We start from the raw sequence: 134,144 nt of genomic DNA on the forward strand, positions 1-134,144 counted from the left end.
CTCCAAAGGAGCGAGGCATAAGAACGCAAATACACTCAATTTTATGCATTAGACAAATATTGCACTTTTGTTGTTCAATATCAAATATATTTACTTCTAAATTCAGAATTTTCCTTGTGCCATTATATTTTAACCTCAGCCTGCAGCCTTGGGAATTTTTGGTTCATAAATTTTGTTGTATTAAATACGGGAGCATACAATATTTATATATAATATGTTTGTGAAAAGACATGTCAGTTTTACTTCCAATCAACTGAAAAGAAAAAAGTGTGTGTATCTTGAAGTATATATGTGTACAGTTTGATGATGCTCAGTTATTTTTTTTTTTTCCATATGTGGAGGAACAAGCAAATATATATGCAAATTTGATTATGCTAATTGATTGTACTGGCCATATCTAATCTTGTCATGGATGATATATTTTAGTTTCACTAACCACCTTTTAATAAGCTACAGTTCAAATATTAATTTCTTTTTTGGATGGGGAGATCCTTTTCTTTATATCTTACCAATATTTATATTTTTCTTTAATAGTTTTACAGTATGCTTTATTTGTAAGTTATACATTTATTTGAAATTGTTAGGTCTAAAATTTGCAAATACCGGTATGACAGTACAATGATTTTAATGATATATATCAATATTTTATTAATTTTTTCCTAGTTTTATTTCTTCAAATCGTGTTGTAATAAAGTCCATTGGCTGGTCCCATAGGCTTTATTATAATTATTTTTCGTCATTTTGCAGCAGCCAGTAATGTTATATAACTATGATATAACTATTGTATAGGAATAGTGACTGAATTTCAATTATTAGAACAAATTCTACCCAAAAAGTCTTTAATGAAATTGTGTTATTCAGATACTTGGATGCATGATTGAATGTCCTATTTGAGTTGTAGTAGCAGTTCGATCCTGCATTGTGAATAATATTAGACAATCTTATTTTTGTATAGAGTTACCATTAATGTGTACCATATAATATCAGTACTAACCATTTTAATATGTACAAAAATTATTGAACATGTATACTATTTTATCCTGCACATGCCTCCCTCTCTCGATAATGGCATAGCCTTATCCAATCTGAACTGAAATGAGATTTCAGCAATCAGCATTATATTATACACGTACTGCGTAAGATCACAATGACCACTTAATGTTAGTAGAAATGTAATAATTATGGACTTAGAAAGTGCTTAAGCTCCTTATAGATACTGTAATCTCCATGATCTGATTACAAACTGCACCATCATTCTATTATTGTATAATCCTATAGTGTTAAACCTTGGTCGCATCATGAGACTGAATATACTATAGACTGTTAATACACAGAACAAGAATAATTGTTGCAATGAATGGCCAAGAATCGGTAGGTTTGGTTGAGTGACAGAAGTGTAAGGTTATGTAAGTTTAATCATAGTGGCTTTCAGCACCACTGACCCCCCCCCCCCCCCCCCTTCCCTCAGAGAGTACCTAAGTACAGGATTAAAATGAAGATTAAAGGTACTATCTTATACATAGTCATGACTCATGAAAGGTCAATTTTTGTTAGAATTTAAAGAAAATTACCCCTAAAAGTGTAACGAAAAAAAGGGCAACTGATATACGTTTAGATGTTGATTTTCAAGAACAATTCTGTTTATACAACTTTACGTTTTACTCATAGCTATATCATAACTATGGAAGTCATTTCAGAAAATGTCCATACCAAAGTCATCACCCTTATAATCATGCTTCAAAAAAAATTTGGGGCTGATTTTTTTTCAAACATTTCTCATAAAAAGATGACAAGTATTGACTTGCCAAAGGAGATAAATTCCATGGGAAGATATGAGCTGGAACCTGTCATATCTAGTTCAAACTAAAAGTTGGATGACACATCCTAGAAACCCTTAAATCCCCTGATTTACTTTTTTATAAAGGTTCATGTGGTGGTATAGTCATCAGAGATTGACATTAATGTAAAGTTGCAAATGCTGCCATTGAATCAGTGCCAAAAGGGCATTATTTAATATCCTTTTGACTGACTTTTGTAGCCTTCAGTCATTATGATGTCAGCATTTGAAAGGAAAGTACTAGCTGTTCTTTGAGATACTTCTCTTTTGTCCAATAAATCGTCCCTGTTTTCACGAAGTGACAGTAGTGAGAAAAGTCGTCACGCAAAGTAAATGCAATTTTTTTTCACTACCGTCACTTCGTGAAAACAGCGACGAAATAGTCTCTTCCAATGCTCTGTTCAAACATGTCACAGTAAACTGTCTATTTAGAAACAAAACGCTGGTAAAATATAACCCATTTTGAGTGTAAATGAACGGCAAGACAGTGTGTTAAAAAATAAATATAGCTTCGTGCTTCAAAGACCCAGTATCATAATGTTCTGCCATGTCTGTGTGTTATATGCTACAGTAATATATCATTTTATCATGACATTTTTTTAATTATTATTATTTTTTTTTTTGGGGGGGGGGCGTTGTGTCTTGCATAAATTGAGCTTTAGTTGCATTTTGAAAAAAATCTTGCATGTGATATCCATTATTTGATATTTATTACGTTTTATTTAGCATGACTAGTTAAACAAGTATGATTTCTTATATATTTCATAGATTAGAAATGTAATACATGTAGTTCCATTTATTGTAAGTAAATGTGTATATACTGAGGATGTACAATTGTCATTTTACATAAACTAATTTGTATATGATTTGTAACCTTTTGTATAATTTGATTTCTCATGGCAAAGAAAGTATATGATGTTCAATAAAAGAATGGTGCAGGATTGCCGTTTTGTATGGAATGTATAATTTAATAAAAAGAGAAAAATATTAAATTGTCACTCCTCATTTCCAAGCCTTGATATATCCACTGGCTTATGGGGAGGGGCATTGGGTCTGTAGAAGCTCTGCCTCCCCCCCCCCCCCCCCCCCACACACACACACAAAGACCCATGCCAATAAAAAGAGAAAAACAGGAAATGGAAATAAGAAGACGAGAAGAAGAAAATAAGAAAGTGTATATAGGAGAGGTTGAAAAGGAAAGACTGAGAAGAAAGAAAGAAAGAAAGAAAGAAAGAAAGAAAGAAAGGATAAAAAGAAAGAAAGAAAGAAAGAAAGGATAAAAAGAAAGAAAGAAAGAAAGAAAGGAAAACGAGGAAATACTGACCGTTCAGGTAACCCATCCATATGTTTCTATTTTTAAATGCAACAGAACATTTTATTTACATAATCTTAAATATGGGGGATCTTTGCTTTCATGCATCATCATAATACTTCTTTAAAACTAAGGGAAGACAGGTCATGTAAAACATTTTACTGTGACTCGAAACATATTCTCCGGATTGGAATTACCATGCGAAATGGATATCATTATATTTCGATGTATATTAATATAGCGATTAAAACTCCACCATGTCCTGTTTCCACTAACCAGTAAATAGTGAATATAAAAGTAATAGAGCTTTTTCTGAATCAAGATCCCCCTTAAAGGTATTACAAAGTTTGGGTATGGGGTCATGAATTCGGTTCAAATGAACATATTGGAAGCATAATTATGCGATCCTACAATATTCAGTGATTGTAATTGTCGCGGTCGAAATCGAGTCTAAAGTGATGAAATTGTAAATTATAAACTCTTTTCGTTGTATAGCTCCCTCTCAAGGTCAAGATATTAATTTAGCTATAAAACAATGTTTCTTGACTCAAATCGACCGATTGGCTATTCCCATTTGGATATTATCACAACTACATATTCTGAGATTTTCACGGTCACAGCTACCATTGTATGGCCGTAGGCGCTATTTGAAAATTATCGAGATTTGCCGGGAGCACCGATAAATTTTGATATTCGATTTTTCTCGAAAGCAGAAGTGTTTTAGGAGCTAAATTTTCTAGTGCTTATAATACATCCACAGGGGCATCCAAATATTTCAAAATTGTAAAGAATCATTATCCAGTCAATTTTCAACTGATTTCCCAACACTTTGTAATACCTTTAATGAATAAAACTGCGCCATTATAACCAATCTGACCTCATGTGGATTGATGATTTTGTTGGCGAATCTCAAAAAGTAAAGTCAGATTTTAATAATAGAATGTCATCCGTTCTCAACTTACTCTTCAAGTCAATTTTATATAATGTTTACTGATTGGGTAGACGGAAGATGCCTTTTATCTATAGTTGGCAGGGGCACCTTTCCCCTTCCGATTAAAAAATATATATTTTGGGGCACATTTAGGATATGGTCGGATGTGCTGTACTGTTATGTGGCAAAACAACAGGAAATGAAAGTAACGGCATTGTTGTGATGCCTGTGCACAAGAGGCGTCAGCTTTGTTTTAAAAATACCCCCCCCCCTCCCTTCCCTCCTTTAGCAACATTTGGAAGATAGTATACTGCATGTATCTCCAGAACCTCTCGATGTGTTGTTTCCCAATTATTACGACTCCTTTGATGCCGCTTTGATGCACAAATTGAAAGAATGAAATGTCGCCATCTACCATCATATTGAAGTTAGGTCTAATCCGGCGAAGAAAACGAGAGGATCTCGCTCCAGCCACTGAGCGCCCCGAGCCGTTTCAGGAGTTTTGGTAGAAAGAAAAGTAACATAATAAATCCTCTTCGTATCAGGCGAATGCGTTTGATATACCGCCATCATTGGGTCAGTTATTTTTTTTGTAGGATCATAATCGTCGATATATGAGGATGAATTCATTTTTATACGAAACTCCACCCTTTCTCAGCAAATCACCGTCGACCTCTCTCTTGCAACCCTTCTGACCCACATACCAGATGCAAATTCCACGCTTGTCGTATTTCCACTATATAGATTAAAGTTATTTTCACTGCAATTCTTTGTAAGTACGCAGATGGCTCAGTGGTAGAGTAACGGGAGGTCCCGGGTTCGAAATCAGTCGATACGCTAGGTAGTGCCCCGTTAATTTATTCAATAGGCACTTCATCTCAAAGCCGACGTCCTCTGGTTGCTTATCTACAGGCATACAAACTCTTTCGGGTAAAACAGATCATCATCATAATCAAATTATACAAAGTCTTTGATTTCTATTCATCTAATGTCGAAAATGATCGATGAGTATGAAAATTGTAAGAAGCAATTAATGATTGTCAAGTATTAAACCCGAGTATGTCGATGGGGGATTGGGTGTCCAGACACAAACATAAAGCCTTCTCTTTTGCGCCCGTCCGGATTTAAAGAAATATATGCATCAAATAAACACTTACCATCATACGATAGCTTTATAACGTTGTCTAACATAAGTCTTAACAAATTTATGATATATTTCTTCTTCAAATTCTACTGCCCGGATAGACAACTTGGACACAATCTGTCCGGACAAACAACTTTTGGGTATATGATCGGAAATTGATACAAAATCTCTAGTTTGGATGACAGTGTAAATGCCCCTAAAACTATTAAAAAAAAAATCAAATGCGGGGAAACTTTGAAATCAGCGGGGGTCTGTCAGAGTTTGGAACAGCTGACGCGCGCATACGATCAATTTTATACGCAGAAAGTTGTCACTGATTTGGAGTCGATACCGGCGCTAACCCTCTAATATAGATCGAGTCTACACGCAGTTTGATGAGGAGAAAAGTCGGGTTGCTTCTATCGATAACCCTGCAACCGAGCTCGTAGTAAACTTTCTCTGTGAAAATCCATGTGGTTGGTTTCCCTATTTTGTGATGCACCCCGTTTACGTTTGGCAACAACATCAACATCACGGTTTCGTTCTTCCCGGGATTTTGCGAGGGATGAAATTTGATCATCATGCACTAGTTGCTGAATGTTGGATGTGTGCGGTAGTCGGTAGAAGTTGTATGTACTCGTTATTTTCCATTTTCCTGCAGCTTGAATTGGACCAATTTTGGGCATGTCTGACTTTTGAGGACTCTTTTGAGGACTGTCCATTGTCATATCAATAGACAAATAGTTTTGCTCTTGCCGAATTATCTCGAGCTGAAGAGTCAACGCATCATCAGTGGTTAGACACCGACAATTGAACTGTCATCATCGAGATTGTGATTATCATGTAGACCCTAGTCTAGTCTCAACTTTGTGATCTTTTGCAGGATATTCATGGAAATCGTATTAATCTAGAGACTAGAGTGAAAAATGTCGACTATTGTAGAGTCAAACTCGATTACTTCAAAGTATGAGGTGAACTCCAACATTAAGATTGATGGGGATGAGCTGGGAGACACGGCGGAGCCCGCTGGGAAAGTGGCGGATGGACTCAAATTTAATGCCGTCTTAGGAGAGGTTGATATGCAGTTGGAGCAAAAGAAGCAGCAAAACCACACATTTGGAGAGGGACAACATAATAACCTTAGCGGAGAAGAAAGTGTTAGTGGATCTCTTTATTTGAATGGAGAAACGGTAAACTCAATGGACCCGAAAATGGACCCGAAAATGAATGCAGAAGTCAGTGTTGTGAACGGGGAAGGAGCAGCCGATGAGTCGGGTGATATTTCCCGTTCATCAGCGGGTGGCAGTGATTCTCCTGCGGCCGCAGAATCGCCTCAGAATGACAACTCTAAGATCCCCACTGAATCGCCCACTTTGCAGGCACAAGTCGATGGTCATGATGGTGAAACAGATAGCATTGATTCAGGCAAATCAGCTAAGAAAAAGAAAGGATTTCTCTCAGGTGGATTGCACATTCACATGCCAAAGTTTAGCAGTCGTTTGTCATTTGGTAGTGATGTGAGTGCGACGAGTACGGGTAGCGAACTCGATGGATCACCCGAGAAAAAGAAAAAGAAGAAAGATAAGAAAAACAAGAAAAAACAAAATCTCACAACCAATGATGAAGGGGATCAAGATAATGCTACTCCCAGCGAATACACAGAAAGTAATGCAAGTGATAGAGCAGATCAACTCGATGGAGCTGTTTCTTTGAATGATACAGGACTGGACATTCAGTTTGAAGACCAAGAAGAGATGGCTTCCGGTGGTGATGGTCAAGTATCTTCAAATTCAAAGGAAGAAGGAGAAAATATTCAGGAAGGTAGTCCTTCAGATGCAGTGGAAACGTCCAGTCCAGAACCAGTCCTTGGCAACAAAGTGGAGCCAAAGGAGAATGAACAGATCAAGAAGATGGACGTGGATGAGACACCTGCTCAAGAGCAAGAGGCACCTGCCAAAGGTAATTAATGACTCAGGTCTAGAATTTAGATCTATTGATCTAGACTCTAGTTTTACCTTGTTTTCCCCTTTTGGGGGGGGGGGGGGGGGAGAAGGGGGAGCGCACTAATACAGAAGCTTGTCAAAACTCATAAGGCATGGAACGTAGACAAGAAAGGTCTTTTCTTGATCTACTCATCTAGACTACATTACAACATGTACACTTTTTACAGCCGACAGCTAGTAGTAGTAGTACAGGACTACAGGGTCAGGGTATCTAGTGTCCTGCCCCTGATATTTATATTATTGGGTGTGTGTCTAGGTGCTTGAAAAGGGGGGAAATATAACTCTCCAAAAGACCAAAGTAGGTTTCTCTTTATCAGAATCTTGCTTGTCTGAACATTCCTTGATAGCCATTCCAGATTCGCTGGTAGCACAATCTTTATCAAAAAGAGAGATGGATACTCCCCCCCCCCTTTTTTTTTGTTTGTTTATAAAAGCTCTGAATGATATAAGATAAGTTTTATATTTTACAGATCTGAGGCTTTCCAGATTTGTTTGTAGCTCAACTTGACCTTGCAGTAATATGCTATCACAACAAAATTCATGCATGCATTTAATACATATTTAAGTCTAAATTCAGACCTGTTTTGATAACTATTAACTTAAAGTTATCAGATTTCTCAAGTTTGCCAGTAATACAAAGAATTGAAAATCAAAATGGACTAAGAATGACTAGTTCAATTTTAGGGTCATATTCCAGTGAGGTAGCAAATTTTGTTGTACCTGTGACCTTGGCCCTGCACATTGCATTACATACAGTATATGAATTGACCTCTGGTCATATTAAGGTTAGGGGCAGGTTTGGTTTTTATTTGACCATCAGGCTTTCAAACACATAAATAACTAAACACCTCCAAATGCCTAGATGCAGCAGTCTCCCTTTTGTTATCTGTGAGTGGGTAAACAGGGAGTTTGCCAAAGATTGACTCAAATTTACACAATGTCATTGACCTCATAGAAGGTGCAGTTTACACAGTGTACACAGAGTAGTTGCCAGGAAGTGGTGATTGCAATGTAGGCAAGGTACAGTGAAGAAGCTCTCATAAAACTTGAGGCTCATCCAGAGGAGAAATGAATAACATTGGAGTTAAGATGTTTCAATTTCCTGGTTGAGGTTCATTTCATCACAGGGTGTTGTCGATAATTGAAGCTTCTAACACTTACATCGTGTTGGACTGTTGGTGTAGTATACAGGCTAGGCTTACTGTACAATGCATTATTATTCAATAGTCTTGACTGAGGGTTGAGAAAAGTTGGGAATAAATGGCAACTCTCTAAGATATTGCATAAGTTTAATAGAACGATTGGGTAAAAAGAAGTTATAAAGCAGAATGTAGATTTTGCAGGAACACTGGCCAGTCTTGACGGCAGATGTTAATATTCTTGTCATATTTTATTTTGAGATGTAGATCAGTATTTGCTTATAATTGTTCAGATGTCATGCTATTCAACATTCTTTTAATGATTTTCAGTCTGCAGTCATACATGAACATTGTATGTGAAGTCCTGCCTCTGTGTATACAGTAGGCTGCAGCATATACACCTGTACAGTATAGTAGGACCTGAATGGCTCAGCTAGGTTCCACTCCAGTGCACTCTTTTTGTTCTTTAGATCACTGAGGCCTTTGATTGGTGCAAAGTTTGTTGCCCACCCTTTAATGCCCAGTTACATGCAAGTGCCTGGGCGTCTTTGGTTTTTAAGGAGCCCTTTTTTCCCCAGAAATATATATTGCTGAATTCCAGTTAGTATGGAATATTGGTTCATTTTCCTGTATTTCTTTGAAGCATTCTGCCATGTGAAGGAAATAATATTTCTACATTTTTGGCACTTGCGATCAATCTTTCTCTAGGAATGGGAACTTATTTTTGAAGGAACTCATTTAATATGAAGATTTAAAAACAAAAAAGAAGAAAGAAACAGAAATCAAATTTATCCAAGTTAGCACTGCATATTCATATGTACTGTACATGTAGTAGACAATTTGAGACGGCATGATAATCAATGTAATCTGTTAAATCAATTTTAAAGTACAGTGTTCATTAACGGATCCATTAACTAGACCAGTCTGCTACATAAATTGATTTCACTATACTAAGTATACAGAGTAGGCATTACATTTCCCATAGCAGGCTTTCCATTGTTCATTTACATTTCATAGCTCTACTCAGTTGTGCTGAATTACATTTTTTTTTTCAAATCATGGGAGCCTTCATAATTTCATAATCAATTTTAATTTCAAAAGCATTAATTTATGATTTTATATTATACTTTCTTCCTTAGTTTTATTAAACTATTGGCTACATGTACACATGTAGGCATCCCTCTATTGATGTACATGTATGATGATCATGATTGATTCATTACAAAAAACAAACAAAAAATTGTATTTGTTTGTTTTTGTATATTTTTCAACTTTTCCAACTTGTACTGTACATTCTATGCACATTTGTCCTTGCCCAATTTGTTTAGCAATTGTCATGGATTCCAATATTTGGCATGATTTGAAATTTGGTTGTTAGCTCTTTCAAAGGTTCGTGATCGATGTCTCCGTGATAGTAAGAAATCCTAGCTAAAACAGGTCACAGTAAGGTATATATGAGAAAATATTCAGAATGCACTGCATCCCTCTTTGATGACATTTGGATCTATGGTGGGAGTCGCACATAACGATTCCTCCAGATTGTTTATCATTTTTACCAAACAATCTCATGCACTAGACAGTAACCCAAATAATATGCCAAGGGTGCAATAAATTCTACAAGTACTTTAAACTAACTGTGAATTGAGAACATCCATTCTGTCATAATTTAGTTGACTTCAAACATATGGGTATGTATGTTTTTTTTAATTGTTGGTGCTCAATTGTTGATTTTTACTTGTCGATAGTCTAATTTACATTGCAGAACATCCAAGTTGAAAAACCAGTGTTCAAACAAGTTAACAAAAAAACAAAAAACATTATATACCATTTACATGTACACTACTGGACAAACCCATACAAACATGAGTGTTTGCTAATTTTTTGTTTTGTTCTGCACATGTACGCTACGTTTTGCTGTTCTGCATGTGATAACACTTTCAACTTTTGAAAATACATGTATTGTAAAGATGTCCATCAGAATGGCATCATAATGAACAACACTTTGAGACCAAATCAATGGTTGCTGTCAGTGGTATGGGTCTCTGGGAAATGATATATTTGCTTTGATCTTGAATAGTATAAAATGTGCAATATTTCATTTCACTTTCCTTAGAAATACCATCATCCACATTCTTTCTGTTGGCACAAAACAGAACCATGGGACTAGCTGCGCCACGCCCATGTAATCTAGTTATGTTGATGTCCCTGAAAAATGACCACAAACTACGTAGTAGCCAGCTCTACTCCCTGCTATCTCCCGTATTTCCCTGTATCTTGGCCTCCCATAATCTGGGCCTAATGGATGCATTTCATACCTTTTTTGGGTGGTCGAAAGCACTCTAACCCCAGACCCACTACTACATGGACTGGTATTATTGTGTAGAGTTTCATCATGGTTTCATGCTCCTGTTTGGATATTCCTTGGAAAATATGTGAAGGATGCTTGTTTTACAGGGTTTCCTTAGCCCTTATGCTATTTTTTCGGTGGTAGCATAGCTTTTTATGAGGATTAGAATGTATTGATATGTTTACATGAATAAACCTTGTATTTCTATCGCTGAAAGGTACATTTTGAACAAGTATTTGTATTTAGGCAGGGATTATGGTACTGCTGATGATAGTGCGGATTACCTGTGGATTGGTGGAAAGGGGGTTGATTGATCCCTTGGGATTTAAATGTAATGATCATACACTGTAGATAGCAGACTTTGCAAGTTGTGTAAAACATAATTCTCTGCGCATCAAACTTTCAAAGCATAGGTGTGAACATACACATGTAGGTCGAACTTCCCAAACGTGTATTTAGTAATTAGTATCATTGGGTGGTGATTGATTGATCATTTAGATTCAGTACAGTACATGTAGGCCTGTATGTAACAGTTTTCTCAATGTTCAGGTATTTACCTGTATTTTATACTTGAAAACAAACATAACAAAATTATTCCATTAAATATTGTCTATGTAGTATTCATTTAAAACTTAAAAGAAGTCATAAATGGATCGGCCTACTGTCCAACTTCATGATCCAATTTCTAGTGAAAGTAACCTAAATTCTTTTTATTTAATTATTAAGAAAAACATCTTAAATTTCATCTGTTACGTAGCACTTCACTACTACTTTTTTCTGTGTCTTGGTGTGGATTGTAAATTTGTAACTTGTAAAGTCAGATGATGATGCTGAGCTGGGTTCCCAGTGACCAGTTGTTTTTAATCAAGTTCGGCATTTGCTTCCTTTGGGGTTTCGCTAAGCATAGTAATTCATGGGGGTTTATTCCTTTTTCTGTGCTCCATTCAGAACAAGAGGTCTTTTGATGTTTGCTTAGTGGTAGAAATCTGTAAAAAGGGTCACTCGAGGTCAACCAACACAAACCTATTACTAGCCCTCCAGGTTCGTTTTGTCAGAAAGCCCGAACAGGAGAAAAATGGCAAACAGGTTCTGACAACAACTTTGACAATCTTTGACACTGTGCATAGAAAGTGCCCCATTTTCTTCAATCTTTTCCTACATTTGGTACAAGCAAGGAACATTCCAGATGTATGGATTTCTCATACACAAAACTCAGGCACAATGCCAGTTACAAGGTTTTCTTTGCATTTCTCTGCCAGAACACTATAGTTAAAATGTAAACTGACCCTGTTTCATTATCCTTCTTGTTTCATGACCAGTGGACATCCTCATGTGTTGACCTTTCTTTCCTTTTCTTTCCTTCATTCCTTCTCTCTTTCTTTCTCTCTCTCTCTCTCTCTCTCTCTCTCTCTCTCTCTCTCTCTCTCTCTTTCACTTTCACTCTCTTTCACTCATTCCCACTCTCTCTCCCCATCCTTCTTTTCCAGCATCACTTATCTTGATTCCTTGCTTGTCACACCATAACCCTCAGTCAATTGCTCATCCCCTAATTGGTTCTTTTAGTTCACATTTCTTCCCAACTTTATCCCTTCCCTTTTTCTTTGTACCTCATCTAAAAATACCTCCATATTTCCCTTTCCAGCTTAAAAAAGTTTCACTTATGTAGCATGTGGTTGGGATTATATAAATCCACCCCTCTCCTAGCGTTCCCCTTTTCACCTCTACTTATCCCCATCGTTTCCCCTTCTTTGAGTGTGAAGGCAAACCCTAACAATGTCAAGTGCAGAAGGGTTCACTTATTGCCATATTCTATATGAACCTGAAACTCCTACAAACACGTGTATTTTAGCTTGTATTAAAGTTGGATCTATAGTGTTACAATGAAATTGAACAATTACATGTAGCTACATTTGTGCTCACAACAAACAAGTGCACTCCCAAGACTTAACATACACACATTTGAAATGATAGTGTGTATGATCATGAATAATTAGCCACAACTGAGCATGATTAGGCTTTTCACAAATTATACATTTCATATGGACCACAAACCCATGGTTATTGTACATGTAAATGCACTAAAATATTGCACATTATAAAGTTTAATTTACTTATTAAAACTCTTTTAATAGACCTTGCCTGTGCTCTTTTCTTGGTTATGAATAATAGCAAGGCAGCCAAAATTAACCATCTTCAACAAACTTGTTGAAGTTGAAACACTGCTCTGCTATTTAAAGCTCTTGCATATTAAAATTGTGATCTATGACAAGAAAATGTTGCGGCCAAATCATTCATTCGTATTATTTCTATTTGTTCTATTAAACTTGTAGAGCGTGCTGGCCTCGCAAGTGCAAATGAGCGTGTAGGCTCTGCCAACTATTGGCTTTGACTTTTGGGGGATTTGGGTTTTTACAAAGCGACCTCGGGTTTGACCTTCCCCATGTAAGATGAGGACTTGTAAGATTCTAGGTCATGGGAACCTACTCCATTCTTTGTGGTGCATATAAAAATTGCTTCGTTCGGTGCGGATAGTGCAGTTTCATGGCTACTCTGAGTGTGAAGTGCAACCTGTTGTCCCCTCTTTCAAAATATTTCCTTTATTGCGACTGAATATTTCAATTTTAGTGCGTTATTTTTTTTCATTAAATTTCATTTATTATGTTTTTTTTACTCTCAATAGTCAACACACTGTTTTACTACTGGTAAGCTAAAATAGATCTTATTTATGAGAATACAACATTTCTTTAAAGTTACTTTGGAATGGGGAAAAGCATTGCCTTTGTTCATCTATAATTTAAGTAATTGTGCCATACTAATTCTCCAAGTGAGATGAGGGGATGGAAAATATTTGATGGGTTTCATTCTAAAATTCAGGAGGTTTGCACACTCACAACTTTACAGTGTACATTTAAGTACTATATTTGTTGAAAGATTAGATTGTAGACTCTTGATTAAAGTTGATGAGTTCTAAATCACAATCATGAAATGAATGTCATTTTTTATCTAATATACTTTTTTAAATATTATTTATGAGCGTTAGTAAGGGATAATCTGAAATGAGGATCAAACATCCTTGATGTTGAGACCACTGGTGATCCATTGGATGAATTGTGAGCTGCCCTTCAAGGCTCGTTCCCAAATGACAAGCTTTGGCAATCATTGGCACAGTGGATATCCTCCACAAGTAAAGTGATAGTATGACGTTAGGATTATTCATGTATATCCTTCCCTAATCTGATGGCAGTCTACTCTATCCCTATCATCGAGGGAGGAAGTCTGCGTGTTGATAAAATAAAGCCACATGGAAATGACAACAAATGTCTCATTTAAATAGAAACAATCAACTCTCAAATCAGTTTGCTTTGGGGGAGGGGTATGCAGATCTACATTGCCAATGCTATGTGTTTGTCTCCAGTGCTTAACAACAGAGGGTCACTTTGGTTCATGGCATTTCCAATGCTTCCGTATGATACTATCAAGTTTTTATATAAAGCAAGGATAATGATGATCATGCAATACATTTGTAATATTCTTTTACATTAGAATGATTATGATAATTGACTATTTCAGACTTCACATTTTTTGATAATGACATATTGTGTACAAAAAATGTCCTTGGCTCAAGAGCAGTTTTGATTTAAAGTCATCCATCTATGATCTGTACTATTCACTCAAGTGATAGCCTAGCCTAGATGCTTCCATAACATTTATCAAAGGTACATGTATGCTCCTTTTAATACTTTATAGAGTAATCTCAGCAATTTGTATGCTCCATTTGCTGTGACTTTGAAAAGTTCTTTGTTTGTGTGCCAGAGTTATTAAGCAATTGACATTGGCCCTTGTAATCAGTTAGGTGACATACCATGCATATTTCAGGAACGAGGCCTTGAAATCACTCAACAGAGAACTTGATAATTCACTTTACTAACTTGTTGATTTCATTCCTGCTTCTAAACCAGGCCCATTGACTACTCACAAACATAACAAGTGTTGCACAAATTTGCTCCTTACCAAGACAAACATTGCCTGTAACTAAGTATTTAGGGGGTAACTAAAATGCATGAAGGTTTAAATTTCCTCAATGTCAGTTTGAGATTGTAGAAGAAGTACATGTAGCTGCATGACTCAAAAACTTTGAATGTTAAGATCAAATTGCGTATTGTTTTCAGTGCATTTACAAAGTCCATTGACACATAAAATTAGTATGCTAATAATGCTAATAACCTCGAACATCATATGAGATAAGATTTTCCTTTTTTTTCTTAAATTTTCTTTTTAATTTTCAGTATGGTCAGCATTAAGCTTTAAAAGTACCTTTAAAATGAGAAACAGAATTTAATATTGAGTGCCACTCAGACCTAGAATCTCTTGTCTGAAGTCTCAAATTCAATGTCTTGAAATGGAAGATACTTTCAGTTCTGATGTTTTAAATTTACTCTATAATGCACCATGTATGCGTGGGGGTATGGCAACTGAAATGATTTTGTTCTACAGACTCCTAATCCATTCAGACAATCAAAGTGTTGAGTTTCAAAACAAACTTCAACAAATCAGCAGGTCCACTATCACATCTAGACTTGCATTCTTTCTCTCTCACAGCTTGAATCCAACAATTGATGTTGGCACAGCAGCTTGGCTGTTTCCATGGTGATGATACTCATACCAATTAGCACCTAATCATAACAGGGCTAAACTCATTGATGTGCCAAACTGATTGGTTTACCATATTTTGGTTATTTACCAAATTGATCTTGGAAATCCGACCAGGGAAAAGGATCCAGTGGACAGGTGGAAATGGGAATAAGTTCAAAGAAGTCTTAGGATGGTAGAATTGAGCATTCCCCCCCCCCCCCCCCTTACAAAACTTAGTTAAGTTTCAAATAGGCAGACGATAATGTTTATTATATTTATGGGGGGGGGGGGGAGGGGTCAACAAGTCTGAAACAAGTTATTTGTCAGACTTTTTACTCCCTTCCATTATATTTGAAATTCATCGATGAAAGTAACTTCAACATTTAAAGAAAGATTTGCATAACTTTAGATTTGTTTTTTACACTTTGCCGTTGTTTTTTAGTTGTTGTTGACAATATAATGTTGACAAAGGCTGGCTAGCTTTCACTGAGTTTTTTTGCTATCATCCAATGTACAGGTATCTTGATCAAAAGTCTTTTTCCTTGTCTTGAACTAGAATAGAGAATATGATACAATCTAGATAATGTAAATAAAAGAAAAGGGACGTGAGCTTTAATGAAATAAAATTAATTGAAATTATAGTAATATGGCCAATTTTCTCAAGAAAGGTTGCCTTCATGAATATACATGTATCTAAATTTCTGACCCATTGCTTTATTGATGTACAGTAATAAAGCATTGGATTTCAAAACAAAAGTTTTTCTGCAGTTTTGATGCAGCATGACGATTGCAAATCTAAGTCAGAGCCAAGATTCCAGGATGGGAACATGAACTTCTTCACCATGGGAGCTAGGACCCACCCAATCTTCCAATTTGCTCCTCGCAAAGTCCATCTCCACCCATGTGATTCCATCCTCGCGCCTCTTTTGTCCCGTCAAATTACAAAACCCTGTAAGTGGCGGGCGACCCCGCTGACCTTACACAAAGTTGGAATTCCACTTGTTACAACAACTAACCCTGTCAAATTCAATCAGTGCTCCAGAGCGAAATGTAATTAAGTGTGTGTCTGTGAAGTGAGTCCGAGCTCGAAATCGTTCTATGACTCCTGGATCAGGAAAAGTTTCAGATACTTTCAGTCCTTTCTGTTCTGAAATGAAAAGAGCTGAATCACCTATGGTTTCGATGATTGAAATCAACGTAGAATTTCTGACAAGAGATTGCTTTCAACAGTGAGCCTTTTCAATGTCCAATATACTTGTAAAAAGAATTTATTTATGATATGTATTTGGAGAAGGGATTACTTTCTCCTAAAATTGAAATCCACTGTGAAGTGGTCAAATTCTATTTTACCATTTCTGAAACCATGTATTTGCCTGTGGGGAAAAAGTGTGCTGACCTTTAATTACTCTTTGTTTACAAAAATACAAAATGAATGCTTCCCTTTTCTGAAGGTTCGCAATTTTGTTTTACAGTTTCAATGATTGGCTGTTACATACACAATTGACACATAGAAAACTTGTAGAGAATTATTTTTGAATGATAGAATCTGGAAACGTTAGGGTATAATACAAAACACAATGTAAAGAATTAAATATATATTTCATAAGGATTTTATATTCGCTTTTGAATGTTTAGATTTGGGGCATCAAACTTTGACATCCAGATCTATAGACTCGAAAAGTTACATGTTTTATTGCTGAAGAATCTAGTCAGATGCTGATGCTCTTTGATTTCAACTAAAGTAGATTGTTTTGTTTGAAAATTAGTATCAAGAGTTCTACACATTTATAAAAGAGGCAATGATTATGCTTACTAGCTCAGTTTAGATTTTAAGCAAGCAAGTTGTCAATTATACTTGCCTGAGCCATCAAGCCTCCCTATTTAGCACCAGAAATACATGCATCTTTCGTCAATACTGATTTGTATATGAAATAAGAGAGGGAGGAAGTTCAGCTCAGATTACTTGTGTAGAGGGGAAGGAACAGTTTAATTACTAGTTCTAGAATTTAAGGGGGAGCCGTATTGCATGACAAAACAAAATTGCTAAATGAATGACCTTGATGATGAATTGATTATCTTAAAGCATGAAGTAGTGGATTTCCTTTGAGTGTCAGATGGCAGAACTGTCTAGGAGGAGAGTAGAGGATTAAACACACTATATGTTTGTTTACAAAGTTGTAGATATTTGATACGACTAGTAACATCATGACTGTGTATGACGTCACTCTACTTTAGAAAAAGTAAGGAAATGAAAAGTTTCTTAACTTTATTAAATACATATATTCCTCTATAATAATAATAATAATAATGTTACTTATAAAGCGCTTACCATCATTATTTGTTATGATTTTAAAGCCTATTTGTTTCCCTTTGCTTTTGTTATTTGATGTTTTGTATGTATTGTACAGATTGTGGATCTGAAGTGAAATCCTGCAAAATGTCATATTCATATTAATTGGGGCATCATGATAAAGGGAAATAAACAGACCTATCGGTCATAACGAATAGAAAGTTAATGATATAAAGAAATATAAAATGGGCCTTGTGACCTTTCTGGTGTTGCTGACATGTACTGTACATCATTCAAGTTTGAGGGTCTGAACTATTGTTGTAAAGAAGTTTCTTATTGGAATAAATTAAAAGTTTTTAAAAAAGTAAGATCAACATTGAACAATCTTTTGAATCTTGCATAGTTTCCTATCCATCTGACTCTGTTGTTTTATCTTAGGCTTATTTACAGCTTTCAAAGTAAAAATTTTCAAATTTGGATTTGATTTTTTTTTCTTTTCTTTTTTCTCAGTTATTTGGAAAGATTGCACCATGTTTAATCACACAACATAGCTCAAATCTACTTTGCAGCACATATATATATATATATAGAAAATGATAACTACATGTACATGTATATATGCAACAGCTGCTCTGACCATCTTCTTCTACATATTTCTATTAAACCCAAATACCATTGCTGTGAGCATCTCACTATCTCTGTATGATATTGTATATTTGACAGTTGGACATAAAGAAAAAAGTTTGTAAGATATCCCATAAATCATCTGGGACTTCTTAAATTCCATCCCTGCCCTTCCCTGCCCTGCCCAGATATATTGGGCCGCTGAGATGCCGCTCTGCCGAAGCAGCGAGATATAGGGTTGGGGGGTAGCTAACTGACCTACATCCAAGTTGCTATAGCCAATCGGAGATCCATGGAAGGCCAGTTTCCCACAGATTTGTTTATTGTTTTTAGATGCTCCCACCCAGACCAAGAGCCGTTCTAGACATCGTTTCGCACAAGTTTCCCAAATCAAATTTTAAATCCTGGCAAAAAATCGTTTCAGAAACTTTCTGATTATATGACATTCTCGCTTTAAGAAAATGTTATCATTCTTCATCATTGAAAGGAAACTACAAGTATATTTAAAGTATTTCTTAAAAGTAAAAACATCTTTTTCTTTTTACATTTTGTCAGCTTTCTCTATTTTTCCTCTTTTTTTTTTTTTTTTTTTTCTTTTTTTTCTTTGGGGGGGGGGGGGGGAGGTGGGTTGCTTTGCGTGTACAGATCAACAAGTGAAGCGTCATGTATATATTCATGTACAGTATGTGTAGGGATTTGAGACCACAGAAACCTCAGATGTTTCATGGAAATAGCAGCTTAGCACTGGTCGATGAACTCTAAACTTGACTTGAGTCATATCAGATGTGTTCTTTTGAAGATCACATACGTGTTCTTCATCATAACAGGGACATAATACATGTACATGTTATAGCAAGCACTTTTTTTTACTGGGAGATTTAAAAAGTTTATTTCTCTATAATGTAGACTGTGTCATCTGTTGATTTTGTGATGATAATGTACTGTTTGTTTGAAATATGTTCTTGTTTTTTTTCTCTTCTTTTTTCCTTATTTGTTGTTTATGATACACTCTCATGCTTATAAAATGCTGTTGAAATTGGTGTTGAAATCTGTATGTATGGTTCATGTCTTCTTTCAAGATAGGAAGAATCAGAGCTACTCTCTCAATTTAAAATAGCAAATAAAGTTACTAACAAATTATGTGCAATATGAATATGATGTAAAAGTCACATGTTCATATCAGTTTCCATTTTTCATCTTATCAGTGGTTTGACTTGCCTTTACCAAATTATTAACTCTCTACAGTGTCATTTTAATGATTTGACAAAAATGACCATGTAATTTAATTACTGTATATTTGATCATGGCCAACATGAAAAGGACTCTTTGATTTGGCCTTTGGTTGTTAATATTTTTGTCTAATTCTGATTATGAATGCAAGCTAGCAATATTGCTAGTCCTTCCCAGTTTTTAAAGAAAATCTATATCAGGAAGGACAGTTTTTCACTCTTTAGTGTTTCCAGGCTGCCAATAGGCCATGAAATTGCTCTTCTGTAGATGGAATTTCATATCTATCAAGATTTTGCCAAGGTCAGTTGATGATTAATGTAAGCAGAGCATCTTCGCTATCATCATCATCATTAAAAATCAATTCAATCTGCCCCTCTTTTCTTTCTCATTCATCTCCCCCCCCCCCCCACCTTTCTCTCTCTCTCTCTCTCTCTCTCTCTCTCTCTCTCTCTCTTTCTCTTTCTCTCTCCCTATCTCTCTCTTTTCTCTCTCTCTCTCTTTCTCTCTCTCTCCCTCTCTTTTACACTCTCTCAACATGCATAGGCCTACCCTTTGATACTTTGATATTCATGAACATTGCTTGCTTTTGTAACAACTATTAGATAAGAGTATGAATGTAATGACTATTTGGGGCGGGGTGAGAAGTTGCCATTTCTTACTTCAGGGCCCAGGTGCACAAAACTTACCATAGATGGTGACTTTGCCATCAATGGTAACTACCATGGAAACCCTGATTTTGATTGGCTGTTGAGCCCTGTTACCATGGTAGTTACCAGTGATGGCAAAGTTACCATTGATGGTAAGTTTTAAGCAACGGGGGCCCGCATGCAGTCAGGTATATAAGCTAACTGCCATACATGTACACAGTTTCTGAGTGAGTCATTGATCATAGCATCACATGGAGGGAGGCACCACCCATCATCAAAGACGGTGACGATTGGGTGCAAAGTTCACACCCCTTTCATATCCCTACTGCAAGACCCTCCTAAAAATAATATTTCTCCTGTTGGGCAAACAGGTGACAAGCCAGGTGTCCTCACATTCTTCTTCAAGGAACAAAATGACCCCAAGAGCAGTCAAGGTCAAGGCATCCATCTGAGAATCAATCGGACAAACTTGTGCTCTATCTTTCTCTTTCTCTTTCTCTTTTTAATTTCTCTGAACTCTATCTCTCTTCTCTACTGATTTGTTTTGAAACCTCCCAGTTTCTCTCATTTTGAGTTGCCAAGTACAGAAAGTTTTTCTTTTTTAGAACATTTTAGTGGAATAAGTTGCTAGGTAGATTGGAAATGCTTTGAAAGTTAATGCAACACTAGTACACTACAGTAACTGAACTCCTTTTAGCACTAGGACAAAGATAGGGATTCAGGGTTGTGCCAAAATATATGTTATAACTTTACCTCTGCCCATGAACCTGAACCTGATCTTGATGTTAACCATAACTATTGTAATAATACCCCACATTTTTGTTTTGTTTTGTTTTGAATACAGAACCTGAAAACCAACCTGAAATTTCATCGGACCAAAGCTCCTTGCCAACTCAACCAGAGGAAGCCTCCAGTGCACCCTCGAGTGCAGATGCTCAACCCACCTGCGAGCCAACAGATCAATTGGCAGCTGACCAAAATACCCCTCCACAGGCGGTAGAAGAGTCCAAACCAGAAGAGCCCATAGTAGATCAAGTAGAGCAGTCCATTTCTAGTCCGGGGGAGTCGACCCCTAAGGAGGGTGACGAGGAAATAGGAGAGGAGAAAAAGGGGTCAACCTCATCAGGGGAAGAAGGAGAGGAGGAGGATGAAGGGGAAGTAGAGGAGGGCAAGCAGAAGAAGAAAAAGAAGAGGAAAGGAATTCTCAATGTCCATTTTCCTCACTTTGGAGGAAAAAAGGGGAAGTCTGGAGAGAAATCCTCTGATCAATCTTCAGACTCCGACCGCGCCCTGTCACCAAAGAGGTTTGGCTGGAAGAAGAGGAAGGATGCAAGATCACCCGAGAGGAAAGGGGAGAAGGAGGAAGAAGTAAGAGTTTGAAGACACATTTTATTTATAATGACCAAGTAATAATTTGCAATATTTCAAAGCTTTTCAAGACAAATTAATTCCTTTAGTAGCATCTCAAGTATTTTTCATTTTGTGTTTCTCTTGGATGAGTATTATTTTTGTCTTAATGAATCCACTATAAGTTACAGTAAATACACTTACTCCAAAAATTTTAAGGCAGTGGAAAGTTCATTTTGGAAACAATTAGATGAAGTTTATACTACATGTACACTGTACATGTGACGTAGCAAAAACACATGAGTGGAAGAAAACAACTTTGAGATCTTAGAAGAAAAAAGTGATATATGTAATCCCAGTGGTATCATTTCAACTCCCCTCCTCCCATTCCTAAAAGAAAAACATGGGAAAGTTCAATTGGACAAATATCATCTTTCCCATAGGAACAATCAAACAAAGGTATGTCAGTTTTAATGTTAACTTGTAACTTCTTTCTTTTCTTTTTTTATTGTGGTCAAGCGACCACCAGAGTGGGGATGTAATTTATGTCTTAAAGTTTTATTCAGGGGTTCTGGGAGGAATTTGAACCATACCAAATTCATGAAGACAGGCATGTGTTTTTACCAAAAGAAGGGTGGAGCACAGTAAGAAAGTTTAATGATCCTGGAAAGATTTACTCCAAAAGATTCTGAAATCATATCTGGAAGAAATTAGAGCTAAATGTTGCACTATGATATGAATAACAACCACAAGTATAAATCTGTTTTGTTGTTGTCAAAATTAGCATCGGGATGAGAAGACTATTCCAAGTTCAATTACAACAAAGGAAATAGAACTGAAAGAACCAATTCCATGAAACCATAGTTGACTATTATTCATGTCACAGCATTCAACATTGTAAACATGGTTTCACATAATTTCCTGAAGATCATAATTATCAATGTCTTCTTCCTTTTTCAGACTCCGGTAGAAGAGAAAGAGAAGTCGGGAGAAGCGGAAGTGGAAGCAAAATCAACCAAAGAGGAACCAGACCAGCAGGAAGTAGAAACACAATCAGGTAACTTAAATGATTGGAAATAACGGAAGATAAACTGTTTGTGATTTATCAAAACAAATTGTTTCCTTTTTGGCAAAACCAAGAGTTATAATCCAATTGAAAGTGAACTTCTGCTGCTGTGGCATTTCTTACTACTTGAGAATTCCCCCCAAAATTATTCCTTTGAAGTTCCTGATGTCCATGCAGATATGGATGTTGGTTAGCTGGACTTTCATTCAGCACATCACCACAGGGCAGCTTTTTATCCCTGACCTTAACTCTAGTTTCCAGGGCAACCTGTAAGAATTGAGCCCTAAATCAAAATACTTTTCTTTCAAAGTGATACACATTCTCATCATGATCCAGATGGGTGGGAAAGTTTTTTTTTCCCTGTCATAGTTTAGAGGTATTATGATAAAGTTGTGATAAGTCAGTGACAGATGATACAACTTTCTTGAAACTTTTTTTTTCCTTCTCTCTCCACGAGCCCTCTACTATCCAAAACATACACTCTCAGTCTCACACTCCTTAAAAGTTTGTATGGACTTTGTTGAAACTTGCATCTTTAAATAGACATGGCAGAGTTAGTCATTTAAATGTTCATCCAGCAAGTAGATACACTTAAAAGCTATGTTTACATAGCACCGCCTTCGAACTTTTAAACTTTAAGTTTGCAAAACTTCAAATTTGTAAACAATGATCCACTAACATTGAGGGTTCATGAGGGACTGAAACAATGATTATTCAAAAAAATTAACTGCAAGCCAAAAAGCATTCATTTTAACTACCAGCTAGCTACCCTCTAAGTAAATCGCTTCTGCATGGCACAAAACCTAAAGATAGGAAGCCATCTCTCGCCATCCCCTGCTCATAGTTATTAAGCTAACCTTAAGATCAACCATGGTTTGTAACTTTAAGTAAACCTAAAGATTTGTTAGGATCCACAAGTGCGTTTACATTGTCCCTTACTATGAGATAACTTGGAAGTTTAAAACCACGACCTAAACTTAAAGTTGATGGACTGTCGTGTGAATCTAACCCATAGTCAAAGTCTGACATTTATTTTTTCATTTTTAAAATTTGTATGCCCCAGTGGTGTCATTGCTTCAACATTCGCACATTTTTCTCTTTGACGTCTATTGACGTGAATAGTCATAGGTTGTGATGAGGTTTGCCCTGGGGACAGGAAATGATTTTCTTATAACTTATGATAATGAATGCAGGTTTAGACAATGAAAATACTTCAGACAATGAAAATACTTCAAAGCTACAAAGGTCGAAAAGTACTAGGAGTACGATGTCTATACATTCGAAATCATGAAATACAACCACGGAAGATTTTATGGAAAGGGTGTCAAGATGCAAAGTGGTATGTGATGAAATGTTTCCAGATTCAGCCTTTTCACCTCCTCTTGCACTAACATGTGATAGGTTAAAATTTACCAAAATGTTATTCATCTAACGTGTTCTCAAACAGGTTACTACCCATAAATTGTATATGCTCCCATCTTGGTACCAGCATTTTAGGCCTGTCCTCATCAGCTCGAGATTGCCAAATATCCCGCTATTTGAACTATCCCGATCGCAAATTATCCAGTTAATTTGCATCCTCATTAGTCCGGAGTTGCAATTAGCGGGATATTTGGTCGAGATAATCATCCTAAGATATCTTGGGCTACAGGTTGTGTAGTTTGCAAAATATCCTGCTATTTGTCCTGTTTGTCTTCACCCGCCCGAAGACTCGCACTATGCGCGAACGCTGAGCCAAATATCTCCAGCTAATTTCTTTAGCTCTAGTTTAAGTTTCGAGGTCAAGTCTTGAGCTGATGAAGCCGCAATTTGTAACTTCAGGATTATTTCCCAAATCAGAAATAGCAGGCTATTTGGCAATCTCAAGCTGATGAAAACAGGCCTTTTATCTTTTTTTTCAGTTCAGGAGCTCCAAATACCCCTGGGAGGTAGGATAAACTCTGAAATTTATGGAGTGAAAGGTTCATCTCCATCAAAACTCCAAGGGCGATAGGAAAACAACATTTACCTTTGCTCCACCATAAATTCTCATTCATGAAAATAAGATGTCCTTGCCCGGGCAACGCATGGTCTATTAAAACTTTACAAACTTTCAGGCTTTGGTTGCATGATCATCTGAAATTTTGTCAAATATGTGCTTTGTATCACAAACAAAACAACAAGGAACTGCCCTTTTTCAAGTAAAGAATTGCACATTCACTGTACCTAGCCTTGAAGCTACAATGGTTGCCAATATTTTAGTATGTATACTTTTTAATCATATTACACTTTACAATCTTGTAGTCTATGATCAGCACGCCAATATCTGCTCATGATTCCCGGATCGAGAGCTGCCTGTGGCAAAGGGCTGCGGAAACCTATTTGTTTAACATATTGCAATTGGATTTGAGAACTTTAATATCCATGTAATGTTTCATCATCCATCATAGTTGAAGACATTTCTTTGTAGGAATGCTTGACATACATAAAACAGACTTCATGAGGACTCTTTGTTTTACCTCTATCATTGATTGTTCATCATGGATAGACATTCTTGATAGGTGAGGCCATTCAAAGTCGAGATAACTTTCCTCTTTTTCTCCTTATTTTCTTTGTTGGGAAGAGAAACTGTGTTAGGTTTTGTACTTAAGATTTGTTTTTTTCTGGATGGTATTGGCAGGCATTTTGGCACATTGTCATTGAAAGTGATGCCTGTGAATTCCCATTTCACAGATGAGTTCTCAACCATGACTCTGACAGGCAAATCACCAGAGGCATCTGTACTTTGAAAGGCTATGGACAATTATGGGTTGAACAGAAAATCAGTAATATGTAAGCTTGAGATACATTGAAATATTGAATGCAAACTGCAAAGCATTTTGAGGTGTACAATGCAAGAACTCAATAGGCCTTTAGTAGTCCCTAATGTGCACTGTACTTATTGGCTGTGTTTCAATATAGATTTTTGCAATCATACAAACCAAGAATTAGTCTTTCACTTTCACATTTGCACTATATTCAAATGACAAAACTTGAAAACAAAGCTAACACACTGAGATTTCACAGGACACCCAAAATAACCCTGATAGTGTTTGGATCAATATCCCTTCTGGCTCAGTGTACTCTAAACTCAAGTAATTGAAATCCACCCTCAATTAGTAGCTTTCTATCACCAGATAATACTAATGAAGAATACCATTGATTATTGTCCTACCCACATCAATACAATAGGATTGTACTTCCTGTACCTACATGTACATGGGGGGGGGGGGGGTTACATTAATCAGACATACATATAAATAACAATCTCTAATTAGATTGAGCAGAGAAAAATACATTTGAAGGAAACAAAATTCAATGTTCTCAGCAAAATAGTCAATGAATAGCCCAGGCATGACAGTCCAAGATCTCATCATTTTTGTTATTGTTCTTGTTTAATCCCACAATCCTATAATTGATCATTTGCCAGTGTATTTATTGAAGAAGAAATATCTTGCCCTAAAATGTTATGACAATTATACCAACCTGTATGCATATTTTTAAATCACTATGTGAAGATTTGAAGGAAGCTGCAAGAATACTACAGATATTTGCACAATTTAGTAGTTATTCCAGTGTTTTAATGAAAAAGGTTACCCATACAAAATATAACATATTCGGCAGTTTTTATGGGTGTGGTGTATAAGCATGCCTGACTTGATGGATAGCATAAATCTTAAATTTTATGAACATAGTTCTGTTTTTATGCCACTCCCATCATGCATTTTTGCAAATTTTACCTTTCCACAGCGATAAAATTGAAATTGCTACCTTGTTTAGTTTCTAATTTTGTCATAAATCAAATAATATTTTCTCACTCATTTTTAAATACCTGAAATGGTCTGGTTTTCATTGTGGTTTAATATTAGAGTTCATTGGCATACCTCTTTATCTTATCCAGGACCTTGTGTTTTATTTCCACAATTCATTAAAGTGGTGAGAGAATCAGTCACAACTAAACAGTTTTACAAGTGATATATGTAGACTAATTTAGTCTAGTGTTTTGGGGTGGGAAAGTACATGTACATGTATATGATACCTGCTTTTGCAACATTTTATAGAAATACATGTATGGCTTGTTTTTATATTTCCTTAAAATTTCAATTTTATTTCCCAATTGTGTAAGAAATTAGCATTATTCCATATTGGACAGTATGTTATGTTACACGTTTTGAATACTGATGAGATTTACACTGTTATCAAGTGAAGAAACATTTACATGGTTGAATGCAGTGCAGTCATCCTTTCAAAGTTCAATTTCACACTCTTGCTTTTTATACTCTGATGAACTTTAATGAAGAAAAAAAATATCCAGCCTCAGTACATCAGTATGTTGCACATGATAGCCTAATAGACAATTAGACATTAAAAAAAAAACTTGTATTTAAAGGGAAAGTCCACCCCCAAAATAAGTTTGTTTCGATAGAGGCAGAATAATAAGAAAATCAGGGGAGTGAAAGTTTGAGCAAATTCTGAATGAAAATAAGAAAGTTATGAATTATTGAAGTTGTGATCAATCAAATACAAATTGGCAACTCTGTGACTTATTATACGAGCTCTCCTTCATTTGCTTTGTGCATAATATTCCATAAAATCATGTTTTCTTCGTTATTGATGACGGAATATATATTTGTTCCTTGCAGGGGGAGTATAGAAACATATTTGCAATTATTATATTTAGGGTGCATGTATGGTTGAAATTTTTCTTGAGGGAAAATGAAAATTTTAGAATTTTTTAGTACTGAGCAAATGGAAGTTGAGCTCGCATGATACGTCATAGAGTTGCCAATTTGTGTTTGATTGATCACAACTTCAAAAATCCTAACTTCCTTATTTTTAATCGGAATTTACTCAAACTTTCACTGACTTGTTTCTCTCATTTTTCTACTCCTATTAAAACTAACTTAATTTCAGGGTGGACTTTCCCTTTAAACTCCTTTCATACAATACTAGCTAATAGGTGTGTGATCCCCCCCCCCCCCCCCCCCCCCCCCCCCGCGAAAAGCAAAATATAGTGTCTACAACATAGAGGATTTAAGAGAACAATTGTGCTTATTCATCATTTTCTTCTCGTAGTGTAGCTTTACAGAAACAAGCTGCATTTCCGGCAATAGGTATCATCATTTCTGCTCCCATCATGCTACATGTAAATAAAATTCCAAATTCCTCAAATAAGAGAAAGGGCCTGTCACTAAATATTGCCTTCAGTTATTTTTTCATCAAACATCTGTTCCCTTTGAACATTTGTTTTGTTCCCCAGAGTTCTGCCATGTTTTGAAAATCTGGTATATTGTTGTTATCCTTTTACCAGAATGTGGAATGTTTGATATATTACTGTCCTCAATATGCTCCATTCATAGGTACATATATTTCTCTCTGTTGGTTGAGATAAAGCATTACAAGATAATTCATAAGAAATATACATTTTAAACCTATATGAGTATAAGTTCTATGACTTGAAAGGAACAAGGAAAATACTATCTTCATTATTGGGTTCCTCTGACAGATTTGTGTTGTATAACTACATTTATTCCCTCTTCTTAATATTCCAATTTTTCTTTGGAGAAAGAGGCCAACTTATTATAGGGATGAAAGCACTTTTATCATGCCAGTATAAAAGAAATCACCAAGACACATATTTCAAAATTTAGAAATAAGCTCTCGGGCAAGATTGATTTCTCCCAATAGACTTCAAAGTAGGGTTGAACCTCAAATAGAATACCAGGTATGATTGCCTCAGAGAATGAAATGAAATCAGAAATATTTCCCACAGAAATGCTCTCTGTAACCCAAACAAGGATAGAATGGTGTTAGGATTACATTGTGTTGTCAGCAATAGTTTTGACTTTCCACATTTCAGCATTTCAGAAGGAATTCATAAATCTGATCTGGCTTGAAATCATTGGGGATTGTAAGAGTGAGCCAAAGAGAAACTTGTCCTTAAATAAAGAAGTTAGTTGTGGTTATCCTGATTCCTCTATGGTTTCAAATGAAATGGGGCGTTACATTCCCGCCCTAGAAATATTTAGAATGCACTTTTATTCCCTTTCCCTAAGAAGCTTACATGGATTCAGCTTCTCTGCATGCTGAAGAATTGGCATTAGTTCAAATTACTAGTGGAGTGAAATGTTTGACCGAACTGAGGGAAAAGATTATTTATGGAATGAATTTCAATCAATAATTTATTGTGTTTCTACATTTTGTAATCTGATCACATGCAGAGTGTGATTTGTGGCAAAAATTAGGATTGATACAACTTTTACATGGACTTGGTTCAAATTCCAGAGGATTTTTCCTCTTGTTGGCAAAGTGGAAATGTAATTCGAGAGGGTAAAACTTTCTTGTCATAGTGTGATTTGTTTCAGTCATTTGGATGACTGATAGCACACTGGGGGGAATTTAAATTACATTTTTAAGAAGAAAAATGATGCTGGAGAAGGTGAATAGTTTGGAACAGTTATTAATTTTATTGTTATATAGGAAGCCAAAAGGATATTCAGATGAGAGGGATTTTTTTGTATCAAATGATTGAGATTTCCAGTCTTTAGGGAATACTAGGAATGGATTTACATGAATGTTTTTTTCTCAATAAGAAAACAGAACGTTAATCCACTATCAGATGCCTGTGGAACCAGGAAGTTAACTAAAATAACTGCATTACCCCCATCATGAACAGCTCTAGTTTAATTCTCTGAAGTTTTTATGACAAGGTAGTCTCTGATCCATTTTGTATGGGGCACAAAAGAAATGTGGAAATGGATCCGCGGAATAGCAATCTCCAAACTTCATGTATGATTTTGATCATTTAATGTGTACAAATGAAAATGATCATCAACTCTTTACTGCACACAGTTACATAAGTTATAACAGTAATCGTAAACATTGTTTATTTCTATCAATATTTCTAGGGATTGCTACTTCACTAGATATAGCCGTCCAGGGACCAGATGTTGCCGTCGTATCACCACCTGAAGCCAATGCTACTATTCAAGGATCTGTTGAAGTAGACATCAGACCAGAAGAGAAGGTCCTAGCAGAATGTAAGGAGCTGGTGAAGGATGATGGAGAAGAAACCCCAGGGGAGGAGAACACCAAGGGGGATTTTTCTTCCACTGATGCACTCCTGGAGCAGATAGCTGAGACAATCACTTCAATTGAAAAAGCACAAAACCTTAGAGCTTCACAGGTATGAATGTCATATCAAGTTAAGTGTGATCAATTTTGTTTTGAGATGATTACATTTTATTGAGGTTTACATTGTATGTCTATTCAAATCATTTTAGATGTAAAGATGATGGGCTATGATGGTAATCTGTGTTTACCAATATCTGGTACTACTGGTATGAAATGTATTGTAGCATCCATTATTCCATATATTTACATTTCAGTACAAAAGAGTATATTTTATATATCAACCCTTCTTTTATTTCTCCCAAAAATGAATCTCAATTATCATGAATAGCCTGTTGTGTGCAGCCTTCTTATAGCAATTGTTTAAAACCTAGAGACACGCAAGTATGCCTATGTGTTATGCACTATACAAAAACATTTACCGTAATGATTATTATTATTATTAATAAGAATCTTTTAAAGTCACTTCAGCATATTGCATAACAAGCACCTTGTATGTTTTCAACTATCTGGTAATCATTACCACTTTATTCTTGAATGATAATTCTTCCTACCGAATAGGCAATGGATGTGAATGTCTTAGCCGACACTGCACCAGGAGACAAGGAAGAGCAAGATGAATCTGGTCTGGACCTCCGGGCTGACATCCCTAGTCATGTTGATGAGCAGGGCATCAACATACCCTCAGCTCAGATAACCCTAGCTGTCCCAACCGAGAGCACACTCCTTGAAGTGTCAGAAGAAGAAAAATCAGACAACCAACCTGTGGAGGAGGCTGGAGATGAGGCGAAGGAAGGCGCGACAGAAAACGATGATCAATCAGGTGGGGATTATTCAAAGTTTTAGATGAAAGTGTAAACTATTGAAATGATCCGAGTTTTATGATCTGTTTGTAATGATGTATTGAAAACATAAATTATACATTTTACAGATATTAGTTGCTGTTTAGTATTCCTACAGCATGCAGACTTTCGTTTTGTCCCATTGTTATTTTTTTGTTTGTTATGATACACAAAGGAGAGACAGAAAAACAAATCTCATTTTGTTGTACAAAATTTAGATTTTGGTATATTGTATATAGAAAGCTAACCAATGTCCTCATATTACAATGTTGAAATGTTAGTCATTATAGTTCCCTACATTTTTCATTTCAGGTGCAACTGATGTGAAAGAAACTCAGGAAGTTGAAGGCTCACCGTCACCAGGGAAGAGCCCAAGGTTCAAGCTTCATCTGCCTAAGTTTCATCTCCCCAAGATGCACCTCAGTGGCAAGAAAGACAAAAAGAAACAGGAGACTGCACCAGCAGTAGAGGAGGGGGGCAAGGAAGTCCCATCACAAGATGATGGACCCTTTGCAGAGCGACTTGATGGAGATGGAGCAGAGAAAGAGGATGGGCTGGATGTCGTCAGAGCTGATGTAGTTGTCACTGCTGATGTGGGCGTCACTGCCGACGAAAATGTCGCCGTCAGTGCTGATGTGGGCGTCACTGCCGATGAAAATGTCCCTGTCACTGCTGATGTGGGCGTCACTGCCGATGAGAATGTCCCTGTCGGTGCTGGTGGTCTTGATGTCCCAGATGGCATAGTTCCAGAGAACGAGCGTGCAGATGAAACAATCGCTGCCATATTAAGTAGTGCTTCTGCTGATGGAGGAGTCTCTGTTTCTCTTGAGGCCCCCAATGTTTCAACAGAAGTTGATGAAAATATTAAGCCTAAGTTGGACAGTATCGTAGAGGCGGAAGTTCCTTCTGCTCAAATTGAGGGAGGGTTGGGTGTGTCAGCTGCACTGCCATCTGTAGATGCTAATGTTGATGCCTCTGGTGTATCTGCCGCTCTTGATATGAACAGCCCTGCCCTTGACATAAATTGTGCTGTAAATGGGCCAGAGGTTCAGGAGGTGGTTGTGGTAATGAATGAGGGAACGTCTGAAGAAGACGATGTGGTGGGAGATAAGAAAGAAGATACCTCAGAGGAACTAGTGGACACTAAGATCAAGTCATCCAAGAAAGGGCGCTTTAAGATGCCCTCCATCAATTTCCACATGCCAAAGTTCGGAGGAAGCAAGAAATCATACAAGGTCGATACAGAGGTCAATGCAGGTTCAGAGAATTGCATTGTGGAAGGACAGGCCAATGGGATTGAACCAGATATTCAATTAGGAGAAAATGTGATCCCAGAGGTTGAAGGAAATGCATCCATTCAGGTTGAAGGTGAATTGCAGACAAAGGTGGATGCAGAGGTAAATGCAGGTGGTGGAGACATATCGATAGAGCCTGAGGTACCAGACATAGAAATCCCAGAATGCAGAATAGAGGCACCAGAATGTAGCAAGATGGAGTTAGATGGAGGCGATCTTAATGTTGAAGGAACAGCTTTAGCAGTTTCTGCAGATGTAGATTGTGCAAAACCATGCATCAGTATTGAGACTGATACTTGTAATACATGTGTTGAGCAGTCTGTTGATGCTAACAACGATGTGACGCTAGAAACAGAGACAACAGTCCCAGAGGTTGCAGCTAATGTTGAAATTCCTTGTGAAAGTGGGGAATTATCAGTGAAAGATCAAGGAATTTCTGCCAGTGTAGATGCTCCAGAGATTGAAGCCCATGTTGAAGTTCCTAGTGTATCTGTGACTGTTGAGGAACCACCTGCACCTGCTCTTGATCAGGATGCCAGCGTCAAAGCAAAGAAGAAAGGACTGTCCCTGCCTAAAATGCATTTCCGTCAAAAATTCACAGGAAAGAAGCACCCTCGCTTTAGATCAAAAACCAAGGAAAGTAAATCTTTGAGTGCTAGTGGCAAAGTTACGACAAGCCTGCCTAACGTTGCAACAGCTACATCCTTGGAAACTCCACTGTCAGGGGAGGAGATGAGGGCTAGAAGGGCGTCTGACGCCGCTGATATTGCAGCAGAGCATGAAATTGGTGCAGCTGGAGACCTTGATGAAACACCCGGGAAGTCCAAGAGAAGCAGATTCCACTTCCCAAATCTTCACTTCTCTCTGCCAAGATTCTCCTCACTCCTGTCACCACACAAACCTAAAAATACTGTGGAAGTTGAAGAGCCAGAGATGACTGAGCGCAAAGCAGAAGTGGAAATACTGGACGTCACAGCAGAAGCAGACATACCTAAGACAAATCTGGATGTTGTTATGCCAGAGGTCTCAGGGATGGCAGAGTCTGCACCCGAAGTGTCTGTTGAAGGAGCTGTTGGAGGAGTTGAAGGAGCTGTAGGAGGAGTTGACATTTCAGGATCCGAGAAGGTTGCAACAGATGTTGATCGAGCAACTAGCCCTCTTGCTCTGGCGATTGAAGATCCTTTCCCTGAAGTGAAACTTGATGTCGATCCAGTCAGTGTAGAAGTAGATCTGCCAGACATCAGTACCACAGATTCTACAGTTATTGAAGGAGAGAGTGCTGTAGAACAGCCAGATGTTGCTTTGAATATCCCTAAAGCAGATAGTCTTAATGTTGATGGTGCACTAAGTGCAGAAGCTGCTGTTGAGTCACCAGAGGTAAATGTCAGTGATGCAAACACCAGCAGTGGAGAAAAGAAGAACAAAAAGAAAAGCTTTTTGCCTAATATGCATCTTCCAAAATTTCACATGAAAGGAACACCGATCAAGTTTAGATCAAAGGGAAAGAAAGAAACTGTAGAAACCCCAGATTTTGAGGATGGAGTGAAAGTGGGAGGAGATGTCAATACTGATGTGAGCTTTGAGACTCCTCACTCTCCAGATTTGAGCATGGTTGTCAATACCTCTGGAGACCCCAATGTGACAGTAGAAGGAGACGGCAAAATTCAAAATTCAGATGTTGAAGCCAGAGACGTGCAGACGATTTCATGTGATAGTGAAATCCCTCGGATCAATGTTGCTGCTGATGCAGATATTGTGGTGAAGAAATCAGAGATTGATGTCAAATCACCACGCAATGAAGTTGGGGCATTAGTGGGTAATCTCTCGGATACAAATGTTGATCTTCCCAAAGTAGAGTCCAACCTTGATGTTGAGGGAAAACTAAGTGGAGAAGGCAAACCATCAGTACCTGATGTGGACGTATCAGCAGATTATCCTGACACTTTACCAGTAGCAGGAACTGTGGTAATCGCATATGACACAATTGTCGAGTCAGAAAATGGTGGAGTTGAGGCGTCCATAGAGAACATTGATGGACAAGGTAAATTGGACATTGAGACAGATATCAAGACACCAGATGTGGAAGTCCATTCTGGAGCTACAAATCATGTCCTTGATCTTGCATTAGGAGGTGCTGCAGATCAGGAGCTGAAAGTTGATGGAAACATCGCTAACCTCAACATCCCATCGTCAGACAATGAGGAGAGTGATACAAAGGAGAAGCAGAAAAAGAAGAAGAAGAGAAAGGGTCTCCACATGCCATCTATTAACTTGCCAAAGTTTCATCTCAGGCATGATAAGAAACAATCTGCAAGTGTTGGTGCCAATCTTCCTGATGTGGTTGTACCCAACGGACAAGTAGATGGAGCAGGCATCGACATGCAGGCAAGCACCCCTGAGGTTGTTGTGCCAGAGAATGAGCCTTCAGTCAAAGCAGAAGTGAATGTCCAATGCAAGACTGATGTAGGCAGTGAGGTAGAGAAGAAGCCTCTTTCTGCTTTAGGAGCTGCTGCAGTTGTAGCATGTGTAGCAATGGAAGTGGGCTATTCGGAAGTTGAAGTTGAAGAACCAAAGGCAAGTCTATCTGTTAATATGAAGGCAGATCTTCCTGAATCTGCAGAAGGAACTGTGAACACATCTGCTGTCATGGAGACACCCAGTGTGGAGCTAGACGTTGGTCCAAAGGTCGATCAAGTAGTAGAAGAAGTTGTTCCTTCAGTCAGCCAGGCAGTAGCAGAAACTTTGCCAGACATGGCAACATCTGAGGATGCTCCCAGCAAAGATGTCACAGTAGATACTTCAAATGAAACTTCAGGATTGGCATCACCAGAGGTTGAAGTTGATGATAGCTGTCTTGATGCCGAGGTTGCGCTTAACGACTCATCTACCTCAACACCATCCAAGTCGAAGAAGACCAGAATGCGGAAAATCAACTTCCCCAAAATGAACTTCAAATTGTCTCCTCACAAATCTGGAGTAGTGAGTCATAGTGCACCAGAAGATGTCGAGGAATCAACTGATAATTCATTGACTCCTGCAGAGATTGAAAAGATAGAGGAAGCCCTTCCATCAGGTCAGGCGCATGTACCCGTACCAACTGTAGAAATCAATGGTGTCGGTACAGAAGTTGCTGATGATGACGTGACCTCTTCCGCAAAGAAAGGAAAATACAGGAAGAGGATAGGAGGTAAACTCAAGAAAATCAGAGGGAAGAGCAAAGGGAAGGTTTCGGTTTCAGAGGACATCAAAGGAGAAGGATTAACAGCTGGAGTGTCATTAGAAGCCGCCGGAGAGCCAAATACAAATGGGAGCATAGATCTTGACGCTGGCAATGTGGATGGTCTGGAGAATGGCCTATGCAGCACACAGGAGGCAGATGTCGGTGCTGATATTACTTTTGATTCTGGTAAGCTCAAGATTTATATTTTGCTAGACCTTCGTTGACATTTTTGGAACATTCCAAGAATTACAATATCTAAACAAGAAATGTTTTCAGCAAATAATGTTAATATGGGCATGTGAACAGATCATCAAAGATTTTATCTGTCGAGGCTATATCAATCCTATCTTTTTCATAAGAAAAGTTGAACTTTTTAACATGTAAATGGTCATCTGTTCTTCTTATTCCATCAAAATAGCTACTAGAACATTGAATTCCTGAATGTTTTTTTTTCTTTTTTTCATGAGAATTTTTGCTTCACTGCCTTGTTCCATAGCTAAACTTATCCGCAGACATTCTATCCAGTCTATGTTTCTTGCACAGATACCTGTCATAGGCCAAGAGTGTCCATCATTCATTGGCAAGTGGGGGTCAGAGGTCATGTGTAGAGTTTACTTACTGACATGTGATTGGGGGTGATGAATGACTCGGTGAAACTTTCCTAACCGTTTCCAAAAGTGGAGATGATTTTTGGTGGCAATAACATCTTCTTTTTTCATTGCGTAAGTGGATTTGTTAGGCATTCTTGTTAAGCAGCCAAATTGATGTACAAATTTGATTGTGTATACCTAGGTTCTTTGCAGGCTTGTTTTTGTTTTGGTCATGTGAATGAATTATTTGTAATGCCAGTTTGTTGAAGCCGTTGTTTTAGAACTGAAGGCCTACATTTGATCTCTTTCTTGTCTTTGGTTTTTCTTCTACTGAATTGCTGGTTTATTTCTATTTTATTTTAAGTATTTGGCATATTCGTATACCGGTAATGATTTTCTGTTTATCTAGTTCTATATCTTCTGCTTTGTCTGAAGAATTTTCATAACTATCACCCAATGACAAAACCATCTCTATAAAAAGCAAGCTCAAGATAATTATTGGACTTCTATTTATTCAGTTATTACTTAATATAATACATGCACACTACAGATTCTGTTAATAATGTTGAGACATGTTTCAAGTTCCTGTGAATATTACACCTCCAGGGTTTTTTCCCTTTAAGGTAAACAAGTGTTATCAAATGCACAAGAAAAGAAAAAATGTTATGAGAAGCATTTGTCATGAGTATAACCACAACCCATTGAAGATAACTATTTAAAGTCAGTAGTGACAGATGATATTCCCTTCCTAACAGTAACAAATTGTATCAAGGAGAGTGTGAATATATGGAATGGTTTTGAGATATCTAAATAATCATATTTACTCTGGAATTTGCCTTGTATGTGTGGTGAAAATTCTTTCCTCAAATCCTTAACTGTAATGAGTAGGTGTAGAGTGCCACTCAGGTCCCTGTCATTAGGTACTTTCCAAAAGTACTTTTACCTCTATGTCATGTCATGTTGGTATGTGATGGACCTTCATGTAAACTCTAATATGGTATAGGGACAGAACTTTACTGAACATTGAGTCCTATCTTTTTTATTCCCGTATTTGAGTGGTCTACGTGCCAAAATGGACATTGCATTATCCCACTTTGCTCGAGGGGGTTACAACTCAAGAGGATAAGGAAATCATTGACAGTTTTACAAGCTCTTATTTTTGTACCATATTTCTCCACTTTTTTTTGTTGCTTTCTTTCTTCTGTCATTCTGAGGTTGTTTTCTCCCAAGACCTGGTCGGGGGCCCAGTGATGCGGGGAAGAGGTGAAACAAGTTATCGGTATTGGTATGCCAAAGATAGGCATTTATGGGTACTTGATGATTGTGGAGGGGGGGGGGGGGGAGTGTTGACTCTGTTGAGGCCCTATTCATCAGATAACTTCAAAATCAAATTCCTGCTCTTCAGTATTAGCCCATCATGGGTTTTTTTGTTTTTTTTTGGAGGGGGGTGAAAAAACCCAATACTAGTGTCTGGAAAAAAACATATAACTTGGGTTCAGTTGATTTTACATCCATCTTAATGATGAATTTGCAATGTCTGACATGGATGGCAATGCCAAAGTTTCACTTTATTATCATTTTCAGGCATGCTCTTTCCAATTTTTTCTTTCTAGTTTCAGCAAAAGCTTACTAAATTCATTTTACTTATGAATTTGTATCAAAAGACATACTCAAAGGAATTGTAATCACACCTTTTTCAGTCAGATATTTTTTTTCAAAGATTCATTGCAGCTGAGAGAATTGTTGGTCCTAAGCAATATAAAATATGTATTTTGAGTGAGGAAGGATAGAGGAAAAAGTTTAAAAAAAGAATTGCAAGTGAGTTTGCATGACCACTACTCCCACTAGGAATGTTATGTTGATTATAGCCAAAATTGCAGATTGAAAATGGAATGTACGGACAAATGTAAAGTACTTTGTATGAACTTGGCGGCAGTCTGGAAGGAACTAAGTTTACTGAAGCTTAGTCATTTTAAATTGATTCATATTTATATGATTACATATCCCAAACAGAACATGCTCTGTGGTTTTTGATCAAGTTAGCCACAGCACTGATCATAGGCCTTGTGCCTAGACAAAAAGAAAACAAAGATACTAGTATGATCCAATCGGAGACATTTTTATTTTTCATGCTTGCACATTGTTAGTGGGGGACCAAATGTAGGGCACAATTGTTTAAGCGGTATCCATTTTCATCCAGAGCTATCGCATATCACATTTCAAGCTACAAACTCATGTATCATGTATGTAAGGAGGATACCCAGAGGTGAGTGTACTGTAGGTGTCATCATGAGAAATATGAGAATGTTTAGTGAACATAGCAACCCTACGCTCCCATAGAGTTCCACGCTTGGCTTCTCTTCTCTTTTCTTTTCTTCTTTTCTTTTTTTTTTCAGTCGCTTCTTCATCCTTCAATACTTTATCTGATAGATGTATATACATCTGCATCATATGTTGAGATATTTTTTTGTAATTTCCTTTAGATTTCATTTTTTTATGTTTCTCATAACTCAAGCATGAAAGGTGGACTGGTTGAATTAGGGCCTTTGTTCAATACTTTTAGTTGTATGCTTTGATGTGTCACATTTTAAAGACAAACATCAGGACAAATCACTTTTGTCCAACTGTACATAATAATTTTTATTTTTGTTTTTAGCTACACCCCCAGACAGTTATCAATGGAAATTTTCAAAATATCAAACTGAAAAATACTGACAAAGCTTGTGTATTTATTGCACAGACTGCACATATTTCCCATTGAGCATGGCTAGATCTGTGGCAAAATAAAATCAGATAAAGAAATTGTGGTTTTAAATTATTGGGGCTTTCCTGGAATATATACAGAGTGATTGATAGATCTGTTTCATTGTATAGGCCTTTATAGAACTCTGGCACCATCTGTAGAGCTGTGCTTGATCTCACATGTATCTTTGCATCTAGGCCTATTAAGTTCAATGCCCCAAGTCCAGGCTAACTGTCATAAACTTCTTAGGAAGTAAAACCAATTTAATCTATATCTGTCCTCTCAGCTAAGTTGTTCTATGAATTACTTCACCAAATCATTACTAAAGTGATCTATCAAAACCTCATCAAAGTGGGGTATGGGTAGTTGAAGAGAAATAAAATTGTAACAAAGTTGAAAGTAATCCAAGAAGTCTTCCAGAAACCGATACTCCTATGATCTGAAATTCAGCCAACTTCAGAGGTTCCCTAAACTCCCATTGTCAAGTGCTTCAGGCTACTTGTTCCTTCCCATAACATCTTAATTGGTCACCAAATATTCAATGACCAACAACCCCAGCCTTGTCCTCAGGACCCTGGGGACTAACTACTCCTGATGACCCTAGATGACCTTTTGGTGACCCCAGGTGACCTCTGTATTTGCTTCAGACCCTAGATGCCCCAGGTTCTAGATGAAGAATGATAATTTAGCAGTGAATCTTTCATCTTGGTTATGCTCTGATTCTCGTTATTTTCCCATGAAATCTAGACTTTTCTTTCTCTTTCTTTGTTTTCCTTATCTGCCATCTTTATCTGCCATCTTTATCTGCCATCTTTATCTGTTGACTGCTTGCATTCTGTATGTTTGCAGTTTGGTCAAAACTTTGTCTTGTAATGGATTCCTTTTCTTCTCCTCCTCGTCATCCTCTTCTCATCTCTCCTATATTCTACTCATTTCACTCCCTCCACTTCTCTCCCTGTCTCTCTCCCTGTCTCTCCCTGTCTCTCCCTCTCTCTCCCTCTCTTACTTGTTCCATTTCTCTCTCTGTTTCTTTTTGTTTGTTATCTGTTTTCATCTCTGTCATCATCTCTGTCTTTTGTCTTCTCATGATAATATCAGCAATCAGCACCAGCATTATACTAAAGAGAAAGTAGTCCAATACTCTTGTCGCTAGCCTCTCTTCCTTTTCTTTTACTCATTTTTAAAAATCGCTGAATGAGCAAGAGATAGAGATGAAAGTAAGTTCCATCTTTTTTTTATTACCTTTTATAGGAATGAAATATAGTAACTCTCCCTCATGCTTTTGTAAACTCGTTTTAAATATAGCTTTCAATTCTATTGAAATGCACCTTCCCTGGAGAAAACTTGGCTTGAAGATGGGGGGGGGGGGGGAGGAGAAGAAAACCTTAATATTGAGAAGAATGTATACTAATCTTCATGACATTGGAGGGAATAAGCATACAAACTAAATGCCTATTTTTGGCATACCTGGCATTTTATAGGGCTATTTGGTGATGATGATAGCTTGTAATTTATGGTAAACGAACTCGACCTGGAATGTAGAAAGAAAATGAAAATAATATTACTAAAAATAACGGCCACAAGATATTTCTCTACATGTTCACTTCATAAATTTTGCACTTGTCATGTTTGCTAGAATATCATATGACCTACTTCTATTCTGATATGAAACCAGTTGGTGAGAGCAATTCCTCTTAGGCAATGTGCACGTGTGCCAACAATATGGTCCTGATTTCCCCATCAGTATCTTGAGATTATACCACACTCTCAGTTTGTCTATTGTTTATTGTCTGTCTATATTGTTTTCATCGCACACCTGTACCCAGGCAAATTTCCTTTTTATGTCTACATACAAAAACAGTATTCTACCAAAATTAAAACCCAATGCTGGGTTAAACTTTAATCCAAAATCGGGTTTAACAAAGGAAAATGGTCTGACGTCTAACTTTTTCTTTGAAATTGATCTTAGATCCAGCATTGGGTTCAATTAAATTAGTAGAAAACCATAGAAAGTAGTGCTTTGTTGAAGAGGAAACCTATATCTACCTCATACTGTAAACAGAATCATTTGTGATGGGTCTTTTGGCATGAAAATATCATTTTACCCTTCCCTCATCCATTAGTCAAAAGTTATCCCTAGTCAAAAATGGATTTATAATCCATTTGATATTTATGTCAGGACCCCACACAAGTGGGGGTCCAATAAACAGGTGCCCTCAAAATTTAAATCCAGGTCCTGAATATTGCTTTAACATGGGGCTCATGCTCACAGACTGTGAAATATAGTTAATGCAGTACCCTGCTACATGTTCTGTGAGGCTACATGAATCTGCATTGTAATCAAGACCCCAAACTCACTGGCAAGATGTTTAGCTGGTTCACCGATAATACAAGCAATCTTCCATGACGATAACCCCCCCCCCCCCCCAAAAAAAAAAAAAAAAAAAAAAAGTAAATAAATAAATAAAATAAACAAAATGGGTGTCTTCCAAGTTCCTTGGGCCAAGCTCGTAAACTCTTGTAAACCCGACCTAGTTTTTATTACCTTATCAATATGCCAAAGGAATTGCCAAATGTCCATATAGAAATTAATACAAAGTTATTTTGGGCACAGAGCGATATTGTTTTGTGTGTGTTCTCACTGTTGCTGTTTACTAGGAGAGAAAAAAGAAGTTACGAAAATATGCGATTTTATCGCATATTCATACCTTGTAAAAGGTAACATTATCAGGCATCAGAGGGGCATGAATCAACACATTACCGATCCCCCACAGCTTGACTATTCCCCTGGTGCTTCAATGTTTGCAGTATGGTACACATGAACCCAATTTACATTGTCAAAGTTAACATGATGTAGATCGTTCCTGATCTCACCAACCTGTATATTGTAAATTGTCAGGTGAGTCCTGGTAGCATATGCTGCTAGACAAAATCTGATGGATTTTCTACCTACAATTAGGAAGTGTAATTTAGAATATTGTGAATGAGGATGTAGTAAGCTGTACTGAATGGGATGGGGTAGATAAATTTTCCCCATAATATGGCAGCCACCATTTTCACAAAAAAACGGGTCCTGATATTGTAAGATTGCCTACAAGTATGAAAATAAGTTGCGTTTGAGTCCGACATTTACCAACCATTTTTAAAACACGTACCCCTAAAGGGTCCTTACAATTTCTTCTTTTACCAACATGGATAATTTTTTTAAAATCATCACATCGTTAAAAATCATCAAATTTGGCCCATTATGATTCTAGCTATGGTGGTTATGTGTGAGCATTTTGAACCGTAACACTTTGGGCATCTGAAGTGGATATGACCTTGCTGTCCTCTCACGTATTGAATCAATCATAGTCTTTGAGCAATGTGCAAAAGGTTATCATTATGATGTTACACATAACAGCAATAGAAGCACTCGCCAAGGAATGTGGAATAAAATCGCAAGCAATGGAAGAAATCTGGCTAAAAAATAATCGGCCTCCAACGATCTGCATCGCACACTGTGTCCTGAGAGGAGTTTGATGAAACCTGTGTGCAAAGACCCCTCGTTTTGAAGATGACAAACAGTTTGGAGGGGGAGGGGGTGGGGGGGGGGCAGGGGCGGGGGCAGGTGGTTATTTTTCAAAGGTTCTCCTTCATTAAAAAAAAGATATAAGTAACACTTTTCAAGAGAAACTTAACTCATAGTCAAAACAGAGGGTCTTTGTTGATAAAGTAGGTTTGACTAATAGATTAATACACTTATCTTGTAAAACATATCCATGTATCTACGAAAGTTTGGATGGGTCAATGTATTCACCATATTCTGCGTGTAATAACATTTTGCGTAGAGCTACATGCATGTGAACCAGTCACATGCTGTGCAGATTATCAACATACAGTATCCAGGGAGCGATTAGTCTCTGGTATGACCTATGAAACTTTTCACCTTTCTCCAAACAAATTTCAAAGTATAACCTTTTCCATGGTGATCCTATTTTGTAGAATTTAGTTTTAAAAAAGGAGCTCTTAACCAGCGCAGCTGAATATATTTTGTATAAAAACTGCGCTATATGAATTTATTATTATTATTATTATTATTAAATTCACTCATTTTCAGTAGTTCCTTGAAAGGGGCGTCTATTTTGTGTCAAGGTCCAAACTAAAGTTGGTGAAATTTTTCTCAGAAATAACTTTTCAGTCAGGTAGAGTGATCCAACATGTGCTCTGGCGACAATTGCTCTGAGCTTTATTTCGTCAAATGTAAAATGTTTGGGTTTGTGATACAATTGAGTTTTATGTTAGGAATAGAGTATAGTGAGATTAGATATAGTGTTGGGTCCAGGGTTGAAGTTAAGAATTTGGTTTGAGTAGGAAATTGTTGCAATAGCAAGTGTCGTTACCACTTCCGGTATGTCAGGAAAAAACACCCTCCATAATTGATAAACCTTTATTCTCCCTAGTGAGCGAAGCATGTGCAATATCATGTGCAGATTAATGTGCAATTGAATCCAATGACCAGGTAATAACAATTACAATTTAAAGCACTTAGATATTAAAGTAGTATTAGGTACTATACAAATGTGACTATTATTATTGTTGTTATTTTTATTGAATTGATTCATTTGTCTTACAACATAAATTCTTTTTCCATTGGCTGAACAATAAACAGCAGAATTATACATAACAAAAAAGTGTACAATCACAAATATACATTATGTGATTACAAAACAGAAGAAAATACAAAAGAGGTTTTAAGGTAGTAATTTAACTCAATAGGGTTCACATTTTTAGGGGGTAATCATTTTAATGTACAAGGAATAAATTACGATATAAAGTATTACCTCATGATGTCAGATGACCTTTAAAGATAAAGTATTAAATAGAAATAACTCTTTATTCTATTTTCAAACAAGTAAACGTTTCAAGACACGGTCCTTATAAAGAAGAAATCTAGGAAATAGCTAAGTGCAGCTTGCATATAGTGCCTCCATTAGAATAGATACCATATCATCTAGCATCTCGTACAATGAAACATGTGGATTGTTATTTCAGCTCTGATTGACGGGGAAACAATCTATTTTGAAAGTACTACAGGTAGTGATATTTGTTATGACTGTGATGTTATCATCTTCCATGTATACATATAGGTGTATTTGGTTCCTAACTGAACTTCTCTCTACTCAGACTTTCTATTCTCTAGATGCTTATCTTTCACACGCTCAACGGATGACCTCATCCAGGTGAAGTGTGTAAATGTGTACATTAGGGAAGACTCGCACTTCAATTTAATTTCTCTGATGATAGTGTCCACTTCCTGAAAGGTTCAAATAAGAAAAGATGCAAGTGTATGACATTCAGATGCAATTCAATTGTATTTCAGGATTTGTAAGATGTTCAATTATAAAATGACTGCAACAATGGGCGAGTACTGGTATGTGATATTGTAAGAACATTGGCCAAATTTGACAAATGGTTGAGAATATGTACCTCACCAATCTGCAATGGGGGATGTGGGGAGGGGGGGGGGGGGGGCTTGCCATCCAAAGCTCAACACATAGATGTAGTATACATGTAGTTCCCAATTTGTCTAAATATAAAATGACAAACTTGATGATGGTTGTGATGACAGAGGGAGAGATGTTGTGATGATAGATAAAGAAGGTGGCTTGAGAGAGTTGATATCCTGGAGGAAGCTTTGCTGAAACATGGGGGAAGTACGGCGCTTTACGCTTAACGGGAACAGGAGCAAAACCTGGCACAGCTAGGGCACTTTCAGCGGAGGGCTTTCTAGGCCTGTCCTCATCAGCTTGAGTTTGCCAAATAACCTGCTGTTTTAACTATCCCGATTGCTAATTAACCAGTTAATTTGCGTTTTCATCAGCCCGCAGTTGCATTTAGTGGGATATTTGGTCGAGAAAATATCCAGAAAAAAGCGGTCTAATTTTCGCCCGTCCGAGCTTGTTTGTTCTGGTGCAGACGCAATTTTGAGCTTCAGTATTATATCCAGAGTTTGAAAATAGCAGGTTATTTGGCAAACTCAAGCTGATGAGGGCAGGCCTTCTGGCCATCTGTGAAACTAAATGGTAGAGTGCGTGGAAGCAACACTTCTTATCTTACCAAACCAAATGTATATGATGTGTCTATTGGGTTTGGAGTAGAAGAAACAGGTTACTCCGGGTTCTACAACAATGTCCTATCAATATAGAAGATCTGTAAATTGCCATGGGATGTAACAACTAACAACACTGCATCCAAATAGGGCTTGGCTGAGAGCCTAAACTGCAAGAACTAACTATTTAAGTATATATGCCAGTCATGGAAAAGATGATTATTGAATAATCTTTAATTAAATCTTGGCATGACTGGTATCTTTCAAACTTAAAAGGCTAGTTGGTTAATCAAAAATATTGCAAACTTTTAATTACCAACTTGAAGTGTTGGAAAAATAACATGGATCCCCTCTGTCACCTATCATTCCCCAAATGTGGTGATGGAAACCCCTTTTCCAGGACGCAGTTGAAAATTGGAAAACATAATTGCCCTAAAGCCAGTGAACATAAACATGAAAACGAATGCTGGAGATTACGAAAATGTAACCATCATTCAATTTTACTAATACTGTATCAAGAATCCATGATCAAGGATCATATTTTGTCTTGTATTCATGATATTTTGAGAAGGAAGCCTGGAAGAGAATTTCGAATAAAGATGATATAGATATGGAGTAAAACTATTGCTGGTGTTGTAAATTAATTCTATCTTTGAAATAACCATAAGAACCATATGTACATCCAAATGATGATTCCTCTCAAACATGTTTGTATCAAGCCCTTTTGGTAAATACAGACAACTTTTCTAGAATTGTTTTAATTTTTTTTTATTTGTATGAACTTTTCTAGAATTTAATACCTTGATGTTTCTTTTTAGTTTTCCAGATTTTAAATATACATTCCTTTAATATATTCAAAAGTTTTCCTAGTCTTTATAGATCTGGGGAATAATTGTGTTTAAATCGATTGAAGTGCTTTCAGGATGTTCACAAAAATTTGCTCACTTCTGTCATGAGACACTGACTGTTAAAGGCAATGAATTAGCCAGAGACACCTTAGTGATATATCAGGTGTCAGAACTCAGAACAAAATAAATCAGAAAATCTTGATTCAGTTCATTTGATGGAATGATGTGTAGAACATTATTTAAGAGGAAGGAAATGACTTCTCTAATGTTCATGCCCAATTTCATGAGAACCCCTGGAGATTAATGTGAAATGGTGTCCTGTTAAATAAAGCCAGTAAATAATGCAATTTGAATATCAGGTTATCAGCGACCAGTAAATCACATTATTGGAAGAGGGCATAAGGTAAAATTACAAATTATACCCCATTTCTTGATTTTTGGACACCCCCATGAAAATAAACAATGAACAATATTCAATAAACAGTATTCAATAAACACAATATTAAAAAAAAAAATAATAATTCTTAAACAATATTCATAGCTTCATTATTTTTCATGAAATTTTGCTAAAACTTTCGCTGGTCTGTTTCTCTCTTCTTTTTCTGCTTGCATTCAACCAACTAAATATCACAACGGACTTCCCCTTTAGATACCAATAGAATTCTTATTTCTCTTACAGAATTATCAATATTCCCCCTTTCAAACATTATTGAATTTTCTCTGCAAAGATGCATTTTCTTTCTCATCATGACAAATAAAGTATGGGTCTTTCAACTAATTGTGTACCCTCCGATCTGTTTGGTAGTAACTTTAGTATCATTTGTTTACCATATATTTTAACTTTTTGAAATGTCCTTGAAAATGTATTTACTATTTCATCCATTCATGCGAATCCCTTCCCTCCTCATAGTTATACTAAGTTATACCCAACCAAATCCCGAAATCACAATAATCAATATCATATCTTGAAGCTGAAAGGAGAGATATGATTTGCAGGGTTACCGGATCATCACTGGTATGCCTTGGGTACAAGGGGTCAAATCATTGCAGATTTCCAGGGTCATTCCCTGACATCTGACATTCACAACCTCGTCTCATTTAAAATGGCTACAGTTGCCTTAAATCAGAATGTTCAGACTTCAATAATTCATTTTTCGATTTGAAGTAAAGAAAGTGCATTTGGAATTGGAAGACATCAATCATCTTTCTAGTCTGTTCAGTGATCCGACTTGCTGACTAGCAAACCAGGGGCAGGGGCCTAACTAATGTTTTACTTCATGCATGCAAACATGCAGGAAGTTCTAGGTACCTTACATAATTTGACACTGACCCTATCTTTTTATGGCTCACAGTTGATACTTTATGGCTTTATGTAAGCATATTTAAAGGTATTTAATACACTGTAAACAATAGCAACACATTTCTTTTAGCTCTTCCGAACATCCATTGACTTTTACTACTAACCATTTTACAAGCGTTAGTTTTTGCTTTTTTTACAAATCGTCCAAAAGCATTTGGGGGTCATAGACTGGCAAAGATAGTTAAAGTTAATGAAAATAAGGGTAATTTGAATAAAAATGCAAGTTCCCTCTTGGTATTGAAAATTAAGTTTAATTAAATGAAATCCTTGAATCAAGTATGTTATATGATTATTTCAATGTTAATATAGCGTAGCCCATGATATATGTATCAGCTGATGTAGGTCTATATAAGGCTTACATGTGCATTGTTAAATCTCTTTAGCATCAACCCCAGATATTGATTCATGGCTAATTCCCTGTCTACCCTGGCATACTCCACCCAACAGGGAATTCTAATACCCTGTACTGTAACATAAATATTGATGTTTGACCATCTGCCCAGGGGTTTCATAAATGACCAGCAGGAGATGAAAATAGTGATGACAGTGTAGTGTAGGGTTTGATTGGGAGCTGGTGGGGGGGGGGGGGGGGGGCTGAGGGGTAGATCGGTAGCCTCTTGTCTATTGGTAAAGTGATGACTGTAAGGAGGCTTGGGGTGGGGGAGGGGGGGGGGGGGTAAACCAGTAGCCTCCTAGCCTCCTGTCCATTTGTAAAGCGGCTGGATATATATAGATTATCAGAGGAGTAGGGGTAGCCCTGTTCCCTTCATTTGCAAGGTACTGTTGTCCATCTATCTATTTAACTTGTTTGTCAATAACGAATGGACATATTCACATGGTGTACCATAAGCCTTATCAATATACATGGAAAAACATTGTGCAGTATTGAATTGTGCACATACTCAACATTAATATTGATCTGGTAATTAGTGATAGAGGGAGAGAGGAAAAGAGGCCAATTATCCATTTGCTGGAGGTCCATAGGCCAAAAGTTCACCATTTATATTTTTTAAAAGCTTATATAAAGCTGTACCCAGGCACTCTGTCACTGTAATATACCCAATTTACAATACGAATGGCAAAATACTTTCATGTCAGTGTTCATTTTTTATTTGCTTGCTAGAAAATCTTCAACTTGTCTGTTTACAATGTTTGTTACACTGAACTTGAGATTTACTTTGTGTACCGGTACTAATAGAATTCAGCGTATGTAAGCTTCTTAGCTATCAATAGTACATCATTAACAATCCTTGTCATCTTACATATGTCCAGATTTGTTTGGAATTGTAAACAATTGGTGTATCTATAGCAGATAATTGATTTCAATCACTCTACATTGTAATCCAATTAGCTGTAATGAGTAGCTATTCTTGTCTCTGGGTTCCCCAAAGTCAATGTTAATCAGCTTGGGGCAGGTACGGTTCGGTACCATCGATACAGGATGCATACCAAGTGCATTGCTAATTACTGTCTGTGGTGATATTGAAACTAAAGTTGCAAGGCCCTTTCGGTCATGATGCAGTAACAAACCCACCTATGGAGTATATAATCCCTTTGATATTTGTAACCTTTTGAAAACTTTCACCCAAATAAAATATTCAAGAGAAGTTGAGGTACACTACAGAATTTGCTCATAACATTAATGAGGGTAACAAGAAAATTAAATGTGCCTCATGTTGTTATTATCATTTTAAACAAACAGACTCACTCATTTTGCAGATGAAAACCTACCAGATATTAAATAGAAAACTTGAAATTGTTTGTATATTTCTTGTACACTCCCAGTGCCTTGAGCATTTAGCAAAAGAGATATGGCACTTTACAAATAATCATTATTCTTATTTTTATTTATAGCCATGCCTCCTTGGCATAAAAGGGTATTGGCTGTTTAGAAAGTTAGAGCTACATGGGCGTTAACTCTGTGTCAAATGATATGAGTTAATGCCCTCCTCGATCCAAACAGATATATACTTCACAAATTATTGTCTTTTAAATCATTACACGGACAGATTTTGGTAACCCATAGGAACAAAGTTTCATATGTAAAGATTTTTATAAAATGTAAAAGCCTCGCCGAATCTTTAAAAGGGGGGGGGGAGAAGGATACAATGAATGTGTCTGTTCTCATCTGCTATTCCACAACCTATTTTCTTTATTGATGTATTAAATGGGTGTTCCTCTGGTGAAAGTTGAATTTGACACACCCATTACAAAGTCATGTGCAACCCCATAAATATATCTGATTCAATATCAAATATGTTATTATCATGACAATGACATGTCTTTCATGCTCCTGTATTTCAATCTTCTTTAAACTGGCAAGGCCAGTTCAGTGTCTTGACAAAACTTCAGCAATTTCACCCAATAGTTTCGAGGTTCTTCTGAAATTGTCTCCTTTGGAGTTTAAAATTGATCTAGATTGTAACATGAAAAAATGTAACACGCTGTGCATGGCAGTAGATTCTATATATTGTTATATGAAGTTTACATTCATACCTTGACTCTTAAACAAAGTGCCCTGTTGGAGTCTTGGTGCCCAACATTCCTCTGAGTGGGATGTACACAAAGAGTCTCTGTAATGTGCAGAATAACACATAACTCTTCAATTCTTTATGACATTTGGATACTGTGGAGAAACGGAAATTGACATAATTTGACAAAACTCAAACTTGCTATTTTTAACTTCTCGTATATACACCTATTTTCCTTGTGGAAATTTGGCAAATATAAGATACGAATGACCTTCAAGGTATCTGCATGAGTAGCACTTTCTTGCCGTATAATGTGTTTATTTCATGAATCATGAATTGATTTATTGGGTGAAGTGGTTATTTCTAACAAGGCATGTTCTGTTTGAAGCATTTGTCACGGTGCAAGAATGTCACGTTCTGATGTTTTTCGAATTAGGAACTTAGGGTTCAAATGTCAAGATAAGAACAAGAAAATCCAGGCCATGATCAATTTGACTACTGAGAGCCAGAAGGGTGTTAGCTCATTCGCGGATACAAGGAGTTAATCCTCTTTTAGCTCTCAGTAGACAATATTTCCCAATGTAACAGATGGTAGATGGCTGTAAACACACTCTGATACACCTGTCTGTCTGATAAGTTCATGTTAAAATCATGTTAACATAGTGATGGAATCTGATGGCAAAATACAAATTGTTCAGACATGACTTCAAATTTAATTTGTGGCTCAAATTATCATGTTATGTGTAATGACCAAAGATAGAGAAGTTCATTTCACCTGTTGTATCATGCCCTTGCAAAAAAGTTTAAATATACAGGTAGTGCTTTCTATAGGCAGGGCTCCTTGCTAACTTTTGTAAGTTGGGGTCCAGATTGAAATCTGGGTCTACATATGCACTGAGCCCTGTGTAGAAATTTTGACATGTTGGGGGACTAGACCTAGATTTTGGGCACCAATGTGTCCCAGGTGCCTGTTAGTGTTGAGCCATGCTATGTGGGTTTTAAAGCTTCATTGACTGATTGATTGATTGATTGATTATGTAATCAGTTCACATCAGAAGTAGACAGCATGCTATGTGTTCTGGAGTACACTACATGTACTTACAGTGCATTTGTGTCAATTAATTAAAAATGAAAGTGGCAACGCATATTCTTATATGTATTTTTTTTTTTGGGGGGGAGGGAGTGTTGTTCAGTTTGTTTTTCTTGTTTTATTCTTTTGCTTCTATTATTGTGGACAATCTTTCATGTACATGTGAAACTACCTTTTTCTATTGATACCTTTGGAAAACTTCAAGTTATATTCCTAAAACTTATAAACTTCCCTGACTACTTCTTTACAATTTTCTGTGCACATAGGCAATAGCAGGATGTAAATTCAATGCAAATATTTATCAAAATTTTCTCTTGTAATAAATATTAAGTAGGGTTGCAAAGATTGCAAATTATCTAGCAGTGGTTGGAAAAGGCATTCACGACTGAAAGAGCATTTATGATTTTAATTGTTATACTTGAAATCAGTAGTATTTTCCTCCTGTTACTAAATTTATGTATTTTCCCTTTCATTTATTAATTCTTTCTGTCTTTCTCTTTCTTCTTCTCATTTGTTTTCTTTATGTGTTTCCTTGTTCATGTTTTCCTTGTTTCTTTTTATGGAATTGTCAAGTTACGTACACTTGGAGCCTACCCCTGGATTACCCTGGATCTACCTTCTCCTTTCCTTTGTATTTTCATTACTTTTTTTCATGCAATATTTATATACAATCATCAATCACTCTCTCTCTCTCTCCACCCCCATGTCCAAATCGCCGCCTACACATGCCCGTCCCTTGTAGATTTAGACAAATTGTTTACATACATTACAGTAACTTGATTGGGCAACAAGGCCAAAGTCGGCATAATATACATATAGTCATGTACTGGAAGCGGCCATGATGACTGCTAGCTGTGGAATGTTAGTCGGCCGTACATGCTGAGCCCTCAAGTTAAGATCAGAGCCGTTCCCCTTTTTCTTCTGAGACTAATTATTCCCGCTTCACCCACTCCAGCTCCAGAGCCCTGCCCAATATAGCTTCACTGTATTCCAGCTCTAACTATGAACTTCTCTCTCCCCTCTCTCCATGCTAACATTGACATTGTAAGTTATAACCGGGCGTCTTGCAGAACTGCATTTGTGTGCTTTTGAAGCCAGGAGAAATAGTTTGGCGTGTTGTGGATTTGCACTCGGGGATTTAAACTTTGTTTCTGCACGGTGCAAAGCTGTCTTCTGGCTCCATCTACATCATCATCATCATCATCATCATTGGCAGTCGAGAGTTCTCTTGCCGTGTGAATTTACGCCTGCGCTTGATCGTTACGTACACGTATCCAGAGTCCTCCTATCTGTGCCGTGCTCAGGAACAGTCATGATTAGCTGTGATCTGATTAAGGATGCCGTATATCACTATCATTGTTTGTGGCGTCTTTGCGACCACACTATCTGTGGAATGTAGGAGAAGTGACAGTTTGTCCAGGGCATCGTAAACAATAGCATCTGCACCGAACTGAAGAGATATGGCCTGCTTGAAGTGTAGCACCGGTAAAGGTCTGTATATATAGAAGTGTACAGAAAATCATGAAATATTCCAAATGTCGATTTTGAAAGAAGAGTGACTAAAATGAAGATGCAAGGGTCTATAGCTGTGAGTGTGATCAGTTCACGATAGAATGCAGTTGATGAATTGACTTGAGAAGACTAAATACGAGGGAAGAAACCAGATTTGTATGGAAATAGGAAGGCGTTAAGGCATACACATACCAAAGACACATGTAGAATAGGTATACAGTTAGGCACTGAAGTTGTATCATCATAGAATAAAAGGGCATTGGCCATATTTTATGAGGAACAGTATGTCAAGTGGCAATTGAAATACTGTGGGAAGGTAACATTATGAAGATTTATTCAACCAAAGAGTTAAACTTCCTGTTAGATTAATATGATTGCCGAGTATAGGTGTAAAGAATGATAATTATTTTGTTTTGAATGTCACATGTCCAGAGGTCAAATGTCAGCTATGAGAAACTTACAAAGTTACATAGAACCAACCTGTGATTTGGAACCTCTGGCAATGTTGATCTACTATATGTTAAGGATATGATGAAGCTTATCTATGTTGAGAAAATTCACTATAGTTTTCTACCTCCATCACATTCGTGGGAACCTAGTAATTGCTTTACACAATAATGGCGCTATGTTATTGCAAAAAATAATCCATTCTCTCATAAAACGAGATGACTTGGTCCATTCCTTTATAACATATTGTGAAACACAGTCCACATTCTTTTTCCTCCAGTTAATAAAAAAGAAATTAAACTTCCACGTTGGGATTTTTTTTCCCTCCTTCTTCATCATATCACAGATTTATATATTCCAGTGTGAAAGAAAAAGAAAATGACACTGGTTGACATCATAAAGTATTTGACCCCTGTTGCCATGGGGAGGTCGCAATAAGTCCAAACAAACAATGCTCCAGGGAGGGGTGTGATGCCCACAGCCTGTAGGGCCAGGCATGTTCCCCTCTAGTCGTCTCTATCAGACTCTGCAATTGTTAAAAACTACCCTCAAAATATGATATGTGTTATTGATCATTCTATGACTTTGGCATGTCACATATATGGTACCTTTTTGTAGATATTGGAAATCTTTCAGGAAGTTTATATTGAGCTTTGGATTTGATGGAAGTAAAAAGGGTTTAACATAAAGTCTCCCAGCTGCATGTTTCACAGATGGAACTCAAAGTGCCAATATCTCTGTATACCTGTACTGAGGATTTGATAGATTACTCAATATTAGACCTGCATTAAACTTGTAACTGTTTGGCCTGTAACTGATGACTTGGGTTTATAGTTTATACAGGTCCCGGTCAATTCAGTGGTAATATTTTCCCTTGTAGAAGGACATGCATGAAATCAGATGAATATCACACACTATAGTATCTGCGATTCCCTGGCATTTATTACACTATGAAGACTACTTGCAATTTGCTTCGATTTGTGCCCTAAATTAATAATGCTCTTGTGTACGCTTGAGGTGGATAGGTTGGATTTTCAAATAGTCTTGTGGTGTCAAATGGAGGGAAGAAATTGTATCTGTACTGAAAAAATCGCCCAAAGTCATTTTATTTGAACATATTGGATTTAAAATCCTCACTTTTCTTGGGACCCTTGTCTTTTTACCATTTCAAAGACTTGTGGCAAAGGTGGTGATCGCACATTTACTGCAACCCTAAGTAACAGCATCCAAAGAATGGAACAATATCCCATCTTTCATTGAATCATCTAATTCTTTAGACCAATTTAAGAAATTTTTGAAAACGTATCTCTTTCCTTTCATTCGTACTTATTATAATTTTAATTCAATATCATGTATTAATTTATAATGGTGTGGAGCTGTGTATTAATGATATATTGATAGTGTGATTATTGTAATTTACTTGTTGATGATGACAGATACTAGCAAGAAATGCAAGAATACGAAGAAAGTCAAAACATTGCCAATTGTACAGAAATAATCTCCTTACATGTAGTTTAAACTCTTAATTCTACCAGATTGAATAACCTAGAGAGTTTCCTGCAGTTTCTATGTCTAGACTACAGAAGTTTGCTCTTGTGAAAATGATACTATAGAAATACGTCTTTTGGATCAAGTTTTATTTTGATATCAACGTGAGCATGCAACATTAGTGTGTCATGTTTCTCTGACGTTAAACTGATGCAAATGTTCTGCGTTGATGGATCAGAAGTTTTACAGGATAATGACCGGTATGTTGCATTGATGTTGCTTGGAAGAGATTTGAGGGGGAGGGGGGGGGGGGGGCATAATGCTGTGAACCCCGATGACCTGGTTTTACTTCTTCATACAATTTTTGCATGAAATTTCTTTGAATTAATTAATAGATAATCAGCGTGAGGGGATGGAATGATTATCAATTAATATATTAACTTAGCTTAAGATGATACAAATTGATATTTCAAGAATCAAGATAAAATACTCGGTGAAATTCATTGATATTTTTGTTGATCTGTGGAACACGAATTCCACATTTTTTTTAGCATTCACAGATTACTTCTGAATTATGGAAAGAACTTTGAATATTGTTTGTTCTTGCCACTGTGCATACAATGAAACCTTAGATCTTTTAGTTTCATATAATGTATTGTAATCTTTCTATCTTTACTTATCAATTCAGATCTGATCAAAAGCTATTGATCAGTCAAAATGGTTGTGAAATCATCATAGGGGAAAAAAAGCTGAAGATTTATTATCCTTGTGAAAACTTTGCTATAATGAATGAAAGGATTGGCGACACATTCTTTTTTCGCATTTATTGCTTATGCCGATACTATTTCATCTGCATTAAACATGTCATTCTTGCACCTAGAATGTAAAGGTTCAACCTGCAAAACATTTAGGCCAACCCTATCTATCTATCTAACTATCTTGAGCAGACATCTTTGTCCACAAAAGTGAGCTATATCCAGCCACATTATCACTGTGACAGATGTATGCAGAGCTACGTGACCAACAACTTCATAGTTTTTATTATCTTCCTTTGAATTCAGTCGTCGCCCTCCCTATGATGACATACCACAGTGCGTGTGCAGAAAACAAAGAGCGGTATTATTATACCCTTTCTGCACTATGAAACTCTCTGAACTATGTGACTCTCTTGTGGATTCATTGAGATGATATAGGAGATAATTGTTATGAGATAAAACAAATCATGTGTCAATGAAATGGAAAGTCTTTAATGTGAGACTGTGATGCATATCAGAGCGTGGCAAGGAAGGTATCAAAGTTGAATGAACTTGAAGTTGGGTTCGGTCACTAGGTTTTTGATAAGAAATGTTAGATGGGCTTGACTTGTTCCCCAAAAGAACTATGTCATTCTTGAAAAAATTAATGATTAAAACGTTGATATTGCTACTTTTATCAGATTTTTTGTAGATTTTGTATACTTTAATACTTGTTCATTCAAAATTATGGCTAGTAAACCTTAGGAAGAACATATTTTAAAAATGTTCTTAAAGGTATTACAAAGTTTCGGTAAAAATATTTAATTCATCTGAAACTCTTTGATGTTATAACAAGATGCAATAGGAATATCTTTAACCAATCTCCACCGCTGAAATACTTTTTTTTTTTTTAGTGAATTAAACAGTAATTAATAAATCAATTATTAGTTCCAAGCTGCCTGTATTTAAACCGGCTCATGATGTTGTATACCAGCGCCATCTACTGTTGTAAATGGTTCATGGTATAATCGATATTGAAACACTGTGTTACGTTCGCCCCGCATGGACAGAAGACAAACAGCAATTTTGACACCGCGCTGACCCCGCTCCACGGCGGGAAGCGACTGTATTCGAATGGCTTCGGTCCATGTTCTTTTTTATAGCTCCATGGTACCAGCTTCTGTGTGCGTTTGTGTGAGAGCAAGTACCGCTCAGGATTGTATCGCACAAATCAAGGGAGTTATAATCTCCTTGCAGAATGAGTTTGACCATAAACCTATGGTTTGACGTACCCGTAAACCCTCCTCCGCAACCGTCTCAATCTAGTCTCAGCTTCGACTGATCAGTCTTTTTGATATACATTTATAACAGACAATTTCAAGTAGGCCTACGGGATACATGAAGTCTTATCATTTTTTCCAATTGTTATATCCGTGAAATGCATTCAGAAAAGAATATCAGAAAGAAAGCAATTTGAAAATGAATGACCACATAATCGTTCAGATAAACATGAAAGAAATACAATAAATATGTCTATCCAGATACCGCTCTCTCTCTCTCTATCTCTCTCTGTCCCCCCCCCCCCCCACCCCCTCTCTCTTTCCTACAGAAGTTCGATGTAATGTTCATTATACCCTTGGAAGTTTCGAAAAAAATCATTTTCACCACATGGACCCTCTCTCTCTCTCCGAAATATAGACCCAGGCTCTCTCTGTCACTCTCTCTCTCTCTTGTTCCCTCTTTCCCTTCCTCTCGCACCCTCTCGATCTCCCTCTCTTCGCCTGTGCTCCTCTGCACTGCATGTTTGACTTGTTTTCTTTCATCCTCATCTACATTATAACCCCATCAAAAAACTATGGTCCTATCACGTGAATGAAAACTTCTATCGTCTTTGTGATTATTATTATCTTTGTCATTTATATGATCCTCATTTACATACACCCCAACAATGGTCCTATCGCGTGAATGAGAACTTCTATCGTTTTTACGATTATTATTATCCTTGCCAAACGTACTGTATTATCATATTCATTTACATGAACCACAACCAATTATGGTCCTATTACGCGAATGAGAACTTCTATCATTTTTGTGATAATTATTATCTTTGTCATATAATTATATCACCCTCATTTACATAACCCCGACAAAAAAAATATGGTCCTATAACGCGAATGAGAACTTCTATCGTCTTTATGATTAGTATTATCCTTGTCATAAAATCCAACCAAAAACTACAGTCCTATCACGTGAATGAGAACTTCTATCTTCTTTGTGATTATTATTATTCTTGTCATATCACCCTCATTTACATAACCCCGACAAAAGAAATATGGTCCTATCACATGAATGAGAACTTCTTTCTTCTTTGTGATTATTATTATTCTTGTCATATATTTATATCACCCTCATTTACATAACCCCGACAAAAGAAATATGGTCCTATCACATGAATGAGAACTTCTATCGTTTTTGTGATAATTATTATCTTTGTCATATATATTTATATCACCCTCATTTACATAACCCCGACAAAAAAATATGGTCATATCATGCGAATGAGAACTTCTATCGTCTTTATGATTATTATCATCCTTGTCATGAAATCCAACCAAAAACTACTGTCCTATCACGTGAATGAGAACTTCTATCGTCTTTGTGATTATTATTATTCTTGTCATATATTTATATCACCCTCATTTACATAACTCCGACAAAAGAAATATGGTCCTATCACGCGAATGAGAACTTCTATCTTCTTTGTGATTATTATTATTCTTGTCATATATTTATATCACCCTCATTTACATAACCCCGACAAAAGAAATATGGTCCTATCACATGAATGAGAACTTCTATCGTTTTTGTGATAATTATTATCTTTGTCATATATATTTATATCACCCTCATTTACATAACCCCGACAAAAAAATATGGTCATATCACGCGAATGAGAACTTCTATCGTCTTTATGATTATTATTATCCTTGTCATAAAATCCAACCAAAAACTACTGTCCAATCACGTGAATGAGAACTTCTATCTTTTTTGTGATAATTATTATCTTTGTCATATATATTTATATCCCCCTAATTTACATAACTCCGACAAAAAGAAATATGGTCCTATCACACGAATGAGAACTTCTATCGTCTTTGTGATTATTATTATTCTTGTCATATACTCCACCGCAAAACTACTGTCCTATCACGTGAATAATAAGTTCTCTCGCATTCGTGATAATTATTATCTTTGTAATATTTTTACATCACCCTCATTTACATAACCCCGACAAAAGAAATATGGTCCTATCACGCGAATGAGAACTTCTATCGTCTTTGTGATTATTATTATCCTTGTCATAAACTCCAACCAAAAACTATACTGTCCTATCACGCGAATGAGAACTTCTATCGTCTTTGTGATTATTATTATTCTTGTCATAAACTCCACCCAAAAACTAGTGTCCTATCACGTGAATAACAAGTTCTCTCGCATTGGTGATAATTATTATCTTTGTAATATATTTATATCACCCTCATTTACGTAACCCCGGCCGGCAAAAGAAATATGGTCCTATCACACGAATGAGAACTTCTATCGTCTTTGTGATTATTATTATTCTTGTCATAAACTCCAACCAAAAACTACTGTCCTATCACTCACGTGAATGAGAATTTCTCTCGTTTTTGTGATGATTATTATCTTTGTCATATATTTATATCACCCTCATTTACATAACCCCGACAAAAGAAATATGGTCCTATCACGCAAATGAGAACTCTTATCGTCTTTGTGATTATTATTATTCTTGTCATATACTCCACCCAAAAACTACTGTCCTATCACGTGAATAATAAGTTCTCTCGCATTCGTGATAATTATTATCTTTGTAATATATTTATATCACCCTTATTTACATAACCCCGACAAAAGAAATATGGTCCTATCGATCGAATGAGAACTTCTATCGTCTTTGTGATTATTATTATCCTTGTCATAAACTCCAACCAAAAACTAGTGTCCTATCACGTAAATAATAAGTTCTCTCGCATTCGTGATAATTATTATCTTTGTAATATTTTTATATCACCCTCATTTACATAACCCCGACAAAAGAAATATGGTCCTATCACGCGAATGAGAACTATATCGTCTTTGTGATTATTATTATCCTTGTCATAAACTCCAACCAAAAACTATACTGTCCTATCACGTGAATAATAAGTTCCCTCGCATTCGTGATAATTATTATCTTTGTCATATATTTATATCACCCTCATTTACATAACCCCGACAAAAGAATTATGGTCCTATCGATCGAATGAGAACTTCTATCGTCTTTGTGATTATTATTATCCTTGTCATAAACTCCAACCAAAAACTATACTGTCCTATCACGCGAATTAGAACTTCTATCGTCTTTATGATTAGTATTATCCTTGTCATAAAATCCAACCAAAAACTACAGTCCTATCACGTGAATGAGAACTTCTATCTTCTTTGTGATTATTATTATTCTTGTCATATATTTATATCACCCTCATTTACAAAACCCCGACAAAAGAAATATGGTCCTATCACATGAATGAGAACTTCTATCGTCTTTATGATTAGTATTATCCTTGTCATAAAATCCAACCAAAAACTACTGTCCTATCACGTGAATAATAAGTTCTCTCGCATTTGTGATAATTATTATATTTGTAATATTTTATATCACCCTCATTTACATAACCCCGACAAAAGAAATATGATCCTATCGATCGAATGAGAACTTCTATCGTCTTTGTGATTATTATTATCCTTGTCATAAACTCCAACCAAAAACTATACTGTCCTATCACGCGAATGAGAACTTCTATCGTCTTTATGATTAGTATTATTCTTGTCATAAAATCCAACCAAAAACTACTGTCCTATCACGTGAATAAGAAGTTCTCTCGCATTTGTGATAATTATTATCTTTGTCATATATTTATATCACCCTCATTTACATAACCCCGACAAAAGAAATATGGTCCTATCACGCGAATGAGGACTTCTATCGTCTTTGTGATTATTATTATTCTTGTCATATATTTATATCACCCTCATTTACATAACCCCGTCAAAAGAAATATGGTCCTATCACGCAAATGAGAACTCTTATCGTCTTTGTGATTATTATTATTGTTGTCATAAACTCCAACCAAAAATTACTGTCCTATCACGTGAATGAGAACTTCTCTCGTTATTGTGATTATTATTATCTTTGTCATATATTTATATCATCCTCATAACCCTAAACAAAAATAATATGGTCCTATATCACGCGAATGAGAACTTCTAGAGAGAGAGAGAGAGAAAGTTGGATCGAAAGAAAGATGAAGGGTTGATATCATTGACCTACTATGGTGATAGTAAGTGAGAGAGAGACAGTCATCAGACAGACGGACACAGACCGACAGAGAGAGAGACTAACAAGTGATATGGATATAGAAATATGATACAGAAGGGGATGAACGAGGTGATGCGATGAGAGGGAGAGAGAGAGACAGATATATATATATATATATATATACAATAAACATCAAAAGAGAATTGTATGGGGTAGAGAAATAAAGAGAGAGGGAAAGAAAATGGGAGAAATAAAGATAGCGAGAGAGAGAAGAGAGAGAGAGAGAGAGAGAAAGGAGAGAAGGGATAGAGAGGGATACAAAAGAGAGATACAAAAGAGAGAGGGGGAGATGAGAGTGATATAGAAGCGACAGAGAGAGTGAGAGCAAGGAGTGTAGTAACTCCTTGGTGAGAGAGAGAATTTCAAGGGAGAGTGTTATAACATGGACCGTGGTTATGAGACGGGAGGCGAAGGATATAATTCAATTATACGGAAAGAGAGAGATTAGCCCAAACCATAGCCCAAACACGTGTAGCAATTACTGACCTCTACCAGAGGTCATTTAGCAGGATAAACAAAACGTACTCGTAAACTTACTAAGGGATGATCTAAAAATAAGAATGTGCAGTATACACATGATCGACTGTTCGGGAAAACGTCAAGTCAACCTTATTATTGATTAATCTTCGTTTGTAAGATTAAACGTATCTTCCTTATTTTTAATAAAGAAATGCAAAATACGTTCTCTCTATAAATGATTACCCAAACTGTCCCTGTACAACGACTTTGGGGAGTATTTTGAGATCATCCCTAAAAAAAAAAATGTGCTAGGAAATTCTTCGGGCCAATCCGGCACATAGACTAATACACGTACACACGTAACATGTACTATACGTAGGCCTAATACATGCACAGGGATGCCAGATCATTGCAGTTCGCACGACCACTTGACTGACTTGACCAAAATACAGGCAATGTGTGCGTTCGTTCACAGAGCTGACGAACAACAATATTATCAAAGTCGAGCCATAACAAATGCATTTCAAAGTTGAAAACACAGAAACGATTAAGAGAGGGAAATGGAAAAATGAGTTGAAGAGAACAACACAGAATATTCCGGCCCGCACAGGAAATACATAGACTAACGTACGTAAGTACAATAAGATGGCGGCGGTCCGATCGATTATAAAAATTTATATAGCGATTACAGTGTACAGACAAGTGTTTTTTTTCTTCAAATTTGGGAGACAGTATAAAAATCTTACACTAAGGCAACTCGATTTTAAAATAATTATCTTTATGATTATATATATTGTTTAAGTCTGGTAATATGATTTGGTGTCAAAACATGTTAATTACTACACTTTGATAATAGTGCTATATATGTGTTATGCTGTTCAGATGACATGTAAATTTTCGAACTGAGAGGGAGCTATACCAAATTTACCGGGAGTACCGGTAAATTCTTTTATTTTTTAAAATTTTAATTACTCCAAATCAAAAGCTTTTTAGAGCCCAATTTTTTTAGAGTTGGGTGTTCTAACACTATGTTTCACAATAGTAATGCAAATTTTAAATTTCATGATCCAATCCTGATGAAATATTCCCAAAACTTTGTAATACCTTTAACAGTGTTTGTTATGACTAGAATTGAAATGCAATTTGTTTGATTGTAAATAATTTCATATTATACCAAAATGAATATCTGCATACCTGTACACTTTGGTGTTTTTCATGTACTAGTATTACTTTTCATCCCTAGGATAATAAGTGCTTTGTACTGGCATTTGGAGGAAATAATGAGGGCTGAAGATATTACTTTTTCATATTATCTTAGTATTAGAGTAAGTGAAATTTACTTTTGTACATAAAAAATGAACATAGTGAATAAACCTGTTGATGTAATGTATTGAGAGTTATCACAATATTAGGCATTTCACAGATGGATGATCAATGGATTTATTGATGTATTTGATTATTATGAATATGTCTGCCATCTGTACATTATAAAGCAAAGAGTTCATAGTCCAAACAAGTCAAAGGTTTATATTACATGGACCTGCATAATAGAAGAAAACAAAAATACTTTCAGATAGTAATAATGCATGACACATTTCCTGTCATTTCAACATCTCTTCTATCAATATATGCGTAATACCAGAACAATATATTCAGTGTCAAAGTACACTCATTAACATTCTCATTGTATGATTAATTAATAAATGACCTGCATTGTAGCAGAAAATGTGAATGAAAAGTATGAAACTAGAGCTCTAGAATGTGTGCATACTACTTGATATTCAATGAATCACGTATCGTTACACTTGATTGCGGTTTGAGAGTTTGAAGTGTTGCTGTTGATACAATTATCCCATACTTATGTTTCAAGCTTGTTGATTGCCGTGGTTACAAGACTCTGCTGACAGAAAGGGCATTAATTTACCACCCATTGGAATGCGGATTGGTGTACACAAGTTATTCTAGGTTTATGAGCTTGATTCGGTTACCAGTCTACTACTGTGTGCTAGTCTACATCTTTCAGAGTTTATACTGATTTCATTTTTCTAAGAGTTACAAAAATAATTCATTAATTAACAGAATTTCTCCGACAAATTTAACAAATCTGGTATGCTATGCAACCATCTCTCTTGTCCCCCTCATGCATTGGGTATTTCATTTGTAAGTTAAAGATAAAATCACATATTCATAATCTTGGTTTAGAATTGAAGCCTGCAACGAACGCAAACATATCGTTTAATATTCACTCTCTTCTGAGAAGGCATTGTGCCTTATGAATATAAATCAAGTTAGTATACAGTCATTTTGTTCAGTCTTGTCTACATACTACCACATACGTTAGGCATCATTGATATTCCACGGTCCAGAAGACAATTTGTTTTTGGTCTGTTGAGTTTCATGATGGTGCTGCCAAGTAAGAGTACAGTTTTGTAATGTTTAGTGTAGTGATGTTACATTTTTGTATAATACTTTGTACGTTTGATTGTTTATCCCTGTTCCTGTTTTCAGGAAATTTGGGGTTCTTTTTACTCAAACAGTAGTGACAGATAGAGGCCTACATTGTCTGTCATGAGCCAAAAGAGCTTTAGCCCAAACTTGAGGGATATAACTTCTTGTCTCTCAGCAGACATTTTGATTATAACATTAATATTCTGGGTTTATAATTTTATATAGCACTTAATACATCAAAGATGTCTCCAGGAGTTTTACAGAAAGATTATTCTATCATGAAGATAGATATTGAATTTAGTAAAAGAGGATATTATTTGAACCAGAATCAGATTTGAGAAGACAAAAGTTTGAAGAAAGAGACAATGACAATGAATATGTATTGTTTCAGGGACATTGTGTCGGTAAGAGATGGACTAATAAGATTAGAAAAAAATTTAATGTAATGCTGAAAAGTGCATCATTTGTAAAGAGTCAGTTGTGGTTGGGTGTTATTTTTCACTACCCCTTGAAACTACTTATACCTTGTTTCTTTTTCTTAAAAGTGACACTGTAATGGAAATGGATGAATTTTTGTGTGGAATTTGCTATTGTTTACATTTTTCTGTTTTTTTTTCTTCTCAATCTTTCTGCATCTCAGATTCTCCAATCATCCATGCCAATGACTTGATCACCAGCACTCCGGTCAAAACCAGTGTCACAGTAGATGGCAGACTGTGCAAGAACAACAGTGCCTTGGCCAACTCGGAACCGACCACACCCGAATCCATGAATCTAGATGCCGCCATTGCCATCAACAGCCTACCAGCCACACCCATACCCGTCTCCCCCATCAGCGAGAGCAGGCCCTTCTGGGTGGTGGTAGCCATCGACTTTGGAACCACGTTCAGCGGGTACGCTTACAGCCTCACCTGCGAGCCGGAGAATGTGCACATCATGAGGAAGTGGGAGGGCGGAGATCCGGGCGTGACCAATATGAAGACCCCTACCACTTTGCTCTTGACGCCGGAGGGGGAGTTCCATTCCTTCGGGTTCACTGCCAGGGATTTCTATCATGATATGGATCATAAGGAAGCCATAAGGTGGATGTACTTTGACAAGTTCAAGCTCACCTTACATGGAGACCCAGTAAGAAACCCATTTTTACTGTCATCATTAAAACATTCCTTGTCTGTTTTCAATTTAATATACTCTCTAATTTTAGTTCATTTGTTTTTGTTCTTGTTTGTTTGTTCCATGGGCAAGAATGATGATATATTACACTGTTTGACAAAAGATTTCCATTGTTTCATCTGCAATTTACCTGCACATACACCTCAACATATTAAACAGCAACAAAAAAATGTTTAAAGGTATCAGTGCCTGTATCATGTTTCCATAAATATTGAAATGTTGAGATTCCTTCCAGAGCTCTTTGACCTTAGTTTGGAGAGCTTTCAAGAAACTGAAATGAAACTATTTATGGAATGTCTCTTATGACCAGATAATGGGGGAAGAGCAAGGGCCAGAATATTATATCAGAATTTTATTATCTTGGGAATAGGAGTTATGAACTTTCATTCATCCTTGTCTATTTTCCATTTTACCCCCTCCCTTACCAGTCTATTCCCTCTCATTTTGTTATTTCTAGATAAAATAAAATAAAAATGGAGAAAAAAAGTGTAGTCAAATGAGATATTGCTGGGAACCTGAATAGATATATGCCTCACCTAAGAAGGTTTCTCTACATTTGTTTAATGTCTATTTACCACCACCCCCCCCCCCTCTCTCTCTCTCTTTCTTCATAAATCTTTTTTTTTCTTCTTCACTGTCATTTGACTGTAGGGATCAAGTCCCTCTCCTCTTTGTTGTATTCCATCATTCAGGGGATACAAGATGAGACATTCGGACTAAAACTTTGATCACTAAAAATTTGAAAGTCATTTCCTTGCTGGAAATAGCACACAAATATTCACCATTTTCCAGACTTATACACGTATTTCACATTTATATTTATAGCTTAGAAGTTTTGTGGTCAGAAATAAGGAATCAGTTTTTATTTGCTTCCTAATTATGTTACAGTAGATTTTGAGGCATACATGGAATAATCTTCCATTGAGTACTGTTTAACACAGGCTGTAGTTGAACTGATATCAAACTTTTTTTTGTGTGGAATATATCTTTGTCTACCTACCCGTCTGTTTCCAATAAATCATCTTCGTATAGGAGTAGATGTTGGGAACTGAAAACATGGTTCCCTGGAGCTATTTGTTAACATTACTTTTGAAGTAAAGAAAAACGATTGTATAAAGCAGTTATTATTTTTCTGGATATTTTTGGAATGGTCACAGTAAAACAGATGATAGAATTATTGATAGGTGTGTTTCTACGTTATGCTCCAGCATTTATTGATGCAAATGTTATGATAATTATCTTGAATTTGAGGTACATTCTCACTCCCCCCACCCCCCCCCCCCCCCTCTCTTTTTTTATTTTTATTTTTTAGTTTTGAGTAGGGGTGGTACATGTAGATCATGATATAAATAAGAAATGGTGCACATACAATTTTCAAAAGACATGGGCTTAAAGCTATTTTGTTCCCAAGACAACTGACCCAGTTCCTATTTGGCCAAATGGACCACATCTAGTTCAGTGAAAAAATGGGGGGGGGGGGGGGGAAGCAGTGAAGAAAGAACTAGTGTAGAAGAAGAAAGAATGATGCAGTTATTTAGCTTGTAGTTTTATGTATGTAAGTTCCATATAGAGATAGTCCAATTCACATCTTGTGAATAAAGCGCTGGCTTGGTGCTCATATCCAGTACTTGCGTTATTATGATATGGTTTAGACAATTCCACGTATGTTTGATCCTACATCATTCTATTTTGATACGAACTCCTCCCAGCATGAAAAAAAAAGTGCATCCTGAGCCTACATGGCCATGGAGACGTGGAGAACCTGATCGCTCTCCCCAGAGGACTCCTCGGCCGAGCTAAGCTTTATAGGTCGGACCTCAAACATGGAAAAATAAGCAAAGCATTCAACATGTAATTCTATTCCTTCTCCACTCAATACTGTCCGCATGATTTAAAACCAGTGCAACAGACTACAGCTCCACCAGGTTTTGACAGCATGCATATTTCAAATGGGGTGGAAAATTGTGGAGTAATGGCAATGGGATTTATCTTAGGCTTATAATCTTATGGGGAGATAAGAGATAAGGTCTAGTGTTTATGTCAGAGTGTTTATATTGACCTTGATTATGAATGGAGAGATGCATTAAGCTGGATGGGGAGGAGCCTAATCTTATGGGAATGTAGTAATGTATAGTTGTCTTTTATCATAGATTGATATGGTGAAAATGATCAGGAATTCAGGATTCCTCAAATACTAACCTAAATGTCACTACTATCACTTAATAATGATGATTGTGCACATACTACATGTATATTGTACTACCACCATTATGAACAAGATCATCTCTTTCTCAATATAATGGATACATGTGTTTTCAGAAGTAGAACTGCAGAGGGAGGCAATGCAGTGTTTGGAAGAGCATGAATGAATGAAGGGTTAGCTCCACTTGCAGTAGGGTAGTTTTGTTTATATTATGCCTGAGGGACCAACTCAGTAAGATATATTCAAGCTGTGTTGTGGCAGCACGGTTTACTACATTGCAGTTGACCATCAGTTTACTCCAGCTGATCCATTAGTTGTTTGACTTCAATGTCAACACGCAGTGAATAGTACTAAAAATGCTTCAGAATATAATTTGATATATATGGCCTATGACTTACATAGTTTATGGTTAAGGCATTCATGTAATTGGCAATTTGCTACTCATCTACACATTTATCTTGGTGGAATGTCAGGAATTTATGTTTCATTAGTATTTCAACATAATATGAAACATATTAACAAGCTAGGCTTACATATTTGCTTATAGGAGACCACAAAATAGCAGCAAAATGTAAACATTTTAGTTTCTTGAAAGACTGAAGTGAAAATGAAATATGTGATGTTTAATCAAAGTGTTCATATGACAACCAGGCCCTAATTTATAATGGAGACTGCTGACATTCTAACAATGCACTTTTTCTTTCATTGTTCTATGCCAAACAAATACTTGTCATTGATGATAGTAAATGGTGTATAAAATAAAAAAAGACATTAGATCAGTTGCATACCTGTTATGCATTCTATATTGGCAATAAATATGAAATTGCACATAAACCAGGTGTATATTACACCAAAATTCTCCTTTCTTTCAACTATTATATATTGGGATAAACCTCTACATCATTTTCACAGTGGGCTCATTGTCTTCTCTTGACTTAAGATTTTCTAGAACATTAAGTTCACTATCCGAATCTAAGATTTCAAGCCAGTGCTTTTCTAGCATATAAACTTCTCCAGGTACCCAATGTTGAGTGCAGTAGTTTTCATATTTTCCTGTTATAATACTCCAAGGACGATTTGACACCAGTGAATTTGCAATGACCTCATAAATCTCTACAAATAATACTGCCCTAAAAATTCCTAAAATAGTACCATTTGGATGCTGTGATGATCTCCAGTTTCAACAGGGTTCTCACAATAGACTACGTACTGATTTATATTTTGAGCTATATGCATTCTCATTTCTATCATATTTTGACCCATATTGACTAATGTAAAGGTTTGACAGACATACATAAACACAAATATGATTGTACTAGGTTGAATAAATGTGTGAATTTTGTCCACTCTGTACTATAAAAGTTTGATTTTAGGATGTATATTCCTTCATGCTCGCGCAGTGTGCTCGACTCTTCTGAGGGTTCAGACTGCTTAGTGGATTAGATCAAGATCCAGCCTTCCCTGGTCCCTTTTAATTTTGTAATTTACTTTGTGAGTCTTGTGAAGATGCTAATTAAGAGCCTGCTTCGCACACATGCACTCATTATTGCCTCGTCGCCATTTTGAAATATCATCGCTTTGTTCTGTGGGAATTTTGTTTTTTCCAGCAAATTACTTTAATAAACTGTAAACTTATTTTGTTTGTTTCCTTTGGGAAAATATTCCCTTTTTGGCCCTTTTATATCTTAACCCTTTTATATCTTAACCCTCTTATATCTTAACCAAGGATCTAAGACAAACATATTCTCCCACTTCTTGTATATTCCTGAACACTATATCTGCTCTAGTGTGTGTCTGACCAGGGAAAGGTGACTAGGTATCAGTTTGAGAAAGCTAGATCTTTTTACCTGCCTGCACTGAAGACCAACATTACCAATATGACAGATTCAGAAATAATACCTTGTTCTGCATAAGCAGATTTCAAGTTCTGGTAATAAATAACCTAACCCCTGAGGAAAAGTAGCATTTAATACTGGAAATGTAGACCTATTCACTTCAGCTGAACCTGAGTGTAAATCAAACCTTGGAATTCTATCAGGGTAAAACAATGCAAAGCTCTTTATGCCATGCCTGCACCCCCTTTTTGATTCGTACCTCAAGGATTATAACAGAAAAGAGAGAGAAAAGTATGGTTTTGAATTTCACACTAAAAGATTTGCCATAACTGACCTTGCTCGGCCGAGCACCTGGGTCAGATTTAATCCTGACAGCAATGCTTTAAGGAGGGAACAAGATTTGAAAGTCAAGAAATCCTATAAAGAATGGGGAAATCCAGGCCATGTCATGAAATCCACTGAAATGAAATTGCCGGGATCAAGATTTCAATAAAGTGCTGGAGCATTTGTTAATATCTTCAATAGATTCAAAGGCCTGCCATACATGTCAAACCTCTAAAAATTTGTGACATATTAATATTTTCCAAAGTACATTCACAAATGAATCTGGTCAGATGGATTAACTATTGGAATACAATATAGTAAATCGGTTCTTCATTTTCATTTCAGTGATCCAACTCTGTCAGAAAGTTGCCTCAGTTCAGGCTTCTTAAGATGAGCTTCTTAACCAATTTGATCTCTTACCATTCCATGTACTCTTTATATCTTAAAATCTTAACATAGACTATATTATAGACAGTTTTATTTCAACGCCATGTACATTTATATCACCCCTCATGTCATGACGCAGAACCTGAATTTTAAGGAAAAAAATAGTTTTTCTCTCAATAGGAAATGAAACATGTTTACATTTTATGAGAACATTTATCTCTCATATTCATAGCCTAAATTTCCAGATAGATCTGGGCAAGTTACCAGCCACCAGTCATCAAAATCACTTGATCCTTAAAAATTGTGTGCAATTATTACCATGAATATCCATAATAAAAAAAGGTTGTTTGTGGATGGTATTTTTTTCTTTCTTTTTCCTTGATGGGGGGTCTGGCTCGTTAACAAAAATATGTAATATATATGAATGAAGTCTAATCTGTACAAATCATTCTCTTTATCATCATTCTCTCACAGAATTTGAATTTGAAGACAGAGATCAAGGCAGCCAATGGTAAGGGTTTCCCAGCTGCTACTGTCTTCGAGCACTCTTTGCGTTTCTTCCATGACCATGCTGTAGAAGAACTATGTGATCAGTCTATGGATGGTGAGGTGGACCCTAGAGATATCAGATGGGTGCTGACGGTACCTGCTATCTGGAAACAACCAGCCAAGCAGTTCATGAGACAAGCTGCTTACAAGGTAAGTCGTACCTCAGTTCGCCGCTAAACCATCTCAACAGTGACTGTAATGATCAATTTTTGGCCATTTGAGGTAAAGTAATCCTTTGCTTGGTCTGTCGTCAGTGTGGTATCAGGCTTACGGGGTATGATGTTCAAGAAATAATGATATTACAATTTAGTAATTATTATAAGGAGCTGAATGTAAGTTTTGACATCATGGATGCCAAAAATTCCTGTTAGGGAGGAATTATTTCTCTTATTTTCTTTTAAACCCTAGGCTCCTCTCAATTTCTAAAAGAATTTAATGTACACTGCATGCCTAATTTTGTTGTGAGAGAATCCTAACTATGCGTACAAGAACAAGAACCCTAGATGATTAAAAGTATAAAAGGAGGAGAGACATTACATATTCAAAGCTTTCCAATTTTTACCTGCTACTTGAAATGATTAATAGGCCGGCCTAGCATCACCATCCAGACCTGATCGGCTGCTGATAGCACTGGAGCCAGAGGCTGCGTCAATTTACATCAGGAAACTTCGCCTGAGAGAGCTAGCACCGGAACACCAGTCACAGAGACAGAAGTGGCTCAGGAGTAGTACAGGCAAAATCACCAAGTCCAACTCACAGGTCTCAGAGAGCATCAGACATGGTATGGTGATGATGATGATGGTGATGATGATGATGGTGGTGATGCTGATGGTGGTGATGATGATGGTGATGATGATGATGATAATGGTGATGATGATGATGGTGGTGGTGGTGATGGTGATGGTGGTGGTGATGATGGTGATGATGATAATGGTGATGATGATGATGGTGATGATGATGATGGTGGTGATGCTGATGGTGCTGATGGTGGTGGTGATGATGATAATGGTGATGATGATGATGGTGGTGGCGGTGATGCTGATGGTGGTGGTGATGATAATGATGATGATCATGATGATCCTGATGATCATGATCATGATGATGATGGTGGTGGTGATGATGATGATGACAGTGATGATGAGGAAAGCAATGATGGCGATGGTGACGATGATGATGATTATGGTGACAATGATGGTGATGATGACAATGATGGTGAGAATGGTGGTAATGGTGTTTCATGGTATCTGATGATGGTGATTATGCGGATAAGGATTATTTTGATGGTGATGGTGGTCATGATGATGATGATGACAAGGAAAGATAAAAGAAGCTACCTATAGTTATAATGTAAACACAATTTATAACCAGTCACCACCCCCATGACTATACTAGATCATGGTTTATTTGACACAAATTGTAATACCATTACTATCCCTAAATCTGATAGGAACAAGTTAGACTTTCTCCTATCAGATATAAGGATAAAGTGTCTTGTACTTGGACTTTTTTCCTTTAATAAAGTTATAATGTAACATGTAGGCATTATAGGCATGTCCTTTACTTATCAAACACATGTTATCATTAGGTAAACGAAAATCTGTTGATTCGATGAAACAGTGTTTAGGACATTGTCTAGATTTGTCAGAGTTTTGGTACAATTCCACATCACTTTGAATTTCATTGAGCCTTCTTATTTCTGAGCTCAGTTTGGTGAAATCTGGGTTCAACCGTGATGAAAGTGCATTTCCCAAATGATGCAAAACATGGAACGTGGAAATATGATAATTGTAAGATTAAGTCATCACCAAGGCCACATCATTCTTTAATATTTGAGTCTCATACTCTCAGGAGAGTATCAGCAATGACAGTGATGACAAGGAAAAAAAGAGGGATTGAAGGAAGTTTTATTAAAGCTTTTGTAAATCGTGTTGCACCACAGGTAATGGTATGCACGTGTATTGAAAGCTTATCAACCAAAATATCATATTCTCAAACCATCTGTGATAGATCGTCTCAAAATGCTCCTATACTTGGTATTAGCATGCAGTTTTGATTCTCCCAACATTGTTAGTATTGTAGATGAACACAAGGATCAAAGCTGAACACTGTGATATATCATGACTCATATATCTCAGAAATGAATCAGTAATACTAAAAAGGTGGAAGGGGTATGGTTTATGAAAATTATGGTACGTGATGGTACCTAATGTGTTGATGGGGAAAGAAAAGGAAATAGAAAAAAGTGAGAGGAAGTGAGACATACTCCTTCGAGATAAAAACTGAAGAGTTGAAACCAATGCACCACTGTCTTTCATTTTGTTTACGTGACACGAAATACTCACTCTAAGATAAATGCCTTTCCATAATGAAAAAAAGATGACACTGCCAGATATATTATTATTTTCATACCACTTGGATTAAGTCTAAATGTGGAGTAACTTTTATCCTGTCAGTTTTTTATATCGCTAACTATTCAAACTTTAAAAGTGCAATCGTATTTGATTATAATTTGCTAGCTCTATTACCAGTCCATTTTTCCATGTGGTTCACTGTACTCTGACTCATTGCATACTGTATATCATTGATATTTTGTAATACCTTTTGTTTGTTCACATCATCAGTACAAACAAGCAGAGTTTGCCAAGCATGAAAACAGTAAACATGTTTTGTGTTTTTCCATCCCTAGACATCACAACTCGATATGAACATGGTATCTTATCGGAGAAGTCCTTTGAAAGGTCACCCCTTGAAATTCTTCTCATAGTTGATGTAAATTATGATTCGTAAATTTGATATTGTGGATGGTGGTGGCAAAATTAACAAAAAGTTTTTTAATCTGTGGTGCAGTGGATTTTGCTATTCTTTCTTTCATTTCACTTGTTTGATAACTTCTATTCTGCACTACTCAAATTTCAATTGCTGAGTAAACTTTTGAATATTTTTATTTACAGTTGTTTGGATTATGAGAAACAAAGTCAAGATCTAAATGTAATACATTATTGCTGGTATTAAAGGGGCACTGAAAATGCTACATAGTGCATTCAGCAGTTCTGTCTTTTTCCATCTTTCCATCCATAACTGAAAAGTGAAATACTATCCTCTCTATTCTTGATCGATTTCTTATATCAAAATAATGTCGCAATTGGTGGCGGGTGCTATAAAGGGTTCAGGTTGTATTTAACTTCACACACTTCTTTCGCAGTATCACTTCTCCATGTTAAACACAATCATACATTTAACACCATTTTCTCTATCTTCTTCATATTACGTTTGGGTGCAGTTTGTGAAAAGTGCATGTACTGATGGATTAAGAAATTTGCACAAAACATTTCTTTGCTGAAAATTTTACTTTTGTCTTGGAATATGCTGACAGTTTCAACATTTGTAATTGTAATATGATAATAGGGAGGAAATCAATTTTAAAATGGTTTGAAAAAAAAATATTGGACATTTTTTAGCAAAATGGTTATCAGGTCATTGTACCAGTATATTGAAAGACAAGATAACTGTTTCTGTATTTATGCTTAAATGGAATGCTCAAAGACAAAAAAAAATGGTAGCTCCATACATACAGATTATTTTTTCAGAGAAAATGGAATGATATGTAACATTGCACATGATATGTTAATGGTACCTTGAGATGGCTCACCTGTATTTTGTCACTTTGTAGATTATTTCCTCTGGCTGCATTTTAGACAAAGTAAAACATGTTGCAATAAGGATTAATGTAATAAGTGCTCAAAACTCAAAGATTTCTGAAATTGGATTTTGCAGTTCATGTATTCAGTTCAGTATAGTGTAAGATATTAGAAAAAATAAAGCTTTTTAATTGCGATTTTTGAAGAAAATTTAAAATATTGACCTATTGGTTTCAATCCCTTCCATGATCTGACAGGTACTCGTTACATGGTTGTAGACTGTGGAGGAGGGACTGTGGACATCACTGTCCATGAGGTAGAGGAAGGACAAGGTACCCTCAAGGAGCTTCACAAGGCTGCAGGAGGGAGGTATGGCTCAGTCAGTATCGACCAAGAGTTTGAACAACTCCTTGTGGACATCTTCAGTCAAGACTTCATTGAGGAATTCAAGGTTTGTCAAGTTCAGTTTTAGAGGAGGTCCAAGGTTTATTTTGTCACGTTTGTTCCCAACTTCATTGATGATTTGATTGTACCTGGTGCTTGTATTAAGTTGATGGCTGCACTATAGCTATATAGATCAGACCAACTGTAAGAGAAATATTTATAGCAGGGGTCGACATATAACAGGTGCCTGAGAAACATAGGCATGATGGGCTTCCAAAGTCTAGGTCTGGACCCCAAAACTCTCAAAATGTTAACATAGGACTGATGCATACAGACTCTAGAAATTGCAATCTGGACCCCCTAAGAAATAGCATGGAGCCCTGTTTATAGTTTTAATTATGTTCAATGTGGGAAACAAAATGAACGGGTACCTTGGAATTGTCCTTTCTTCGATTTATATGATCTTACATGTACTTCAAGTTCTAACAATTTTGTTATATGCCAATAAATAAAGAACCAACTTTTACAAAAGTTTTATTTTCTCCCAGGACATGAGTGTGAAGTGAAAACGAGACACTTAAAAGATTCTTGTTCTTTTCCAATTTTTTGAGGGTCCATCTAACCACAGCATAGTCCAGCCAGCATGATAGAAAATCTATTTGTTACAGTGGACAATAAGTTTTAAGCTTTGCTCAAAGCATGGATTCTATACATTTTAGACCACAGATGTTTTGCATAGATTTACAGCAAGGTTATGGAGTGGAGAAGTTCCGAATGAACCTTGGTCTAAGACTCCAAAACTTAATAATACACCATTACAGAGGGCTCTACCTGTTCATAAGTTTAGGTTATTTTGGTACTCATGATTGAAGATGTTAATCTACATTGGCCACACTCAGCCAAGGTGAGGTAAATGGGTACCTAGCAGGAATTAATTCCTTGAAATGCTAGAGAGCTGTATTGGCAGCTAGGTTAAAGTCGGGGTAATAATTAAATAGTGTGCCTGGGAATAGAATTATCTAGATAGACGGCGCTATACAAATGCCTATTGTTATTATTATTTAAGGCATCTACTAATAAGCTGGCATCATACTGTTCTTTCAGGTCAAGAGACCAGCAGGCTGGGTGGACCTTATGATTGCTTTCGAGGCTCGCAAGCGCAACGCGAGCCCCTGGAAGAACAACCCCCTCAACGTGTCGCTGCCTTTCTCCTTCATCGACTACTACAAGAAATACACCAACGGCAAACAGATGGAAGACACTGTCAGGAAGTATAACTACAAAGATGTCACATGGTCGGCACAAGGTAGGTTTAATTTAATACTCTTCTTGCAAGCACAAATAGTCTTTTGAGAGCGAGAAGGGCATTAATTCAAATACTTCTACACAGAATTGACTTCTAGCTGTCAAAATATTGAATATTATCTTAACTGGTTATTTAGATGGACCTCTTCTACACAAAAACTACAACAGGATGAAAACCCGGAAATGTGTTTATTCTCTTTTAGGAAGACATGGGATCTCCAAAGTTATAAGGTGTCTGCCAGACAGGATCAAGGCGATGTTCTGAATTATTAAGAAAATTGTTGGGGGATAACAAATAATTTGACTAGCATTAATTACTTATATTTTATGGTCAACTTCTTGAGCAAGTGACCCCAACAAATATTTGATGGTTCTTTGAACATTAAGTGCATTTGAAAAGATGATCATTTAGCAGCCTATTTCAAAATCATTTGAGAGCTTCACTAGATGGAGCAAATATTTAGTGGTCCATCAATATGTCTACAGGTTGAATAAAATACAGGGTATTCTTAGAATATGCATATTGAAATTTGATTCAAAATTCTTTGCCTCATTTGTGTTTTGAAGGCTCTTTATAACTTCTTAAGTCAATAGCTAATTCTTTGGTCAAGTATTATCTTGATAAATTAATATCATAATTTGCAATCATCATTACACCACCTAGCCTTTGCAGATAATTAAGATTGTTTCCCTGTTAAATTTGTATATATTTTGCTTTAAGCATGGGATTTTCTTTGCTGTTCTTTGATATGCTGTTAAGCATGGTATCTATTAAATACTGTATTGAATAAATTTTACGATTGCGTGCTATGATTTGTTTTACTCTTGACTTGTACACAAACATATCATTTTTACTTCTATTTGCATAAATCATATAATTGTATATTACAAACACTTCATATATTCCATGACATCATACATATACCATAGAGTTGATATACATGCAGTCACCCACATTTCAAGATGGGCAGAAATATAAAATACTTTATCTTCAATGTATTTTACACTTTTATTGTTTTTGCACAATGAAAACCGACAGTTTCACAAGAAATGCTCATTTCCCCCCATGACATAATTTGCCATACACTGTAGATATACATGCTCAATCACCCATCTTTCATGAATACACTGAAAGTAAAAAATCACTTATTTGTATAAGAATATTTGTCCATCCCTACCACATTTCATTTTCATTTCCAAAGGGTAAAAAAAAAGCTACCGGTATGGTCATGAAGTTGAGGTGTATTTCCTACAACTTTTCACCAAAGACAAGAAATGAAATATCTTGGTACTCGATTTATGTTTCACAAATTTTCCATTACATCTCATATTCAAAGCTTTTTCATATCATATACATGTTTCTTGAAGAGAAATTAATATTCTAGCTTGTTTCTCAAATGAGACATTCTTTTGTGGTAAAAAGAAAGTCAGATCAAATCAGTATTCAACATAAGAAGAAAAAAAAAACATGCAGAAAGATGACATCTAAGGTACATTTTAGATGTGAAACCTTTACAAGAGAATAGGCACTCATTCGTACATACCTCAAAATATTATACATATTTGTACATGTACATCTGCCTGCCATTTATCTGAGCGCATGCTGCATCGATCATATGCCAACATATTTTACATTTCCAGCTTCCGCACTGACCCATTAACCATGCTTTCATCCTAACATGCCACCCTCCTCTTCTCTCTTGTCTCATTGTCTTCCGCTCTTGGAGTTCCAGGTATGCTGCGGTTCACACCAGAAGGCATGCAGCGGCTCTTCGCTTCCACCATGGAGCGGCTCATCAGCGGTGTAGATGAGGTCCTCAGCTCCCCAAGCCTGACTGGTATCTCCTACCTGTTTGTCGTGGGTGGGTTTGCCCAGTCGGCCCTCCTGCAGAGTGCCATCCGCAAGAAGTTCAGTAGCCAGCTGAGGATCATCATCCCGCGTGACCTAGGACTGTCCATCCTGAAGGGGGCGGTCTTGTTCGGCATGGATCCGTCAGCAGTTCGAGTGCGGCGCTCAAGGCTCACCTACGGCGTCGGCGTCCTCAACAAATTCCAACCCGGCAAGCATCCCGATGAGAAGAAGGTGTCCAAGGACAACATGGACTGGTGTAAGGACATCTTTGATACGTTCGTCCAAGCCGATGAGTCCGTGGCTGTTGGTGACAAGGTGACCCGAAGCTACACACCGGCTAAACCATCACAACAGGCGATCATCATCAACATCTACTGCAGCGACAGGGAAAACGTGAGGTTTATCACGGATGAAGGCGTCTGCAAGTGCGGCACCCTCAGCATCGATGTGAGTGATTCACAGTATAGTGGCATGAAGGGCAGAAGAGAGCTTCAACTCACCATGCAGTATGGTGATACAGAAATCAAAGTCAGCGCTCTGGATGTCCCAACAGGGAAGTGCGTCAAGTCCAACATTGACTTCTTGAATAAGTAAAGGAGATTAAGAAATAAGTGAACTTAATAGCTATATATATTTGTATATAAATATATATTTTCTTTTGTTCATGGTGCTTCTTTAATGTTTGAATTCTATTAAGGAATAATAATGTTAAGGGCTCTCTTGGAACATACGATTCCAGTTTGTTTGGATACAGAAAGTATCCATTACAAATACTACGTTTGTATTTTCTTGGTAATAGATTGATTGGAGATGATACAAAATTGAACAAACAATGAATTTACTCAATATCATAATTATATGAAATCCATGCTGTTCTATTCCATATAGTATTATATTTAATGCCTTAGATCAAATTGGTGTCGAATCTTAGTGTCTTATTTCTATGAAAATGAATTAATGAATTTCTCTTCCAGTTTTTATCATCGATTGGAATTCAGTATTGAATTTGGATCGTCATACCTAGCTCACTCATAGGTCTTGCCATATTTAAATGTAGTGTTCCTTTTATATTCTACCAAAGTACCTATTCTGAAAGTGTCTTCTGACAAATCTTCCACCGAAACAAAATAATCTCTGTGGTATTCCAAAGCTCATCTATGCATTCCTTTGTCTTGCCACTAAATATTTTATACCAACTCATTTGTATTAGAAACTCTCCTCAAGTTTGCCCAAAATATTCTCCTAAAATGTCAATTCATATCATATACCATTGTATGTTGTATTTATTATTTATGTATACACTTTGTACCTCAGGCACTCTTGTTATGTTTATGTTTTGAAATAAATGTAAAAATTACATATTCTTATTATACACAGTGGTATTGTACATGTACATGTATATCAAATCTGTTGAAGATTTGATGTCTACTTTAATATTCAAATTTCACATTGGCAGTGTTTGACAAGAGATTTTGCTAGTTTTGTTTGTATCTAGACAACATAATTTGTAAATAGCTTTTCAAGCATTTGTTTTCATTTTTAACTTCCATGCTAAATTACTACGTCTTTATAAGAGTTCACACCCAAATGATAATGTTAGTTTTTTTTTAAAGTATAAAAACTCAATAAAATGTGAAGCCCGCTGCATCTTTAATCAATCAGCTGTAAATATCACAGTAAGTGCCTACCCTTTGTCAAGATTTGTATTTTGTAATAAATGTGTACATATTTTATATACTATTGTTAAACAGTATTTATAGGATAAATGAAATACATTTAGTTGAAATTGATTGTAGCTATAGTATTAACTTGCCATATTAAAATTGTCAGAAACATTTACACTATTGATTATGTGTACCGTATACAACTTTTTTGTCTGTTACCAAAATGATGATAAAATAGTATGATGGGTGTTTTTAATTCTGGTGTCAATTGATTTTTAGAATTTATCAATTTGTAGGACTTACACAAGAAAGGGACCTTTCTATTTAAAGTACATAATCATAATTTGTTTACCCTATGCTATTGATGAACATGTTAAAAGTTTTGAAAAGTTGAAAATGTTTAGGCCATTTGCCATTCGGGAAAGGCATTCTACGCAGAAATATTTCTTCTTTAGGGAGGATATCAGACAACATCTTCATAATAATTGAAGGAACCTTTTCCTCTTGGAATTGCTACTTTCATTACTTAAAATATGTGCCCCAGCTCTTCCTATAAGATTTGTAATCATTCTGGAGAAAGTTGTTTGGATATTTCATTGAGAAGTAAAAAAAAAATCCAGTGAAATTGTGTTGTACATTTGTAATTTTGTGTATTCGACCGAGGACACTTTCCTGTATATGTCTTCCCTATATTCAAATAGTTCATGCCTTCCTAATGTATCTTTATATCTGTATCTGTAATTCAATTCGGTCATTAATACCACAGTGGTTATTTACTGGTACGTGTATTCCATGTGTAATTTGTATCTGTATTTTACATAATGTACAAGTCTGCCATTGTGCAATTTATATTTGTTGTATAAAAGTCATTTATCTATTTGTTATTACTCTTTCCATTTATAGCACATGTGGGCGAGATGTCATTTTCGTACGAGTTTTAAAGGGAGGGGCTACTGCATCATCCTTTAGTTTTAAACAATCCCATGTTCAGTGTAATTGGGGGGAATGTCATATACTATTGCAGGTAGCTTGGTTTATTTGAGGGGGCGAGAACGGAAGTTGCTATTTATCTCTTTAAATCTAAGTTGATATATCAACTTGTGAATGTATATTATTCAGTCAATTTAATGGTATTTGTCTTTTTTTAACTTTAATTTGTTTGTTTAATGCAGTCAAAAATATGAAAGTAACTTTATAACTCACAAGTAAATGTAAAGTAAATTTGATTTTCTGTGTGAGACTCGTTGACGACTGAGGCTTTAGACAATGTACTTATGGTTCGTATTCCTATATATGAATCATTTGGATTTATTGGTTAGATTTTTTTCTTCTTCAAACATCCTTTGATAATGAATGTAGAATATATGATGGCTTTGCTTCATCACTCAGATATCATTAATAAACTTGTAATATTTATGTAAATACTTCAGTTTACGTAATTTGTATCCATTGATGTATAGAAGTTCATATTACATATCTGTTCAAGTATAGTATACTTGGAAATAGCATGGAAGATAATCTCATAATTTACAAGTTAATCTGTAGTCCTTTTTCAGTTCTTAAACATTGCATAATTACTTCTCATCCTTTATATGAATTAGCTTATATATTGTATTCAAAAACTTTGTATCCCTTTGTATGTTATTATTGAACTTATCTTATTATTTAGAAATCTATGTACCTCATGTTATTGTTGTATTAAAAATCCAATAAACTGTATTACTGATTCATTTATGTACAGATTTGCATTTGCATTGTTTCTTACTTCTGTGTGGTGATGTTCACAAAGCATAAATGAAAATGAACACTCTTTCCCCTCCTCCTTCTCCCTCTTCCTCCTCCTCCTCCTTCTCCCTGTTCTTCTCTCTCTCTCTCTTCCTCTTTATCTTCCTCGTCTTATTCCTTTTCTTCTTTTTCTTCCTGATGAATGTAGATGAACAGGAATAAATAATTTGTTTAAATCATTACAAACTTACATAATTATTTATCCTGCTCATATTATTCAATCAGTAAACTTCCATAAATAAGGCTACAATAAAAAAAAATTAAAAGGTATTACATTTTCAGAATAATGCAGACTTTGCCAATCACATTTGTCATTTATATATATAAAGATCTACTTTATTGGTTTATTCGGTTTCTGATTATAAAATTACGCAACTGTATGAAATTTCATATAAATCAGTAATAAACAATTTTTGTCATCAAATAATACATTCTATACACAAACATGTATAATTATTTTACAATAATTAATCTACATCAGCGCTTCTCGACCTTTTTTAACTTCGGTCCACTTCAGCTATTACAAAAATTCGAGGCCCATCTTGCGAAAAATTTGAAACAAAATTACAATACAACACAATACAATGTGACACAAGAAAATAAAGAACAGATTATGTGGTTATGGTGGTGGTTATGGTGGTAATTATATGTGTTGTGCCATTCTTGGTTGTAATGCTAGTACTACACTTTTCTCACAGACAAATCTTTGAGAAATTTTTTGAACAGGTAACCATATACTAGTATAGCTGTATTCTAGCTTTGTCATGTAAGACACATTTTGGGGGTATTTTATTCCTTTTTCAAAATGTGTTTTTGGCTGACCGGGCTGTGCAGCTCACCGGTTGAAAACGCTGATCTACATAGATTAGACATCATGCACATCAAGATGATTGCTATGCTCTAGCACAAGTTAAATATACCCCTTGAGATGAAGAGCTTAGGACTCTCCTTTTCTTTTCTTCATTGTACACATTTACATGTTTCCCATCATTTTTCACAAACTACATATAATTACATATTCAACTTCAATCCAACCATCTTCAATTGTGCACAATCATGGGTTAGGTTTAGGTCACAAATATTCTAAACCTTATTTTCAAAATGACAAATGATACTCAAAAAAAAAAAGAGAGAGCAAAGTTTGAGAACTAAATCAGCCATTACAAATACACATATACTAACTTTTACAAGTGAATCTCTTTGTTATTTAGAATCTCAAGAACAAGCTGGTATAATATTTATGTCAATAATTGCACAATTTGTTGACAATTGTAAATTAGCTGATCTTTTTCAACGATTCCTCTCATGAGAATCCTTGGCAGTATAGATTTCCTTTTCTATATAAAAGAAAAACCTTTATTCCTAATATACTGTATAATATAAATTCATCTATGAATAAATAATATCAAAATATATTCATATAATGCTTTAATGTAATCTAATCTGGATTTCTGAGAAAATGGTAACAGGAGCTAAGAGGTATCATGGTGGGGGAGGATGGGCCCCCACTTCCATCTCCTGTTGGCAAATTTCCAGTTTTTAGAACCATGACAGCAATTTATTTATTTATTCTGTTGCTTGTCATGGAAAAATAGATCTGTGATAACCAGGCTTTATTCATTTCATTTACAAATGTGGTCTATCACCTCCCCCACCACCATGTAGAAGTGGTCTAGCAATGCCCTTTCGTAGAATAACATTGTGTTGGCAATAATTCTATGTACCGGTATGTGGTTTTCACTAGATTCTCATGACATTGTTTAGAATTAACTTCCCAAACAACAAAATTATGTATGATAAGTTTGCTACATACTAGTGCAGACCAACCCCTACAATTCCTGAGGTCCTTCTCAAAAATACAATGGTCTGTATTCTAATAATCCAGAAAAACCTTGTAATGGGTCTAAAATCATGTTTAAAAAAAGGAAAACTGACTATTTCCTTTATCAAACACGATTTTGAACAATAGCATTAACCCAGGAAGATCATGCATTTTAATTTTTGTAGAATAGAGGCGAAAATAATCGCCATCGAAACTAGGGATACCAAGGTACCTGTAATAACATCATCAAGTACCTCATGTTTCTATGACTTGATACAATAATACTAAGCTTCACACTAGTGAAGAAAAAATATGATAACAAATATCCCAAAATAATTTATGACTTGAAATGAAGAAGAAGATGAAGGTGAACATTACAATATAATTAATGATGTCATTATTGATGATATGAAGGTAATTAGTTAGAAATATGAGGATGAAAATGAAGGTAGAAGAGTCAAAACAATTACAATAATCATATTTTTTTTTTAAATTTTGCCTAAGTATGTTATTGGATTCAGACACTACTGCTCCTCCAGCTTATTATGAAATAAAGGAAATTTGAATACTTACATTAATTCTAATTACAAAATATCAATTTGTGCATTATTTTATATGACAAATGGCAGATTTTGTGCCAATAAGCCTCAATTACAAGTTTGATGAAAGTGAGTCATAGTACTATGCACATGGGTTATTCAAACATGGAATGTTTGAAAATTAGAAAGCGGACTTTCTCCACAATTACGACTAACATAAGATGTAATGCATCATATTCTGATTCGATTTAGAGAATACTTTGTTTTAAGTAGTTTACTCAAAAACAACACAACATACTGTGCATTGACTTGAAAAATAATTGAAGTACAAGGCAAAATATTGGATCAGTTCTAATTCAGAAGTACAGATTTTCCAAAGAATAAGAAATGTCATACATCCATTCCTGCAATACTGTTCATGTTGGCTTATCACAATTTAAAAAATGATCTTGAACAAAATTTCGAATATGAGCCACTTTAAATAGCAAATATGTATTTTTTTTTAAATCCTCTTATTTATTTCATCAGTTTGAATGGAGTTATGATAAATACAGGTAGAGCCATATGGAAGAGCAGTATATTCGTTATTGAAATGGCTACCCTGTAGGAGAAAAAAAAAGGATGGGGAAAATAAATATATAAAAACAATAATTATAGATAATACATGATAAATAACTTGCAATCAATCAGTATTATGACTAGATGATACTGAAAGAAATTGCCTTAACCTTTTTTGGTTTCAAAATACTGTGCCTGTATCAAAGTTTACCCGCCTTGCCTCCAAAATTTCAGAGAGAAAAGGGTGATCATGTGGATAAGAAAATGGCTAGAAAAGTGTGAATGAAAAAGAATCAAAAAGAGGTACTGTTTTGTATGTTTATATGCGGTTCTACATATAAAGGAGAAATATCAAGATGACAGAAAGAAAAACATTGAAAGAAAGCATAGAGGAAAGAGAGAGAGAGAGGGAAAGAGAGAGAGAGAGAGGGGGAAAGAGAGAGAGGGAAAGAGAGAGAGGGGGAAAGAGAGAGAGGGGGAAAGAGAGAGAGAGGGAAAGAGAGAGAGACAGGGGGGAGCAATATGACAGCAATGGTGTAGATAGGCGTACATTGTAGAATTGACAAAGAAACATACAGATATTAATTGTGAAAACAAGGCTAGAGAGAGATATTATGAATGTACATGACAAGAAGCAGAGGCACACATAGTGATTCAACACAATAACTGCTTTTCATCAGTCCTCGTAATCCGGTATATCTTCAAAGGAGTAGCCTTTGTAGCCCTTGTACGCGTAGCAAGCCAGACGCACATGGTAGGCACCGGGTATGAAGAGGAGTATACCCAGGATCATGATGGGCCACAGACGATCGTTGAACTTGCTGGAGATGTGACCGGAAAGCACGAGGGCTCCCACGCACAGGAGGGCGGTGCCAAGGAGGAAGAGAACGGTTGCTACGGCGATGGATCTCCATGGGATCTTAACAGGGCTCTTCTTGAACTGTGCAAAGGAGAGAATTATAGATATGAAAGTGAAACTTGTTTCAAGATTTTAAAATGTCTACATTGCATTACCATTTGATTTTTGTTTCATCTTTATAAGATTCAACATGCAGCATTTTTATCAATTTCTAGCATGAATTATTCAATTCCAATGCAAACTGTGGCCAGTAAAAGGGACAAGGGCTTGCAACATTATGGAAAATAAATATTGTTTTTAAATCAGATGCAGTAAGGGGAAGAAACCTGTATTATACTTGAAGGTACTATGTCCCATTTGCAGGCCAAAAAATGAAAAGGTTAAATTCCAATGGCATCTGAAAGATAATACTAATTTAGAACTCCCTTTAAAAAAGAGGGGCTTGAAAATGTCTTTAAGTTGGAAAATAACGACTATTAGTTGTCAAATCGACTTGGGAGCTATAGAGCCAATAAGTAATAGTCTTGATTCTCAGACCATTGTACCGCATGGTCGTACGTTTTATCGGTTTAATTTTGGCCATTACAAGAAGTGGGTTATTGATGTAGACAAATCCTTTATGTATGTTATTACCAAAGAAGAAAAAAGCCAGTCAGGCACTCAATAGTGTCTGACAGTGAAGTCTAGCAAGTAACCGGGTTTCCTTGCATAATTTGAATATTAGGACACTGCTAACGTTTAAATTTCACAGATAGGACATGACATATTCATAATTCCTGCAAAGTTCTACAGAATTTGAGGTTGGCTGCAAAAGGGACATAGTATCTTTAAGGCACTGATGTCAAATATTCTGGAGTATTTCAGTTATGTTACAACTTTACTACAGCTTTCAAATCTATAATTTTCTTTTTAACTCATGTAACAATGGGTGATGTTAGACCTCAAACTGTGGGTCTCCTGTACCTGCAAAGCAGTATAGCCATCCCCAGTAGGAGTTTTCATCTTTTTGTACTTGATATCCGTTGACTCCGCTCCGTTTGCCATCCTGTGATATGTGGGCATTTCCTATCCTCTGTGCAGGGTCTGTATCGTGCTTGATCAGGAATTTCACTGGTGGATCTGTAAAAATATTTCAAAGAGAAGCAAAATTGATGAGCAAATAAATGCAACACTGCCTGGACGCAATATCTAGGGGGGGGGGAACGTTACCATCAATAAGATCACTGGCAGGAAAATTCTTTGTAAAGGATGATTTGACAGACATTAATAGACAATTTAGGCATATCAAAGAAATAAATAAATGACAATAATGTAAATGATACAGTATTTTGACACAGTTCATTCATTATCAGTATTCAAGGAGAATGAAACCCAACAGACATACAGGGTGTATATAATCTTATCCAAAAATTTCATCCAGTTTAAAAAAATCTTGAAATTACTTGTATTTGATTATTTAGCAAGGAAAACAATATCTCCAAAGCATGTGGTTTCCTTGCACGTAATTCTTCCATGGGAGTTGCCATCTTGATTAAAATAGTGATGTCAGAGTAGTGCAACTTCTGAGAAGCTAACTGACCTGTATTTTGGCTACATTGTAGGACACTCACCTGTGAAATGCAGCTATAACAGTGGTTTTGCGAAAATAGACCATTTCGGTAATGCATTCAGATGAATGTATATTCTTTTATCACATACACATGACCAGGTATTTGATTCAGATGTTTTAAACGGTTGAGCACTTGTTTCAGACCACTGTTATGACTACTGTACTGGTACCTATGTTAAGCAACATTTGATATGCATAAGTTGTTGCTTGGTCAGACAAAGCTCTGCCATTATTCAAAAGAGTGACAAAGACATAGGTCTACCTAGACCTGTTCACAGAAATGACCTGTTCGAGATGCAGGGGTATACCGTGATAAGATTGCTGCCAATTTGCATTGGTGGCTCTGGTTACACACTAGCCAGTCATTATGCAACACCATATCAATCCTATGCAGGTCAATGGTGGATATGTACATCACTATTTTAATTACGATGGTGACTCCCACAGGAGAATGGCTATAAAGAAAACTGAAAACTTTGGAGAGATTGATTGCTAAATAATGAAATATAAGGAATTGCAAGATTTTGTTTTACTGGCTAACAAATTTGAACAAGATTATCAGCTGTTTTGGGGGTTTCAAATTTTATTTTTCTTTCAACTACACCCGGCCCCCCCCCCTCCCCACTCCGTGAACGGAGGGATACCATGCGTGTTACCAAAATGTCCGGTAAAGTGGTAATTTTCACGCACCAAAGTCCGGCTCGTAGTACACAAAAATCTGGCCCGTATTGACTTTACACACCGGACTTAGGGGGTGTTTTCAAAAGGAGGGAACATGCATATGCGTACCCTAAATAACACTGAGTGGGGCGGGCGGGCAACTACAATAGTAGTACAAGTAGATCAGACATCAAGCGTATCATCATGCTTTACATGCTTAATACGATAAGTGTTGCACTACATTTTTCAAACAAATATCCATCATCACCATGCATGATCACCATCATAAATTATATACTGACATAATCTTGACAGACTAGAAATAGAATATAATTTCTTTTCACAGTAATGCCTCATATTAAATGGCAATGCAAGTGTGACATTTAGTCTAGAGATTTATGCTGAATCATTCATTTGCGTCATCACTTGATCACTGGACGTCCTACTCAGTCACAATTACAACTCATACACTAGTATTACTAGTCCATCACGATCATCTACATGTAGACTAAACCTTTTAATCTCGGTTTGTGCTCTGCACCATCATTAAAAGACACTCACTTCGATTAACTTTCACTGCTGCCTGCAGTTAGCTGCATGCACTGCGGAACCGGAAGCTGGATACGGGAGACGTACTGCACTGGTGTAGTTAGTGGTGGTGATGTACAGCCTCTGGTACTAGCTTCTGGAGTACTGCACTGGTGACTGATCTTTGTGGTCTCGGTTTATGTATTACATGGCATCACTGACTGAACACGTTATGACGACAAAGGATAATACTAATATTCAGAATAGATTCTACAAAGTTTCGATGTTTAAGTCTGCATATAAACGACAAGTAGGCCTACTACACAGAATCATTCAGACAGAACAACTAATCAATAGATCATGCGAATGCGTGTCGACAATTGGTACACAACGCGTATACGTACGTACGTACGAGTTGCAATTTTCTGTTCGTTTTGTTTATTTTCTCGCTATGACCCATTAGTCTTCTTACAGCCTCTAAATATAAAGCCATTTATTAAAAAGTTATTATACATCTACTATGGTCTATGGCCTCACAGAATATTCAAAGTAATTTAATATCCTATATCTCTTATTAAAAAGTTAATCGTAATATGTAGAAAACCATCGATTTAGCGTAATAACAAATTTATCATTTCAAAATTATTTGTGATGGCTTCCTGACAAAACTATCCCAAGAGGGGATGTCCCTGATTGCAACCAAGGAACCCAGCCAACAATCAAAAAGATGTTAATGCTCATTTCATCACATGCGGGAAGGACTTTGAATCATATACCTCGTGCCATTTCCGGGGCGTTTAGAGCATTATTGAATCCTGCAGTTTCACAGAGAAATAACTTCAAAATGGCTACAGAGAGTGATCAAAGATGGAACTCGGATGTGGCCGCTCTTCGTGAAGAAATCTCGAAGGCGAAACATATCGTATTCATGACTGGAGCTGGAGCCAGTGCCGAGAGCGGAGTCCCAACTTTCCGAGGAGCGGGAGGTTTCTGGCGAAAATGGCAAGCGCAAGTACGTATTTAATACCGTACGCTCTGTAACTTGAGCTTGAGGTTGCTATATACCATATAGCTAACAGAACTGTGATGCTAAATACATTTTTTTTTCTAGAAAAACTAGCAATTCAACTACGGTATAAGTTGGTCTAGCAGAAATATATGTTGTACAGTCAGCTCTCTGTCTTTGTCTCCCTGACTCAGGCAGACCTCGGTTCGAGACTGAATCACGTCTTTCGGATGGTGACGTTGAAGGTCGGTCCCCTGACATAAATATTTATAGTTGATTGATACACTTCTTGAAGAAAAGAAAGAAAGTACACACACTATCAAATACTGACACAACATTTTCTTATTGATAGTGATATGTTGACATATTTTGATTTATTACAGCAACTGGCTACTCCAGAGGCATTTGAGTCAAACCCTTCACTGGTTTGGGAGTTCTACCATTACAGACGGGAAGTGATGATAACTAAACATCCAAACAAGGGTCACATTGTGAGTAAGACTGTTGCTAGAGGTACCTAACATGCTCAGAATCAAAGACTTTATTTTGATAGCAGTCAGTGGTTATATATGAATGATGATGATGATGATGATGATAATGATAATAATAGTGTAAACTTATAGAGCGCACATCCAGGGATGCTCATGGCGCTAGCTCAGCAACACTTCTCTTTAATACATGTACAAGTAAAGTAAATGTTCATTTGATAATAGAGTTACTCTATCAGAAACTCAAAAACTATTTTGCAACATTGTTGATGATGATGAATTGTTGATGGTATAGATGCTGTTCATGATGACGATAATGCTCACTTTGATGAGGATGAGGCTCGTTGTTATGGTGAGGATGAATTGATGATGATGCTGCTGCTCATGATGATGATCATGATGAATTGTTGATGGTATATAGATGCTGCTCAGGATGAGGATGATGCTCATTTTTATGAGAATGGTGCTCGTTGTTCTGATGATCGAGGATGACAATGCCTGTGATGATAATCAGGAGGATGATGAGGAGACAGAGGTGTTGGATAATAATTATGATCATAATGGTAGTGGTGATGATGATCATAATTTTAAACTACATACTTAATCATTGATCACAATTCTAAAAAAGGAGTACCGGTATATTTAATTAATTGTAATTGAATATCCCTGGAACCAGTGAATGTTTAATAATTTAATAATTGATAATTAATAATAATTCCTTGTACTTTTCTTCCAGGCTATTGCCGATTTTGAGAAGCGACTCAGTAACCAGGAACGCAGAGTTTCAGTCATCACCCAAAATATAGATGAGCTTCATCGGCAAGCAGGTTCAGCTAATGTCATTGAGATGCATGGTGAGGACTTTTTTTCTTTCTCTCTACTTTCTTTCCTTCTATTTTGCAATACATGTTTCCTTGCTCAAAATTAGTTGTCCAAAAACCTCTGCATATAACTTGAATAACAGAACTAAAATTGATTACAATGCATGAATGATATGGATGATCACCCAAATAACTGGAGGGGGGGGGGGCTTGTGACCCCCTCCCCCACACAATTTTTTTTAATTTTTAAGTGCATGAATTAGAAACGATAATTGATAAATTCATGCTTTTATGATGCTTGATAATACAATATAAGATCTGTAATACGAATGTCAACCTCTATATAAAGCAATGCATTTTCCCCCTACTCCAGTTGTTCCCTAGCAAATTGATTGATAGATAACCTTTCATTTTCATTTGTCCCCCCCCCCCTACCGAAAAAAATCCAGGTTCATCAATGACAATGAACTTGAGGTGAATTCTTTGCTATGGTACTATTCAATTTTTCACATTGTTTAGGAATTGCACATTTCAATCAAATAAAGAATTCTGAGTATAATTTGGCAACAGTTGATGATTTTCCTCCAAAGTGTGACATTGCAACATTGTTTGACTTTGTTTCAGGTTCCCTCTTTAAAACTCGTTGTCTGAAATGTCACCATGTTAAAGAGGATAGGAACAGTCCTATTGTGCCTGCATTGGCTGATAGAGGGTAAGTTTATCCATATGTGATATGTTCAGAGAGCATCAGATAAATTACTAAGAAATCTACAAACTTTGTGTAAGAACTTCATTGTTTATCATTGTCTTCAGGGACTCAGTACATCATTCAAGTGATATCAGGACCGTACTGGTATATACAAAACAAGTGAGAATTTTATATCATAAATATGGCCTATGATTTGGTGTATTTTATCGTTCCATTTAAGTTCATGCCATTATTATAAAGGCGAGGCAAGTCACTGATATTTGCAACTTAGCATATCTTTCTGAATCATTTTTTTTCTGTTCATATTTTTTTTACAGAGAGCCTGATGCTGATGCAGATTCATCTCGAATACCTGAAGAACAGTTACCAAGGTAACTAGCTTTCATTTAAGATAGAATCGTTGATACAGTTTAACCTGCTCTAGAGACCACCTGTATAGAAAGACCACAGTTTGTGTTTCTCTTGAATATGGTTCTCATTGAAACTTTACTAAAGGAACATATACATAAAGACTACCTGCATATAAAGACCACTTTCCATGTTTCTCCTGAGCAGTCTTTATATATAGGTATTTCACTGTATTAGGTAATCAACTGCTATTCTCACAGTAAGATATCTTTGTGAATCATTGTGTTGGTTGTTATTCAGTTATTTCATGACATGAAACATTCATGAATCTCAACCGTTCACAATATTTGTAAATATTTCATGCTTGCAAAACTTTCTGGCTTTACTGTCAGAACTCTGTAAATATGACAAGCGGGGAAACTTGTGCAGTAGTCAGAAAGGTGCATTATTGTTATGGATTGGGATTGAACACTGTAAAGTAGGTATAATAAGTAGGTAATATCTTTTTTGTTGTGGTTGTTTCTTTGTTTATATAGATGCTCTCAGCCAGACTGTGATTCTATGGTGCGCCCTCATGTGGTCTGGTTTGGTGAATCACTAGATGGGGTCAACTTGACAGCAATCGATGAGGAACTGGATACTTGTGACATGTTCTTGGTGGTATGTGAACGATTTTGTTAAAGTTAAATGTTACTTATGGTTGTAGCTAAACATTGCTTACGGTAGGGTTCACCGAGTTATTGTATAATAATGGTGATCATGATGATGGTGATGGTGGTGATGGTGATGGGGGTGATGATTGTGATGATGGGGATAATGATGATGATGATGATGATGATGATGATGAGGATGATGATGATGATGATGATGATGATGATGGTGGTGGTGATGATGATGATAATGGGGATGATAATGGTTATGATGATGATGATTATGATGATGATGAGGATGATGATGATGATGATGATGATGATGATGGTGGTGGTGATGATAATGATAATGGGGATGATAATGGTTATGATGATGATGATTATGATGATGATGATGATGATGATGATGGAGATGATGATGATGATGATGGTGATGAGGATGATGATGATGATGATGATGATGACGATGATGGAGATGATGATGATGATGATGGTGATGAGGATGAGGATGATGATGATGATGATGATGATGATGAGGATGAGGATGATGATGATGATGATGATGATGATGATGGTTATGATGAGTATGGTGATGCTGGAGATGGAGATGATGATGATGATGACGATGATGGAGATGATGATGATAATGGGGATGCTAGTGATGATTGTGATGATGATGATGATGATGATTATGGAGATGGAGATGATGATAATGGGGAAGATAGTGATGATAGTGATGATGGTGATGATGATGTTGGTGGTAGTGATGATGATAATGGTGTTGGTGATGATCCATTTAGCCATCCTTCTTCCTCGTATAATTATCTTTGATACTTCCTTTAGCCCCATGCAACTCCGTTCAGGTACGATGCGGTACACTTCCTAAAAAATAAAATAATTAGTGTAAATGACTGCAACAGGCAAATTTGGGAGGATAGGTAAACTTAGATGCAACAATGTCATCTACACATACTCACTGACTTGTGCACTGTAAGGTGAAACGCATTAGGCTATTAATATTTCTTTTTAATTTTGCCACAGACTTTTATTTTATAAGCAGTTTTGTCGCTCGTGTTTGAAAAATTAAGGGGCTCTGGTTATTATTTGCCTTTCAGGTGGGCACATCCTCAGTAGTCTACCCAGCTGCTATGTATGCACCTATGATGGCTGAGAGAAACATCACGGTTGCTGAATTCAATCCCGAGGAGACTCCCGCCACCGACATCTCCACGTAGGTCAAAGGTCATTGGGGTTAGGGCCATGAGAGTACTAGTTCTAAAGTTGAATAGGATCATGGGGTCGGCATTGGAATATTTGAAACAAAGGATTTATTTTTGTATATAACTACATGATCATAGGCCTATGCAGGAGACTATACTAAAGGGCTATAAACGCCTTCCCAGGCAGGTTCTTAGTCCTACTGAAGTTGTCAAGGGCCAGCATAGGATTATGTAAGTGGTCGTGTACCATGTTTTTACACGTTAGTGTCTCACTAGCACATTGTCGTGTATACAAAGTTGTTGGCAAATACATGTATGCTGTATTTGTAGGGCATTTAGTATCTCGCTATACAAAAATAGGAAACCAAGACCTTGATGAAAGTTACTTTCAATTATTAAAAGGAGGAAATAGAAACAAATCATGCAGTGAAAGTAAATTATTGCATGATTTATGGTAATCTAAATAAAGCAGCTTAGATCCTGATTAATGGATTATAGCTTCCGATAAATACTTCTTAAGGGCATGGAGTTGCAATGATGCAATCCAACTTCATCATCTGTGTCTGGGCTATAATCCTGCCTAGAATCAGTGCTATGGACAATTTTTCAAACTGTTACCATTGATATTTTGTTGTTCTAGGTACCATTTCCACGGACCATCAGGTAACTTCCTCCCAGAAATCCTTGCCAGACATCCAAGTGAGCCAGCAGAATGACGGAGCCAAGCAAGAGACTGGTACCAACTCTTATACACTACGCACAAAACATGTTTTGCTGATGTTGAAAGGGTTCCATGTGGATATAGGTCTACTGTATTAAAAATATGAGCTTCAAATATTACATCTATAAAGAGATAATGCAATTTAAATGCATTCTCCGTGAGTAGACTTCTTGTTGAGTGTACTAGTTAATGATTGCGTAAAAACCTGCAGAGAATAGTCGCACTTGGGTTCCGTGTGAGCCCTATACGCAGGGTTTAATGTTATCATTTATTTTCTTCATATTCCTCAACCATTTAGCTATATACCTATAGAATGCCGGGTAGAGACTTTTTTGGTTGATTTTATACATTCTAACTGTACATGTAGGCCTAGTATATTTTAGGTGATTGGTACACTAGGAAAATCCAACCTTGATAGCAAACTACTCTAGATGAAAGCAGAAAAATCTGAGAGGCAGAATGGAGAAAGTTTGAATGTAATTGGACAAAAAATTAGAAAGTATGGATTTTTAAATGTTGTATCACTATACAGTATAGATATGGGCTCTTCAAATTGGCTGAATCAATAATCTCTCTGATGTAGTGGTGGACAACTTTCTCATTTGATAGACTTGTTTTAAGTCTAAGGACATACACCACAAAAGTGCACTTGATACTGGTAGATTCAGGAAATACAAAATTATGGGAATTATTGATTAATTGAACTCTTTCTTTGTAATACATGGACTATTTCTTGGAGATGACTTACATTTTGTTTTTAAGAAAAACAAATCTGAGCAGTCTGTTTTCTCCATTACAACATTTTTCTTGCCCGTCGATGTAGTGCACAACATGATATGGCGAATGGGGCCACAATTATCCACAACAACCATCTTTAATTTTTAGCGGCAGATTTTTATTCAGTTTCAAGGGAGGGGGATACAAAATGTTTCAAGAATTTATGACAAGTAACCAAAAAAAAATATTTAAAAAAAAGTAAAAATTAATAAATAAATGACAATATAATACATTTTTTTCTTCAAAATAGATAATAATGAATAAATAGAATAAAATATGAATAAAAAGTTATCAAATTTTACCAGAAGGCATGTGCTCTCCCCCCCCCCCCCCCCCCCCCATTTGCTTGTGAAGTTTTTTTCTTTCTTTGACATGAAGGGAACATAAGTTTCTAATTCTATCAAATATTGATCAGCTTTATATTCCGATCTCTACTAAAAATGCAACAATCTAGCGAGACAAGTTATGTTTTCAAATCTTAATGCGACATCTTCAAATACAGTACAATGTAACTCACCTAAGGTATAGTGAAGTGTTCTTATTCCAATATTAACTCCAATTGAGGTTCATAAAAATGAATGCTGATAATTCGTTTTTTTAACTGCAGCTTTACAGCACTTTGTATCCAATTATTATAGAAAAATACAATATCTCTGAATAAATAAACAGGTAGTGGTATTTTTATATGGGCATTTTTGTATAAATATTTTACAACTCAGTTCAATGTAATGCATTTATTGATCGTTTCAATTTGAAATAAACTGAATATATTTTAGTTAATTTGTGAATAACTGATACATGTACCGGTATGCACATGAAGATGTCAACTTATCATAGATAATAAGAGCATTGTTAGCATATTTCTGTATAATAAAGATTTTATGTACATGTATTAATAATTATCATGTATTGTCTTCCTAGTTGTATTTTCCTAATCAACAGCAACTCAGTTTATGTCAGTGATAAGATTTTTAACCTAAAAATGACCCCCCCCTTCCAAAAGTATAGTTCATGAAAGCCTTCTTTTACAAATCAATCATATATTCAGAGTTATAATTGTTGGAACCCCCCTCTCTTTCTCTCTCTCTCTCTCTCTCTCTCTCTCTCTCTCACACACACACACACACACACACACACGCTCTCTCTCTCTCACTCCCTCTCTCTTTTCTCTCACACCCTCTTCCCTCTTTTCTCTCTCTCCACTCACTCTCTCTCGCCCTCTCCCCTCTTTTCTCTCTCTCCACTCCCTCTCTCTCCCCCACTCTCCCCTTCCTCTCCCTCTCCTCCTCTATCAAATACATGACAACACTTTCCAATAAAGTAATAAATCGACACAAATATTTACAAAACAATCCTTTTTATTTCAAAATCTGAAAAGAATGCAATATGTATTCTGCATTATTGATTATCAAATCATTATAATTCTACTCGTATTTGCTTAATAAATGCAATCTGGTTATATGATTGTCTACAAAACATCAAATTCCCTGTTTCAGAAATTCACACACAAACTACTTGAAAGTGACCTAACTATGAACAAGGTGAACAACAAATATTATTTACAATCTAGTAAAAACATTAAAACAAAACAAATTGAAGGTAACGTGCAAAAAGATCAACAAATTTGTACAAATCTTTAAAAAACATTCAAATAACTCATTAATCTTTATGCAATTTCCATAATTCCAGTCTAAACAAATATGGTAAAAATGAATTTGCACTTTTCAGATTGCATAGATGAAATGTTACATGTATACGCTGAACAATCCTCTTAAAGCTCTGAGATTATTATACAGACACGATACAGAACGTGTATTTACATTCCTATCCTCTGTGAATTAGTAAAATGCAATAAATTTTCACTAGAGAGAGAGAATGTACAGCCTGCAATTCAAATACAATAATCTTCAGACAATTCTGTTCTTATATTACCTGGCAATATAATCACCATATATGTTAACTTTCAATTCAAATACATATAGCACGATGCTGACATCCCATTCAAATGCATGTTAATTTTGATACACACATTTTAAATTATTGTGATATTGGCTAAGTTGTACATACAACAGTTCCATGAAATGATGCCCAAGTCAATGTTCAGAACACAAGAACACTGATATCTGCCATACCTGGTGGCCACCAAAACAATACCAAATATGATTTAAAGCCATACTGATCTATAAGCACTACTGCAAAAATCCCTTCTAGTGCCATCTCAGGTCAGCTGTAGCAGTATGCCCCTGTAACTTGCTGCTTCCCTAGCTGCGATGTTGGTGCTCACATCGAGTCCTCTACTGTCTGTGAAGTGGGAATTAGGTATTGGGTTACAGCAGTGTTGGCAACTTGACCATGAGATGGCGCTGTGCAATAAAACGGTACACTAGGGCAGAAAGTTCATACGTTTAGTATCGCTTTAATGGAGTACATCATCAGTCAAGTGTGTAAGTGAAGAAGAGCATACATTTTTACTGAAGCTCCCACTTAACTACAGGCACAAAGAGTTACATTATTTTGCTAATCCAGATAGGAATATAAATTTAAATATGACACAATAATCTACTTCAACATACAATGTACCTAATGTGCCTTGAGCATTTGATTGTCAAGCGGATTTGGCGCCTTACAAATCTTATGTATTATTATTAAAAATACAGGAATATTGCGTTTTGTATTCCCTATTTTGTGTCAAGAAGTGGTTGGTGTGCAAACCTCGGCAGGTATATCTAGGCAACCCTATACCTCCCATACCCCTTCAAAGTTTAATATCAAGTCATAAATGCATTTCTTGCATATATAGCTTTTTCAAGTACAAATTGTACAAAAAAATCTGACACTGCATATCCAGTTATCCACTTCTGACTATTGAGGGCAAAAAATACAAATAAATAAGTTCAAGATCTATAAATAATGAGATTCCACCATATGCAGAGGTGTTAAGACTAAAGTACAATCTGTTTCATCGTCTTGTTTGAAATATGCTATTGAATTGAATGTAACATTTCAGTGACAGATTAGGAATATACATGTAATATCCGTACCAGTACAGCATACTGTATTTCATCACTGAGCATCAAGTGAACACTTGGTTAGAATACAAAAGATTTCATTTAAGTCAGAACTCATATCTTCTCCATATTTGTTTGTTAATTTGCTAAAGGTAATATAATTCAGATCTACAGGATCTATTTGGAATGTATATTCAAATCATTGGGCAAGAGAATCTATCCATCAGTCTTTTGGGAACCTTTAAAAAGGTGATCACCCAATGGTAAGATAGATATGTAGATGATGTTTAGATCTGAACATGATGAACAATTGGTAAAACCTAGCTTGGTAAGATGATTAAAAAAATAAAATGATTACCAGCATCAATTACAACAGACACATGTATGTACATACAGTACATGTATGAATTAAAAAAACATATTACATGTAAACATGCACAGTATAACACATAATGGGCTAATACATATTATTGGAAATGCCCTAATTGTACACATGTAGGTCAGCTTTCTTTGGTTTTGGTATTAAAATAGCAAGATAAATACAAATCTTTCAAACTTTCTTCTTATTCTTTAAGAGTGGAACAATAATCAAGACAGGTGCAAAACAAATAACAATTTTGACCTTGTGGCCACCATCCAGAAAGACCTTTTTAAAACTATTTTTCTGCATACTTCTTGAAGAAAGGTTTCCCTTGACAACTCAAAAGCTTGCCAGAGGCTTGCCTGACATAGGAACATTTGATGCATACAAAGCGGATTCCATCTATAGAGATGCCATCATGTAAAGCACGTGAATTCAATTTAGTAATCAGGAATTCCGGAGAGAGATATGCATAAAAGAAATTTATGAAAAAGTGGTTACTTTTTGCAAAGTGTTTCTGATTGTTAATTTTTTCTAAATTATTTTGCCAAGTAAATCTGTGATATTTAAAAAACTGAACTGCAATTTCTAACAGATATCTATAAATGTATGTTCTTATCATATTTTGAATGGCCAAGAATATCATTTTGAAATTCTGCATGTATATATCTATTCCTATATGTGGACGATATTATTTAATAAATGAACCTTGTGGAAGGGGGAAAAATAAAAAATAGAAAATAAAGAATTTAATAAATTAAATACAACACACTCTTGAAGAAAGACGTATATAACCATGTTATATCTTCTGTTGAACTTGAGAGCCATAAAGACATTAACTCACATTAGCCACATACATCTTAAAGGACTGAATGCCTGTCTGACTCTCAGCTTATGATAGTTTCAGTAGCAAATCGCAGTAACTGTTTTTGTAACTGTGAATGTCCCAACTTTTGCAAAGAAAGTTTGAACTGCTTCATATCTTACGTTATGCTACTTTTCAATTTTTGGCACTATTAAGAGCTTATACCCTGCTTTTATACGATGACACAGAGTTTGGTCTGACGACGTAGGCTCTTTGCTATATTTCATCAAAGATATAAGATTAGGATTAAAGGCATTGTTTAACAATGTTTCCAGTATTACAAATCTGAGATGCATGGCCGTGTTATCAGTGTCTGTGATATGGTGTAATATTGAAGCCCTAAAAAAGATTGAGCTTCAAAATGATCATGAAGTGCTTTAAAAAATTAAAATCTTAGAGTGACCAGTTTTACCATACTCATTTTCCCCATTAGACTGTAGTGTTATATAAAAACGTTGGGAAAACAGTTTTAAAATTTCGAATTCCAATCATAAATATATTGATAATCAAACATGCGATTGTCTTGTAAAAGTCATTGGATTAATTATTGACCTAAAGCTTTATAATTATGATTGCAGCATGAGCTAAATCCATGGTTTTGAATCAGAGGTAAAGTTACCTAATACCTTTAAGGTTGCAATTCAGTCTTCAAACTTATACCTCCATCTAAATTCCCTTGTTAAACTGGACTGGAGGTCATGCTAAAACCCACCACTGGGTTTAAATGAGTAACACACAGACCATAGTGTCCGAAAGCACTTTCTTGAAGAGATAAAATGCATAGATCTGCCTTGATAGCTGTCAAATAGCACACTATGTATTACCATGCAGGCCAGGCCAGGCCATACAGCATGGATCAAAGAGTCTGTTCAGAGCCAGGAGAGCATTAACTCTGTGTTTAATTTTATGACTTAAAGCCCCACTGCACTAGTTTAGCCAGGAGGGATTAGACCTCCCTGCATGGTCACTGACAAGTGGTTATCGCATCAAATCAGGTCTCAATTAACAAAAGATAAAGGGGATCATGGGGGACCAATGGTCACAGATTAGGCATTGTTTGCTAGATAGAGGGCGCAAGTAGCTATAAGAAGAGCAGTGGGGCTTTAATGCCCTTCTGGCTCCAAACAGATCACTTCTTTAATACTACCGGTAACAATAACACAGCTTTTCTTGACTGTTCCTGACATAAGGCATTGAAACCCTGTGGTAAGTGAGGCTCTGCAGTCCGTTGCTGTGTAAAATGCCATCATCATCATAGCTGCATAATGTGTGTTATGTGGCCCTGGAAATGAGAGAAGAAAAAACACAATACCTCAAAATTCATTTCGATGTGAAACTGAAACACGTAATTCATTGTTATAATAAATTTCCTACTAAAATAAATCTCAAGAATTAATCTTGTGAAGAAGCACAAACAGAAAATATCAATTAATCAAGACACATGTGACGAGATGAAAACAAAAAGATGTAGAATAAAGAAAATGAAAAACACTTGGAAGATAAAACAGGGAGATAAACAATACATGGAAGGTAGAGAAGAGAGAGAGAGAGAGAGAGAGAGAGAGAGAGAGAAAGAGAGAGAGAGGAGAGTGTGAGAGAGAGAGAGAGACTGTTACTACAATATATATGAAAATGAATAACATGTATTACTCACAACATAAAAACTGTCAAAACATTTCCAACAAATATTTCAGTTTAAAAGTGATTAACACAAACATAACAGGCGACACCACTCTCCAACTAATGTCAGAAAAATACCCAACAGAACAATCTCTCTGAATACATGTATTAACAAAGAATGGAATGGATAGGTTAATAAACATTTAAAAAAGAGGTTTAAACATGAAGGTAACTAAATTGAACCTATGAAGTATGCTTTTACCTAGTCAGCACTAAATCACCATCTAATCAGATCTAAAAATGCACAAAACAAAACAGGGCCAGTTGAATAACATTTTTTTACAATGGAGAACAAAACAATATCTTCATGAAAATATATCTCATCGATATTTGACCATTTACAGTGTACTCTATGGTTTAAAAAAAAACTGTTCTTCTCTCAAAGGAGATAAAGGATTATATCGGGTTTGAAATTCATTCCTCTAATAGATGGCTCTTGAGATATTGACATATATATATATATATATATATATATATATAAATATATATACATGTATATATATATATATATAGAGAGAGAGAGAGAGAGAGAGAGAGAGAGAGAGAGAGCAAGAAGCAGGAGGGAGAGACAACTTGAAAACACACCAAAAGACTCCAATTGCGAATAATTCATCTCTGCGGAACCATTATCATTAATTTTTTTTTAAATCAACTGACAGTCTGACACCCATCCCATCCAAATAACCTTTCAAAAGCTTACATTAGAATAATTAGAATAATTAAATGAATCATGATACAGGGCTAGACACTGGCAAGGGCCCCATTCAACATGGGCCCCAAAATGACTTGAGGAACCTCAATGTACAGAGAAAGAGTGTGGACTTCCTGCTTAATCCTTTTTTTCTTCTGAATTCTTAATAATAATTATAACATACCATTATATCGTTTAACACATTACATAAGCAAATTGTCCCTACGCGCTAGTATCAGGTTACTTTTTGTTACTTTCAGATACTTACCGGTTCCCCTGCACTGCATCTGACACATACTCTTCTCTCCTTGGGCTGTAAAGAGAACAAACACAAATGAAATAGGTTACTATGCTTTCAGAGATACAGTTGAAAATTTAATTATTCTGTAAATTTCATCTTTTTTGTGGTTTTCATAACTCAACAATGAAAGGTATATTGGTTGAATTAAGGCCTTTGTTAAATACTTTTAGATGTAATAACTCCAATACCTTGTACTCCCCCCCCCCCCCCCCCCCCTTTCCCCTCCCCCCAATCATAGGAAACCTTGGAACTTTAATATTCTTATATGTTAGTTTTATACTGTTTTACCTTTGCTTGTGAGCTTTGATGATATTCATTATTTTTATGTCTGTGCATTACATTTTTATTTTGTTCAGGACCGTGATGTAAAACAGATTTTGTATCTACAATGTATATCTGATTCTTGTTATCCTGATTAAATATATTTCAATAAAAAATATAAAAAACTCACTTCAATGCATGAAGAGGGTCCATCGATAGCGTACTCTGCCTGCACAGTAAGCCCTGTATCCATAGAATCCTCCTCAACATCGCCTCCTGCATGCTCGTAATTTGCTATGTAACCATAGTAACCATTGGATATCACTGGTGTAGCACTAGCAGGCTCACCACCTCCGTTCAAATCAACCTGCTGCCCTCCTTGCTGATGGTGGAAATTGTTGTCGTGATGATTGTGTTCGGAACCATTAGCATGTCCATTTGATGTGATTGCACCGTGCAGTTGTTCCATGGAAAAATCCATATGGGCGTCAGGAAGAGCTGTCTGCATATCGGTATACATGTATGAAAGACATGGCTGATCCTGATGCTTTTGATGGTGATACCCATTAGAGACAATGTCTGGTACCCTGTTCCATTCCGCAAATGGTGTAGGTTCCAAGCATCGTCGTTTCTAAATGGAAGGATGGAAAAATAATAAATATCTCTGATGTACTAAATTCTAAAACATGCCAAAAATCAACAAAATTTCATCAATTGTTCAAATAATGATATGATTTAAAATTTGTTGTTTTTTACCTGTTTCGTGTCAATTATCTTATCTCTTTTAATTAGAGTATTTTTCCTAAAAACGAAGACATTAAAATATACACTTTCTCACAGGTTTCATGCACAGGAAACACTGTGCACGAGCTATGAACTCGTAATGACATGCACAGTTTGAGTTTTTCCTTTATAATCATTTTGCCTTCGGCGTAGACTAGAAGGGATGAGATTTAGATGACGTCATATGCAACCCGGCTGCAAGATTTTCTTCATGGATGTCGATCTTGACCCATAATTTCCTAAAAAGGGACCATTAAATGGATTCAAGTAGTCAAGTTGGTAAGTGGAACCGAAGGAGTTAAGCATGTAGCTAATTTTGGACTATAAATGCATCAGATACACATCCGGTAAAATTAAAAAAATCAGGGATTAAGTTTGGCCAAGTTTTGTGTAACGTTTCTTTACACAAACGCGTGAACACTAAAGCGTATAGGGCTGTTCTGTCTCTAAAGAGAGAGCCGACCTTACCCAAATCAGAGGCTAACGAACGAAAGAGACAGAGAAATTTGGTCTAACAAGTTACACAAATGAACAAGTCCTCATTGCAATTTCGATTTTCGTTTTCAACTTTATGATAATAATTACGGACTTACAGCTTCAGCAATGAAGACGGGAACATCTTTTCCATTACTGTTGAAATCACTTGAATTGCCGTTGTGGTAGCCAAGATCGGCGAATTCCTGGCAGTCTCCACGCCGCTTTCCCCGGTGAAGTTGGGGGTTATGCATGGCCATGGCCCGAGAGAGAATCCAGCCAGGTGCTCGATTTAAAAGCGATCCGGATCCCGGTAGAAATTAATTGATGAGCTGCAGACAACAACAAAGCTCTCAAAACACGACGATAGTGTCAATCAAACAAATAACAGGTTACCCAAATCATGACAAATTTCAAACACGATATCAAGGTAGGTATGAGTAATTAATTTGATGATAATGAATCTACCATGCCAGGATCAGGAAGCATTCGATTTGAATTTCTAACAAAGTAAGCGGCATGTTGATAAACAAATAAATGAAGATAACGAACATAAAGCGAAAATCAATCATTGCCAATCTAGAGAGTATTCAAAATCAGTGAAAAAACAGTGAAATAATCACATTAGTGATTAGATTATTTTTCTTTCTCATGTATGTAAGTCGCTCAATACCGAAGTTTTAAAAAATAGGTCTATTTATAGTTTCATATTGTAAATCAAAAATCTTTATAACAGTCATGTTCGCATCAAGAACTCACAAATTGCTAAATTTACCGTTGCAACAGTTATAATTACATTTTTGTGCATTCCCACAAGCATTCCAAGCGAATATCTGGTTTTACTTTATATTTTAGATCCATAATTTTAATATATTTATACAAAAAAAGCTGAAAACTACATTTTTCAAATCAATTACTATGAATATACCAAAGTTAATACAGAGTTTTGGTATGGGGTCATGAATTTGGTTCAAATGAATATATTGGAAGCATATGCGGTACAACATTCATTGATCGTTGTCGCGGTTGAAATCTAGTCTAAAGTTATGAAATTGTAAATAATAAACTCTTTATGTTGTATAGCTCCCTCTCAAGGTCAAGATATTAATTTAGCTATAAAACAATGTTTCTTGACTAAAATTAACGGATTAGCTATTCCCGTTTGGAAATTATATATCACAACTACATATTCTAAAATTTTCATGGTCGCAGCTACCACTGTACGGCCGTAGGCGCTATTTGAAATTTATCAAAATTTACCGGGAGCACCGGTAAATTTTAATATTCAATTTTTCTCGAAAGCAGAAGTGTTTTTAGGACCTAAATTTTCTAGTGCTTATAATGCATCCATAGGGGCATCCAAATATATTAAAATTGTAATCATGTAATACATCTAGCATTGAAGTCACTACCTTAGCACCACTTCTCATCTGAACAATGTTACCAAATCCCTTTAAGGCAAAAAAATGAGAAACTTCAGCCATAAGAGGGAGGGGAAAAAAGGGGGGAAAAGATTTTTGAACGACGAACCCATGTTTTGGCACCCGTATATACAACATCTAGGCCTAATTGGAATTTTAGAAGCCTGGAATGAAACTTCTGATATTATTTTTTAAATTCCCCTATAGGGCTTGCCCTCATGCACTGTACAGAAAAGTTTATACTATTTAGTTCGATTATTCACATAATATTTTAGACAATTTATTTCCATGAATATCTGTGCATCCCCTATAAACCAAGGAGTTATGATTTAAATCCGAGTCCTTGCCCTCATAATGTGTTTCCCCAGTCTTATGGCTCAATATTATATCGCCACATGCACGATGATAATGTCTTTGAAAGCACCCCCCCCCCCCCCCCCCTCCCTACCTCCTCCCCAAGCATTTTGAAATTTAGGGTTCATTGTATCAACCATGACCATAATGCACTTGATGCTGGTTGTGTATAAATAGATGGAAGGGAATCTGGGTCATTCACCACAATAATTAACCGACAAGCATACTACACCAAAATATCATCAATCATTGTCCCAAGACTACTCGTCAAATTGACAACAAATTGTACAGACTTCCTTTGGAAATAGGCGGTTTCTTCAGAATTTTGGCGTTGTCAATTTAATGATTACACACAATTTTAACGGTCGATTGAAATTTCTTCCTACTTATTTAATAACACAAAACTGAATCTGTAGATCATCATTCTTATTCAAAATTATTTTCTTCTATTTCTCCTCTTCATTTGCTTTATTTCTTTCTGTCTATTTTCGTGTCGTTAGACCTGTAGCCTTATAATATATTGTGCCTGTATATTTTTTCATCTTCCCTCAGCATGTGCTCAGACTCTAGAAAAGAGCTATTAGGCCTATTATTTGGGAATTTTGGGAACTGTCTGTAAAATAAATTTGTATCTATTAAGTAAAATTAATCATTTCGATGACAAAAAATTACTTAAAGTTGCATTTGTCTTCATGTTAGGCAGTAATTTCCGTTATACAGTAACAATAACTTTTTTAAACCAAAGGAGTAAAGGGACTGTACATTGTATAGTGACAAGAATGAAACTGAGAGGGCGTTCAAAACGCTGTTCAAAATGTTTATTTCTTGGTTTCTAGCAAACGATCACAATTTATTGAACCATTTTCATTTCAGCTACAGTCTAAGAAATCTCAAAAATTTGATACGGCCGCAGATCGTTATTGTTTGTTACAACCATCATAAGATTTTTTTCTGTCACTTGCAAAAGAATACCATTTCCATTTCATCCTACAAGTCTATGTTTTAGTATCGGTGGGCCTTCTGTTTTCCCCATAATGTTCAATAGACAGAAATTGTCGGTCTCTTGGGCTTTTGGTCCCGCTTCATGCCCAGTTTAAGATCATGGTCGACCTTTAAAATAAAGTTCTAACTAATTCAGAACAAAAACAAAAATAACTGGAAAAAAAGATAGAGGTGTCTCGTTGTCGAGTGGATGAAATGGGTACCTGCATGGCAGGAATTAATTCCTTGAAAATAATTATGCTAGAGCGCCGTAATGGCAGCCGTGTTAAAGCGAGGGTAATGATTTTTTGAGCGCCATGAAGTGTCAAGTCTGACAGACATGAGCGCTTTACAAGAACCCTACCGGGTATATTATTATTAAAAGGGAAGGGAATTAGAATTCGAACGAAGGATTAGGCAAAAACAATAGGCCCTACCTTAATGGCGCATCTTTTCCAAACAGTTGCAGACTAATCTTAGTCGCAATAATATGGAACTGATAATTGAAGTACCGAGGCGTTGAGGTAAAGGGTTTGCATTGTATTTTCAGACGACGAACTTTGTTTGGAATAGTTCGAGATGGGCTCTTCAAACATTTGAAGCACTCCCTTCTTGAGTTTATCACTCAAGTATCTCGAAGTATCTTCCCCCGTATGGCACTTTTAGCCCCTTTGAAGCTGGTATTCACGAGATGACAAGCACCCCCCCCCCCTCTTTTCCTTTTTTCCCTTTCTTTTCCTCTTTATGAGATCACTTGGAAGAAAGATGGATTGAATGATTGTCAGGTTCAAGTCTTGGCTCCTAAGAGTGATGTCTTCTTGAGATACGTCCATCCATCAATTTATAATCAAGAGCTGACCTCCTGAGGAGACTGTTTAGAACGCATGACTTTTTCATTTTACTGTTTATTGTCAGCTCCACAGATACAGAGAAGCCTGCAAAGGTCTTTGTTTACTTCATTATTTCAATTGTTTCAGTCATATTTTCACCTGCCTATACTGGCATTGCTATTTTTGTATACAAACAAACAAATGCAGTGAAGCAAACTGTTGCCAACAGTAAACATTTTTCTTTTCTTTTCATTTTCTCTTCTTTTCTTTTCTTTTTTTGTTCCTTTTTGTTTATATTGTTTCTTTCTTTGGGTTTCCTTATTTTTCCCCCTTTTCTTACCTTTTGAGGGTAGCCCCCACCTGTTTTTTTTTTTCTTTTCGGTTTCTCTTCTTTTCTTTTCTTTGTTGTTCCTTTATGGTTTCCTTTCTTCTTTTCCATTTTTTTTAAATATTTGTTATTCTTTATTTTTTTCTTTCCCTTCATTTTTTTTCTTTTCTTTTCTCTTCCTTTCATTTCTTTATTCTCTCGTTCTATCGCGTTTCTTTTTTTGAGGGGTAGCCCCTTTCAATTTTCTCCCGGCAGGCCAGGGGCATATTATTCTCCTATGTGACTTTGCATCAGGCCTCACTATTAAAATAAATCATCCCGACCAAAGTCACGGTTTTACAAAACAGTTGCAATTCTATGATATGAATTTCATCAACAATATTTTTTTAATTACATGCGCACACTCTCGTTCGAATGAAACGAATTCTCTAAGTTAACTTCATTATAGTTCTCCTTCAGATTCCTGAATAGCAACATAATTACAGGAGATCGATGGATTATGGAAGACACCATACAACTGAAGGATTTCGACTTCTATTCATCGCTCTAGGTACATGTACTCTAAATCTGTCAAACAACATTGTGTCACATAGGTGATTTGATGATGATGTATTCACCGTTATGTTCGACCTGTCGATCTTTGTTAATCCGTGGATTTTAAGCCGGGAAGATCTGAGATCAATAACGCATCTTCATTTGCCTGGAGGATGTTGGCCTAGTCTACACTAGGCCAACATCCTTCATTATCCCATCTAAAGTAAGTTAATGATTATAAGAATAACAAATCATGTAATATTCGATACCAAAATCAACACTATGTTCACTTCATCATAGATGTGTTTTATGAGTTGCCTAGACATCATTTTAAGAGTGACGAATCAATCACGCTTATATAGCTAGACAAATATATTGACTTATCGCGTCAACTACAATGTATAACAGATCGTAAAGACTTTCGAGAAATCAACTCAAGGATACTGTATTTAAATACCCTACATCCCATACCCTACATCCCATAGAAACCATGTTCAGATTGTGTCATTGAAATGTTCGTGTATTTCAATAGATGATGGCCAGGGCTTTTGGAATTGCCTTAGATTGATTATTCAAAAGATTTTTCGATCATGTCATGTAGGACTATATAGTACGGCCTAACTATATAATTAAGTGAGGGTAAACAGCAAAGCAGTGAGAAATGAGTAAATGTTCCACATGCGATTCAGGAATAGAGTCATGCATCTATACACATAGTTTGGCCAACCTGGTCCGAGTTGGACCCAATATGGCGACTCCTGCTTTATGGGCAAGCAAAAAACAAAAGAACATACGCCATGTTGTTGTGACCCAGTGAAACCGAGTTGGCCAAACTCTGTGTTTAGATAGCTCTGGTCAGGAGGAGCTTGTGCGCCCTCTCTCGTTCAACTTTCTCGTTTGATTGACAGGTCCGCAGTGTGACTCTGAGCCAATCCCATTGAAGATGTTCAATAGGCAGTACTTAGAGGCAATCTAGACACAAGAGCCTACTCGTAATCTTCACTTACCAAGACAATGGTGAAGTTGTGAGAAACCTCGACTTATCTCAAACAAAACCCCTTCGTTAAGAGGAGGTATTACTGGTAAGACTCCCCGCAGTGAGGTCCAGACCACCTATTCTGTTGGGGGTTTGTTTGTGGGACCACAGCAAGGAAAGTATTATGTGAAATGTAATAATAATCAGGAAACATTCATCGGACAATGACATGTATGTCACTGCAACCATGACGAAAGAATGCAAAACATAACCCCTAAATCTCGAATCGAGTTATCATCGTCAAAATCATTTTTTTTCTTCTTCGTATGTCGGAATTAAATTTCAATGCAGTTTAATGTATTTCTATCCAATAAAGTATTACAACAATTATAATCTACCGAAAAGTTATTACGCTGAAAATTGCCAAGAAGTTGGTCTCGAACTACGTCACTGTTTGCATGTTTCTTTTAACCATTGTGAAAATAAAAAGTTATTATTGAATAATATACTGCGTGGGCGGATAACTCGAGCGGAGATCAAAATACTGCGTTAAAAGAAGGTGATATAGTTAGAAAAGAAGAAATGTAGAAGTTTGGGTTAAGGACGAGTCAAACGCGAAAAACAAACGTTGAAACCGATTACAAACATTTCAAATTAATACTGTGGCAATTTACAATGTTTAATGTTAATCACAATAATTGTTGGATAGCAGCTATTAAGAAATATAATCACAATGCGCCCATTGACATTAATCATAATCTACAAATTAATGGTTAATACCGAAAATAATTAGGTCTTTTCTTCTCGCACTCCTCACCTCATCAGCTCCTATTGAGGTTGTCAATCAAATTACACGTGTGATTCTTTAGCGTTAAAAGCATGGTGCTTAATAGATGAAAGAGGATGATATAGGAGGGGGTCTATAATCTCTCGAGTATTCACCTGTAGTTTAGGGTGTGAACATCCCGCTGTGCTACCCACCACATTTACACGATCCGACGGTGCGAGGCGAACCAAGATTAGGGACCCGTTCACACTTGAAAGGTATATTCTCAATTTGCCTCATCGTGTTTCTATCTATATTATTCACATATTTTAACAAAATAATACAGCAAAATTCGCTATCCTTTCTCTTCATATTGATGTGTTTTGTGATTCCTCCTTGGTCAAGAAACGGACTTATAGACTTCGTTTTGTTTAGCGAGAATGGCATTTTATTATTGGGCCTACTTTATTTATTTTTTTATTTTTTTTATTTTATTTTTCTCCACTTTTCTATCTCTCTCAGACTCTCTTCATTATATCATTCATGTATGAACAGAATATTGCATTATATGAATAAGGATTACTAAGATACAAAAAAGATCATGATAAAACATGGTACAGGTTCTCACTTCGAATGTGTTATAACATTATTAATTCCTCTTCATCATGATGATAATGCGACTTCCGTTGTTTCTCGCGTGTGAATTAAACGAAGACTTTGAGGGGCAAACCTCGGACATCATTCGCCCAGTCGACCCGCCCAATACATACCAATTAGTGGGTATTATCCCTCTTCGTATTGTGTTAGCGATCATCACTGAAGAAACTCGAGATGAAAGGATGTCATCAATGGTTCTTATCACCCCTACTTGGGGTGCTTTTGTGCCCCCATTGTGCGGGCATCTCAGCGTGACAGAAGAATGACAGCACCCCAATTGTTGTGGAAGTGTCATCTACTTGTGACGTCCCAATAGAGACAGAAGACATAACAGTTCTCACCCTCTTTCTCTCTCTCCATCTCCACACACGTCGGATCATCACGCTTTCTATTATCGTCCAATGAAGACCTTATCAACGTGTCATTCTGTTCACCGATAAGTCAAAATAAATGAAATAATTGTTCAGCCCTCCAAACGCTGAATGGAGGTGTTAAGGATGTTTGAATGTGAGAAATTCAGAATAATCAGCTCGAATGGGAGAAATGAATGTAATTACGAGTTCTATTGTCAAATCGTAGATGGGTAAAGCTTTGTCGGTCTGTAGCTATTGTGGGGGTAACACTCAAAGAGTCCGCTTCGCATTGCAATTAAAATGTCATGAAAACGTATATTTGACAGAATTTCGCAATCAAGGGGTGTCTTGTTTTTATTGTTGTTTATGTCACATTATTTAGCTTTAGGCAGCTACCCGCAGTTAGACAGATCAATACATATTGGAATTCTTTCTTTCTTCTTCCTTCTTTACTAACATGAATGACATGTGCTCAATCTGAAGTACTTGTATGGAATTAGTAGCTTGAAAGACCTGAGTTATATTTAGCAGTACCACAAAGAACAACTAAATGTTATTATTGATTACATATTATTTCGAATGAATTTCGATTTAACAGATGAAGAGTATTTGGACATTATTGGGCGTATTTATGAGAATCAACCATCAACAAAACTACAAAAATGATACCACATTATAATAATAATAATAATAATATATAACATTTATTAGGCGCTTAATACAGGTGTTTCTAAGCGCACCATTGTCTTGACTTAAAATTACCAACTAAAGCTTGTAATAAACACAAAAAATATAAATATGATTAATAATATATAAAATGAATTAACTTAAGATGGAGAGTATTTGGACCATTAAGATGCGATACAAGAACAATTATATTACTATGAAGATATCGACATTTGTTATCAATGATTACAATATGGGTCTCAATTTTTAAGAGTTTGGTAGAGTTATTCCATACCATGACCCCGGCATGAAGATGTGATTGACCTTTTAATCATTATAATAGCAAACTAATATTTGGGCTTATATGATTTAGCGATTATCTAATGAAGATATGTTGCAGGCTTGTTTTCACATGGTCCTTCTGAAATCATTGACAAGTGCTATATTATGTTTCTAAACTCAAAGGAGTTAGTGACGGATTTTCATCCTATAACGAGATCGGCAATCAAAGATCGAGGAATTACATGACAATAAACCAAATTATACAGAGAGGGGGAATGTTGTACTAGATATTCCGTTCGAAGAATATAAAAACGTTGAGTTCAATATTCCGTTCGAAAATAAAGCAGATAGGTCTGATTATGCACGTCATCACCGCATGATCGATCACCTCTATTGTCCGTGCACTAACCATTAGGGGAACCAGAGCAGTGTGGAAGGGAGGGGGCACACCCCCCATACGAATGTCTGGCGATATCCCTAAATTGTCCTAATTGGGGGGGGGGGCGCTTTCAATGATGAGTAATACATTACCATGAAATAATTCCTAATAAGAATTAATTCATCATTATTATTTTTATTTTGGTGGGATCGGGTGGTCTCCATGCACTTCTACTCGTAATTTGGAAGATTCGCTAATCAAATGACATAGTCAATGAAAATATTATCATCAAATTCAAACGTAGAGTTGAGATGAGATGAGACTGAAGTGAAATAATCAACTTAGTTTTGATACGCGTCATCAGGAAGAAATGATGCGAGGTGGAGAAAATTTATGAGTAGTGAGTGGCTCGGCTGCTGCAGGTATACCTCTGCATCTCCCGCTGGTCACTGGTCAGGCGACAGTCGTGATGGGAAGTGATTTTTGATGGGCGGGAAATTCTCGCTTCTTGCCCCGACCAGCAGGATACCTGCTAGAAAATCAATGCTTGGGTTTATTATCCCATGCCAATCATTAATGAAGAAATCAAGAACTATGAACCCATCATGGATGATGTCAACAACAACCAGGCACAGCATGGGAGCTAGCTATAGGGAGTGACTTCCATTGTGGAACTGGTTTCCTCCTCCTCCTCCCCGATGACTGGTGTTCGAAGCAAAAGTTCTTTAGACATGACAGGATGTTATAGAAGTTACGGCGATTACACACCTCAACCACACCTATCCCCTTTAACAATCATAGAAGGATACGTGACATTTAATTATATTTTGTCTCGTTAATTCCTTTGTAATGTTATTTTTAATGCATAAGCTAGAGAATAATAATGGTACATACCAATTACCAGAAGTATTATGAGGATACTAGAAGCATGCAAATCATTGAAACTCATTGAAGAAAAAAATTATAATTGTCAACTCCCCCCACCCCACCCCCCCCCCTCTTCTCTCTCTCTCAGTTCTCTGTCTGTCTCTCTGTCTCTCTCTCTCTCTCTGTCTCTCTGTCTCTCTCTCTCTCTCTCTCTCTTTCAGTGTATATTTATACTTTTCCCCTTTTGTTTGTCTATCTTTCTCATTTAAACTATCTTTCACTCCTCTTCTATCTCTCCATATCACACCTTTTCTTCTTCCGCCGCCGTCTCTCCACCCCCTCCCCCTTTTTTCCCTCTCTCTCACTCTCTCTTTCTCTCTCTCTCTCTCTCTCTCTCTCTATCTCTCTCTCTCTCTCTCTCTCTATCTCTCACCCGTCATGGAGATGGACATGAACCCGTCAATAATGTTTTGAGGTTAAACGGTTACCTCTCTTACAAAAACCCGTTAATAATGATAGATGTCAAGTCTTACTTGCTCGCCCAAGGGGGGTTGACTCCCGAGCCGGGCTTTTAGCCGCGTGCTGAGTGAGAACTTCAGACCAATAAAATTTCCCCCCAAGCTTCGGGGGTGTTCTGCTAATATTTTCGCATATTTGGCCTTCCCTGTGCACAGTGCATGACTGAAAACTGACAGTACCGCCCTTGTAGAATTTGGAATTTACCACAAAAACCAAGAACACGCACTCTTTTTCCCGAAGTGCTAATGAAAATGACCGATGTGGGCGTTTTGTTCTCTTCAGGTCCTTCCACTTTGTTTATTTTTACATCCTGTTTGTCTTACTATAACTTTCCATGTAAACAAGATAAGTACATATACAATTCTCTCTATAATAAATTGGACCAATACAAGGCACAAAATATTCCTTCCCAACTACATTAAGTTAAACACTTAATCAAATCTAAGTTTAACATTAAATTCTATTTCAATTCTATTTCATCATGCTGTAAGGTCTTTAATTCTCTCTAGACTTGATTATTGTAATGGACTTCTTTCCTCTCTTCCAAAGTTACATGTAAACCGTCTCCAGCGCCTACAAAACTGGGCAGCACGTCTTGTGTTTGAGGTCGGTAGAAGTCATTCAGCTCAACCATTAATTAATTCCCTTCACTGGCTTCCAATTCAACAGCGAATCATTTTTAAGTTACTCTTATATGTCTATAAATCATTGCACCACCTAGCTCCTAATTACCTGTCTAATTGTTTAACTTTATATACACCAAGCAGAAATCTCAGATCTTCAAATGATAACCTCCGTCTAAATTATCCAATTACACGTGTCCAAGCCGGGGATAGGACTTTCACGGTAGCAGCATCCAAAGGGTGGAATAATCTCCCCATGTCCATCAGACAATCTGCCTCTATCGATATTTTTAAGAAGGCTCTGAAAACTCATCTCTTTACATGAATTTTCCTCTATGTTTAATTATTTAATTTAATTAATTGAATTTAATATTTTATATGGAATATCTAATTGTAGCCTTTAATTACTACATGTAGTAAAGACCAATAATATTATTTGATGTTAGCGCTCTGAGCCTTATGGGAATGGCGCCCTAAATGTTTATTGTATTGTATTGTATTGTATTGTATAATAAGGAAACAAAAAATGGAGGATCAATCTGAACCTTAAAACGTGCACAATTTAAACTTTTTGATTACTGGTGTGTAAGGGCAATACTTACGTATGATTATTTAAAAGTTTATCCGCTTTTAGAAGAATGTGTTTTGCATAATCAATAGATGACAGAGAAAGAGAAGGAAAGGGAGAGAGAGAGAGAGATGTTGATAAGTCATGATGGGTGTTTGGGGCACAATGTACCATTTATTCACAGGCTCTAAATCAAAACGCAAATCCTCAATCAACAACAATAACAACAAAATTGTCGACATCTACGTAGGCCTTATCAAATCAGTGTATACGACTTAAAAATTGTATTAGTATTTACAAAAATAAACTATATTTTACATAGGCCGAGGCGCCATTTCAAACGCCGGGCTGAACACGCCCAAAAGACGTCACGTGATCCTGTTTCGAAATACGAAATACGTTGAATGCTCAAAATGACCGTGTTCCTCTTAACTGATTTCATACTTAAAACTGATTTTTACAAGCTCTTTTTTTTTTTTAAAGAAAGGTCTGTAGACTCTGACATATTTTCATATATACGTTTAGTTTACCAATATTTGTTTTTAGGGGAGCGACGAATGAATTTCCTTTTGCGATATAAAAAGAAGAAAAAGAAAGAATCGAGGATGCTAAAGAAGGCTTAGTTTTCCAGGTGGAAACGGTCGTCAAAAAATGTCTTCATCTGGGACTGTCACGCATCTTATCCGCTCCTAGCAGCTAGACAGTCTGACTAGATTACCTGCTTATAAACATTCATACAATGCCACATTAAAGAAACGTGAAGGTATAGTCCTGATCTCCGAATCACCTGCGAAAATAGATGGAGACAAGACGGGGACTTATCCGTGAGATGCCGACCAAGGCCGGTAATGCAGTCTTGAGCGTGGGCTATTCGTACCTGGCTTATAGGGACTAGCAGGGCCCAAGAAACATAAACAGAGGTTCGAGGCTCCCTCCCAACGCCTCATGTCGTCAGAATGATTGCAGGGACGGACGTGAGTGGCAGGCTTTGGAAAGAGGCATCGAATATTCATCACCCTTCTTCTCCAACCCCCGACCGACCAATTATAAAAGAGGGGGAGGGGGTGGGGGCCGGGGCAAATAGTCGTCTTATTTTGTCCCTAACTTGTAATTCGTCAAACTCTAAGCCTAAATTGTGTGCTTAAAACTTTTGGTATATTTTCAGCAGAACTCAATGCTTGATCCTTGTTCATGTGTTCATGATTGCCGACGGTGACAAATGACTGTTTTGACGAGTTTAACAAATTGTAATATAGGGCTGCATTGTCATGAATAACCCCAAACATTATGCTAATATTTTACCTTCATTAACTCTACGAAATGTTTTCAAGTTAATCGCTATTTTTGTACAATCATGTATGATGGAGAAGGAAAACGTTATTATTTAAAATATATATATATTATTGAGAAATATGTCATTCAAAGTTTTAAAACCATCGAAGCATTATAGGAGGTTTTATGAAAGGGTCGAAAGATGCCTCCTCCATCTGAAGAAAAATAATAGCCAGATAATAAAATTGTTATTTCTTGCACCCCCCCCCCCCCCCCCTCGACAGCCCCGAAAGAAACTTTAAAACAATTTGCAGTGACATTACAAGACGCAGAGCTGCCGATATTATATCCCCCGCCCCCTTCCCCGTCCGGGGATTCCGTCCCCTGCATTGTAATTTCTGCATGGATACACCATCGTAAATTTCCTGAGTTTGTTAAGGCAGAATTTTCCTCCGAGATCAGCTAAAGCGCATCGGTGTGTGACCGACGTGACGATACGACGTAATGCGTCAATCATGAGATCATGAGGTGATATATCAAGGAGAGAAAGTGAACTCATTATTTTAGTCCACCATCATCAATCCTGGCAGAAGTCTTCTGATCCCACTCTCTCATTTAGCTTGACCCCTTCTCATCCTCCAAATCAGAGAGGTTTATTCCAGGGCTCTCAGGCGATGTCTTATCAAAGCAAGTCTCTAACCATCTTCTTCTCTCGCACTTCTGTTATTCCAGCGGATAGCACCTAATGCGCAACTTGTCATCCATCCATCCCCCCTCTTGTTTTTCAACCCGACATCAAGCATCTCGGCCCTCGAGGCAGGACCCACCAATACAATCATGTTGGGGATTAATTCAGGACCAAATACCATCACTTCGGTGATTCCTTCTTCCAAAACAGTTTATTCAATTCACATTCTATTTTATTCCGTATTGACAGAGGGCTAAAGCTCGTAGCCCCGCTTCAAGAGCATCGTATTGTGAGATGGGTTTTTGACAACAATGTCTCGGAGCGAAGTGAAATACTTTGGAAGGGAGGCTAAATATTATCACAACTCGGTTTCTTCTTGTTTCCCATTAGCAGAGCTTGAGTGGTGCTCTGTTTTGGCAGAGATTCGAGCCTGTGCAAGGGGGCCTTCCTAAGGAGTCCCTTCGAGGTGCTGTTTATCAGACCTTAAAGGGATCCGGTAACTTTGTCTCAGATTCTGAAATAAAATTCTGGATTTAGCTCATGATGCAATGATAATTATAAACCTTTAGGTCAGTCAGGAACCCCATGACTTTCACAAGCCGATCGCCTCTCTGATTATCAAGATATTTATGATTGGAATTATACATTTTGAAAACCGTTCGCCTGACGGTTTTCATAACACTACAGTCTATTGGGGAAAACGAGTATGGTAAAACCGGTCACTCAAAGATTTTTTACTTTTTTGAGGCACTTCTTGATCATTTTGAAGCGCAATTTTTTTAGGGCTTCAATATTACACCATATCACAGACACTGATAACACGTATGGCCGTGTATCTCATATTTAACATTGTTAAACGATCCCTTTAACTGACCTCCTTCCATCTTCTTATGCCCAGAAGATGTCGTCCGTAGAAATTCTCGCGTTACTTTTTCTGACATCTCCGTTATACCCCAGTCACATCGACCAAACCGACGACAGACCGACGACAGACCGACAACAGACCGACACCAGACCGACACCAGACCGACGAAAGACCGACGACAGACCGACAACAGACCGACAACAGACCTACAACAGACTGACGACAGACCGACACCAAACCGACAACAGACCAACGACAGACCAACAACAGACCGACAACAAACCGACAACAGACCGACAACAGATCGACAACAGACCGACAACAGACCTACAACAGACCGACAACAGACCGACAACAGATCGACAACAGACCGACAACAGACTGACAACAGACCGACAACAGACCGACAACAGACCGACAACAGACCGACAACAGACCGACAACAGACCTACAACAGACCTACAACAGACCGACAACAGACCGACAACAGATCGACAACAGACCGACAACAGACCTACAACAGACCGACAACAGATCGACAACAGACCGACAACAGACCTACAACAGACCTACAACAGACCGACAACAGACCTACAACATAGCGGACAAAACATTACATTACAGCGAAGTGACAATATTTTGTCGGTTATCTTTTATTTAGCAACAACCCGACTCCAAACTGCTTTCAAATCTACCGCTTCTTGGCCATTCTTTGTAAGGTATTGAATATTTTCTTCGACCCGTTGTACATGTAAGTCTGGTGTCGGTTTTGTTGGTGTGGTTGGGAGATCAGTATCGGTCTAACGGTGTGATTAGGAATTAATTGTAACATGTTAAAACATGAACCACACTCATTCAACGACAACTAATAGTAACGTTTACAAAGGCATCTCTTATTATGTATCAAAACGAATGTTTAAGAACTGCCCTTTACAATACAAGTTGGTGGGTTTTCTTTTTCACACACAAATTGATGACAGGCTTGACACTTATTTACCCTCAGCTAATGACCGTTCGTCAGTTGCACTTTATGCACGTGAAAAGTGCATCCAAGTTTGTAGAGATGATAATAAAACGCGGGATGAATTTGTGCAAAAATTGTGACGAAAGTGAGCAGGACCCTTAGGTGTCGTCTGATCGTGGTGATGACAGGACTGTATGACGGTTTGCCGTGACTCGTTTGACCACAGCCCATTAGCGATGTGTACTCAAACGTAGTTTTCTTTTGAACCGGGGAGGTCTCTACCACTTACCAGCCCTGGTCTTGACGGGACCAGACAGATATTAACCCATCACAAGCCAATGGAATCTTTGTATGTAATCATTGGCGTAGTAACGAGGGCATCATCGGGACCTTAAAATTGTGGGGGGGGGGGTGGGGGGTCTCAACCACTTACCAGCCCTGGTCTTGACGGGACGGGACACAGATATTAACCCATCACAAGCCAATGAAGCCCTTGTATGTAATCATTGGCGTAGTGACAAGGGCATCATTGGGTTCTTAAAAGTGTAGGGGCACTTTGCAAAGGAAGTGGAGAGAGCGGACTGTAAGAGGGGGCTGCCCCCTCCCAAGTCAGACACAGATAGGCAGATTACTGCGTTGTAGTGCAAAACGTCGACCAAAATGGGGAACATGCTATGATTCCTTAACCCCTCCCCCTCGCTTTTGAACGGGGGACACTATAGCCCCCGAACCTTGCATATTAAGTTATGGTAAACTTATGCAGTGCGATACTTGGAACTGTCAGACATTTATACAATATTACCTAATGTACATCTTGGGGGGGGGGGGGCTCGAGTCCTTTCCCCCTCACTTTTTTGAAAAAGTATGTTAAAGAAAAAAAGAAAGAAAGAAAAAAGAAGAAAAAAAAGAATAGTGACCTGCCAGTGTCACAAATAAGGTATCAAAATATGCGCATCCGACCGTAATTAAATACCTAACACCCCTCAGTTTGCTGGGCCTCTGCCCCTGGACCCTACCAGGTGCCCTAAGGCGGGCCTCTGGATGCACATCTCACCGTAATTAAATGCCTAAAACCCCTGAGCTTCCGAGAGATCTGCCCCCTGGACCCCACCAAGGGCCCTATGACGGGCCTCTGAATGCTCATCTGATCGTAATTAAATGCCTTAAACCCCTGAGCTTCCGGGGGCTCCGCCCCTAGACCCCCAAAAGGGACATAAGGCGGGCCCTGAATGCTTATCTGACCGTAAGTAAATGCTTAAATGTCACTTGGCTTGGCATTCACACAGATCTATAAGTTACGCAAATGATTTTAAATAGATCTGGAGAAATTAGAACAGAATTTGTGTGTGTTTTGAGGGGGCCGAAAGGGAAATATCTTTAGGTTCTGAAAGGTTAAAGTCACAAAATGTTATGAAGAAAATGGGAAAAAAGTGCGTCAAAAATTACTCACAATTTATTGTTAACTAAAATGGCACATTTAATAGAAGAATTTTTTTGACTGACATGGATTGGTCGTCCTTTTATGGTTAGCATGGCAACCAGAATTTATGGATTTTTTTGTATTTCGGTAGAAATTGATGAATAGATGTATAGAGAAGGGTGAAGAAAGAGTGATCATCAAGAGTGAGCACATCATTGTATGTGCCCGGGATACCCCTGGGCCCCGGGTTTATAGGGTAAAATTTGTAGACATTAGCACATTGGCATTAATATGTTTGTCGGTAATTGGTGGCTAATTTTGTCGGTAATCAATGGCCTCTATATACACCCCCATTGAAAAAGGTCTAGCGACGTCCCTGGCCATATCACTATATGGATCCAAAGTAATAACCGCGCCCATCTTCACACGTTGAATAATGGAAAACACTTAATACCCGCTAATATAGACATCTGGATGGGGACCCTTTGTTGTTTGAATGCTACCAATCTTTTTTGCGTGAACATGGGAAGAAACACTTAGCCAAAAAAAAAAGGAAATCAATAAAAATGCAAGCCACCCGTGTTTTTTTGTTGTCGCTCAAAAAAGTGAGTACACATATTTTGTTCGTGTCCACAGTTCAATAAAAATTTCTTCTCGACATTGCATTTTAATAACGAAAAACAATGAAAAGTTTAAAGGCATTATTACCTTTTCCATCAAGACTCAAAGAAAAATGATAGATTCGTCCGAAATGATCTAGAAAATGAAATTTATTTTGGAAAACGAAGATCGAAGAACGGGGATCATCAGTTCTCCCTGGCGCACGTACATGTATGTGCACGCACAATAAATTGGTCCCCGGTCTTCGGTCTTCGTTCTTCGTTTTCCAAACACCCCTAACTATACTGGATAAATTGTGACTCGATGATAAGGCCTTTGACACATGTTTTTTGGAAGATCTTACACAGATCAGAGAAGTTATTGTGAATAAAAAAAAATATGACGATATAATGAGATTTGTAAAAGGTAAAGTAGTGTTCAAAAATAATATATCCAATAAATATGTTTTCAATATTCACTGGATTGCCTAGTAACTTGAAATCGAAAGACATCCACCCACATGAAAAATAAATATACCCGTCTCATCCTCAGCCTTTTACTTGAAAGTTTTGACGACTTGAAATTAGGAGAAATTATTGCTCGTATGTCACAGGGCCACCCCGAAGAAAAAAGTGGTGTCTAATTGTTTACGTTCGACTTTCGAGCCACTTTTCTCGAGATCAAATTATGGCGGTTCTTCACCGAACAGACGATAAAGTTTGTTGGTTCGGGCGAACCAATATACCAAGTGCCCATAAATCATATTTATGAAGATGAAACATTGTGGAACCAGAAGAGTGAGTCAAGAAACTTTACAAACTTTTATATCTCGACTCGTTCTAGCATGAAGCAAAATCGTGAGCATGTCTGTTGTTCTGAAATGATGCTTTTTTCTTGAAAATGTATTAAAAAAGAGAAATTGATCTGAATAAGACCATTATTATGTAGATCAGAACAATTATTGAAGACGCTTACAAAGTAAAAATGGCTACTACAGCACACATTTATTAATTAAGAATTAATTAATGTAAAATGAAGTTTCAAAAATAAGGCAAAACACACCCGAAGCAACTTTTTAAAATACATCTGTAAGCATCTTTTATTCTTCAGGCATAATTATCCACTCTCATACGGAGTTTATTATTTTTAAAATCTATGATATCATCAATGCCTTCACCGATCATGAGTTGAACACTAAAGAGACGGTCATGTAGTAAAATAGGAACAAGCTCATCGAAATACATAGATTTACTTCCTCTCGAAAGGGCCTTTTTTCGGATAAAATGAACTATTCATGTTCAAATTAAATGAAACGATACATGGGGAAATAGCCACTTACATGCACTCGCCCCGTGATTAACTATGAAGATAAGATAATAAAGTTTGAGCTTTGTAACATCATGATTGAGTTGTTTAAATTCATAAATTCATTTTTTTTCTTTAAATAAGAACAATTTTATCAATGCATTTTAAAGAGAAGATGGAAAATGATTTATTTGCATCTGAAGTTATACTTATGCTCGAGCAATGACCGCAAAGAACATGCTGCATTCGAGAGAGAACAAATATGGGCTGGGGGATTTTATACAACCTTTGATGAGCGTCTCAAACCAACGAATTTACGAGATGATTCTTGGTATAGAAAAAACTGTAAACTTTTTAATGGCCAAATTTAAGTGCATTCCATCAGTGTGATGTATGCGCTATTACAATTTATGGATCTCTTGTTTTGACTTTGGGAGGTTTGTTGAGTTGTTCCAAAAAGGGGGCAAGGTTAGGAACAGGCACCTAATGAAAATATACAAAACCCTATCTAATAATCTTCAACTATCATTCGGTTTGGATCTAGACACAACCGGTCCTTTGAAAGAGCCCGCCTAAAGCACGAATCGTAGTTTTATGAATTACCGTATTAACAGTATGAAAACATATTTCGTACTATACCATATTAACGACTGTCATTTAAAATGTATTGAATTGGATTTTAATATCAAATCAAATGTGAAAATACGTCGAAGTGAATATGGTGATAAAGAAGATGATAGCTTCAAGATGCGATGGTATATACCTCCATCAATTCTATTACTAACATTAAGTTTATTCATTCGTCGCTTTTCAAAAGGGAAAAAGTCACCTGGTTCAGAATTTCGATTAATACCATATCATTGTTCATCTGATAAAATATGACTCTTGTCTTTTCCTTTTTCGTATTCTCGTCTGCACATTGACTGTTACGTCACACATTATCAAGCCTTTTCATCTTTTGATAGCAGATTTTTTTTCCGTTAAATTAGTGGTATAGTCAGATTGTGAACATTTCCTTACTCGAATTAAACATAAAACAATGTTATTCTTTCTCTGTGCATTATACAATAATAAAAGTTACAAATTTTATTTCTACTAATTCTACTTATTCTTTGTTGATATTATCACTAATTATTAAAAAGGCACTGGCTTCCTTGTTGTCACATAGTTTTAATGGTATTAACGATATTCAGCACTAAAAGTTGAAAATGATATAATTTTATGATTTAACCTTTACAGTGCCGCAGAGGCCTAAATTTTGTTGTAATTTTACCAAGATATGAAAAGAACTGCCCATCGATAGTTCTTTACAGTTAGTCAATGAATGTCACTAAAAGCTTTTAACAACAAAAAATCAATCCATCTAATGAACTTAGTTCTCCCGTTCATCTTGTAAAACGCAATTCTATTACAGTATATAATATCTTCATTTATCATTGACATCATACCTTTAAACAATTATTTAGCGGATGAACTTTCGATTCCCCTCTCTCTTGCTCTTCTTCTTCTATCCGTCATGTCAAGTTCTCCGCCGTTACATCCCGGTAGCCAAGCTCGCGGTGACCCCGGGCCGATACGCAGGTGGTGGCGACGCAAACATGTCAAGTTTTGGCGGAGTTTATGGGCCTCAAAACTGGAACTTTGTTTGGATTATCGTCCCATCACTGCAAGGTGTTCTCAGACACGAAACACTCACCATCTTCTCAACTTCCTCCTAACATGCCAAACTACTTTATTTAGACGGCGTTCACATTCACTTGGATCCGCTTTTAAATTCTGTGCCATTGTCTTTAACTCACATACCCTGCCTATATCTTAATTGACGAAATCGTCACCAACATTTTCGTCACCCACCATTACGTCAAATGGCCTATAGAGACCCTTCTTTCTAAATGAATCGAATTGTTTTCTATTTAAGATTGGTTTATGATAACTGCAAAAGTACTGATTAATTTTCTATAAATTTTACTCAATATTTTCTGAGACATTGTATTATCCAAGCATTATTTTCCGCTCCTCTTTGAAAAATAAAGTTAATGTTTAGATCAGGTCACAGACGTCTTTGATGAGAAATTCCTTCAACTGAAGCAATGTAGGTGGAAATATTTGAGCAACGCCAAAATGCAAGGTGCGTCAAACAGCAATCATTCACTATTCGCGGACAATTTCTAAAATTTTAATTTGGGGGAGCTATAATTTACTAAAGACCTACGTAGTTTAATATGACATTTGCATGATTTCAGTAGAGTGTCATCCATCTCCAGGTAGGAAGGGGGCAGGTCTGGGAGGGGGCAAGTGCATAAACCAGAAGCTGACGATCCCTGGGATTCATAGTAAGTCCTGTCATATTGAGGTGGGGTTGCTCCCTGCCAATGGGTAGTGACGCCTAGAGAGCTATGATTCCAATGGAAGAAATTATTCAAACACAGCAATGAAATACGTATCCTATATTCCCATAGTTTATATTTCTCGTAATCTTTTAAATCAATATTGATTCATAATTTGTGAATATTTTCGTTTCTTTAATATTGCTTGAGTCAAGTTAAAGGACGAGATGACAATACATACATCGCTTGGGAAGTATTGAATCCAATGACCGGGCTAATAGTATATCTGTAAAGCGCTTAGAGACATTTGTATTAAGCGTTATATAAAAGCGGAATATTATTAGTAGTCCCATAGTCCCATACCATCATATTCATGTAGTGTGTGAACACAATCATAACAGACCCTAACGTCATCTTGAACGATAAGAGGTGAAGAATGTCGAGGGTTCCCTCGCTCTCTTTGTATCTTCACTGTTTTATGAAGAGTTTGGCCCACACCTGTAGTATTTTGTTTTCGATGAAGGATGTTTATCACTAACGAGACCCTCTTGTAGTAAAAACAACGATGAGAGATGGAGGAGAGCGACTTGTGGTGTCAATTTGGGAGATTAATGGTCTGGGTGATGTACGGCAGGACTCCCTCCCCCTTCAGCAGCCCCCCCCCCCCCCACTCACACCCCTCCCCCGTCATACCCTCTTTTGTATATAGCCATCATGTGTCTTTGTTTTTGTTCTTCGTCGACGTGCTTTAGATTTGGTAAAAAAATATGTTCCTGTTCCTCTTATATCATTAAACTTAGTAATCAGTCTCGAAATATTCGGCCTCGCTGACTTTCTGTACAAGTACAATGTATAAAGGTTTGTGAGCATACAGCGACTCAAACAAGACCCAAAAGAGACGGTGGGTCTGTTTGGCCCAAAGTCGTACATCTTCGGTCTCGTCGATCTTCAGTCTGGTGATCTCCACCCTCGCCGGCCTTTCGTCTTGGGTCTACGGTCTCGTGAAGTTTCTTTCTTTAACTTTTCATATTACAACCTTTCGTCTGCTACCGGGGGGTCTGCTATAATGGCTATTCAATCAAGTAACGTCTGAAGAGGGCGATCGAGGGAATTGCACTCTGCCAATGCATCATATGCTTTTCCATAAATAGAAACGTCGTGATAATCTCCTTTATTCTTCTTTGAATTGCGTTGTATTGTTAATTTTTTATTTTTTTTAAATCTCAAGTTGATTTCATATCTTCTTATCTAAATAGTGTTATCCGTCATGATGTTATGACAGAGCCCTGCTTCAAGACTATACCATCAAGTATTCCTGAGGACCACTTGACATAACTCGGGCAACTTGGAAGCACTTTCTATTCCTCGCTAAATCTGTCGTCTTTCAAAGTGAACTCTTACTCCTAACTACGAAGCAGTGTATATCATTGTATATATACAGCACTTGAATGACTGCTGTCGACTCTCAGATCCTGTGGCGTAGCCAGGGGGGCACAGAGGGGGCAGTGAGGGAGTGCATGTGCACTATTATGTGCCCCCATCAAAGTTTGTCGAAAGAGAGAGAGAGAGAGAGAGAGAGAGAGGGGAAAGAGAGAGACAGAGAGAGACAGAGAGAGACGGAGAGAGACGGACAGACAGACAGGGAGACAGACAGACAGACAGACAGAGAGACAGTGAGACAGGCAGAAATACAGACAGACAGACAGACAGACAGACATTCAAACAGACAGACAGACAGAGAGCATGAAAATAAGGTGATTGAACGCCTCTCACTCCCTCTGTTCTGTGGCCTTGTTGATATGCATTTAATACACCAGAAGACCGATGCCCCCCCCCCCCCTTCCCACCGTCATAAGACCAGTACCCCCTCTCAATATCTGGACCCACGCTACGCCACTGCTCACCTCTGCCTGGTATAGGCCATATTTAATATGATACAAGAGTGTGAAGGCAGTCTACTGAGAGTATCATGAACACAGAGGCTAGAACAACCATCTCTGTCTAATGAAGATGTAGAACTTGGAAAATAAAGAATTAAGACTATAAACTATCTTCACAGGAAAACTTTAAACATTGCATGTATTTATGAAGTATTAGGGAACCAAATTTTCGTTAGCCATTTCACCTTTTACGTGGTCTCCCATTTCCAATTTTTCTATATACCTTGTAAATATCTTTTATATGCTGGTTTAGAAATATTAATAAAATGTATTCATACATTCATATATTCAAAAAGAGAAAACTATTAAAGAAAAGCCCATGACCTTTTTCATGATATTGCCATTTGAACCACACTATATTGATTTTTATTCAAAAAGTTTTGTAAGTTCACAATAAGACAAATTTTATGGTCAGCTTATAATGGAGAGATTCAGCAATAATACATTTAGAATACAGGTCTGATTAAATCCAGCTGTAATACCAGTAATAGAATGAAGAGAGGCGGCAACAGCATTTTTTTTTTTTAGTAGTTGGGGGGGGGGGGCAAGTTTAGGGCAATGTTTTGCGGACGTCAAAGTGAACAATAGCCTCTATAATGTTGTTTACAGGAGCTGATAGCGGGCAACTTAGGAAGGGGAGAGGCTATATGAGTATGATGGGGATGGGCAGGAGGTCCTTCTGGTGCGACCACGACCATCACCGATGCAATAGAAACGTTTCAAATGGCCTAGTTTATCGGTTTCACGGTTGGTGTGGTTTGGATTTCCAGATTAGCCCCCCTCCCCCGAAACGCCCACCCCTTAATTTGTTGTCACCTTCTTCTTCGTCTGATCGTATATGCATTTTATCAAACAACATGAACCTCATTGCTTATTAATCACTGTTGAGTACTGGACCCTTTTTAAAAGCGACATGTCTACACTGAAGGCGAAATGAGACTGGAATGGAGAGACTAAGAGGGAGACTGCTCAAGCTCAAATCAGAGCGATTATAGAGTTGACAGGTAGGGCAGGTAATTAACGTGTCAAGATGGACCAATCAAACAACCATCCCCATATACTCCAGAAGGAGTTGGAAAGACAAAACCCGACTCCCACTCTGCCTCTCTCCCTATCTAGCCTTGTCATACAAGCCCCGTGTTAATATATCTCTGTTTATATTTGTTTAGAGGAGATGGAGAATATGGGAAGGCAAAGAAAATAACCAGACTGTCGTGAGGTCGCGTTTAGTGGCTCGCCACCTTCCAAGACAAAACGGATAAAGACAGAGGGGCAGAGAGCTTTGTGTATATGTATATGGGAGGGCGAACAGTCGAAAGATGACGAGGTATTTTGTGACGTTAAGAGACCTAGCCACTTGTGATAACAAACGAGCCCATCCCGAAACGATGGCTACACAAGTTTTCATATTTCCAAGATGGGAATAAAGAGGGGAGGTCGAGTGAGAGGGGGTGGGGCGTTTCTTTACGGGCATCTGTAGTCCCTAAAGAAGGATCTCGCGTCATGCTGCAGAGCTATGCTTGGTAATGGTCTATAAAACTAGAAAGGGCGCGGCAATTAGTCAGAGTGTTGATCCGAGAAGCGCTGACAATTGAAAATATATGATTGGTAGACAGTTACATCTGGGCCGAGGGGCTGCTAGACTAGTCTAAACTATCAGACTTCTTGTCATAATAATCCCTCGGGGGAAATACAAATAGGTTATGTCAAACAGCATCGCGTTCTTATAACCCCTTGGTGTGTCTCATGTAGGTCATGGTTATGTGTTTATATCTCGATTGAGATTTCAGTTTTGGACACCCATATCGCATCAAGGAGTGATTAAACGACTAATATCTTGGATCTTTGTAATTTTGTAACGATTTTTTTTCAAAATGCAAATTTTATCTTCTTGGGTGTTTAAATGCGATGTTATTACCTTTTCAATTTCTTATTGATTTATTTCCATTGCCATTCGGAAAGTAATCAATCCTCATTACTTGGTCCTACGGAGAGATCATGAAGCCGTATGTCCCCTTGTTTGCTAATTAACAATAATGCACTTGCTTCCTTAGTAGTCAGGTAAATTAATTTCTCACCATCACCTTTGGGAAAGTTCCAGATCTGCTCCTCTGTTTAAATCACTTGATATTCAGAACCTTTAGAAAATGAATTGCAAATTGATACAAATCTCTGACAAAATGATTCTTGGGAAGGATGTTATAGCTTAAAAAGAAAGAGTCTGATACATGCTGAGAGGCATAGAGCACTAACGCAATATTCGGGAGGGTCTTCTTTTTCTTCTGTTTAACAATTTGTCATACTATATTTTGAGAAAGTGATTTAGGACCCATTATTGGTGGCAGCGGTGGGATCAAGAATCTTGTAGTAGCGAGAATCGAGATTCCACCAATTACGTGACCATATTTTTGTAAAGACGTGTTAAATTTTATTTAGTAAGACGTCAATTCATCAGTTCAAAGTACTAGTGTAAAAAAAAAAAACTACAGTATAATACTATAGTCAGGTAAACAAAAATCTTTATTTCATATATTTACATTTTTATCAAATTGACATCAACCTATACCAACTTAAAGAATTCCATCTAACTAAATCGAAACATATTTTCATATTATGCATTAATTTCAAATAAAATCATGCATTCAGTATTTCTTTGTGTAATTGTGTTAATTCTCACCATTCTCACTTTAGTAGAGAGTGTCTTTTAAACAAGGGGATGAGGTCGAAAAAATTTAGTATAACGAAGTGGATGTATTCCTTTTTACATGGTTAACATACTGTTAACATTAATAACTCTTTCAACACAAGTTTCCTTATCAAAATCGCAGACAAAGTAATTATGCCATCCTTGTGTCTCACACTGCCTTATCTATTCTAAGCTTAGTTTCACTTTCTTTGTGTGTGCCTCCTCGTTATTCATTTTCCCAATTTTGTTGTCTTATGATTTGTATTTTGCACGATAAAATGATTCCCTTGTTCAATAATTTCAGTGTGGTAGTCATCATTGCACGCTCTAATGATGAATTCAAATTCTTTTCCCCAATTTGCGGATCTTCATCAAGAAAAGAGTCCATTCATCTTTCTGATAACGACTTCTTGTATCAATCAATCTAAATACCTTAGTAAACTTGTAAGTAAGCATATTCGGGCGTTATCAAATCAAGTCACTGTTTACCATTGCTGAGTCTTTTCAGACATCACAACTTTGACAGAGTTTCCGAATTTTCATGAAATTAAATTACCCTAAATACCAGAAAGGTTGGAAAACTATTGATTTGTTACATCTGAAATCTATTTTCTTTCTTCTTCTTTTTTGTTGGTAAAAGGTAATAAGGTATCACCACATTTTAGATCTTACATCCACAAAATTCTTACATTGCTTCTAGTATTGATTAAAATGATCACAAACTATTTCACATTAGGGATAGCCTAAGTTTGTCAATTGTTTTAGATCCAAGTATTGAGTTACTTGCAAATTACTGTAAATTTGGAATTATACGTTTTGATATCAAGACAGAACAGAACAGAACATTTTAGTAGACCTATTGGGAAAAGGTTTATTTGCAATCATACAGACAAAATGTCAGCCACGTTTTCTATAATTCAATTAATTTTTTTTATTAATCTACCATAATAATAATATATATAATGATTCGAAGCCAATGGGGCATGTTTAAGGGTGTTGTTGTTGTTGTGTTTTGAGTTATTGGCGATTAGTCAGTGATTTGACTATTGTCGCCAAATTACTTTACGGCACGTGTTATATCTCTCAATTTTGGATTTTAAAAAAAATATATTTATTTCGTTTTATATTTATCTATCTTTTAAGCTAGTATCGTAAAATAATATCGTAAGCAAAACATTCATGGGCTTTGTTAGTGTTTCTTAACAGTACGTGCAGATTATTTGTTATATCACATACACACCATACATAAATATGTATATAAGATAGCACCTACACAAGCTTCTATATTCAGTAATCTTATCATACTGGTCTGGGTATGGTATCTTTAAACTTCCTTTCTTTGATACCGTTTTTGTGTTAGGAATGCCCATGACCTCGATCACCATGCATCATTATACTAAGTATGTGCAGATGGCTTGTTAAGAGAGACAAAGAGCAATATGGAAGCCATAGAGGCTGGATGTCTTTCATCTCAAGAAGACACTACCAAACGGAAACGCTTCACCGGAAGATAGTCCAGAAACCATGCCCCCAGCTTGGGCATCTTCTTCATCATCATCATGACTCCATTCATCCTCTTGTTTTAACAAATGGAGCGGAGTGTGACGTGACGAAGCCCACAAAAAGATGACAACAATTTTCATATACAAGGAGAAAAATGACGAAAAAAAAGTCCAGATATGACATGTGTTGATTTTTCTGCAGATGGAAGGAGATGGAGACGCGGGGAGAAGGGAGGAAAAAAAATAGCTGGGTGAAAATGAGAAAGAGAGAAAAAACAAACGAGGTGCTTGCTTGGAGCTAGCTGGTCGCGATTGAGACAGGCCCACCCTGGTCGCGAGATGGAGGATGGTAGCGGTGTTGGGGTGACGGTTTGTGGAGGGAGATCTCCTCAGCATAGCTCAGTGCAAGCATTGTTCAAGAGAAAATATACAAATGGCTTGTGATGACTCCCACCTGAGAGAGACTCGATTGCCACTCTACGGAGAAAGGAATGGTGGTCAGGGGAGTGAGGATTGACTGAATGAGAGAGAGAGAAAGAGAGTGAGACAGAAATAACAAGATTGACTGATGGAGAGAGGGGTATAAAGAGATAATGAAAAAGAAAAATGGAAATAGAGAGAAAGAGTAATGAAGAGATTGGCTGATTGAGAGAGAGAGAGAGAGTGGAGAGAAAGAGATATAATTATAGTGCAAGGGAAAGAGGGAGAGAGAGAGAGAGAGAGAGAGAGAGAAAGAGAGTGAGACAGAAAACATGATTGACTGATGGAGAGAGGAATTAGAAAGATATGATGAAAAAGGAAGAGGGAGAGAGAGAGAGAGAGAAAAAAAAAGAGGGAAAGAGAGAATAATATTTGAAAGTGCTTTTTATATAATATGAACAAATGCATTACTTAATAAAGCCCCTGTAAAGTATTGGAAGCCCCACAAAATTGGATAGCAAATTTTCATTTAAATTGTATCATAATGTGAAAGAGAATATCATTTAAGACACATTTCTGCAAGGATTTTCAAAACAAATGTGTTTGAAGACGAATATTGATGAAAGAATTCAAATTTAGGTTTTCGACAGAAACCCATAATTTTTATTGTTGCAAATTTGGGGATCCCAACATGCTTTAGAAGGGCTGTGATCAAGTCACGCCATATATAATTGAAATTCGAAGGTAGTCTATCACTTTTGGGGAGAATAACATGCACAAAATAATTGAGACGAGCTCGTTTTTAGCAAAATAGTCACAAATATATCGGAAATCATTTAGTTAAACTGTTTGAATGGTTAGTCATTTTGTTATACAAAAGTTGGAAAAGTTACCTCGGTTTGGGATTACCTTTAGGACCAATAATTATTGATCGCCGCTCTTAAAATTGGTAGTTCTAGAGATCAATTGTATTTCTGTTCAATAAAAATCAAAGTGATTAATAAATTATTTCGTACGAAATCAATCACACGAGTGATTTCTTGAAGAAATAAAACTTCTGAAAGCGTGATATAGTGAATTTCATCCAAATGGACCATGGTGTATATAGCAATGATAACACTACCATAAATATTTAATTGCAACCAAATTGATTGTGTAATGTCCCTTCCTTCAGCACCATTTAGCACACGTTTCTATCTGGAGGAAAGTTCCATCAATCTACTTGAGGAATCCTAAGTTATTTCTACCTTTTCCCCAATCGTTTGCGGAATGGAACAGCTCATAATCATTCACTTACTCAATCCGACCTCGTTATCAGGTGATTATTTTTAGATGCCAGTCTACCCCCTCCTTGCACTCACTCCTTTCATATCTTCCTCCGATACCAGTGGCGTATTCAGGGATTATAAACAGAAGGGAAAGGGAGGGGGGGGGGGTAATGTACCCGTCATTGTAACACTGGTGCTATCAGTGGGTCTTGACTCACGCTCCATTAGACGACTTTACAATGTATGAATAACATTTTGTGCAATCTGTGAGACACCAACTATCAAAAAGTATATATTCTTATAAGTTGGAATCACTGCGGTGTATCGATGAAGGCTCTTGGCTCTCACACGAAAGGTCCAGGGTTCGACGCGTGCTCGGTGCTTACATCGTCGGACAAGTTGTTTTGCCCACCCTTTGTCCTTCTCGACCTGGGTTTTTGGTGATCATGATGATACCTTGCATTGCTGGGGTAATTATAATTACAGGTCCGCTTGAAGAGCATTATTGATACTGATGTGGCTATCCTGCATAAATAGACACAGTTTTTATTGATTCATCATTAAAGTTGAAATTTTCTTCTTTTATAATTAGCCTTCACACAAGAGGGAGGGTGACCCCCAATATGTCTGGATACGCCAGTAGACTGGACTGCAAGGCTCTCTCACTCACAGATATCAATTAGCGATAGGTGATATACGAGTTACCTTATCTCAGCTGTTATAATATGATATCTCCTCAAAAGTGTTTTCGCAGTGCGAATCAAGAATGTATCGACCAATAATCAAACCATATAACTAATCAACAAACCATCACACAACCATGAGAATAATGACATCACCCCAGCCAGCCCCAGGGGCGTATTTACCTCATATCAGGCGAGTTAAATAAACCGAATGTCACGAGGAAACAAGGGACAAGTTAAGGATTCTAAATGACTGGGGAGGGATAAATCATTACTAATCATCTAAGGTTCAAAGAATACAAACATTGAGTACCATAACAGTCATACAGTCGTGATAAGCACCTGAATTAATTGCATGATGGTCGGGGAAGAAAGGACGTCATGTCTCGACCTTTTGACATACCTCAAGCAAGTCTACTCCCGGCGAGAAGAAGGTGAAGTAGCTATAGAGCCTGGTTTCTAAAGGAACAGCCAAGACAATGGTTGTATTTGCAGTTCTTGAATGATTTCATGGATCTACACCATCAATGATGGGTCCATAATTCTAGGTAAGGGAAGGGACGCACAAGTCCCAAATTTACCGGCAAAAACAAAAATTATCACATTTTGGAACGCTCCTTCACTCCGAAATTCTCTTTAAAAAAAAAAGAAGAGATGTTTTCTAAGAGAATATGTGACAAGCAACAACAACAAAGGAAGAAGAAAAAGTCTACACAATAATTTCAGGAGTCAATAAATATCTAAGATTCAATTTTGGTACCGGGGTACAATTATAGATGAATAAGGAGGCATATTTTTTTTTTTTTCTTTTATCGTAAGTCAATGCCACACATTTTAGATCTGCAAGGAAGACGTGCTCCCCCACCCCCTTTGACCAGTAAATGGCCACGATTGTTTCTTGAAATCGATCCGCCACAATCAAAACAGAATCACATATTCTATGTGAGTCCGTTGCCACTTTTCTCTGTTTTATCTCAATATCTATTTACTATCAGGTTTTGCCAATTTAAATATAATATTTAAATTAAAAAAAAAAATCTTTAGGAATGTATGATAGTACTCCGCTTTTTTTCATTGTAAACGCATGTAAATGATTAAAACATTGTCGTATTCTTTTCACAGCAGGTATTTCGATGATTTCATTGATTTTATGGGAACCATCATTATTATGTTTAATTTACAATATCCATTTGATTCCAAACATTCATGAAATAGGGTAGCCTACAAACAATCATTCATGTCATCTTTAAAAAAAGATAAATTAATTATCTCTCTCATGACTATGATCATTTATCATACCCAAATAAGAGAATCATGATTATTATGTAGTATGAAAATTGTGAAGTGTCATTAGTTCAGAATGTATTAACCATGATCGGTAATATTGAAAGAGATAGAAAGATGGCGATAAAAACAGAAAAGAAGAAAGGAAAGATGGTAGATCAAAAAATAGATTTTCATTTTATTTCCTTCTTCCCTATATCATACGTACCTTTATAATCTTAACAATGTGTTATTATTCATATTATATGTATATTGATTTGATGAGCTCTATTCTCTTTCTCTTCCATTTGTTATATTCAAATTCCTTTCTCTCTCTCTTTCTCTCTCTCTTTCTTTCTCTCTCTCTTTCCTCAACTGTGTTCCTACCATTGTTCTATGAGTCTCAACATCATCATGAACTTCTTTAACTTCATGACTTGTTTTACTTTTGACGTTATTCTTTCCCACGTTCTTTCCTTTGTGGTGCATGCTCTGCAATATCTTTTAAAAGTTTGCCTCTCTTTCTGGTTATAATGCCATCCACAAGATTCTTGACCGACCTTTTGTTTCCGTTTCTACGACCATTTAAAGTTGAATCGATTGAAATTACTCTCTGCTTCTTAGAAGAGCCTGGCAACCCACCGGTCGCCGCAAGTCCCTTCTGCGGCCACCGACCCATTGGCATCCCATCGACTTCCCGATGCACTCCCCCTATAAGCCGTATCAGCAAACACATTAGGCTCGTCAAATATTTATTGTACAATTCAGTCGCGAGCCAAGCGTGCGCGAAGGACTAGTCGACAAATTTGCTAATTGAGAGCCGAATTAATATCCCTCATCAGGACATTAATCCTTAATATCAATTAAAGCGTCATAAGTACCTTTTATAAGATTTCTAATGTGTGGAGAGGCAAATAAAATCCCCTTTGTGTGGGTTGATTGGTCATTAAGAGATTTAGCAAACATCCATTTTTCTTTCTTTGCATAAAACGTACCTGAAGTCGGTTTTGGGGTTTGTCCGTACTTTCTAAAAATCCAAGGCCTATATGCGCTCCTTAAAGTGATGTAAACATGCAATAAAGAGCCAGTTATCCGCAAGGAAAGCAAAGGATTCAAAGAAGAATTCTGAGCCGACAAGAACATTGTTTTGGAGCTAGATATTCAATGTTGATTCCAACAACCACACAACGCAATAAAAAAGAAGGTGCTAAGACGTCATTTTGTTGGCTTCTTTCTCTCTATAATTGTACGGTCTCTCAATCTAATTAAGAGTTTAAACAAATCAATAATGGATGTCGGTATATCAAGACATTAATCCTGGTAAAAGTACAACAAAGGTATTATACCGCCCTCGTTCAGCGGTTAATCAAGCTATTAAAGTCAGAGAATAATTGTGTAAATTGGCAATTAATTATGCATAGGGCGATTACGATTTTAAAAGAGTATAGCGGAAGCTGGGGCTTTACGCGCTCTACAAAGAGCTGGGTATTCGAACAGTTTAGCAAAATGGGGTGAAACACACATTTTATTTAACTCTTGATTTTTAAGTTTTAAGACTAACATAGACGTTCAGCAATTTTTTTGTTGCTATCATCATCATCTTCCCGATTTTTTTTTCATATCCGCCTACATACCTGTTTTCCTTATATAGGCATATGCACAAGTGAAAATTGAGAGACCCGACAAATTAAAGCAAAATAATAATATTGTGGATGAAAAGGGCCTACAAATACAAACCAACAATTTTGTTGGTTTTTGTTTATTTGGGGTGGGTGTTAAAACCAGACTGGGGGTACAAGTAGTGGACTCGAGGGGAAGATTTAGAAGAAAAAGAATGTAGCAAAGTTCGATGTAATAAGATAATAATCATTGTTATTCAGGACTATCATATTAAGAAAAGAAGGAAATATACAGTAACGAAAGAATAGCAAAGCCAGCAACAGCAGCATTCAATTTTTATATATTATTCATAAAATTGCTTATCTTACCATACTTTTATTTGGAGGTCAAGATATTACTGGGAGAAAAATATAAGAATCTGGTTTGGTTTGATTTGGTTTTATTTACGATCATAAAATGTAAAATACTAACATCACAACACATAAAGAAACAAAACACCAAAATATTTCACAAGGACTATTCCAGAAAATAACAAATATTAAAATTAAAATGAAGATCGAGGGATCACCAGGTTCAGATCAACCGACAAAGTTGATCTGTTTTTCCTTGGGGCCCCAAAATAAG

The 134,144-nt window shown here is 36.6% G+C and overlaps 5 protein-coding genes across 6 annotated transcripts; 3 read left to right on the forward strand and 2 right to left on the reverse strand.

The window, feature by feature from the left end:
- The first annotated feature begins 5,835 nt into the window (after positions 1–5,835).
- LOC575148 (claspin) lies at positions 5,836–32,389 on the forward strand. Its single transcript, XM_011673256.2, has 7 exons — positions 5,836–7,162; positions 20,960–21,483; positions 22,423–22,519; positions 29,455–29,732; positions 30,239–30,500; positions 30,832–32,298; positions 32,346–32,389. Exons 1-7 carry the CDS (start codon positions 6,130–6,132, stop codon positions 32,387–32,389), a joined length of 3,705 nt encoding a protein of 1,234 aa, XP_011671558.2. The 5' UTR covers positions 5,836–6,129.
- Positions 32,288–79,807, forward strand: LOC105441784 (neuroblast differentiation-associated protein AHNAK-like). The gene is made up of 7 exons (XM_011673239.2): positions 32,288–35,220; positions 63,396–63,883; positions 69,152–69,376; positions 69,812–70,007; positions 73,122–73,315; positions 74,353–74,554; positions 76,287–79,807. The coding sequence occupies exons 1-7, from the start codon at positions 32,391–32,393 to the stop codon at positions 76,997–76,999; spliced, it is 4,848 nt and encodes a 1,615-aa protein (XP_011671541.2). The 5' UTR covers positions 32,288–32,390; the 3' UTR covers positions 77,000–79,807.
- A 3,438-nt stretch (positions 79,808–83,245) lies between these two features.
- Positions 83,246–86,823, reverse strand: LOC575076 (transmembrane protein 230). Its single transcript, XM_775492.4, has 3 exons — positions 86,463–86,823; positions 84,596–84,751; positions 83,246–83,713 (listed from the first exon to the last, which is right to left on the reverse strand). Exons 2-3 carry the CDS (start codon positions 84,692–84,694, stop codon positions 83,450–83,452), a joined length of 363 nt encoding a protein of 120 aa, XP_780585.2. The 5' UTR covers positions 84,695–84,751; positions 86,463–86,823; the 3' UTR covers positions 83,246–83,449.
- Positions 86,824–87,049: 226 nt separating this feature from the next.
- Positions 87,050–93,057, forward strand: LOC574945 (NAD-dependent protein deacylase-like). The gene is made up of 8 exons (XM_030986165.1): positions 87,050–87,441; positions 87,819–87,926; positions 88,660–88,777; positions 89,369–89,456; positions 89,771–89,824; positions 90,338–90,461; positions 91,567–91,682; positions 92,312–93,057. The coding sequence occupies exons 1-8, from the start codon at positions 87,157–87,159 to the stop codon at positions 92,385–92,387; spliced, it is 969 nt and encodes a 322-aa protein (XP_030842025.1). The 5' UTR covers positions 87,050–87,156; the 3' UTR covers positions 92,388–93,057.
- A 5,375-nt stretch (positions 93,058–98,432) lies between these two features.
- On the reverse strand, positions 98,433–102,114 carry LOC100889069. Of its 2 annotated transcripts, none has more exons than XM_003725594.3 (4): positions 101,713–102,114; positions 100,527–100,967; positions 100,043–100,087; positions 98,433–98,685 (listed from the first exon to the last, which is right to left on the reverse strand). In XM_003725594.3, the coding sequence occupies exons 1-4, from the start codon at positions 101,851–101,853 to the stop codon at positions 98,656–98,658; spliced, it is 657 nt and encodes a 218-aa protein (XP_003725642.2). In that variant the 5' UTR covers positions 101,854–102,114; the 3' UTR covers positions 98,433–98,655. The 2 variants fall into 2 exon arrangements, with proteins under 2 accessions (XP_003725642.2, XP_011671543.2); XM_011673241.2 differs by lacking the exon at positions 98,433–98,685 and adding an exon at positions 99,022–99,317.
- Positions 102,115–134,144: the final 32,030 nt, after the last annotated feature.

The sequence above is a fragment of the Strongylocentrotus purpuratus genome, unplaced genomic scaffold (assembly GCF_000002235.5).
Source record: "Strongylocentrotus purpuratus isolate Spur 01 unplaced genomic scaffold, Spur_5.0 spur5_scaffold_15, whole genome shotgun sequence".
NCBI classification, from domain to species: Eukaryota; Metazoa; Echinodermata; class Echinoidea; order Camarodonta; family Strongylocentrotidae; genus Strongylocentrotus; species Strongylocentrotus purpuratus.

Coding starts and splice junctions, on each gene's coding strand:
- LOC575148 (XM_011673256.2), top strand. CDS start 6,130: ATGTCGACTATTGTAGAGTCAAACTCGATTACTTCAAAGTATGAGGTG. Junction 22,520..29,454: donor GGAAGTAGAAACACAATCAG/GTAACTTAAATG, acceptor CAATATTTCTAG/GGATTGCTACTTCACTAGAT. Junction 30,501..30,831: donor AGAAAACGATGATCAATCAG/GTGGGGATTATT, acceptor TTTTCATTTCAG/GTGCAACTGATGTGAAAGAA.
- LOC105441784 (XM_011673239.2), top strand. CDS start 32,391: ATGCATTTCCGTCAAAAATTCACAGGAAAGAAGCACCCTCGCTTTAGA. Junction 70,008..73,121: donor CTCAGAGAGCATCAGACATG/GTATGGTGATGA, acceptor ATGATCTGACAG/GTACTCGTTACATGGTTGTA. Junction 73,316..74,352: donor ACTTCATTGAGGAATTCAAG/GTTTGTCAAGTT, acceptor CTGTTCTTTCAG/GTCAAGAGACCAGCAGGCTG.
- LOC575076 (XM_775492.4), bottom strand. CDS start 84,694: ATGCCCACATATCACAGGATGGCAAACGGAGCGGAGTCAACGGATATC. Junction 83,714..84,595: donor ATGGCTATACTGCTTTGCAG/GTACAGGAGACC, acceptor TCCTTTGCACAG/TTCAAGAAGAGCCCTGTTAA.
- LOC574945 (XM_030986165.1), top strand. CDS start 87,157: ATGTTAATGCTCATTTCATCACATGCGGGAAGGACTTTGAATCATATA. Junction 88,778..89,368: donor TAATGTCATTGAGATGCATG/GTGAGGACTTTT, acceptor ACTTTGTTTCAG/GTTCCCTCTTTAAAACTCGT. Junction 90,462..91,566: donor CTTGTGACATGTTCTTGGTG/GTATGTGAACGA, acceptor TTTGCCTTTCAG/GTGGGCACATCCTCAGTAGT.
- LOC100889069 (XM_003725594.3), bottom strand. CDS start 101,853: ATGGCCATGCATAACCCCCAACTTCACCGGGGAAAGCGGCGTGGAGAC. Junction 100,968..101,712: donor CCGTCTTCATTGCTGAAGCT/GTAAGTCCGTAA, acceptor CCTTCCATTTAG/AAACGACGATGCTTGGAACC. Junction 100,088..100,526: donor GACCCTCTTCATGCATTGAA/GTGAGTTTTTTA, acceptor TTCTCTTTACAG/CCCAAGGAGAGAAGAGTATG.